This window comes from Sander vitreus, chromosome 20 (genome assembly GCF_031162955.1).
Source record: "Sander vitreus isolate 19-12246 chromosome 20, sanVit1, whole genome shotgun sequence".
Lineage (NCBI taxonomy): Eukaryota > Metazoa > Chordata > Actinopteri > Perciformes > Percidae > Sander > Sander vitreus.
In genome coordinates this window covers 22,126,701-22,256,700 of record NC_135874.1, presented here as the reverse complement: position 1 = coordinate 22,256,700, position 130,000 = coordinate 22,126,701, and the positions used below count along the sequence as shown (strand labels likewise).

The following is a 130,000-nucleotide window of genomic DNA, read 5'->3' as shown; positions in this document are numbered from 1 at the left end:
CGCTAGGGGGAAGCGAGACGACCACCATTCAACCCGGAAAAAAAGTCATATGACCATTCCAATGACTCCGAAGCTGTTCAGTTAAGGTAAATTAAGCTTAAAAAAAACGGCATAGTTCCCCTTTAAAGGATAATTCCGGCACAAAATGAACCTAGGGGTTATTAACAGATGTGTACCTACTCGATCGCTCTCTGGGACATGTTTTCATGCTAATCGAATGTGTTTGTAGCTTGAAACAAGCTAGCCCGGACCACTGATTAGCTTACAACGCTAGTATTCGGGGCACAGGGAAAGTAAGTGTTTTATAAGTGTACAGTTTATTAAAAAGATTATAAAGACAGTCGCGTTCTCGTATACAGGCGGCCGCCGTCTTGGGAGCTACTGTCTTTCTAAACTATCTTTATAATAAACTGTCTGTACACTTGCAATGTTCTCAATGTTTCGGTTAACATTTAGGGACCCTCATTATGCTACCGTTGAAGTGTGGCGATATTTTGAGCCCTTTTAGTGGTATAAATAGCGATTTGTTTTTACTTTCCCTGTGCCCCGAATACTAGCGTTGTAAGCTAATCAGCGTCCGCGCTAGCTTGTTTCAAGCTACAAACACATTCTATTAGCATGAAAACATGTCAATAACTGCCGTTTAGATAATGTTGTCGCTTTTATACTATCTTCTTCTTCTCTGTACACACTCTGAAGGTGCTGAACCGACAGTAAATCAATCAGTCACATGTATTTAAAGTGTAAAATCACCATTAAACATGGTCTCAATGCACTTTACAATTAAAAGAACACATAAATGAAACACTGCAACAAAACAATTCAGTTCCTGCTCCGTGTGGAAAAATCGCTCCCAAACATCTGCTTGTGTTTATTGATCAAACCAAACCGCTCGTAGTGGTGGAAGTAGGGCTGGGCAATATATGGATATTATATGGATATCGTGATATGAGACTAGATATTGTCTTAGATTTTGGATATCGTAATATCGTGATATGACATAAGTGTTGTCTTTTACTGGTTTTAAAAGCTGCATTACAGTAAAGTGATATACTTTTCTGAACTTACCAGACTAGTTCTAGTTGTTCTATTATTTGCCTTTTCCCCACTTAGACATTATGTCCACATTACTGATGATTATTTATCTAAAGTCTAAGTGTGAAGATATTTTGTTTAAGCACCAATTGTCAACCCTAGAATATCGCCGCGATATCGAGGTATTTGGTCAAGAATATCGTGATATCTGATTTTCTCCCTATCGCCCAGCCCTAGGTGGAAGGTTAGGTTTCACCACGAGACACTTAAACTGTTTTAATATTTTAATATTTTCCTATGACACAAGTCAGATGAGCCAATTAGAATTAAGCGGTTGAATTGTCACCTAAGCAAAAACAACTTTGTTATTCTTAGAGTCCGCACAAGGTGGACAGTGATATACTGGACTAATATTGATTTTTTGTTATTAGGTATAAAATATCAGGCTTTTCTGCCAAGACAAAGATAACATTCTGCAGGAAAAACATACATTTTGATAATGAAAAAAAATAGTTAAAACATAAAACTGGTTAACACTAATAGTACTAAATTGTGTTGCAAACGATCTAACTAATACCAACAGCAAAAGTTAATAATAACAATAATAATAATATAATGTAATACCTAGTTTTAGCAGCACTGATAGAAGTAGGACATGGCTGGTGTGCCTTTTTGTAGGGTGTTTGTCACAACCCTACACAGCATCTAATATATTTTTCATTCATTTTTCTGGTTAATTCAATTATTCGTTGTTCACAACTAGCTGTTTCAATAATTGCACCAGCTCTGCTAGATAGCTCCTCGCAAACTGACCAGCCAACTGACCAGCCATCTGCGGAAGCTTCCACATCTCCGCCGCCATCGCCAAAACCTCAGGGAGAAACTCAGCCGTGTAATGGCGTGCCAGCACGCCTAACAGGACGCCATTTCCTGGGCAGGAGGGAGACTGACTCTGACTGCAAGGTCTGCAGCTCACAATACAAGAGGAAGAGGGTGGAGGACGAAGAGCAGCAGCAGCAGCAGGAGGAGGAGAAGAAGAAGCAGAAGATGGAGGAGGATGAGGAGCCGGAGAGGAAAACAGAAGAAGAGTCAGAGGAGGCAAAGGGAGTCCAGTCACATGATGGGGAGAGAGAAGAGGGCGAGTGCTCAGAAACGAAGCACTGTGAGCAGCAGAGTGGGACATTGTGGAGTAAGACGTCGTATTACTGTAAGACGTGTTCAGGAGAGCCCAGTCTCTGTCCTGTGCCCTGTTTTGAACTCTACCACACCAGACTGATCTACAAAACACCTCCTGAACTGGAAACACAAGGTGAGCCTTCTGAATAACAAAAACCCATTGAGTTTTTATATATATATATATATATATAATTAGAGCTGGGCAATATATCAATATTATATCGATATCGTGATATGAGACTAGATATCGTCTTAGATTTTGGATATCGTAATATGACATAAGTGTTGTCTTTTCCTGGTTTTAAAGGCTGTATTACAGTAAAGTGATGTCATTTTCTAAAGTTACCCAGTTATTCTAGCTGTTCTATTATTTGCCTTTACCTACTTAGTCATTATATTACTGATGATTATTTATGAAAAATCTCATTGTGTAAATATTTTGTGAAAGCACCAATAGTCAACACTACAGTATTGTTGCGGTATCGATATCGAGGTATTTAGTAAAAAATATCGTGATATTTGATTTTCTCCATATCGCCCAGCCATATATATATATATATATATATATATATATGTGTGTGTGTGTGTGTGTATATATATATATATATGTATATGTGTGTGTGTGTGTGTGTGTGTGTGTGTGTGTGTGTGTGTATATATATATCTCGAGAAAAACTATTATTTAGCTCATCACGTTTTGCAAGTAAACTGTTATTTTCTCGTGTTCTGAATGAAAAAATTAAGTTTAAATTAGAGTATTAAGGCAAAGTTCACAGTTGTATGCGTTTGTTTTTTTTTACTGTTGATTTATTTAACTTTTTCCACTGTTTTTTAAGTTCAGTAATTGCAACATCTTTCCAGAAGTCAACAAGTAATCGTGTTAAATTATCGTGATTTCAATATTGATCGAAATAATCGTGATTATATTCTTTCCCATAATCGAGCAGCCCTATGACAGCGTCATGTCACTCTTATGTAGATACCTTCAAGTAAAGTGTAACCGAAAATACTTTTTAAGGCTTCTTATTTTGTCAGCAGTATGTGTGTGTGTGTGTGTGTGTGTGTGTGTGTGTGTGTGTGTGTGTAAAAGACTCCAACTAATGTTAATGCTATTATAATCGGAGTAACTACAACGATGCACTGACATGATCTGTTGACATCGACTTCTTAAGAGGGCCGAGTGTATCACCTGAGTTTCTCTCTTCACAGCCTCCTGACGTGCTGACATGAGGAGCCGTCTTCTACCACGACCCCCAGACAAAAATGAAACGACTACAGGTTCAACCGTTTGTTTAAGTTTAACCCAAAACCTTATTGACAGCAAAGGCAGGATACCCATCAGCGTAAAGTAGTTTCATGAATGTGTATTTGCGAACTGGTAGTGCAGTGAAATGATGCGCGTAATGGGGAGTTTCTGTATTTTTTATAATTAACTAAAGATAGCAGTATTTATGCAGAACAGATTTTCATGGCTGTCTGTGCCCTCTTCCTATAAAGGATATTTATTTTGTGTGTGTGGGTGGGGGTTTATAAAAGGTCTTTAACTGATGGACCAATGGTCAAGGCAAGATTTAGATACTTCTTTAAGTGCGTCAGTGACCTACAACACGGTGCTGTAAAGATTTAGTAACATTTATTTTTACCTCAATTAATATGTGTCGCAATACAAGAACATGGCATTAAAACTGATCCCGATCATGGTACATTTGCCAAGTGTCTTTAAAGGTATGAATCTAACGTTTCATTCACTTGATTTGTGTTTGTTGTGTTAACGGACTGTGCTGCCACTTTATTTCTGGTGGGTTCTTATACACACACAGGTATGTTTTTACCACCACCACATCCCATTATGTGATGCCACTTTACATTACAGGCTGAAACGTCATTCACTGTTTCACTAGCAGTAATGACCCCTGTACTACAGTATGTAACCTGATCCTTACATTTATTAAGGACACTTGTGCCTAGCTGCCTGCCCAGATGCAGCCCCTGGAAAAATGTACTGCACTGTACAGGTTTCTTATGAAGGGGATACCACATTGTTTAGGTCAAACCAATTTCTCATATGTTTTTGAAATTGGCTCCTAAACGTATGCAAAATACAACGGGCAAACCCATTGATGCTAAAATCAAACTCAAAATGTCATGGAGCTGGATTCAAGCAACTGTGCTGCTAAATATGCTACTACTTTAAACAAAAATACTTTTTCGTTTCTTCGTTTTTTGGGGGATTTTCACCCCAGTGTAGATAAACTATGTAACTTCTGTCCAGATAGGGCACCACACTAAATTAACTTATCTCATTAAATATATATCTTGAATTAAAGATTGCCGTTGGTTAAATATATGCAGCAGTTGGTCTGAAATTCAGCTGTTGGTCTTTAGTGCGGTGTTTTAAAGGAGATGGACTTGAAGGCAATGACATAGGAAATGACAGGACCGGTCCAGTTCTTGTAGAAATGAACGATTTTCCCTCAGAAGGGCAGTCAGACCCAATGGATGATCTTAGGTCATTGGTGACCTATGACCATAGGTGAAGGTCATTTAGTATGGGTTTACTCTCACTGCTAAATTGACCAGAGGGCGAGTTGACCAAACTAGAAGATAAAGTGTACCATTCTCGATAAACGTTATAAATGGAAGGTCTCGATCTATAACTATAGATGCACCTATCAGCTAAAATCTGCAATCACTTGAAGGAGTGCCTGAGTGAGGAAAAAAAACGTATGGATGTTCGGTTATCTTGTTTGTACTGTTATGCTCTATTTTAGGTATTATTATGAATGTGTGATGCATGTTTAGAAGTAACATTCCTTGCTGTACCTCACTACTGATGCAGTCATGTGAACCAAGGTTGACTTCAGTTCATCCGTGTGCTGTCGGAGTTTCCAGCCCTGTATTACATCACTCATAAATGCGTTACTGTTTACTTCTTTTGCAACCTGTCTGTTGTAAGTTTTTGTAACTTCTCCACTGTTAACTGCATGTTTTTATTTTTCTTATTTTAACGAGATTGTGGAATCCTGTTGCATTACAGCTTTGTGTTTGTTTTAAAAGAATATTGTCAACACCTACAAATTATGGTTTTGTTAAATGCAAAGACAATGTCAATAAATTTAATTTGTGAATACAATTTTGTTTTATGTGTGTTATATTTCTTAGATTTTACCTGCCCAAAAACCCAAGTTCATAATGACCCACCTATTTGAATCTTAGACACATCAGTCGAAACCAAACTATCGAGTAGCTGTTACTAAGTCACCTTTGAAACCGTTTATCCTTGAGTAACAAAAGGCTGCAATCATTTTTAAGATGTTTACTGTAGTAAGCTGCAAAAGCTGCCTCTACGATAATCAGACTGTATCCAAGACATGAACTCCACAAGACCAAAGTTTAGTCAAATTCAGTAACCGAGCAACTTCCAAACAGCAGTTTGAAGCTGCAGACAGACGAGGAAACCAGCCAAGCTTAGTTTTTACAGATGTGTACCTGAAATTAATAAAATGCAATACGTAAACAAATAATTACAGATAAAAAATACACGCAAAGATGTAAAAGTGAAGGGGAAGTTATTCCACAGGTGACCGATGTAACACTATGAAAAAGTGAACCTCTTGATGCATCTGAATGCACATACATTTACATAGATTCAGTTATTAATGAAGTTATTTCATATTTCAATTGTAATCAGTGATTGCTACAACACAAAGGTTCTATGTGTATCATTTTAGCCACACCTGTTTATTATGAGAGCTGGAGGGTCTAAATATTTTTTGTTCTTTTTGAGAATTACAGATTAACATAACAAAGTGACTAACAGCATGGCCATGATGATGGTAAATATATGGTGTACTGTGTATCTTTTTTGTTAGGACCTTTCAGCAGCAAGAAAGAAAATACACATGTACTGACATGTCACTTATACATTTTCCTCTTTTACCAGTTTTTGTGAGACTGTAGGATGTTTATTTGTCTTATGTGTCAAATTTGTTTGCTACAAAATATTTTCAATTCAAAAATGGAAAGTTCTTGATTATCTTACTGTATCTATTTCATTAATATTTAACACATTTCAACATTTTGCCCATCTCTCGTTCTCTCTCTCCTCTCATTTACTCCTCCCTCCCTCCCCCAGCTCCATCTCTGTTTTCAGTTAGCTCCCCTGCAGGAGAGGAGAAGGTGAAGGTGTTGATAGTGCCGGTCCCAGTACCAGTCTTCATTCCAGTGCCTATGAACATGTACTCCCAGCACACACCTGTTCCAATGGCTATGCCTGTGCCCGTACGTTCCATTACATTAGTAATTCTATGAATTCAGAATGATTCATGTACTTTGTATTGGCTATTTGCTGCAGCAAATCAAATATTTCCTTGTTTGTTACAGGTTCCAGTACCTATGGTAGTACCACCACAGAAAAAGGACATGAAAGATGCAGCGGTCCAGTCAGAGCCTTTGGCTGTGGAGGAAGAAAAACCGAAAGATAGGCCTGTTTACAGTGCAGGTGAGGGCAGCTTTTGTCCTGATTTTTATGTGTTTGAGTCATATAAGGCTTGAGATACAGTATGTCTGCTACATTAATCAATGAAATATGGAAAGCTTAATTACCCAACTTTCACCTCACCTATGTTTATTTTTGTATCTGCTACAGACCAGAGCAGATCTTACAGTGGAGATATGAAGTCAGAGGTTGTCACTCCCATAACCCGTGAAGATCAGGAGACACAAAAAGCAGTACAGGCCGACCTGCCACTTACTGTAAGTTCAGAGAGGAGCCCAGAGTCGACTGTTCCCCAACTTAATACCCAGCCAGAGAGGAGCCCAGAGTCGACTGTTCCCCAACTTAATACCCAGCCAGAGAGGAGCCCAGAGTCGACTGTTCCCCAACTTAATACCCAGCCAGAGAGGAGCCCAGAGCCAACTGATCCCCAACTTAATACCCAGCCAGAGAAGAGCACAGAGTCAACTGATCCCCAACTTAATACCCAGCCAGAGAGGAGCCCAGAGCCAACTGATCCCCAACTTAATACCCAGCCAGAGAAGAGCACAGAGTCAACTGATCCCCAACTTAATACCCAGCCAGAGAGGAGCCCAGAGCCAACTGTTCCCCAACTTAATACCCAGCCAGAGAGGAGCCCAGAGCCAACTGATTCCCAACTTAATACCCAGCCAGAGAAGAGCACAGAGTCAACTGATTCCCAACTTAATACCCAGCCAGAGGGGACCATGGCAACAAGCGACCCACCTACCACCAGTGCTGAGCATCAACCCCCCTCCTCTCCAATGATGGACTTGGAGACTGACATCCCGTCTGGTGAGACATCCTATAACTTAAAGTGAACACCCAAGTGAATCTGTTGGATAAAAAACTGGATAACATGTAGTCGCTAAAACGTTTGTGTTTTAACAGAATCGTTGGATCAGACATCAGCTGCTCCACAGCGAGGAGTGAAGAGACCCAGAGAAGGTTTCTCCAGCCGGAAACGGGTACGATAGCTCAGCAGTCCTTCTTCTATCCATTTTATCAGCCTCGGTTTTAAAAGCTTTTACTATACTTACTGACTTTAGTTTTTAGCTCTCTAGCTGTAGGAAACCCTTTTTTACCAAAGAGTGCCTCCCTGTCCTTCGATGTTATGGCATTCTTGATTATAACATGTATTTATAGAACCAGAAAGTTTTCAAATACGCCCAATTTTAGCCTAAAAGTGCTTTTTCTGCTTACAGTCAACCTTTTAGTCGTGTCAACAGCTATCCCACATTACCCAGTATTCATTGCATTTCCATTCATCCAGGGTCGAAGGCGAACTGTTACATCAAACCGCAGTGCAGTGGTGACTCCAGCCGCCTCCAAACTGAACCACCTGTTCGGAGTAAAAGCCTGGAAGAGCTGGGTCCAACAACGAAACAAGCACCAGAGAGGATGTGAGCCTCAGTTCTCTTTATATTCAAGTTTTAAGTTAGAATATCTCTTCCTCTGACCCGTTGAGTGGTTGAAATAAAAACATCCCTTTTTATTTCATTCTATAGTTGAGTTTTATGTTCTCTTCCCCTGTAGCCAATCCAGTGGATATTAAAGAAGACATCCTTCAGTGTGACTCTGCTGAGCTCAGCTATGCTCTGTCTTGCTTCATCAGAGAAGTGAGACGGCCCAATGGAGAGACCTACAGCCCAGACAGCATCTTCTACCTCTGTCTGGGGATACAGCAGGTAACGCACACATATTGTGTCACGGGTTTCCATCTTGATTCTAATAGTGTGTTTCTTATTGATTCCTTCTTTCCCGTCTCCCTCTCTTTGGACAGTATCTGTTCATGGAGGGCCGCATAGAAAACATCTTTAATGACCCGCTGTACAGTCAGTTTGCTACCAAGATCAGTGGGATGCTGCACCTCTGGAAACCTAAACTACTACCTAATGGTATGATTGCTGACATAAAGTCCTAATCCTTAAGATTTTCATGAAATCACACCCTAATTTGATACTTTTCATGTTTTTTTTTGCAATAGATATTCAATGTATTTACCATTACCTTTCTATATAGACAGAGTCTGCCATTCCAGTGATAGATTCAGATTACAACTTTAGAGCTGCACTAATCAATATTTTGATATTAACAATGTGTCACAAGACTACATATAATGTAATCACCCAACTCTGCGGTTCCTCTCTGCTCTACAGAGTGTTTTAATGCCAATTCACCTCATTGTTTTGGTTTTATGGCCCACAACTTTACCGTTTTGGTTCAGTCTCACTGCTCTCATCAGCATTGTTTATAGAAGCAGCAACAGGAAGCTCTGAGAAACCCTGCCTAGCACCAAACAGCAAGGTGCAGCTAGCTGATTTAGCAGTTTAGCGCCTATCACAGCATGCAGTTGAGCGAAAGGCATGGAAGCACCCTAAACAGGTGCCAGTTAACTAACACCCATGGGCACTTTGAGTCTCCGAGTCACTCTGCTCTTTCCATGCTTCATCTTTCCTCCTCAAGGTGGTACTGCTTCCTCCCGTATTGTGGAGTCCTACCTATGGGAGTGTAAGCAGCTGGGCGCCTACTCCCCCATAGTGTTGCTCAACACACTGCTCTTCTTCTGCACAAAGAACTTCCACTTCACCACGCTGGCGCAGCATCAAAGCCTCTCCTTTACCAACTTCACTCGACACTCCAAGCCCTGCAACCGAGCCGGCAAAGTCCACTACCTCCGCTACCAGAGAAGCAGCACTGGCACACCCCACACAGGTGGGTGTTGTTAAATAATACATGTATGTCTTTTTAAATTCAAGTCGGAATGATAGTTTGTCCATGCAGCTGTGCTTTTGAGCAGTGGCTTACTTTTTTTAAACTCGCCATATTTAGTACAAAATACTGTATCTGGTATCAGTAACTTCACATTCAAAACTATTAGTATCAGCCTTCATCTGGTATCAGTATGTTTTTAACCCTTGCGTTGTCTTCCAGTCGACCATGAACTTGTTGTCCATTCAGGTCATTTGAATTTTTGGTGTTTTTTCCAGCGTTTTTGGTTCTTTTTTTTATGCTTTTGACACTTTTTAAAACGTTTTTGTCACTTTCTTTCAACGTTTTAGTTTTAAATTCATGGTCAATAATCCTAATTGATATGACATTATGCCTAATTTTTGAGTTAAAAAAGCAGAAATTATGATTAAATTAAAAAATTATGTTATATTTTGACTGATAGTTAAGATCAGAGGATGTTGAGTGAATCACAGACTGGTTTATGTCAAAGTTTAGTCACGATACTGTTTTAAAACCATTTAAACATGTTTCTAAAATTGAATAAAACACCTAAAATTCAATAAAAGTAATCATTAATTTTACGTGCAAAGATCGTTGTATGGGTTCCATACAACGCACATCCATGCATCCATGTTATTTTTGGCCATTTTGGTTCAAAGAAACCCATATTGCTGATATAAAAACTGGATGAAAACGGGTCAAATATAACCCTTGGACAAGGGTTATACATCAGCTTCATCCTATTTCTAGACATCAAAACCAGATTCATAAATTGTCCCTAAAAGCATAATGTGTTTGGAAATAGACTAGACTAGAAATAGAATGTTACGAATAACTGAGTTGTGGTACTTATTTTTGTTTTTAGAGCGATACCGAAAAAGGCAGGGAGAGGAAGAGGGAGACCTAGAGATGTTTGAAAATGTCGCCAATCCTCTACACTGTCCTGTCAGACTCTATGAGTTCTACCTCTCCAGATGGTGAGACACACACACACACACACACACACACACACACACACACACACACACACACACACACTTGTAGGCACCTATTTGAAACAACTAATAAAACTGAACAAACGTTTTATCTTCTCTGTCCTCTTATTCTCAACAGCCCTGAGTCGGTAAAGAATAGGTCAGACCTGTTTTTTCTGCAGCCTGAACAGTTTGTGCACCCTCAAAGGTCAGACTCCGTCCTCCAACATTAAAGAAACCAGTGACGAAAAGTGTCATTTATTACACTGACATGTTGTATATTCACCCTATTAAAATTAATCCAACTGATGGAAGGGAAAATGTTACTTTCTCTGCTGTTTGTGGACAACAATGTGCAAAGGTATCTCTTTATATTAAAGCTTTAATGAAGAAATATTTTTCAAATTTCCTTTCCATTTCTGACCTCAACAGTTCCCACTGGTACACCTTTCAACCGTTAGAGGGCGCCACTCTACAAAGCATGCTCACACGCATCCTGGCCGTCAGAGAGGTTCACCAGGAACATGAAGCAGCCCAACATCAGTCGCCAGCCACCGCTGATAATGACAGTTTACAGTGATATGGAGCTCTGCTTATTCACACCCTGCTTATGATCTTCTCTGCAACAGAAACCTTCGCCGATGCTGAACAGTTCACAGCGAATTGCAGCCGTAGGTACGCCCATCAGTCATTCAGACGAAGGTTGACAAGTCTTTGAAAAAGGAAGACCGAACAAAGACACAATGAAAGGGGACCCATTGTCACAAAGAGACAAACTTAAAGAACGTTACAAAAAAGTGTGGAATCATTGTGTTTAGTAACCTCAGTAGTTCCCCACATAAACACACAATGAGTTTACAAACATCCAACACTCTAAAATATGAAAAAGGGAGTACATTGTTCTTCTTTTCTCATCCTGTCACACCAGAGTGATATTTATCATTTCTCACATGTGGTTTGTTAAGGTTTTTTTTTTACTATCAGTAATGGTCCATGCCAAGCCTATCAAATGAACTTTTTATTTCAAAAAGCAGATTTCTGCAATGCTAAACTGGTATGAGCAGCAAACTGAGAACAGTCGGTGCTGATGTGGTTGACGAGAGTTTACATCCAGTAAGCACTGTCACATCTGTTTGTTAAGGGGTTTAACTGAGTATTTACTTGTACAGTATACGTTTTAAAGTCTGATACTGGTATTTAAAGCCACACTGTTTCAGTTTCAGAGTTTAAAGGTGCTCTAAGCGATGTCGTGCGTTTTTTAGGCTACAACATTTTTTGTCACATACGGCAAACATCTCCTCGCTATCCGCGAGCTGCCTGCCCACTGAACACACTTTTAAAAAAAAAACGCGGTCCAGGCTCCACAAATGGCAACAAAAACAAACTGCGCCAACCTGCACCACCAAACATAACAAACAGTGTTCCAGCCAGTAACCGACAAGAAGGATTTGGGGGTGGGGGTTGGGGGGGTTAGTGTGCGGAAGGGAGGGGGGCGGGACGGGATGAGGAGGAGGGAGGGGCGCGCTAGCCTCCAATTTGTTTGACAATACTTTGAACGTCAACAAGAAGTGACGTCACCCAACATCACTTAGAGCACCTTTAATTCGCTTCTACACTGCTGTCATAATATGGTCAGCTGTACATGTGCATTTGTTATGATTACATAACTTAGAAAAGACACTTTAATCTTATTCATCACTTACAATTTGACTGTACAGTGTAGTGAAATTCAATTAGTGCATTGAACCCATCCTAAGTATTATTATTAGGAGCAGTGGACAGCTATACTGTACATCATCATCAGCACCCGGGAAACAACTTAAAATTCAGTGTCTTGCTCAGGGACACTTTGATAGTGGCGACCCACTACCTCCGACTCACAGCCAGCCCATGGTCAAAAACTAGCAAGTCGACAACTTTGCTAATATTACTAGTCCAACAGCAAGATGGCCAGCTCGGATCTGTTGCCCGCCAGCATCCCAGTCCTGGCAGCACGGCTAACCGAACAAACATAACTAGCTGACGGCAGCTACGGTTAGCAGCCCTTAACATTTAGCAACAAGTACGCTTTCTGTCCATCTGGAAACTCCATAAATCACAGAGTCGAGGCAGAGCAACCGGAGGAAATCAGACGAAATAACCCGAAAACATTTTATCCATAAAATATGATCCAGTTTCACCAAAATCGGTGGTAGTGCCATAAAGCTTGCAACATTCTCCCTAAGTCAGTGTAGCTTAAAAATGTTGTTTTTTTTTAAGCTGTTATTTTAAGGTAAATAGTGATGCAATGTTGCTTTGATGACTTGCTTTTAAATTTCAAAATCTGAAAACAATGACATCCTGAGCAAGTTCTGTAATTTTATTATTTATACATAGCTGCACAAAACTTAAAAAAAGAAAGTCACTTAGTTCAGGTAAAGCACTTCCAAAAGACATCCAGTGTAGTTTTGATTAAATTAAACATTAAATATGTAGTTTACCAAACTGCATCACATCTGGCATTTATTTAAAAAGCCAATATCTGACTTAATATGTTGTTAAACCCGTATACTGTATATCAGTGTAACCCTTCTTGTAATAATAGAGGAGACCCGCAGTGCCTCTCATCCTTTGTTTTATTATTATTATCTAGTTATCTGATATTATGTTGTTTCCCTTTTTTAGTCTTCGTCCTGTGTGGCCTTATTTCCCAACAATTTCCCCTTCTCCACTTATTTCTCTCCAGTGTTTCCTCACATACCTTCACTTATTCCCTCTGGAGGTAAAGTGGAGGAGTGGCTCATCACAACCCACATCCATTATAATGCAGTGCATATAATCTACTACACTCTAAATCATGAAGCTGAGCTTCATTTACAGACCACCATAATTATGAATGGGGAGTGTTACAATTATAGTTACAATAGGACGTCTACTCTCCATATGCATTCCCTGTATGTATTCCTGTCCCCTTTCCTTTTTTCTAACCCTGCCAATATCTTTTCTCCTATTATTGTTATCTTCTACTTGCCTTTCCCTAATTTGAAAAATGGAATTGGGAGAATTTGGATGAGCAGCAGACAAGTCAAAGTACTAGCACTTGAGGTTTCCTGTATTATAACTAATAGTGTGTGGCCGTACATACAATTACAAGTATTTTGACAATGTGCCTACGATATTTACCATTGTGTCAGCAGTGGTACATTTGTTCCTATTCATTCAATTCATCTATTCAAAATCCTAGTCTGTTGCAGATTACAGCTGCAATAGACCTTTGATTTTGAATGGATTGTAGACTTTGATTCTTAGTTGGCGTATAGATAGTCCAGGGGACTCAATATGGAAAACATGGTTGGTATATAGGGTTGCTGCTCAACCACGTCACACAGCCTGAGATGTTAAACTTAACCAAACATGTCTGGACATACTGAACATGAATGCCTATACATCTTATAATGTCCATTTAACATCAGGGATCATAATTTAGTTTTTTTTTAAACAAAAAACTTTCCTTTCATGATTCTGCCGGTTGACCAGAAAAGTAAATATGTAAGTTAGAAAGTTGAGATTTAATGAAAATATTACCATTTGTTGTTTTGTGGACTCCACTACCCACAATACCATGTGATAACACCATGTGTGTTGTTATGTGTTAATTGCTACTTGGATCTATTTTGTTGTTTTAGCGGTTATGTTTTTGTCATGAAGGCCAGGGTGCCTTTACTTTTGCCTCAACATTAAGCGTTCACCGTATTGACTGATGTATTATCCAAACAGAGTTCTCTAAATGTTGGTGAATTATTCAAAACATACTGTCACCGCTGCTGGTGCAAAGGAAATATTAATTAATAATATTATCACTGCTGTCCGAAGCTCCCATCTGATGATTGTTAAGAAAGAACCGGTCCAAAGACTTTATTGTCACACACAAAATGCTGTATTTCCATTAGGTATTAAAAATTCAACTTATTCTTTTCTTTCCTTGATTGCAAGGCAAAGCATTTGTTACGAAAGCATGATAAAAAATGAAATGTGATGTTGAGAGTGTAATTGAAATTTGTGCAGTTTTAAAACACTGATTCATAAAATGTGCAAGGGTCTTTGGTGTGTATGTGTTTGACTGTGTTCAAGATCAGTATCTTTTTCACTTTAAGGTCATGTATCAGTTATGTATATAATCAGGGATAGGGGAAATTAGGCCATTATTATTAGATTTTCTCATTTTTAATATGTTAAAAGTCCTATTCTTGCGTGGTCTCCCTAATAGGTAACATTGTCTTAAAAAGTGGCTTCAGAGAAGTAGCCTAGCTAAGGACTACATTTCTCATCTGCTGAACACTGCTGATAATGTATTTAATTACTAGAGCTGCAAAGATTGTCAACTAATAAATTAATCAGCAGCTATTTTGATAATCAGTTTGTCTTTTCAAAAAAATCTAAACTTTTCTGATTCCAGATTCTTAAATGTGAATATTTTCTAGTTTCTTCATTCCATTTTGACGGTAAACTGAATATCTTTGAGTTGTGGACAAAACAAGACATTTGAGGACGTCCTATCGGATTATGGGAAACACTAAGCCACATTTTTCACCATTTTCTGTTGAGCCTTTATTAAATGAATTAATTAATTTATGACCTAGTCTACACGTACACGGGTATTTTATAAAATCGTAGCCTTTTCGGTCACCGACAACGGATCCTTTGGAAAACTCCTTCCAGGGTGAAGGATTTCCAGAACCTATTAGTGTTGACATGTAGACACAGCGCCCACTGTCTACATGTCAACACTATATATAACTATATTAAAGGTCTTGCGTTTGTTTTGTTTTAAATTATCATTTTTATTTGAACAGAAATATGTATTTACACTTGAAAGAGACAGCTGAGCTTGATTGGACAAAACTCATATTTTATTTCTTGAAATAGCTTGCTTAAGTCATATATCTCATTTTGCCCTTTATTAATTTAACATTTTCTGTAATTGTATTTAGTTTTTTATTATTAACTTAAAAATCCCAATATAAAAATGTCCAGTTATTCATAAAGGTTGAGGGCAAAGGATGAATGATGTCAACAATGGTCAGAATAATTCTGACTTATTTAATATCACCCTCATCATGGACTTTCCCTTAGTGCAAGTTACCATCCAAGAAGAACTCAATATCCACTTTAATGTGGGCAGATGATATTCTCTCCATTCAGAGGCTTGCAGGAAACGTAAAACAGATTTAAAAGATAAATAGCTTTCCGTGATCATTTCTGTCTGCATGTAAACTAAGGAAATAGGAACAGGAATTTTGATATCATAATGAGGTATGTGTGTTATCTGACTCCTCCATCTGCTGCAGTTAACAGGATGGTTCTACATGATTTCTGCCCATTCTGAATATGTTTTTTATGTTTGCTCTCCTGTATGATAGGATAAAAGGAATTTTTTTGTTGTTGTTGCATAAATTCAAGAGACACATACAACATACAACAGCTACTTTGGAAAAGTGCAGTGTAATTTGAGTATCACATATGGATTTTATCCTCTGGGGAAAATAGATCAGCAGACTCAAATCACTCAACGCCAAATACTCCTAAATTATTATCTCAGTGGATTGGCTACTCCTTTGGAAACATCTTTCCTCAAACACAATATATGAATGCATCACAAGGCCATAAAAACGATTTCATAACACTATTTCTAAAAAAAAGTACAATTTCAGAATTATCAATCGTTTTCTCTCCCAGTATTCTGGAATTGGGACTTTCAAAGGACTTGCTTATTCATTTATTTTAGAACTAAAAAGATGGGAGTTGTTATGTGTGCAATCTGTGAGCTTGTGTAGTGTTATGAGGGTTAGAAGGAGAGTTTAGCCTTTAATCTGATGAAGCAAGAGTAGGCGGACAAGGACGTTGGATGTTATCAGATCTGTGGCCTCTTCAGCAAGATAACTTCCTTAGATTTGACGGACAGAAAATTTGCATAACAGGCTTCCATCACACATTTTGCATAGGTATCATAAGGATAGTATCATATGCATATAGATGTAAGAGATATAGATGTAAAGAATATGGGCCACTTCTTACTTGGCATTAACTGCTCCCTGCAGATATTTCATGTTGCTCAGTCTCACAGCAATCTGCCACTTAAATGTTCACCTATGCAGTGAACCAGCTTATTTTCTGTGACGCCATGAGCTTAAGCGTCACAGTATTTGGACAGGGATGTTGCCAATAGGAAGGACGTAATGTTACTGTCCCAATAGGCAGGTCGAAGCTGAACAGATTTATATCCTTGAGCAGGTTTAATTAAGCTAATAACATGAGAACACCTGTGTAGAGGCTTTATAGTTTGAGTAATGAAAAATCTGTAATACCGTAGTTCAGTTCAGTCAAATTTATAAGTAGCTATAAGTCACCACACAGCCTAGCACCAATTTATCAAGATCTTTATTAAGTCCATCTATACTTTTGATGTCAATAACATCCCAGTACAAACACACTAAGAATAATGTAGCAGGGACCAGTTTCTGACACTATTTATGGTGCAAGGTGTATTTTGTTTCACTAAATTAATTCACTACATTCTTATAAAGAATTACACTCCATCAAACCAAGTAAGTGTCAAATTCAGCCATGATTGCCATGAACTGGTCAGTGTTACATTCTCTTTCATCACAAATACACGTAAAACCTGGAGCATGAAAAAGGCTATGTATTAACAGAGGGTGATCATTGAGTAGACAAATAAGGTCAACTACGTATGGATAGAGATGTACTGTAAAACTAGGGAGTCAAAATTGTTCCGTGACATACTGGGTCGTCAGTCATCTGTGGACTCTGAAATATGATGAGAAATGGTATTGCCTGGCGCGACATTTAGGTGATACCATCCAAACAGAAAAGAAACAGGAGAGGTTAAAAACATTCATATCCAAAGCAGGAAGGAAGAAAAAGTAGTGTTAAAACAGAACAGACAACATTTATAAATCACGGCTGGAGAAATCCTTCAACGAGTTCAATGTTATCATTTGACGACTTTCATTGGAGTTACTGTGCAATTTAAAAAAATAAAAAAAAAAAAAAAATAAACATTGTCCAAATGATGATTGATTTTAAGCCAATTATCAATAATTCTGAACTAACCTAATTCCTAACTGTTGCCTAGTAAGAAAAAGATCATAGTAGATGTTTAGGCCATGTCCTCTTCGCCTTCCTCCTCAAACTCGCCCTCGTCCTCAGCGGTGGCGTCCTGGTATTGCTGGTACTCGGACACCAGGTCATTCATGTTGCTCTCAGCCTCCGTGAACTCCATCTCATCCATGCCCTCGCCCGTGTACCTGAAACAAGTAAATACTTACTTACATTAAGCTTGACAAATTAGCTTAAGTCTATTGCTGAAGTATTTTGTATTATGACAGATTTGGGGTTATGAAAAGACGTTCATGCATGAAAATGTTAGTGTATGAACTCTGGGTAAGAACAAGACAGCACAGGTACAGGTACTTCTCCCAACTGTCCTGACCTCAGTCTTCTGTTACTCACCAGTGGAGGAAGGCCTTTCGGCGGAACATGGCAGTGAACTGCTCAGAGATGCGCTTGAACAGCTCCTGAATGGCTGTGCTGTTGCCGATAAAGGTGGCAGCCATCTTGAGGCCACGGGGAGGGATGTCGCAGACAGCTGTCTTGACATTGTTGGGGATCCACTCCACAAAGTAGCTGCTGTTTTTGTTCTGCACGTTCAGCATCTGCTCGTCCACCTCCTTCATGGACATGCGGCCCCGGAAGATGGCGGCGACTGTAAGGTAGCGCCCGTGGCGTGGGTCGCAGGCTGCCATCATGTTCTTGGCATCGAACATCTGCTGGGTGAGTTCAGGAACTGTCAATGCCCTGGAAAAAGACAAACAATTCAATTAGGACTTATTTCAAATACATTTTAAAATACAACTTGAAGGTGTGATACAGTCTCTAAAAAGCTAAATCCTGCCTCTCTACCTGTACTGCTGGCTGCCCCGGCTGGTCAGGGGGGCAAAGCCGGGCATGAAGAAGTGCAGCCTGGGGAAGGGCACCATGTTGACGGCCAGTTTCCTCAAATCAGCATTGAGCTGGCCGGGGAAGCGCAGGCAGGTGGTTACCCCGCTCATGGTGGCTGAGACCAGGTGGTTGAGGTCGCCGTAGGTGGGCGTGGTGAGCTTCAGCGTGCGGAAGCAGATGTCATACAAGGCCTCATTATCAATGCAGTAGGTCTCATCTGTGTTCTCGACCAGCTGGTGGACGGAGAGGGTAGCATTGTACGGCTCCACCACTGTGTCTGACACCTGGAGTGGGAGAGTGAAGGGAAAGAGGAGACAAAGGGAGGAAGTGGAAACAGCATTAAAGCACACAGATGCATGTGGAGGGGCAAATATTTAGTGTTCAAATATTTCCATGTTTTTTTTTATGAACCTTGGGCGAAGGCACCACGCTGAAAGTGTTCATGATGCGGTCTGGATACTCCTCTCGGATTTTGCTGATGAGCAGCGTGCCCATGCCGGAGCCGGTGCCTCCTCCGAGGGAGTGCGTGAGCTGGAAGCCCTGGAGGCAGTCGCAACTCTCTGCCTCCTTTCTCACCACATCCAGGACCGAGTCCACCAGCTCGGCTCCCTCAGTGTAGTGGCCTTTAGCCCAGTTATTACCTGCTCCACTCTGGCCTGTGTTACATGCAAATACAGACATCTATCACTGCTGTGGTGTCAAAACCTCCTGGATCTTATTCTACATGAAATATGACTTTGTCATATTTGCAAAGTCAAACACAATTTACTCGCAGTGAGCAGTGCATACACTGAAAGAGACTGGCTCCTTCACACTTGCAGAAAAACGACTTCACAGATATATACGGCTTTAAAGTAAGAGTTGATGCTTCATCACAGTATGGCAATTTGATCACCCAAGTTAAAAAAAAAACACATCATTTGTTCACATTTAAATTCTCACCAAAGACAAAGTTGTCTGGTCTAAAGATTTGGCCAAAGGGACCAGACCTCACAGAATCCATTGTGCCTGGCTCCAGGTCCACCAGCACTGCACGGGGGACATACTTGCCACCTGGTGATTAAAACACAAGTGGACATAATACAATTTACACACAGTGCTGAAAAAAAGCTTCTGGACTTTTAGATTAAACTTTATTGTCATTATGCAGTGTACAAATACAAAGACAGCGAAATGCAGTTTGCATCCAACCAGAAGTGCAGAAAAAAGCAGAAAGTGCAATGCGATATTCAAGTATAGACAGCTGGTGCATAGGCAGGACAAGAAATGAATTGTAGTTATAAGAGCAGAATAAATATGGCTATGTAATATGAACAATGTATGAACATGTACAGATATGTGCAATGTAGTAGCAGTGGCATTATACTAGTAGTAGCACTAGTAGAACTGCTTGATTTTCTCCTTTTTTTTTTAGTATGCATTAAATATTTTGCATTTTAAAACGTTAACCAAACAAAGCAAAAAGACGAAAGCACAACACCTATATGTAAAAGTGGTTTATGGACGATTTTTTTTATATGGTCAGAAACGTGCCCATATTTTCTGCTACAATATTTAAACGTTAAATAAACAAAGTTAGTCGCCTATAAAAAGGCCTCAAGATGCCCTCATATTTGTTTGGGATAATATCCTTAGCTGGAGGTTTGTTGTTTGTATCATGGAAATGGCGACGGTAACTAGGAGGAGAGTCGAGCAGGGGGCAGGGGCCATTGGCATCACTTCTAGTGGCTTCCAGCGGGTTAAGGACCCCCTGCTGGATGGCTACGGAACTAACAAGCCTTCCGCGTGGTATTGAATTACCTTGGCTCTCTTTGAAACAAGCAACATTATTTAAAACTCTATAGTTCGGACACACTCAAAGCAAAGTGAGGTTAACCTGATGCCTCGTTGTAGTACACGTTGATTCGCTCCAGCTGCAGGTCGCTGTCCCCGTGGTATGTCCCGGAGGGGTCGATGCCATGTTCGTCGCTTATCACCTCCCAGAACTAGAATCAGGGGAAAAAGAACAACGGATAACGGTTACATTAACTGGCTAACTAGCATGACTTATCCTTACGAGTCAAAACCCATCGGTGGTATGGACACAAAGGTCATGCTTAGTATTGTTGTTAACGTTAGGTAAGCTCATTTATATCAGCCCGCCCAAATCTAATTTAACATTCACGCTCTTTTTCAGTGAGTTAAGACTTAAACAAAAGCTATTCTAACCTTTGCTCCAATTTGATTTCCACACTGGCCTGCCTGAAGGTGCACGATTTCCCTCATGTTGGTGGTAATTAAAAGTTTACGGACAACGACCGAAACAGACAAAGTTGTAACCGGTTATAACGCTCTAGCACTCCAGTAACGGACTAACCTGAGAAGAAGGTGGGAGTGTTGCCAACTACAGCTGGCCGATAAATGCAATTGGACTAGCTAAATGTCAGTCAAAGTATATCAGACATCTCATTGGTCGAAAAAAGTTGGATTCCAGTTTTGATTGGATAGTACTATGGGCGCTCTGTTGTCTTGGTAACACTAAATAGAATCTAATACACAACAGCGTTTCTACAGAGACACTCTAGACGCTCCAGACGCCCCTTTGTTTATTCAACATTTAGCTAAGTTTCGATAAAAACCAAACAACACGAGATCTTACAACGCTTTTCATTGTTGACTATATCTCTAATACACGAGCCTCTCTGCTGCTCAAAATAAGAAAGTTAATAATAGATACAATTGAGGCGATATATGATCATCTGTGGCACTGGCACACATACCAAACTTTCACAAAGCCTACTTATACATTTTTTCTGTGATGATATAATGATAAGTTAGTGTGGTTTCATGTTTATTAGGCGCCAAGTATGCTATCTAACTAATCCTGCACGCTAGGTCGCCATGGAAGAAGAGGAAGAGGAATGAATGAGTAATTGTCGTAGCTTTATTTGCCACAAGAGGATAGTAGAGAGCCTTATAACATACTCAACTCACACGGCGCACAAGGGCGTTTTCTCATACAGTCGAGGGATTTTGCTGTGGGGGTTGACGTTTAGATATTAACATCTATGAATAAAATGTACACCAAATGAAATCAAATTACTCAAATGTTTTCCTCCTCCATACATAATGCACCTTTGACGGACATTCAGTGGGTGCATTACCTGTATATAGGCTATGACAGTAGCCTAATCAACCAATTCTAAAATAAATCTAATAGATCTTTCTCCAAGAGAGTTCCTCCAAGATTGCGCTGGGATAAGCCTGGTTTCATTCCTCTGCTGGGGCGTAGAACTGAGTAGTTACTTCTGGGGCTCAGAAGCTATAATTTACCTTTACAGAAAGCAAGAGAATCCATTCTGGCTTAACCTATTTTTTGAAAATATGAAACCTTACTGCAGACACCTAAAAAAAAGTGGCTTGTAGGAAGGTTAACAATACTATAAGCCCCTAAATCACAGTAAGAATTAGACCCACATTTTAGATACATATGAAATTCTACAAGGTTAAATTTGGAGGAGCAGCCTCCAAGCTGTAACGGAGAGTGATCATCATCAAGTCCAAAGTGCTGGGATTAGGCTCCATGGACAACAGAACAACTGTGGAAGTATATTCTTCTTGTATATGTTTACTTGACCTAGTAACAATAAAGAGAGGTTCATCCAACAGTCCAGGCCTCTTTCATTTTGCTGAGTAAATGTATAGAATTTGCTTTACAAAGACCAGAATGGGATGGAATGACACATTAACACACAGTAAGACACAGTAACCAGAGGGTTACTATCGAAAAGGGACAGAGCTAAATGGGACCCATGTATCATAGGTATTCCCTGCAGCACAAAGGTTCACCTGGGCAAGAGGTTGGCACAGTGACCAGTGACAACATGTAGGCTACACCTGGGAACTGTTAGTGACATGATTATGATTTTACATAAAACAGGCCCTCAAATAGGAAACACTTGTACAAAGCAATCCAGAGCAAACTAAATCCTACTTCTGTTAAAGTAGTATTATGTTTTTGCTGAGCTTGTGTAAGACAGTGGGCTAATGGATTTCCCTCTATATGATTCATTTTAGAGGCTATAGATTGTTGCATTGTTGGGGGTGCTTTATATCGAAAAGAGTAGTACGTCATCTGCTACACTTTTTTTAATTTATTTTTTATAATTAAATCCAATATAACAATACATGAAACTATAGATGCAAAATTACATTGCACATGGTTTTATGTGGCAATTCACTGAGAATGGGCATGTATAAACCGACTGACAAATGACGTCATGTTCCTGCGACTGTTTATATGCGACACACCATCATGGCTCTGTTTCCAGCTTTCGCAGAAGTAGAGAGTAACAAAGTTGAAGATTCGTCCAAAGGTGATTACATCTTCATGTAGCACTCGATTTAATAGGGATTGTTATTTGCCTCAATACTCTGCTGACATCATGTTGAGAACTACAAGCTAACGTTAGCTTAACATTAGCTGTCTGCCGTCTGCCTGTCGTCGAACCTGAAAGACAGACCTTGGCGTTAGCTCACCTTCTTGTGTATTAGTTTACATTCCGCTCAGGGTTACTCGTGAAAGCCAGGATCCCTTTTGACTATTTGTTTGCATTTGGTTTGCCTCGTATATTATGTAGTAGTAGTAGTAAGGTTCGCATAATAGACCAAGCAAAACAGGCGTTATTGTTGTCTTGTGCGTTAGACACGACATTCCCGCCGGTGTCGTGCCAAGGTACTTATCCTCGCCATGATTTGTATCCCCTGGCCGCGGGAGCGCGCGTGCACTCAACATATAACATAATAACACACAAGGTGACAGGACAGACCCTTTGCATGTTAGGGGAGGGGATACACATTATATCAAGTGAAAAACGGCCCAATATAATATGTATCCCCTCTGTAACTTTTGCTAGAAAAGAACAGACATCTCCATATTATCTCATGCTGTTTATTGTGACCTGGTAGACACAGACAATAGCACACATGATAACAGGACAGACCCCTTGCATGTTAGGGGAGGGGATACAAATTATATCAGGTGAAAAACGGCCTGATATAATGTGTAGCCCCTATGTAACTTTTGGTAGAAAACAGCAGACCTCTCCATATTATCTCAGGTTGTTTATTGTGACCTGGTAAAGACAGAAAATAACACACATGATAACAAGACAGACCCCTTGAATGTTAGGGGAGGGGATACACATTATATCAGGTGAAAAACGGCCTGGTATTTTGTGTATCCCCTCTGTAACTTATATGGTAGACAGGTGAACAATGCGGTTAATTGAAAAGCCATATTAAACTAAATTATATTAAAACAAAATCACGTTAGAGGGCAGGGAGGGACGGGTTAGCAAAGACGAGGAAAAAAAATTATTCATAAACCTGCATGACTCACATAGATAGGCCTATCAGTCGGCCTTTGTAGAAGGTGCATGTCAATATGGAACTTTGGAAAATACTGTTGATTAATCCACAATAATAAAGTATTAAACAATTTACACATCGCCTTAATGTAACAGACAAATAAACGTATTTATGAAGATAAATGAGACCCTTACTAAGGAAACCCCTGTCGAGTCTTCCACGTCGCTATCTGTTCCATTTAAGAGGTGAATTTGAAGTGCAGCAGCTAAACTCCGCTCTGAGTGCACGCACGCTCCCGCGGCCAGGGGATACAAATCCTGGCGGGGATAAGTACCTTGGCACGACACCGGGTTGAAAACAAGCGTTTTCTTGCATTTCTATATGACAAAGAGACCAAAATATGGAAATGTAGCCTTGATGATATTCTACACACACTTTTTGGATGCTTTTATATAGGCCTTAGTGGTCCCCTAATACTGTATCTGAAGTCTCTTTTATATAGGACTTAGTGGTCCCCTAATACTGTATCTGAAGTCTCTTTTATATAGGCCTTAGTGGTCCCCTAATACTGTATCTGAAGTCTCTTTTATTTAGGCCTTAGTGGTCCCCTAATACTGTATCTGAAGTCTCTTTCCTAAAATTCAGCCTTGGTGCAGAACTACAGCCACTAGAGCCAGTCCCACAATGAGCTTTCCTTATTATGTGCCATTTCTGTGTCTGTAGCTTTAAATGCTATTGAGGAGGAGAGAGGGGGGGCAAGGTGGAGGGTGGGGGTGTGGCCTTGACCAACTGCCAGCCATGGTGTCTCTCTCTCTCATGGGTGGGCCAAATTCTCTGGGCGGGCAAAGCAGAGAAAGGGGAGGTAACCTTCCTCCTTATGACCTCATAAGGAGCAGATTCCAGATCAGCCCATCTGAGCTTTCATTTTCTTAAAGGCAGAGCAGGATACCCAGGGCTCGGTTTACACCTATCGCCATTTCTAGCCACTGGGGGACCATAGGCAGGCTGGGGGAACTCATATTAATGTTAAAAAAACCTCATAAAGTGAAATGTTCATGCCATTGGACCTTTAACTCATTCACATGTAGCAAATCTGTACCAACTGAGTTAACTCTGTTTGTTTTCTGGCTTTAGCATCTTCACCTTATCTTCAGTAATGCAAGATGAGAGAAAGTATCCCCTGCATTATTAGTACATGATGTACTCACCATCACAATATCGCAATCCTCCTCCTGATCACTGAATGACACTGATATTTTTTCCATCCACTCTCTACTTTTAGAATTAGACTGGCTGAAAAATAAGAGTTTTCGGACTGGAGATGCCCTCTCTCTTCACAGTCGTTTTTTTGAGAAGACCAGTGACAGTGACAGGCTGAACCAGAAGGAATCAAGGTACAAATCCAAACTAAAAGCTAGTTTCTTTGCTTGCAGACACAACACTGGGCATTTGACTTTGGACGCTCAAACATTAAACTTTGTGGTAGCGTCTTTTAGATTTCCTCTTAAAACGTTTTTCATAAGAAACCCTTTGTCAGTGTACGGCACCAATTTTATTGTTGCGTCTATATTGCCATTTCACCTTATGTTTTTCTTGTTTCTGTGTTCTTATACTTATGCTTGCATCTGTTTTTCTTAGCTGTGAAGCACTCTGTTTAAAAAAAAAAAAAAAGCTAAACAAAGATAGTTATTTCTTGAGCATGTATTAGAAGTATTTGAAAAATAGTCAAATAAATCTTTGACTTTACATGAGGCAGGTGTTTAATGGGTTCTTTCCGTCTCTGACTCGCATTAACATTGAGTTCACCTTATAATCCTCAGTGTAGGCAGAGATGTGAGCTCTGCGGAGGAGGAAGAGGGTAATGTGCCACCCAAAAAGAAGAAAAAAAAGAGTGACAAAAAGAGGAAAAAGAAGAAAAAACACAAAAAGAAGAGTGGAAGATATTCAGACAGCAGTGGGTCTGACTCTGAAACCATTTTCCCCAGTGACCTCAAAAGGATCAAAGAGGCAGATAGGTAATAGAGTCACATGTTTACATCACCCATGCTTACACTCTTAATCTTATATACAATATCAGTGACTTCTGCTCTGCATTCATGGTTGGTGTGTGTGCATCCACGCAGTCCTCAGCCTGCTCCCTTAGCAAGTTGTTTCTCCTGGTTGGATGACCTCCAGTCGCCGACAAAGCAGCCGTTCTGTGTGGACCGTAAAGCAGACCCATCCAACTGGACCTACAAGTCCCTCTACAGAGGAGACGTAGCCAGGTAGCGCACACACACACACACACACACACACACACACACACACACACACACACACACACAATCGCACACAATCTCTCTCACACACACACACACACACACGCGCATACACTCGTCTCTGCACTACACACACACACACACACACACACACACGCGCATACACTCATCTCTGCACTACGAGGGCAGTGCATCTTGGATTTTTTTCATTTGACAAAGAGTGAGTGTCTCTTTTAGTGACCATCTCTGCTCATGCTAACTTCTTTCAGTAGGTTCTTCAGTTTATTACAAATCAGAAACATCATGGAGTTTGGGAAAGACTCTCTGTGACTCATTGGAGGAGTAGACATAAAAGCTTACATGTGCTGAAGTAGGTTTAAAGACTACAGTGGCAAAACAAATATTTACTTGATAAAAATGTAGCGGGTTATAATTTTAAACGTAATGTTTAAAGTGTGTGTGTGTGTGTGTGTGTGTGTGTGTGTGTGTGTGTGTGTGTGTATAAGGTATAAGAGGAAAGGCAGCTCGTCCTTGGGGTTGGACTTCCGCAGACAGGGCGTCAGCTGGGAGGAGTCAGAGTCAAATAAGAAACGGAAAGGCGGGGACAAGAAGAGAGCAGCAGACAGATACTTCTCTACAGTCAGTCGCCAGCTGTTGAGGTCCCAGCCCCCTATTCCTACATTACCTACGATTCCTGAGCGCGGTGATGCCATCAGCCCTGCCTCCTTCCTCCCGCTGGGTGACGAGGAGAACAAAGGAGCAGAGACTGGTAAGAGATTTAGCCAGGTGGTGAAGGGTGAAGTCTTTACAATCTCAAAAAGTCAAGCAATGTGGTAATTTAATGTAAATGTCAATCCAGGTGACCGGGTGAAGACATCATCAGTAAATCCTCTCGGTGTGTACGACTCCTCAACGGCCCTCTGGCTGCAGGGGAAGGGACAGCAGGAACAGACAGAGCCGCAGAAGCAGGACATACCGACGGGGCAGAGTGCAGCGCTTTTGGCTGGAAGAACTGAAGAGTTTAACAGGCGGCTCAGAGAGCAGCCGGAAGACACGCAGCTATGGATACAATTCATACGATACCAGGTGTGAAAACCTTTGTTAATATATAGACTACTGTGTTATTCTGCTTCACTTGCCTAGTCTCGCATGGCCAGACCTATCTCTACAGCGCTGCTACTTCTAAACCTCATCATCTCCTCTCTCACTCTAGGATGAGCTGAGCGCAACAGTGTTTGGAGGCGAGGAGGAACAACAGGGCAGCGATTCGGCCGAGCGCCGTAAGTCTTCCTACAGAGCGGTTCTGGAGAAAAAGCTGAGCATCGCAGAGCGTGCAGTGGCCACCAACCACAGCTGCATAGCTCTACAGCTGGAGAGGCTCAGGATCTGCCAAGAGCTCTGGGAGCCCTCACTTCTGGCTAAAGAATGGAAGAAACTGGTCAGTCTACAGTCTTTATATGCTTCCGTAATATTCACTCAGTGCTTTTGTATTTCAACTAAAGCTGCTCTAAAAAGAGTGGAAAATTGGCTGTGCTCTATTTTTGTAGTTGGTTCATTCATTTTCACACTGCCTTTTTTACAAGCAAAGGCTCCTACACATTTCATTAAAGTGCTCATATCATGCTCATTTTCAGGTTCATAATTGTATTTAGAGGTTGTACCCGAATAGGTTTATGTGGTTTAATTTTCAGTGAACACCATATTTTTGTTGTACTGCACATTGCTGCAGCTCCTCTTTTCACCCTGTGTGTTGAGCTCTCTGTTTTAGCTCCAGAGTGAGACCTCTCACTTCTGTTCCATCTTTGTTGGGCGTCGCACATGCGCAGTAGCTAGGTAAGGACTATTAGCCAGTCAGAAGCAGAGTATGAGGGAGTGCCACGCTAGCAGCTAGGCAAGCATTATAACATGTAACGGGTGTTACAAAGTGACGCAGGTTCGTCACGGAAATAAAGGCTGGACTACAACAGAGCTGTTTGGAGCAGTTTGTGATCAGTGTTTTCTGTTGGAGATGGTAAGTCCCTTTGGGGTGGACTTTGGGCTTTTTCACTTTATAAACCTGTAACGTGCACAAAAAAGATATATAACACAATAAAGGAAAGGGGAAAAGCCAAAAAGCATAATATGAGCACTTTAAATTAATCATTTTCTATTAATCTGACTCGCCAGATGGTTTGTTACACAGAATCCTCTGAGAAGCCGTTATTGGAAACTGTTTGGAAAAGGGCAGGAACTGTTAACTAGCTAAAGGGCTAACTTGTGTTTTATCTATTGTATTTCAGGTGTTCCTCCACCCAAACAGTGCTCCCTTGTGGAAGGAGTATCTGCTGTTTACCCAGAGCTACTTCAGCAACTTCACCGTGTCGAAGGTCAACTCTGCCTATGGGAAGTGTCTGAGCACGCTCAGTGCGGTGCGTGACGGTAGCATGGTATCTCACCCGGCCCTGCCAGGACTTGAGGAAGATATGTTGGGTAACAGAGAATTTGTTGGTCTGGCAAGCAAAACTAGCCTCTACTTATCCAGTGCCTCTACTCTGAGAGGACTGATTAGTGGATAACAGTTACATATTCAGTTCACCTGCTGAAATTGAATTACCAACTACTGTCACAAGGAAATCACGCATGAGTCATCATATTCTTATTCGTTTGAATACAAAAACGTTTTGTTTGTATGCTCAATGCTTATTAAAAGTTGTTTTTCTTTCCGTTTAGATATCTTCACCCAGCAGTGTCATTTCCTACGTCAGTCTGGTCACTCAGAGAAGGCCATTTCTCTGTTTCAGGCCATGATCGACTTTACTTTCTACAAACCTGACAGCGTACGAGAACTGTCCACCAAGCAGCAGGTAAACACACACACATACTAAACCAAAAAACCTACTCAGGCTCTAAACCTAGTCCTCACTTTTATATTTAAATTATAAATCTAAACCTAATCCTAATAAATAATCTTGACCATGAGGCCGAATCGTAACCTATAATGCCTAAAAGGAATAGTTTGACATTTTGGGAAATACACTTATTTGCATTCTTGGCCCGGTGCAGGGACTTCATGAAATCGTGTGAACTACGTGAGGTTGCCAGGCACCTTGTCATTTGTACACTTTTGTACGTATTAAAACAGAAATAACTGTTGTCTTTTTTAGTTGATTGCGATAAAAAAAATCTACTTGGGGAGTAAAGACATTGGAGGACACACACTAGTGCTCCAGCAATGTAAATAAGGAGGGAATTGTGTCTTCCAGTTAATTATTGTGTCTTCCAGTTAATTATTGTGTGTGTGTGTGTGTGTGTGTGTGTGTGTGTGTGTGTGTGTAGGTTGAGTTCTTTGAGCCGTTCTGGGACAGCGGGGAGGAGAGGGTTGGAGAGTTGGGGGCCAGAGGTTGGAAAGCCTGGATGCTTCAACAGGAGCGAGGAGGATGGCTACAGCCCAGTGCAGGTAAAACACTCAAGACATCCTTATAACAAAAGTGAGGCAGGCTTTACTTTATTTAGTGTTGATGTAAATCCTGGAATAATCTTTAAATTGTTTGTGGGGCTAAAATCTTTATTTTTTTATCTTTTTGTAAACCGTCATCGTCTTGTGTGTGTGTGTGTGTGTGTGTGTGTGTGTGTGTGTGTGTGTGTGTGTGTCTCCACAGAGGAAGAAGAGGAGGAGGAAGAGGACGAGGAGGAGGTGAAGGATCGGAGCCAGGCCAGATGGACAGTCTGGTTGGATGTGGAGCAGTCTCGTGAAGCAGCTCATTGGCTGCCCTGGAGGCCGGACAAAGCCAAGGGCCAATCAGAAGAGGACTGCGAGGACCCGGACAGACAGGTACTGATTTAAAGTGTCTCTGCTCACGTATGGTATGTTTTGGAAGCCATTTACAATACAATAAAATGAAAGCCACCATTGTAGGCGTGACCACTTTGTTTGACTTCTTCGTCTCTCTCTTTTCTCTCCAACTGTAGGTGTTGTTTGACGACATTGGGCCGTCCCTAATTTTTCTGTCTTCACCAGAGCTCCAGCTCAGTCTTCTTCTCCGTTTCTTGTCGTTCCTGGGACTGCCCGTAGACTCTGTGCTCTCTGCTGCCCCCTGTCAGCCTGGCCTGCTGCTGGAGAGCCTTTCTCTGCTCACTCAGGGTAAAAATGGCACCGTCAGTCAGAAAAATACAAACTAGCTATTTTTGATTTTTTTTTTTTTAAACTATAACAATCAACTTGAAGCATATCATTGAGACAAAGCTGTGTCACGTCTTAGGTAATGAGCTCAGGCATCCTCTGACCTCCCAGGACCTACCTGAACCCGGGGTTAACTCTGTAGGTCACATGACCACTCTCCAGGGAACAAGGAAGTGGGTGGGGCTTGGGAAGCAGGGCGAGAGGTTTGTCACCAATGTGATCAATATGGTCCAACCTGTCCTTCCCGCCCACCACCGAGCCGCCCTGTCACTCAGCCGGATGCAGTACGAGAAACTCAAGGTAAGAGTCTGTTTATCTGACTCAAGTTATATTAGCTGACAAGTTATATCATTTAGTTTTTAGACTTAGTTTCAAGTCTAAAAAGGGTCTGATATTTGCACTGATTTACTTTTGGCATTTGTATGTGTACATGTCAGGTCTTGCGTTGCCTGCGTGGCAGCAACAAAAAGCGTGTCCGCTCTCAGGGAAAGAGCAGCAAGCGAATTGCCAAGCAACTGCTCAAAGAACCCGACAACCGCTCCTCGTTGGTGCTGTGGAGGGAGTACGCCCACCTGGAGTGGATGCTGGGCAACCTCGACGAGGCTCGCAAAGTCTTCTCCACGGCAACAGCGATAGGGGGAACCAAGGGGCTGAAGAGCTCCGCCCTCTGTGAGCTGTGTCTGCTGTGGGCCCAGCTGGAGGTGGAGGACGGGTCAAGCGTGCAAGGGGGAGGACTAACTGATGTCACCGTGTCCCCAGCTGTTTGTGTATTAACCAGGCTAGCAGAAGGAACCTCCTCATCCTCCCAGCCCCTCTCTCCGGTTTCCATCCTGAAAGCCAGGAAGTCGTATGAACAGGCTCTGACTGCCGGCTTGTCATCTCTGGAGAAAACCCCCCACAAACCTCAGGCCAACAAAACAGGTTCACTTTATCAACAACTTCTCTGTGTTAAATCTGTTGCAGAGGTGCGTGGAGAGCCTGTCTTTTAAAAGGCCCATATCAGTGGTTTTGCATGTTTGCAGCTGTTACTGCTGGTCCTTTCTCCAAACATACCATACCATTTGTTTTGATTCATGAGCGCATATTTATCAACTTCTTTGCAGACTGTTTTTTAATCATTTTAGTACAGTAATGTGAGGTATACAGTACAAGATTAGTAGTAATTGGTCTGAAAAATGGAACAACAACCTTCAGCAATAAGTAATTATTACCAGTTACGCACCAGTTCAACCTTTTCTCACCAAATACTAATTCCAGATCCTCAACTTAGAGTATCTGCTCATACCAGGTACCTTTTTATAATGAAACTGACAGAGAAACTGTATTTATTGTGGATTGGTCCCATCTGGCCACTACCCAATCCACTTAATCAGGTCGATATCTGTGCTGATACCAGATTGGTGCATATTTAATTATTAGTCAAAATAAGAGTATATTGATTTTTCTAAAATAAACAAAAGCATAGCCAAACTAATAGTAGCCGGCCTTTACATTGCATGCCAACGGGTCTGATGGATTTCAGTACAGCAACAAAACTGTTCTTCTGAGTCGAGCTAAAGTATTCAGTTACTTGTAGGAGTAAAAACCAATGGGAAGTCTTAATCAGTACTAGTTATGCAATACATGAGACCTCATTAAGATAAAAAAAAGGGCGCCCGGATAGCTCAGTTGGTAGAGTGGGCGCCCATATATAGAGGCTCGGACCTGCGGCCCTTTGCTGCATGTCATTCCCCCCTCTCACCCCTTTCATGTCTTCAGCTGTCCTATCAAAATAAAGGCTGAAAATTCCCAAAAAATAAACAAATCCTCCCCAAATGAATGCTGAAGACATTTTGACATGTCACAGTAGGAAAAGCCCCGGTGTAAATAACCAAATGGCTGAATTCCACGTAGCTGCTTAGGTCTTAGGGTCCTGGTGTTGTGCATGCTGGCTCACTCTCGTTGCTTATTGGGACACTTGAATAGAACAGAGCTTTTGTTGATGTTATTAGTAACACCTGTGCTTTTCCTACTATGACAGGTCTAAATGTCTCCAGCATAAAACGGCTGCCTTTCATTAATTTGATCTTATCCTTATCTCATCGTTTCACCAGCAGGTGATGAGGACCTGCTAGGAGAGAAGCTGAGGCTGAGAGGCCTAATAGGCTGCTACGCTCTGTTCCAGTACCTCACAATGGGCATCCAAGCAGCTAACATGGTCTACAGCCAGGCTAGAGAGAGTGTGGACGAGCTGCACCGCACGCTAACACTTGACAAGCAGCTTAACAGTAATGAAGAAGCCAACCTTGCTAGCACTGATGCTAGCCAGTCTGCAGAGGGTTCCAGCCATACCAGCAGACGCTATGTTAACAGGCTAGCTTCTGAGTGTGAGGCATTAGCAGTGCAGCAGGCAGCGTTGCTTAGGTACCACAACAGCATCAGTGTGTTTCCACTGGCAGTACTGAGACAGACGGTCACTTCTGCTCTCTCTACCTGGCCCAGCAGCGCCCCTCTCTGGAGCATATATGTCCAGGTAAGCCAGGGCCTCCATTTCATGTTTCAATCATCATGGGTTCTAAATTGGAACCCATGATGACTGATACTGCTCATTGCCAATGAATGATTGATTGATTGATTGATTGATTAGAACTTCTAATCAATCAATCATTCATTGGCAATGAGCTTCTGTACGTTTGTTTTTACCAGCACTTTGCACCTTTTCTGTACCAAATCAGTACTTGTGTATATTGGTATGATGACCCTCATGTGACTCATGTTTCAGGTTGAGAACCGTTACCATAGTGCTGGCCGGGCGCGTCGCTTTTTTCACTCTGTAACCAGAGACAACAGCAGTTTGGTGCCACGCCTCTTTGCCATTGTTGCTGAACAACAAAGGAAGCAGCTGGTGGACGCTGCTCAGAGGTAAGAGCAGACAGCATGATGGGTAGTTGCAGGGTTTTTGCCTGCACTCATGTTGTATGGGAATAAGCATTGTAACAACTTAGAAAGATGTAATCAATGATGCCATGATCATAGTTTTCCCTATTCCTTCTGTGTGATAAGCAAAGAAAACTTAATTTTTGACAAATACTTTCTATCAAAATTCCCATTCCTTATTAATATCTGTATATATAAATGTATGGTGTTTATAGGTCTTGTTGCCATGATGCTGCCTTGCCCATCCTGCCAGAGAATGGCCTCAGCAACCGTATCCGTGGACTGTTTGAAAGCGCCATAGCAACAGAGATGGGCTCTCACTGTCCTTTACTTTGGAGGCTGTACATGCATTTCCTGGTGAGACAGCAAATAACACTCATACGTTTACTGCCCTTGTGAGGACACCGTATTGACTTGAACTCATTTTCTATCTTTGACCTGTCAGTTGAAAGAAAAATAAAGATTAGGGGAAATCATAATCCTTCTAAACAGTTATCCAATCGTACTCTTAACAGCATAGTTACAGACTTCACTGAAAGGGGCAAATACCAGCTTTCTTTTTTCACAAAATAAACTTGTCAATAAGCTGATAGATGTTAAGGGCAGTTTCAAAAGTTATGTGTATCAAGGATCAATGCAGTAATTTAGCATTTAGCATCATCATGGATAACATTTGGACACAAAAATGTGCATTTCAGTAGTGATTGGAAAAGCCTGCTGTGCCTTTAAGATCACATTTTGTTGTGCATATCATTCTGCTTGTTATTATGTGACCTTAGAGTGCTGCCTATTTTCTCCTTCTCCAAATATACTATATATATATATATATATATATAATAGGCTAACACACACAGGAAGACCAGCCTATACAAACTTACTTTGTGTGTAATTTGCACATGTGGATATACAAATATTGACAGTTAGTAAAGTCTTATGCTTAAACTGTGTGTGTTTCTATATGCATTTGTATTTGTAGGTGTCAGAAGGGAAGGGTGATAAAGCCACAGGGATCTTCTACAAGGCCTTACAGAATGTCCCCTGGGCTAAGGTGAGCTACAAACATCAAAGTGATATTTCCTAACAGCAGCTGACCTCAGTCTACTTCATTTTTAAATTGTACATATGAGAAATTAATTCTCTCTCTCTCTCTCTCTCTCTCTCTCTCTCTCTCTCTCTGTGTGTGTGTGTGACGCATGTGATCAGGGTTTGTACATGGATGCAGTGCAGCTGTTCCCTGAACATCTGCAGGAGTTTGTAGATCTGATGACAGAGAAAGAACTCCGACTCAGACTGCCTTTAGAAGAACTGGATATACTACTGGAGGACTGAACACACGTCTCATTCAAGAACTTGAGTTTGCTTTACCGGTAACATGTCAATGAAAATATCGGCACCCTTGATAGCAAGAACAGGAGAGCCATACTGTACACAAACTCAGATTCTAATGTTGCGTTCTATTTACCTCGCAACTCGGTTTTAACGAGTCGTAAACACACCCCCTGACCTCGGATTTCCGAGCTCGGAACTCGGACAACAACCTCGCAGTAGCCCGAGTTCAAAATCCACCATGGCTGCCCCCTGTATCAACAGTTGTGAAAAGCTGCAGTAACATAAAGTTATAAACACTTCTGTCTTATTTGTGTCACTAAATCAGTCGTTCACACAGGCATTTTCAACTTCTATCTGTGGACATGTTGTTACGCTGTTTTTATGCAAAAAAAACGGCGTAAAGCGTTGTTATCAACTTGTATTGCTAACAATAGCTAACCGGGATAGAGCTAATGAAAACAATGAAAATCCGACTTTACTTAACGTAAATAGAACGCGGCATACACACAGCATTAAACAGTGAAGTTGCAGTGATCTTATGGGCAAGGAGCCATCCTTTGTACATGATATCTAATGCTTTATTTTTACAGCACACCACAAAGACTGTTTTATTACCAGAGACTGTTAATAAATATATAATTCTCATTCATGTGTTGTGTGCTGTAGGATTGTTTTATGCATAGCTTACAGTGCATGCACACTGAGGTTTAGGGCCTGTGTTGTAAATGAAATATCATATTATAAAAGTCCATGACATGTTACTAGTAGATGTGATTGTAAAGAGCAACTGTGAAATAAATGTGTTAACCAATACTGAGATAAATGAGAAACATAAAAAAAAGACTTAACACTGCCTCAACATTTAAAAATCATGATTATCATATTTTAACTGTGAATGCTAAAATGCAAATGCTTCAACTTGTTCATAATGCTTTGGACACCCCGTGTTAAGAGACTCCAAATGAAAATTAGGTTAAATTAAATTATATCCCTGCACCTTGTTGAAACAGAATCTTACCCAAATACCAAGAATAGAAAAAGATCAGACTGGCACTAGTGTCAAGTTCCAAAAGTTGTCACTTTTCACGTGGTGTGATTTCTTTCAGTTATTTTGTATATTAAATGTCATGTGAACACTGCTAACGTAAAATCTGTCACAGAGTTTAGGCCTGAATATGCGTTGTTGCTGTTTTTGTTCATTTAAATCATCTTCTGATTTTAAAAATTACATTTTAAACATGGGGAATTCAGTCTCATTTTAAGCCTATATGAGGCTATGTCCGCGGTAAGTTTTATTCATTCACTCCCTCAACTGACCGGTAAATTACCTGAAAGTGTTTAGGCCTACCTGCCCTATTTGTATATAACTAATAAAACAGCGGTGGAGTCGCTCCCTCCTGCCATCGTTGCCGCGCCGTGGTTTGACGCATTGCAGATTCGCCCTGGCCAATCAGCGGCCTCTGTACAGTGTGCGGAATATTGCGGGTCTGCTCTGTCCAATCAGAATCCGCCTCTCAAAACCGCAACTTCTCCAGTGCCACGGAGATATCCTTCCGCCTGAATAAAACTCTGTCTAACACAAACTAGTCCGTCACTTTCCACAGATAAAAAAACAAACAAAACATAAATAGATACGAGGAAACCTCTCACATTTTTCTTTAAAGGCAAACGACCACTATTATGAACTACTCAATTATTTTAATAAAAGTTATAATTATCTTTTTCCCCCAGACAGATGTATCCTGATAAACCACTACATTTCACTAGGCTATTTTTTATGACAATAAAACACAACAGAAAAGTAATGTTTTTGCCTGAAAATATTCTTTATTTGTAATGATGATGCTACACTAACATTTTAATTTAGGCCTATATACTATCAACGCATACAGGTAGGTACATTTAGACACCTGTTGCAGTTATTCAGGTTTCAGTAACACTAATGTGGTTCTATGTGGTTCTTGATACCAGATGTAACGGCAGCCAATGGCTGAAGAAACCTCAGCAGCACACTTTGATTGGTGCCAGATCGTGTGGTTTATGACTGCATATGTTAAATAATAGAAAAGTGGGATTCATTTTGTATTGCGATACTAATGTTTACATCAGTTGATTCCTCTAAATCTCTGATTACACAGCATCAAGGCTGGATTACCAACAGAGTAAAGCAGGCAACTGCCATGGGGCCCCGGGTCACTTTATGTCATGCATGCATAATTGTTAGGGAATGTGCACCACTATAACATATAATAATAACTACAATACAACTACAATATAAAGTAAAGCAGGTCCTGCATTATTAGCTATGTTTGCCATCTTGTAGAGGGACCTTGTTTTAAGACCTTTGATATTTTTGTGCATATAATAGAGTACATACACATTGCACAGGGGGCGATGTGTATGTACTTGGAAGAACTTGCCACTTCACGCTACATCAACAGAGCAAAATACATCATTAAAGATACCTCTCACCCTGGTCACCCACTCTTTGAACTGTTACCATCAGTCTGGCAGACGCTACATAGCTGCCAAAACTCGGACCACCAGACTCAGAGACAGTTTTTTCCCCCACAGCCATCAGCACACTAAATAAACAAAAAATTAAGTAATTACTGCCATCCTGCAATCCACTAAGCACTTGCTGCACTTTAAATACTTTTATATGTATCTGTTTATTTCATTTGTATCCCACTGAATATCCTTTGTCTTGTGTTTTTATGTTTTTTTCTTTTTATGTTGGAATGCATCTAATTTCGTTGTATTCCTATGCAATGACAATAAAGGCTTTCTATTCGATTCTATAAATTAAAAGTAACTTTCTCTGTATGAAACATGACAACCACAAAGACAGATACGCGCACAGCAGCAGTGTGCGTGCACATTCACGTTTTAAGAGACGGAGAAAGAGCGAACACGCTTCACTAGTTGAGCGACTTTCCCCACAGTGCGGAGGAATACAGTGAGCCGTACAGCAGTGGTTCGTCCTGCCTGCCCGCCCGCCTCCAGCCAGCCAGCCTTCTTGCTCAGTGGCAACCTTCCATTTCCTCTCTCCCTGTAGCGTTAGCAGACCAACCTTCCTAACTCAGACATGGTGAGTATTTTGTCAGCCATAGTTTGTGATATGTTCGACTTGAAATTGGGTTGATTTGACTGAATGCCAGCCAGGGGTTCTTAAGGCTCTCCTGGATAGTCGTTTTGTTGAAATATCCCGCAGCCTCCATTGCAGAGAGCGCGAGTAAAATTGACTTGTACCGTTAGTTAGCTAATTATGCTAGCTGGTAACACTGTGGCGGGTAGAAATAGTATATCACATCATTGTTGCTTAAACTCGTAACCGCCATTACAATTATAACGGTAGTTGGTATTATCGCACGCTGAAGTGTAACACTAGCTAGTTACTTGTTACAGGTGGCCACATATTGGCAGTAGCTAGTTGCGGCGGTTCAGTTGGCTGCCGATGTTAGCATCACAGCTAACGTTACACCTCCCCAATGAGGCAGCTGTAACGTCTGTCAAATATGCATTTCCGCGTCGGGGTAGTAACGTGAGTTGGTTTCCGCCATTAAAAATAATAAATGAAAAATAAAATCCATTTTACTTAAATGGTTTCCGCAGTCTCTCTAACGTTACACTGTTGTTGTTTTTTTTATGCCGATGTTGCACCGAAAGCTGTGACCAATTCGATTCACAGTCATACGAACCGAAACGAGACTGATGGGTGGTGTTAGTGGGGTAACACACAGATCTACACTTAAGTTCCGGCCACTGGTTTCTTGCTACTATAGCTAATACATATTGTAACCCGTCTAATTGTATTTATATAGGTTCACATTATCGACAGCTATCAAAGTACAACATGTTACCGTTGTAAAAACTGCATTGGTAATAGCTGAGAGTCCTTGTTAGTAGAGATGGTCCGATACCATTTTTTCCTTCCCCGTACCGATTCCGAAACCTGAACTTGCGTATCGGCCGATACAGAGTACCAATCCGATACCAGTGTGTCATATGTTATGTTTTAACATCTGTATACTACTATCCCTGTATGGATGTGATATGATTTCTATCTTTGTTGTCGGTCTGGCTCAGGTTAAACTCTTTGTGAAACATGAACAATAAACGCCACAGAACGCCTTTCTTTTATTATCCAGTTTGACAGTCAGCTATAATGGGAAAAACAACAAATAAACTACTTTTTAACGTAGATTTTCTTTAGGGCTTTCTTACGTGGTATCGGATCGGTGCATAAACTCCAGTACTTCCCGATACCAGCGTTTTAGGCAGTATTGGATCGGAACATCTCTACTTGTTGGGTCACAGAATACCAGATATGTATGTTACTGTTAAACCTGTTATTTAAATATGGTATTTGAATACCATATTGAAGTGAATATTTTTGGGTACTGATTTGATTTTTAGAAGAAATGTCTGGTATATCCTAACTACTGTACCTGAGCATTGCAGTCAAGACATTCCTACAAACAAAGAAATGTACCTCCTTCCTACTTTTACAGAACTGTCTCCATACCTGTAAAATCTGGTTTGTTTGTTTATAAACAATGGCAGCTTCTTAGTCAGTGTCCCTGGAACAGTCCCAAGGCAGTGGTATGCTGTGTCATTTGGGAACATTTTTATAATATGGCATGGTGGACCTTTTCTTTAGGCTATGTGTAAGTCTTAAATGGACACAAGCCTTGTTTGACAGATGCAACCCGCTGAACACATTGTTGGCTCCTTGCACTTTCATTACGCAGTAAAAGCCCCCTACTTCAGTTAACTCCCATCAGTTATGTAACTATTATTTTAAAGAAATGCTGCAGCAACATATCACTTAAATTCATGTTTGTTGTGGATTATTTTCTAGATCATATCGTAACGTGAATTTTGGTAGGTTGTGGTCTGACACGTCCTCCTTACCGTACATACAAGCCTTGACTAACACTGGTTTGTGTCCTTGGGTGTGTCCGGCTTTCTGTCCCAGCAGCTCATTAACTACAGAAAAGTGTTTTATAAACTGTATCCCAGGTGGGACATATCTGCTAATCATAGTGCTATAATAAAAACTAACAGGCCCCTCTCTTTAGAAGACCTGGGTCAAAAACCAGTAGACTGCTGTTGTTTTTACACCAGTAAAATAACTAGAGTAGTCTCTTTAGTTGTATGGTAGGTGGTCTTAGCACTGTGCAAATCCAACTTTAATTTCTTGAGATACTTGCAACATGACATTTCTTATTAAAGATAACATTAATTATAGCATATAACTTTCAACTAAAGTCAGTTAAATAATCTTAAAAACCCAGTTGTTTGGCAGTTGATTTCAAAGTAGTCTAACAGGTTTTCACAAGGAGTGAAAATACTAGGATAAGCTGTGTTGAACTACCAACTTTTCATTGGAATGTTCCTGTTAGATTTTAAATAGATTTCAAAATGGATATTCTGACCCCCTTACAGACTTCTTTAGTGTTAATTTCTGTATCTACCTGTTGGATTAGTTACCAAAGGTACATGGTCGGTTTGTGGTTGCCATAGCTACATTGACAAAGTCTGCTACAGGAAGAAGTTTTAAGTGGGACTGAGATATTGTCCCGGTTCCTTTCCATGTGTAGGACTTGTTTGGTCAGTCTTACTGTGGTTGGACTGTGAATCAAATGTGCTTAGCCCACTTGAAGTTAAATATACTTGAAACAAAATATACATTGGTGTGTTCTCATAGTCAGCTTTGAACACTGGATGTGTTTACATCTTTACACATCAGCATTCGCTCTGCATGCTACCTATTTTGTAGTGTAGTGATTATAAAGATATAGAATAGGCCATTGCTTTTTTTCTTTTCTTCCAAGAAACATTTTCTCATAAAAATGACCACAATTAGAACTGTTTATGGTAATCACAAATTGAGTTTTAGTAGCAGTAGTGGAATCTGTACATTTCACTAAAACCCTTAGTTCAATTTTCTTAATACTGCCCATGGATGCTGTTAAAGTAAATCATAGGGCCTACATGCTGAACTCACACACACCATCTAACAGGAACATGGTCTTTATTGCTAGGCATTGCAGGGCCTTGAGAGGAATTTGGCCTGAGTATAAGAGGGGTTCGCAGCTTGTTAACTAGTGTTGGAGCGCGCGCACACACACGAACACAAACACATCCTCTCTGTCATTATCGGCAGCCAAATTCTGAAAGCCTAGTATTTATTACTTGACAGTACTACTAATACATTGTAGATGAAAGATTTCAGTTTATACTCACCTTTCCTCCCTCTCATTCTCTCTGTCCTTAAGGTCAGACAAATACAGAATATAGTTAGGATCAGATATCAATATTTAGAGTATTGATTATGATCATTAGCTTTGTGCTTTGATTTCTAAAATCCTTCCAGACAGTTTCCTAATCAATCAATGTTAAAACATATTACATTCTGAAAAAGATTCAAATATCACAGCTTGTGGTCGTTCTGTCTTTTATTTATAGTTTATAACATAACGGCATCAAAGGTATTGTATGCCATGTTGCTGATGTTTCTGCATTAAAAAGAGCCTAGTTACTAGCAAAAGCAACAAAAAAAAAAGTAATGAGTGTTTTCATGAATCTAATTGGTGCTTAAGAACCCACTCATGACTTGTGGAAAGAAAAGAAATGTTAAGATTCACAAGCAGTGGGATGGTGATTTCTTTCTTCGTTGTGTTGGCAGTAGTATCTTGTAGAGGACACACTTTATCATTTGAACATCTGTTAGAATACATGCACATTCTTATGAGTGATATTGGTGCCATTGTGGATTGAGTTTTGTAAGAAGGGCATTTTTCCATTTTTGGCTCATTTACTTCAAACAAACCTTAACCCTGGAGTCATGGCGAACTCCTGGGGTGTATCACTCAGAATCTGTTGTAACTGTGTGGATAGGGGCTCCTGTCAGAGGGGGCCATTTGGTGTGACCCATGATGCTGTCTAGGAGGTCAGCAGCCACCTGATCCTCCCTAGGAGCCGCAACTTTAGCAGTGAGATGACAGGCCACAGTTTAACACATGCATATAGACACACACATACACACACAACCCCCGTGACCTCCCCCAGTCTGGACACTGTTACTCTCGCACACCTTGAATCAATTTTCCTGACACATTTGGGTGGCCTGTCCTGGCCTCTACACACACCCATTCTCTTTCTCTGTCAAAGTGTTGAAGGCTATTCTTCTTTTGAACCACTGCAGGAGGTGGACACTTCATCTGTGCATCCATCTTTACTGTACACCTGTTGGGGAGATGGACGGACTAAGCCTTAACTGTCATGCCTAGGCTTACATATACACACACACACACACTTGTACACACACTGACATGGAGGGACAGGGAGTGGGGTTCTTCATTGCCTCACCCAGCTGGAGTCAGATGCAGCCAGGGAAGGACGGCGTCTGGTCACGTTCACTCACAGTGCTTCAAGACACAAGGACAGAAAGAAAGATCGACAGTTAGGCAGGCAGCATTATTGAAAGACGGACGGATGGACAAGTAACCAGCAAAAACATCAACAGAAGGACTGACTTTTCCATCAGCTCTTCATCCAGCTCATTGAAGAGAGACCTTGCCTGTCAGGTCAGTGCCAATCCACTGACCTTTGCCACTCCAGAGGGATTGTGAAAACTTCTGTCATCCAGACATTCACTCACATTGGATGGATTGAAAGACGAGTCCTGCAATTATCCAGTCATCTGATCACCATTCATGTGTCCATCCAACTATCTACCTATCCACAAGGACTAAACTGTTTTGCCGTCTACTCAAATCAAAACTCAAATCCAAAATGTTCCTCGCCAATACAGTTATGTAACTTAAGAGATGGCAAAATCTGCTGTCCACCATTCCCTCTGTCCATCCGTTTTACAAATCAGGAGCAACTGATAGATGTCTGGCCATCGTTTTTTCCATCCACCTATTCCTTCCATCCTAAGGCATCATTCCTGCCCTTCATGCCATCATTCCCTCATCATGCAGCCTAAGAAAGCCGCTCTGTATCCAGCAGAGGATGAGCTGGTGAGCCTGTCCACCGTCTATGACCTCTTGGATGAACAACAGCATTACTACAAGGAGCTCATCCAGCAGCAGGAGAGGAACTACAGAGCCTTCCTACAAATGCTGATGGACTCGTCATCTAGCCGCATGGACAGCCTGGTTAGAGAGATGCAAGACCTAAGGAACTGCCTGCAGGGAACCAAGGCTGAGTTGGCCGAGGTTAAAAAACAGGGTGTCCAGAACAGCAAACGGGCTGAGTGTCTGGCTGAAGGCCTGGTGATGGTGCGAGGGGCTCTGGATGGCCTCAGCGTCAAATCAGGAGTAATTGGTGGAGGTGCAGGAGGAAGAGGTGTGGATCTGATGCAATGCAGAGGAGGTGGTGGGTTAAGGCTGGATGGAGGAGGAAGAGGAGGTGGAGGCAGAGGTGGAGAGGCAAAAAAAACAGCACCAAAAGCAGTGAAGCTGGTGGCAGACCTCACAGATATCCACTTTGATGACATAAAGGTTGTACACAGATGCACAATCAGAGTGAAATGTATGGGTTAGCTAGAGCTTTTAGCATCACTTAATGGTATACTGGTGTTAATGTATGGCTTTTAGATAGCCAAAAACTCCTACTGTCCCTGTTTTGAGATAGTACGTGGTTAATGCTGGTCGTTTGCTGCGACTAGATGTTAGTATAAGTGTGCTCGGGCAGCCAGTCCCAAAAGTAAAAAAAGAAGAAAAGAAAAAGGATCTTAGTCTAGTTTGTACGAGTTTCTGATCCAGAGTGCTTCTTTGTGTCTGGTTATGGTCGCAGCACTTTACTCATGGCGCATGCTTGTTTTAAAAGGAGTGTCCTTTAGACCGATACTGGTTTTTCAAGGCTGATACGATTATTACTTGTTTGGAACAAATATGCATTTACAGTGAAAATGAAAATCTTTAAGTCAAAATTAAGATTTTGGAATGTTATAAACTCCAACACAAAACTTTGTTTAAATGATTTAAGCAATTATTTAATAGATTTGAAATTCAACATAATACACAGTAAAAGATAGTCAGTGTCGTGGGCGGGACATTAAGTCAGACTCGGTGAGTGAAACCGAAGCAGAGGGACGGACGCAGATACAGATAATCTGCCAAAACACGGACCGATAACCGGTCTATCCCTAGTGTCTTTGCCACCTGCCTCCATTTAGTGTATGATCACTTGCTCCTATTTGACTTGTGATTGTTGCACAAGTGTGATGGCTGTTGCTGAGTGGCTATGTGCTAGGAAGTAGGGTTTTTAACATCTGGGAAGTAAATTATTAATATTGCATCGGTCTAGGAAATAGTAACGGGTTTTAATAAATCTATTTGCATCCCGGCCTTTACCAGTTAGATTAAGCTATTTTTGTATTTTTAAAAGTGTCAGTTTTCTCTTTTCCCCTTTTAAACTTTTTTCTGTCTTCCTTCTGTTTTTTTTAGGCTGACCAACTAACAGAAGAGCAGATTGCAGGTATGGTGACAACATATAAAGACTGCATTGTCATCTTTAGCAACAAACACACATTCTCTGCATACGTCCATGCATTATCACATGGAATATACGTTTTGTTACTAACTTTTCCTTTCAACCTTTCCTCCACCTTCTGTAATTTAAAAAAAAAAAAAAAAAATGTTTGTCCCCTCTTCCCCTTGTGTCTGTCCAGAGTTTAAGGAGGCCTTCTCCCTGTTTGACAAGGACGGAGATGGCACCATCACCACTAAGGAGCTGGGCACTGTCATGAGGTCACTGGGTCAAAACCCAACTGAGGCCGAACTCCAGGACATGATCAATGAGGTGGACGCAGATGGTACGCTGATTCCACCTCCACATGGGGAAGGATTTTGTCAAACTGGTCGTTATAGACCCTTTTTAACTATACGACTGGTTGTAATCATAACTTACTTCTGAGTTCCTTTCTCTCCCCCTCCAGGCAACGGAACAATTGACTTCCCTGAGTTCCTGACGATGATGGCGAGGAAGATGAAGGACACTGATAGTGAGGAGGAGATCAGAGAGGCATTCAGGGTCTTTGATAAGGTAAGATGTGTTTATGTGGATGTAGAGCTGGGCAATCTGTCGATATCGTGATATGAGACTAGATATCGTCTTAGATTTTGGATATCGTAATATGGCATAAGTTGTCTTTTCCTGGTTTTTAAAGGCTGTATTACAGTAAAGTGATGTCATTTTCTGAACTTGTAGTAGTTGTAACTGTTCTATTATTTGCCTTTACCCACTTAGTCATTATATCCACATTACTGATGATTTATATATATATATATATATATATATATATATATATACTCATTGTGTTCATATTTTGTTAAAGCACCAATAGTCAACACTACAGTATCGTTGCGGTATTGATATCGAGGTATTTGATCAAAAATATCGTGATATTAGATTTTCTCCATATCGCCCAGCCCTATGTGCATGTTTGTTTGAGACGAAGCAAGAAAAATAATTGATTCTTAGATGCGTTTTTCTCATCAGTTTAGCATTAATACACAAAACTCATTCATCTGAAATCAGAACGTCCCTAAACTTAAGCTGACAACTAAGGAGGAGCTTGCCTCTGTTTGGCCTGACAGTGATGCTTGATAAAGACTGTCTTCATTGAAAACTGTGTGTGACTGACTGTATGCTGTATGTGTTGGGCAGGATGGCAACGGTTACATTAGCGCAGCAGAGCTGCGTCATGTGATGACTAACCTGGGGGAAAAGCTGACCGATGAGGAAGTAGACGAGATGATCAGAGAAGCAGACATCGATGGAGACGGACAGGTCAACTATGAAGGTACAAGAGATCAAAGACTGTCTTGATATGTAACCACACTAATACAGTTTGTTTAAGATTACATTATGATTAAGTTTATGGAACAAGGCTAAATTATATAAGCTGACAAACGCTCATGATGGACAAAAGCTCTGTAATAACTTTGTGTGTCCAATTGTCTGATAATCATTTTGTACTGTGTTATAGTACACAATAAGTAATCACTATTCCTGATGAGTTTTATTGTTTGTTTTCCCCCTGCAGAATTTGTTCAGATGATGACCGCCAAATGAACTGGGCTGGGACAAAGAATCAGTCAAATGTTTCACTTACCTCTTATTGCAAAAATCTACATTTATTCATACTGTTCTGTATAGACAACTTAAACTGAATGTTGGAAAAACTGAAAATCTGTCCATATAAATGAGCTTAAAAAAGGTAAAAAGACAAAACGGAAAATTCTAAATTAATCTGCATGTACTGGCTTGTATTTCCCCCGGCGCTGAGCTGCCCTACTCGTTAGACAAGCAGCCTCTCTGCATCTGGCTGGTTTGGCCACTGCTCCTCTGCTTCCTGGTTCCATCTGCCTGATGTCCCGATGATCATATGGGCTGTTCAGTCACCTTTCTTCTATGGCTTCCTGTTTTCTTTCTTTTTTCTGTTCTTCATGCATGCAGCTTTAGATGGGTTACTGTTGAGAGCCCGATGGCAGAAGGCTGTTGTTTGGCCTCAGGTTGTTCTGGGACCCACATAGAGGAGGGAGGGGTTAGTTGAAAGATGGATGGGAGTGAGTGAAGCAGCAGAACCTTTGCCGTTTGCTTCCCTTAATGAAGTCACTGACAATAGATATTTTTAAGAAATTTTTTAAAATGGAATAAATAAGAACTCATTTTAGATTCTGTGTTTATGGCATGTCAGGATACTCACTTTATCCTTTGTGTGTTTACCTTTTTTGAGGGGGAAGCTCGGGTGGGGCATAGACTTAAGCCCCATGGGTGTTGGATGTGTATCGGACTATTAGAGGGGTTGGGTGGGCTTCAAAGGTGATGATGTACAAGAGCGACTTTGAGGCAATATCAATATCATTAATATCAGGTTTTGCAGAGTTGGAGATTTACAAACAATCTGTGGTTCTCACTGAAGCATGCATATGTGTATACAGTATATTGCCTCAAAGGTTGCATGTGTTTCATGATTCTACGGGGGGTTTAATTTCAGTAGTGGGGACGGGGTCGGTGCTTTGCGGCATTTCTATCTTGTGCGAGTGTGTGTGTGTCTGTGGGTGCGGCGAGGCCCGGCCCAGTCCAACTGTTCTGTCCAGTTCAGTTGATCTGCATTCCAAGTTGTACAAGCTAGTCTTTACATTTTGTTTTTCCAATAAAATGCCATGAACTAACATCTCGTATTGAGTCTTTGTGCGTTTTGTTTCTTAAGAATCAGCTGACTTGTGTTTTTCTCTCAGTGAAGGCAGATTCTGTGGGGGAAGTGCTGCTTTTAAATGACTCATCTGTGCTACTTATTTCATGCAATGTATTTCTGAGTGTAAGACAGACACTGAAGACATTTTAGGAGGGGAATTGGTCAGCTTTTACATTCCTAAATCTCCTAAATGAGCAGTTATCAGAAGAGCAGAGAGTTAGTCTGGTTTTCAACAAACATGAGAACCGAAAAATAATACAAAACGTTGCATCTGGTCTCCGTCTCATAAAAAGTATTTGCATAGCAGCTAAGCTGTTATTTAAAGCAACGATGGGAAATAGAAGGCAGGAATTAAGGGTCAGGAATAAAGTAATAGTGAGCTAGGCCTCTCTGCCTATTAAAACAACACCATGGTGACTTAACTGTATCAACAAGGGCAGATAATTAAACAAAAGGCACTATCAATGAAACAGGTAAACGAATACAATGTCCTATCAATATAACAGGGAAAACAATGAGGGAAAAGTTGCAATAAAGGAAGATTTTTAAAACGTGGGACTATTCAAAAGTCTGACTAACGTGCACACACAAGTGAAGGTTATGGACACAAATGTGTATTCACTCATTTAGTAGTACAATTTGTGTATGGAGGGGTGTCACAAGGACTTAAGAACGTCTGTCTGCAGATGAGGAGTCGTTGCTAGGCAACAGAGCCTGGCATGGGGTGGGTGGAAGTGAAGGAGAGGGAGCAGAAAACCGTGGGAGTTAGAGGAGAGAGCAAGAGAGGAGACGGGGTGGGGTGGATATGATGAGGTTGAAAGACAATAATAGAAACCCAGGACTTGAGGGATAAAAAAGAGAAAATGATAACAGATTCACAGTGCATCTTAAAACCCATAAAAGCTCTCCTCTTTAAGATACCTCCCTTTTCCCTCTGGTTCAAAAGCTGATATTCTGGCTTTAACAGGTGAATCCAGTGGAAGTTTTACAGTCTATGACAATAAAGGCTTCTCTCTGTGTTTAATTACTAGGGAGCTATGTCAATAAGCAGTGTAACTTCATGTTTGTAGTACTGGTACTTGCACTGATGCTACTTCCTAGGATATACGTACATTATAAAATGAAGATGATGATTCTGATTATGGCATTGATGGGAAGCAGACAGATAGAGATGGAGAAGTGAACATGTATCTATGTAACACATACAGTTAGCTCAAGTTATGTAACTGTCTGAAGTGTATTAATATATCTTGCTGATCACTGCCACGCCGATGTTATTAACAGTCTCTAATCCAGAAGATTAATCTCACATTTGGCTCAAATTCATCTCACACACATTTACACACAGTGTATCCTTCACAGATACACAACCCCCCCACTCCTACATACACACATATTTTAGTTTTTCACCTGACAGCCAGAAGAATAGAGTGGTGTGTGTGTGTGTGTGTGTGTGTGTGTGTGTGTGTGTGTGTGTGTGTGTTAAGGTTCGACATCCCATGCTACTGTATGAGGCAGATATTCAGTATAATATCAGTCAAATGTCTCTTTCTTTGCTCTTTTTGCTTCCAAAATGGTATGCTATTTGCTACATTTTCAGCATTTGCAGATACTAGACGTCAGATTTTACTAGAAAATGCATTTCCTGCAGAAACTGCATGAGAATGCTTAAAAGCTAAATTGCTAAAGCTAAACTGGATTGCTGGCATAATTATGTAAGAAGAAGACGTGAGAATAGTTGGAAAAGTGGAAATGGTTTTAATTAGTATGAATTTCATTGAAATGTTGAATAATACCAATAATGTATCAAACTCAAGTGGAATATTTTAAGTTGAAGAGAACGTTGTTGTTGTTGTTGAAGACGATGTTCTCTCAGTATAGTCATAGTATACTACCTCGAAAAAAGTGATAAAAAGTCATAGTATAGTATGACAAAAAAGTTATAGTATAGTATGTCTAAAAACGATCATTGTATAGCATGTCGAAAAAAGTGATACAAAAGTCATTGTATATAGTATGTTGAAAAAAGTGATAAAAAGTGATAATATAATTAATCGAAAAAAGTCACAGTATTCTATGTCAAAGAAAGTGATAAAAAAGTCATAGTAGGCTATAGCATGTCGAAAAAGTCATAAATAAGTCGTAGTAAAATATGTTGAAAAAAATTATAAAAAGTCATAGTATAGTATGACTGAAAAAAAAGGTTATAGTATAGTATGTCAAAAAAACGTGATAATAAGTCAGTTTAGTATGTCGAAAAAAGTGATAAAAAGTCATAGTATATAACTTGTTTTTCGATTTACTATACTATGACTTTTTTATCACATTTTCGACATGCTGTTGAAAAAAGTGATCGAAAATGCACAGTTGTTGAAAATAAATTATAAAAAAGTCATAGTATGTCGAAAAAAGTCATAGTATATATATAGTATGTCAAAAAAGTGATAAAAAGTCATAGTATTTTTTGTCTAAAAAAGTAATGGAATAGAATGTTGAAAAAAGTCATTAATCTGAGATGTTCATAAATTTACACACCCATGGTAAAGTTGACTAAAAAGAGGAATAAAACAATCATCTTTAGGAAATTGATCTTAATGCCTTAATTAAAAAAATGAGGAAAAATCCAACCTTTAAGGACACCAATTTTCTTTGCGAATGAATAATGTATTGTAAATAAATAAATGTTCTTCCTTAAACTACAGGGGGCATAAGTAAGTACACCCCTATGTTAAATTAGAGGCAGGCAGATTTTTATTTTTAAAGGCCAGTTATTTCATGGATCCAGGATACTATGATCCTGATAAAGTTCCCTTGGCCTTTGGAATTAAAATAGCTCCACATCATCACATACCCTTCACCATACCTAGAGATTTTTATTTCAGTTAGCCTAACAGCTGGTTTGATTTGCATTGAGAGATGATTTTATGGAAAGTACCCCATGCCAATCTCTAGGTATGGTGAAGGGTATGTGATGATGTGGAGCTATTTTAATTCCAAAGACCAAGGGAACTTTATCAGGATCATAGTATCCTGGATCCATGAAATAACTGGCCTTTAAAAATAAAAATCTGCCTGCCCAATTTATCAAAAAAGTCATAGTATTAAATATCGAAAAAAGTGATAAAAATCCATAGTAAAGTTTGTTGAAAAAAGTGATAAAGAAATCATTGTATAGTATGTCATAAAAAGTCATAGTATTCAATGTCGAAAAAAGTGATAAAAAGTCATAGTATAGTATGTCGAAAATAGTCAGTATTCTATGTCTAAGAAAGTGATAAAAAAGTCGTATAGCATGTCGAAAAAAAGTCATAAAAAAGTAATAGTATAGCATGTCGAAAAAAATGATAAAGTCATAGCATAGTCTGACGAAAAAAGAAATCGTACAGTATGTTGAAAAAACTTATTAAAAAAGTCTTAGCATAGAATGTCAAAAAAGTGATACAAAGTCATAGTATAATTTATTGAAAAAAGTCACAGTATTCTATGTCTAAGAAAGTAATAAAAAGTTGTATAGCATGTCGAAAAAAGTCATAAAACATCATAATATGATGAAAAAAGTCATAGTATAGTATGTCAAAAAAATATATATTTAAAAAGTCATAGTATAGTTTGTCGAAAAAAAGTCATAAAAAGGAAACACTGTATGATGTTGGAACCGCATTAAAAAGATGAACTTTTAAATTGCTGAAACACAATTAGTCTCCATAATTCCAATTCCGGTGTGATTACTGCACTTCTGAGGATTTTCATGCTTTCAGATAAGTTAAAGAATTGATAATAATACATCTTTATTTCAATTCAATTTTATTTATAGTGTCAAATCATAACAGGAATTATCTCAGGACACTTTACAGATAGAGTCGGTCTAGACCACACTCACACAATTTCAGACTCACAATAGGTCCATAGCAGGCATGCATGCATCTTTAAAAAAAAATCAGAAAACTAAAAAAGTGTAAAAAAGATAGTCTTCTTTTATGAATTTCTTTTTTTTTACATTGCTCTACTTAATGTATGAAACAAAACAAACAAACATTTTAAAGGCCATTGGATTATCTGAAAATGCGGGGGGTTCGCTCTTGCACGCACATTCATTCTCCCTCCGGCTTAGGAGACCGTTTTGGCCTTTAGCAGAAAGGGGGGAGGGACTGAGAAGTTGTCGATGTTCTATTCAGAAGCATCAAATGTACAATCAAGAATGAATCAAAAGAACAATATCAGCCTGTATACAGTACATTTGTGGGCTGAGGCCATGACCTTTAAGGGGGACTCATTGTGAGCGACACCTGAGAATACAGCAGTAGTGGGGGGGTACTTTGTCTGAGAGACTGAACTGTGGCTTCCTGACACTCTAGGAAAAAGCCTGTCAGCGCTATAATCCTCCGATACAAAACACACAAAAGAGGACACGCCTATCCACTGACAGACACACACTTGAGAACGTAACACACACTGCTGGCTCCGAGGTCACAGTGACAGGGAACACCACCACACAGACACACAGGTTTGTACTAACCGAAATATTAAGCCTTAATAAACATCTAAGCGCACATTATGAGTAGAAGAGACATTGGGGCATGTTTTCAATATTCAATATGTCAAAATAAAACACACCAACAAGAAATTCCACGTTTTTAACCACTTTTATTATCTTTGTCATTGTAATCATCCTAATCGTCGTTCATTTACAGCACAAAAGGACTCTGACTGGCTGAGCTCACATCAGCAAACTAAATCTGTTCATCCTTTTATTCCTCCACCTGCACCTCAGTTACATCCCTCTCCAGAAAATAGAATTATAATTTACTTTCTAAAACAACAACAGTAATAATACACTGGGAACAATCAAATATACAACAATAATCCTTTGTATTTATAATGAAATGAAAAAGTATATTCATCTTGTTCAATGTACAATGACTGACAGACACAGAGACAACACTATCACTGGCTGCATTTACACACAACTAAAATCTGATTTTTGAAAAAATATAATAGATTCCTACCATTCATACTTAGAATTTGCTCAAATATCAATGTTACATAGGAGCACTGGTTTTTCAGCGGTTTAACTGGTTATCTGTGACGTTATCTTGTTTCTGTTCAAGTTTTTGTAGTTGGCACTCTTATGTGTTCAGCTATTGTGACTACAGCTGCTAATGTTAAAAAAAAAAAATCAGCTTTTCCAAAAAGATCAAAAGCGTAAAAAAATTGAGACTTATTATGGAAATAGGATTTATAGCAATATTTTTACATTTTGGGTAATATGCTCGTTCGCTTACTTGCTGAGAGTTATAGATGAGAAGATTGATACCACTCTCCCAAAATGTATTAAAAAAAAGTATTTCTTTTGCTTCCCTTGGGGAAAATTGAATATTAGGGCACATACTGGAAGAAATTGCGAAATAATAGCGTGTCATGGTAATATGGCTAACCGAAGGAGCATGTAAAGGCTGTTGACATGAGATTAAATGTGCTTTAATCTATACATGTAAAAAAAAAAAGAAGAAAGTGACAGCCGTCCCTTGGGACATCAGCCGTTTCAAATCTGATCTCCTGTGTGTGTAGATGCAGCCTGTGTTTTGGCATTTAGACTTTACTGATTGATTGATTCTTCGGTGATCTGTTGATGATGCCTGTCGATGCTCCAGTAGATTCTCAAAGATAAGGCTGTCCTGAGCCAGCCATACAGTAACCGTGATCCTCTCCATGTGAACAGCAAGTGAACGTGTGTGTGTGTGTGTGTGTGTGTGTGTGTGTGTGTGTTGAGATCATCAGTAATATTTGGCGTGAAAGAAAAACATGAATGGACTAAATAACATGTAAACAAAATGTAAACTCTTAGGCTTCTGAATGCTAGAAATGCCAGAGTAGAAACTCAAATGTATTCTTATTTACATCTTTGAACAGGACAGAACAACAAACACACACAGCATACTACAAATCACATACAGCCAGACACAAATACGCACAGGCAACAGAAAGTGCAGAGAGAGAGAGAGAGAGAGAGAGAGAGAGAGAGAGAGAGAGACACAGACACACACACACACACACACACACACAGGTCAAAGCCACAGCAAGGCATTGTGGGAAGGGTGGGTGGGCACTGGGAAGCATGTACATTTATGTGTACTATTTTAATTTCTATACAGTGTGTGTATTTACAGTAAGGGTATGGCAGTAAAACATTGTGCAGGTGTGTGAGTGGTATGCAGGCATGCTGTGTGTGTGTGTGTGTGTGTGTGTGTGTGTGTGTGTGTGTGTGTACTGAGGGTACAACTGTGAAGGTGTGTGTTTCATAGTGCTCTGGGTATGATGGTGAAGGGCAGAATGGGGCTGCTGGCCTCCAGCTCCAAGGCGGTGAGGAAACACTCTGTGGCAGCCGCAGCGTTTCCCTGAGCCTGCAACACCTCACCGAGGCTGTTCCACACATCATGAGCCGTACTGAGGAGAGGAGAGACGAGAAGAAAGGAGAAGAGGAAACAGAAGAGAGGAGAAAAGAGAGAAAAAAGGGAATCAGGGAGAGCATAGGAGAAAAGGAAATGAGGATGGAGAAGAGAAATCAAGATAAGAAAGGAGAAGAGGAAACAGGAAAGGAGAGGTGAATAGAGGAATAAAGCAGGAGGAGAGAGAGAAAGAAAGATGAGAGAAGGAAACAGGAGATGGAAAAAAACAGGAGAGAAAGGAAGAAGAGAGGAGAGGAAAAAAATAGGAGAAGGGAATTATTGCAGTGAGTGACCTAAAATATAATAATCACGAACATTGCGCACGCGCACACACACACACACACACACACACACACACACACACACACACACACACACACACACCTGTTGACCTGCACAGCATCCCTCAGGACCTTTTCCGACAGACTGTAGCGCTGCAGCTGGTGAAGAATCAGACCCTGTGGACATTAGAGACACATAGAATGAAAAAAAGAGGAAGAAAAAGGAGTTTCAAGTCATTGTGTTATGATGAATGTGTACTGCTGTGCATTGCAGTCATACTAGTAGTGAGAATAGAGTAACATTACTAGCGTTAATTTTGTATTTTATTGCATTAAGTACCACTGACTGAAAGTACTGACACGTCATCAAGCAAAGAGCTGCATTATTTATAATAGAGCCATATAATCTATAACAGGTGTATATATATATGATGATGGAGCAGCAAATAAACTGTCCTAAATGGCTTCCACTTTCCAACACATGCCTCTGTCGTTCAGCTATTCAGATAGATTACAAGCTTTTTCCCTGTAAATGTATGTAATGCAAGAAGGACTCAACATGTGTTTCCTGCATTCTGCAGCACTTCCATTTAAAGGAAGCTTTGATTCACGTTTGACCAACATTAAGGACATATAAATGCATATTAAACAAAAGTATGGCCCTGAATCATATGTTACATCTCATTAAGTCAAAGTCCTCTAGTTGCACAGTTGAGAACTGGTATTCCTCCTCTGGCCACTGAGGCTGGCAGATTCAAACATATTCAGGAGGAAAACTGTGTGAGATCTGTGGAGTGGATAGTGAGTCTCATTTCCTTTGTATTGTACTGTACATACTGATGATTTTGTTTCAAAACCCTGAAATCCTATTCGTCTCAAAGGCCTGGAGAAAAAGGCAAGATCAATTATTTAGGTAGTATTTATTCTGATGTCTCATTTATGAATAATCTATATATTTTGTTCCCACATGAAGGACTGAAAGTCTGATTGTGAAAATCACTCAATTTGGTTTCCCTTTCTTTTTTTTCTTCCTTTTTGTAATATTGTTTGGAAATGTACACTTCATTCTGGATCTGGCTTATATGAATTTGTGGTGCCTTGTAAACCCTGGACATAGTTATATATGCATGACACAATAATAAACACTTTGATTCATTCATTCATTCCATTTGGGGAGAGTGGAGTATGGTAGGTCAGCACTGATGCTAAGAGACTTTTATCGTCCACAATAACCAGTTTTGGGATGGCCCTCGGTGAGGTAAAATGTGAAGGTGTAAACAGAGGCAGAGAGTACAGTGCTACGATTGGGATGGAGCCAGTAAGAAAGAGATAGAGGAGCGAACAGGGAACAGAACATTGTTCCCTCCCTACACAGATGGTTTAATGGGGCCGTCCCACAGGATTATGGTTGATTACATAAAACACACAAACCCTCTGGCTGTACAGACCACGCAGAAGGCTAGGACACTTTTTTTTCTGTTCTCAAAGGAATAAACACTAGGACAGAGCAGAAGAGGAACATCAGAGAGTGTGTGTGTTTTGTGTATTACCAGTCTCTGCATGGTCTTGACATGCGTCGGGTTGATGGACAGGGCCTCTTCATACCAGCGTTTGGCCTCGTCTATGTTGCCCCTCAGTTCAGCTATCTGCCCCCTCATGTACAGCACATTATGGGATGTGGGGAAAAGGTTAGAGGCTTCCTGCGTGCATGCTGTGGCCTCTGCTGGCTTCGACATGCCGGTGTACACCTCGGCTATCAGAGAAACACAGACCGGGAGGAGAGATTGCAAACGTGAGGGTTTAACTATGAGTGCACGTTTCCTTTTGCTTGACTAAAATGTGCCGTTTGCAGCAGCTTTCAAACATCAGTATCTTTGTCAAATCAACTGACAGCTTGGTATAATTACTGAAAGCAAAATAACAGTCAATATAAAACCGGCAGCCTCTAATCTCTTAAAACCAAGACTGCATTTCCCATAAATGCTATTGTTGTGTGGTACAAAGAGGATGATCTCAAGTAACATTTTTAAACTTCTTAAACTACAACAATGTATTAAAATTAAGAGACACAAACAGAAAGCTACATTTATTTATGGAGAAAACATTTTTGCAAAAAAAAAAAAAAAAAAGCAGTGAGAAAGCATAACTCAAATTTTCTCTCTTCAAATAGCATAAATACGAAAAACATTTTCAGTATTAAGGTCACCTAATGACTTTAGTATGGAGAGAGAGAGAAATACAAACAAAGAATGAGACAGACAGAGGAAATGATTTTGAACCATCTGCTTGTCTGTCCTGTGATTGGATGATTATTTTAGCTGTGTCACCAAGCTGGAAATGACCACCACTGACAGGAAGCAGCAGGAGAAATAAACAGGTGCAAAAAGAACCTCTGTCTATGTGTGTGTGTGTGTGTGTGTGTGTGTGTGTGTGTGTGTGCGCGCGCTGTCTGCATGTGTTTATGTATACTCTTTAGTCTTCTTATATCTGTGTCTGCTGGTGATGCAGACATCAGAATCAGGGCTTGAGTGTACTTTAAAGGTAATCCAATCTGCTGCTGTTAAAATGAAGGAATGACTGCTTGTGACCATCACATCACAGGTTTCGACCTTTTAGTCTCAACATGTGATCTTTCCTTCCCCGATTTGTCTTATTTGGAGGGTTTTAAAGGCCTAAAGAGATGAAAGTATCCTGTATTTTTACATACTTGAAGGTTTTGAGAGGTAAACGTGTAGTATTTTATAAGAAAATAAAAAAGACAAAAGTAAGAGAACTATTTTCTGTAAATGACTCTATTCTATCACTTTAATTGTTTACTGACCACTCAGATTTAATAATTTTTGGGCATTTCTGCCTTTATTGGACAGGAAAGCTGAGACATTAAAGGGGGGAGAAAGAGGGGGGGGAAGACATGCAGGAAAACCGTCACAGAATGGATTCAAACCCTGGACCTTCTGCGTCGAGGAATAAACCTCCTCTGCATATGTGTGCCCGCTCTACCAACTGAGCTAAACGGCCACCTGACCGTTCAGATTTATCTCGGAATCCCTTGGGGAAGTCCTGAATTGTCAAGTGTATTCTAAGACGTGATGATGATACAATTTGCCCTACAGCAAGAAGTATACCTATTACCAACTAATAGAGTCAACAAAGCATTACAGGACCTGCTGTATGTTTACACGTCTGTTGACTGATGTGTCACTATATTTGTATGTGTTCAACTTAATAACCTAACCTTATCACAACAACCTGAAACAAGGTAGACATGGCAACAATAGGAGATTGATACCCTGAACTCACTGAAAGTCGCAGACATTCTTTCTTTCTAGGTCATGTTAACCACCTACTGAATGTTAAGGTAACATCAGAATAAATGTAGTGGCAGTGGTAAGACAGAAACCACAGTCATAACCTCTTCTAGCCTTTCTGTCTCTGTCAACCCTGTTTTAATCCATCCATCCATCCATCTTCAACTACTTGGCCGGGGTCAGGTCGTGGGGGCTGTTGCACTTTCATGTATGTAACGGTTATGTACGTGTGCATACCTGCATGCAGCCAGATCTGAGCCAGGGTCATCCAGGGGTGCAGGGGTCCATGTTTGGGGGCACTGCTCTGCAGAGAGGAGGCTACCTCAGACAGAGCCTGCTCTACACGACTGGCTGCTATAGATGTAGCATGAACTGAGCCTGGAGGGAGAGAATTGAAACCATTATACACGCCATCTCCTAAAGGGACTGACTCACTACTGTGGCACATTAGGCAGCCATGTGCCACAATGCAGGGTTTTAATTCAATCAAACACAACAGCAGATTTCACTGATTCCTACAATTTCAGACAAAACAAGGAATTTATCAGTGTAATCTGGAGTGTTCGGGTGCAGTTGAAAGCTCAAAACTCTGGGCCCACATTGGCACACAGTTTCCTGTTCCTGCACTAAAGCCTTCCACACGCTGCAACAACAGTTATGGCTCTGGTTAAAATGAATCATGTTCTGCACCATCATGCATAAACACTGCATCACTCTGCTGATTAGTTATTAAAAGAAGTGTGTCTCTGATTTTGTCTCTGCATTTAAATTACAAGATTATTACAGGGACGCAAAATGGCCACCACATGGGACTGCAGATGCACACTGCAGATCTGTGAAAGCAAAACCTGATATCATGATTGTGTTGTCAACAATATTATTTCCCACATATTATCATATCCTTCTAATGTTACATAAAACATATATATGAATGTTATTGACTTGCCATTTATCTTTTATTGCCTACTTATCTATAGTGTGTTGTCATACATATTCTTTTTGATAGACTGATACTCTTTTGAGATCAGTGAGATTGGGAAATATAATGGGTGCGCTAAAGACAGTGCTAGACTAAGAAGTCTGTAAAAAATATTTTCACTTTCAGCTCGTTTTTGTTTTATAGAAGTCATGTCAACCGCAGCCTGAAGGGTTTAGATAACACATACATATGTGCTTTTTATAAAAAAATTAAAAAAATTGCAGCTCGCTGGAATAAAAGCCTCACTTTAATAAAACATCTCCCACACCCTTCTCTTATTATTCTGATCTACCATGATGTAAAATACTCTTCCTCCTCTCACTACATTGTTACTATACTGTGTGTTTGTGTGTAAAGGGACAGGAACTACCTATGTGTAAAAGGATAAAAAGAGAAGATTTGAATATTACAACTGTGTGTGTAATGTGGTGTGTGTGTGTGTGTGCATGTGTGTGTGTGCAGGCAAAGAGAGCTAGTGTGTGTTGCTGATAAGTGGCTTTAAAAAAGAATGTCTCTCTCAAACACACACACACACATACAAACACAAATGTATTTCAAGTTGAGCAGCCTAAGGGCTTACGTTAAGTAATATTATAGTAGATGGCAGCATACAGAGGCCCAGCCAAGTGCAGCACATTCAAACATGTTACAGTATGTTGAACTAAACTCGGAAATTCTAAATAACTTTTGCCTAGGGGTGTTTCAACGGCATTTCCTACTAATTAATCTGTCTGCAAATTTACTCAAAGGTTCTCCATTTATCTCTATTTAATTTCCCCTTACATCCACCCCTTTTACTTTCCTGAATACACTAGTTATCATGCACTGCAAGGCTCATACATCATATAGACGGTAAGGCACATGGCCTTGAAAGTAAAAGTGCTATTTAGTCAGTGATTAGTCAGTCTAACAGTTGTAGAAAGAGGAACAGAAGTGGTACTCCATATTTACCTCCGCCAAGGTTATGTGCTCGACTCGGTTTGTCCATTTATTGGTTTGTTTGTGTGTCTGTCTGTCAGCAGGATTACGGAAAAACTACTGCCCTGACATTCATGAAACTTGGTGGGAGGTTGTATATGGGCCAAGGATGGACACGATACATTTTGTAGCAGAGCCAAATCAAGGGGCGGCTACACAAATTATTTTTCACTTTCGTTAACATTGTGAGATAGGGCATTTGTGCTGCATTCATGTGGTGTCGGAACAATTGGAAAAATGAGTTCCCGACTGGGAAAAGTCTCACTGCATTAACATTGTGAGATAGGGCATATGCCTTGGCAGAGGTCTGTGCTCTCAGAGTGCCCTTCTAGTTTTATATGGATTGCTTTCACTTATACCATTTTGTGCCCCTAATATTCAAGTAAATCTATCAACTGAGTATTTGTAAAATGAAAATATATAATAAATGCACCTTCAGACATGATATATAGTCATAAGATTTCACTCAGTGAAATTTACACATTTTCTAACTACTTATGAAAGCTTCCTAAAGTGCCTAAAACGTGGACAATTCACACAGCAACACATGCACTACTGTAAAGCTGCTCTGAATTAAAGGAATACACTGACCTAAGGGGAAAATGCCACTAATCACCACAGCATAAACTGGTGAGTGTGTGGTTATCCTCTGTGCTTCCAGTGTAAGGCACATTTTAACAATGGCAGGATGAGGAACAGATTATTTGATCTCCATAGAGCATGTACACTATGCTTAAGTGTTAATGGCAGTAAACAACTAAATGTTGATAATAGATGCACGGAGGTGAAAATAATACATATTTTCCTCTCAAACAAGATTATCAATGGGGCATCTTATCATGGATTCCCTCATTCAACCTTTTCCACAATAGTTTGCTAGATATCTTTGGATTATGCCAAAATTACTGTAATCAATTAAAATCATCTCGTGCTTTCTCATGCCGTCAGTACAGTCAGTACCAGTATTTGATCATTAGTGCTACATGCAAGAAGCTGCTTTTTTCTCTCCTTTCTGGTGTTGCTCTGTAAGCATTTGCTTTCTCTTTTGCTTTACTGTGAAGGATAAACATGTCAGAAATGGTACCTCCATCTCCCTTTTACAACTCAATGTGCTGTAAAGCATGTCAAAAGCTTTCCAGCAAAACCCAAAGTTTGTTTCCTGAATACTTTCACGGTGCTTTGTTCTGATAAATTGAAGAATGTGTATGCACAACACTGTTTTTGGAGAGCTATTTCTTTAAGTCGTTGTATTCCTTTTAAATCCTAGACCACCAACTTGATAGCAATTCAGTACAAATCTCCCGGAAAATGGCTGCAGACTTTAAGTTAAAGCAGAGGATATATGTACATATGTTCTTCGTACAGATATTGTACATATATCGAAAACCTCGTCGAGGAAAAGGAAGTCAACAGGGACCAAAGGATGGATAAAATAATGGATGGGAAAAGGAATGTCAGATGGAGGTTAGATGGCTACTTACAAACAGAAAACATGGAGGAAAAACCAAGAGTATTAGCTTCCTGCAGGCCGCCTTGAAAAAAGGATGGATAGGAAAAAAAAGAAAGACGATTGTTAATGATTGAAAAGGAGGAAGAGACAGAGAAGAAATATCCAAATCATATTCAGAGCACGATGAGGTTTTTATTCTTCACAGTAGCCTTTAAAAGGTTGTGACACACCGACCAGACGGCCGACCCTCGGCAGAAAAGGCAGTTGGACAGATCAGTCTCCCCGAGTTGGTCAAAAAAATGCCTCGGAACACACCAAAGAGACGAGACGTAATACGTCTCCATAACAGCAGGCGGCGCTAATCTGTATTGTCGGCCAAAAATGAAAACCGGTAGCTGATTGGACGAACGCATCACGTGGGTCTGGTTTCTCCGGAAATTCAAAGACAGACTGTCATGGCGGCTTGTTCAGAATACGATCTCATATTTTACTGAAATAGTTCACTAAAATGTGTTTCTGAAAACATTTTAAGCGAGAAATAGGCCATGCAGTTGCTGAATCTGTCTTCATTTCAGATCGACAAACGTCGGTTTAAAAGATTTGTCAGATTTTGAGAGACTCTAGTCACGCTCATCCCGCTCCTCGTTTCCGGGTTAGCCTCTACCAATCAGATGGGTCATTTGCCCGCCTTCCGATTCAACATGTCAAATCGGCCAAAATAAAGACGGACGACTGCACGGAACACACCGAACAGACTCGAGTCACTGACCTCGCCAGACTGTCCGACGGCCGATTATCGGCTTGGTGTGTCTGGGGCTTAAGACTTCATCACATGAGACAAGCTGCTTCCACACGTGCCTTACTTATGCTGTAATTGGTTTAAATAAATGCTTACCTACCCGCAAATCTGCATATTTACTTGTATTAATAGCCATATTGAATTAACTAAAAGTATGAAAGAGGCTCACCTTTTCTACTTTATAACTAGTTTTGAGAATGAGTATGAGAAATACTCTGAACTGCTTAATTTTGAAAAGTATTCTCAAAATTAAGTAGTGCAGATTAACATGCATTTAGCACAGTTGGATTTAAATAAGATGTTTGCACCACAAATACCTCACAAAGTGTTTAAATTGACTAACAATGCGCACAAAAGCTAAGTGCTCCCTAATCAAAGTAGTATGCTAATAAAGTAACAAAAGGATCTAGTCACATCACACTTTCAGTAATTGTGATCATTGTGATGGACTTATTGCCACGGTTTGAAATAATGTGATTGTTCTCAGGCTGACTGAGAGGCTCATGTTCTGGAGAAAAATGAATTGTAATTTTAAATGATGTAACTCCATAGCATATAATAGCAACAGTTATTTTCCAGCGCAAACATCATTAGTAGAAGAGATGGCAACAAAGGGAGACAACATAAGGTTGGAACCAGGAAACGAGACAAATTAATGTTGGCTGAAATTTGAAATCCTCACAGAAACACAGAGAGAGAGAGAGAGAGAGAGAGAGAGAGAGAGAGAGAGAGAGAGAGAGAGAGAGAGAGAGAGAGATGCAAAATAAATAACAAAAACAAGAGAAAAATGGCCAGGGAAAAGCAGATAGCTGTGAAGAGACAGTTTAGCTGTAATATGTAAAAATCTATAGTATATATATATATATATATATATATATATATATATATATATATATATATATATATAAAAGCTGATCTTGAAAACCTCGCTGTATCAACAGAGACTTCGTGGAGTTTGTGTCAAGTGAGTCAGTTCACCTGAGTTGCAAAAAAATGCAACGCAACTGCAGCACGCCTATCAAGGCTCAACTGCACTCTAATCCACACCCAAAGTTAACATGCACAGATTTACAGCAGGCGTAAGACCTACAGTATGTGTGACTGAAGCACACCCAGTACTTTGTGGGGTTAGTCAGTTTAGTATTAAACTCATTGTTCATGCTTGAGTTTAAGTTTAAGTCAAATTCAAGATTCCCATTGCCTACAATCTGAGTGAGAACAGGCTGAGTAAAATCTTGTTAAGAACTGGGACTGGTAGATTAAACTGATCCCCGTTATCTGGAGAAACTCTGGACAGTCTCTACAATATAATATACTAATATTATATGAAAACAATATCATGAACTCACTGTTGAATAGCTACAAAAGAATGTATGTTATTATATGATATGATAAACTAATACTATGATAATACTTTTCTATTTAGTGTAGTGAGAGATTTAATACAATTGATAAATTAAAAAGCTATGAGTATAATGTAATAAAAGCCGGCATAAGCTACATCAGTGAGGTCTTTTTTCAGTTTCTGAATTTTGAACATTCACTGAATGGTTTAACACCACCAACACCAGTGCAAAAAAAAAAAATACTGGGACAGCTCTCATTACTCAACACACAAGTTAACCAATGAGCCATTCTCCCAAAAACTTGGTGTATTCTAGATCACTCTCCACACCATGCTACAGGCGGAGTGGACGTGGCGGCGGATTACAATTGGAGGAGAGCTGGCGGAGAGTGGCGTGGTTGCAAAAGGAGTGAGTCCTGGTCTTGGTGGGCGCAGGAGGAGGAGGAGGAAGTGGAAGAAGAGGAGGAGGAGGTGGAGGAGGAAGAGGGAAGGAAGATGGGTTTTTGTGTGGAGGGAGAGGAGGAGGCTGGAGGATAAAGACAGGGGAAGAAGGGGAGGACAGTGGAGAGGAGAGGGTGGAAATGGTGGATGGGGAGGAGGGGGAGACGGGTTCAAAACCAGAGTGAGAAGAGGAAGAACCTGAGACTAAAACAAACAAAGGAAATAAAACAGAAATGAGTTAAATTAATCAAGGAATAAAGACAGGGGATGATACATACTGGTTCTCAATCTGCATACACTATTTTTACAATATTTCAACAAAACAATATTTCTAAAATGATCTCATATTGGAAAGTTTATAATTTTTGTGACCAATGCTATCATGATAACGAGTGGGAAAGGTTTTCCTTTGATATCTGTAGATATGAGGGAGAATGGATCAATATGAAAACAAGATGAGGAAGCCACATCTCCCTCTTGATTCCATTTTTCATAATTAAATCACAACTGACAATTAGTGATTTTCCAATTATGAAAAGGGTATTAGAGGCACTATTAGATGAGAGAAGTGAATTGTTTACTGAAAACCATTGAGCACAACTGTGAGTGTGTGTGTGTGTGTGTGTGTGTGTGCCTACCAGTCTCTGGGTCACTGAAATCAGGCAGAGTCATGGCGTTGAGCTGTCGTCTGTCTGCTATGGCTCTGTCCAACAGACTGCTGCCACGCCCAGAATCACTGCCACAAAAACATGTGCTTGGGTTGATATACAAACATGGTCTCCAAAAGCAACAGATAGTACAACCATTTTGTTTCTTAGTTGCCTTTAGTTTTCTTAGTTACTGTCAGAACACCAGCCTAGTTGTAATGAGAGTGTTTACTAAGTGGAGATTTACAACTGTTTAATAATGATGTAAACTAGATTAGAAGACATCTACAAGACATTTAAAAAAACAACAACACTATTTTAAATTATAAAATATTCTAATACAACTATATTAAATGACTAAATAGCATCATCCTGAAACACATATATCTTCAAGTATATATATATATATAGATGATATGACATATATATATATATATATATAAATTAAATGTAAATAAAAGATCACACATTTACAAAGAATTAGCAGCTAAGTTTAATATTTATTTTGGTGTGTGATGCTTCCCTTTTACAGAGATGATTGCTTTTTGTTAAATTTTATTTTATGGTGTATTTTAGGCGTTTATTATTCGGGACAGCTGAAGATGTGAAAGGGGAGAGAGAGGGGGAATGACATGCAACAAAAGGCCGCAGGTCAGAGTTGAACCTGTGGCTGCTGCGACAAGGACTGAGCCTTTGTACATGGGGCGCATGCTGTACCAGGTGAGCTATCCAGGCACCCCACAGATGATTGCTTTTGACTGTACGGAGATGTTTTCCTGCAACTGATTTACACATTACATATTAAGTTTTTACTGGCTAAGACATCTTTACGTTTTAATGGTGCAACCCGATTTAGTTAATCACTAGTTTGAATGAATCTGTGTGTGTGTGTGTGTGTGTGTGTGTGTGTGTGTGTGTGTGTGTGTGTGTACCTGGGATTGGTAAGGTTGTAAAAACTCTTCCAGATCTGCAGCATGTGTTTACAAGTGAGCAGAGCATCCTCCGGTCCTCTACACATCGACTCCAACTTCACCTTGGTATATAGCAGACTACAATATACAAACACACGATAAGATGACATTTTGTGTGTGCTTTAAATGAAAGCATGTTGTGGTAGCGTGTGGGTCTTACTTGAAGTTCTCGGGGTACTCGGACAGAGCCATCTCTATAATATTCAGAGCGTCGTGGTAGTGTTTCTGAGCAGAGAGCAGCAGGGCCAGCAGATGAAGGGAGTGGACATCATCCCCTTGAAGCTGCAACGCCTGTCGTACATAGCCTAGTGCCTCGGGGATCTACACACACACACACACACACACACACACACACAAACACAAACTACAGGTTTTCACTACAGTTAGGGTAAAAAGCACTATGCAAAGTGACATATATGTACATATGTACATAATGATTTTAAGGCGTTATTACTAAAGATTATGTTACCTGTCTGGACACAGCAAGCTGAAGTGCCAAGTAGAAGGCTGCTAGATGATCAGTAGGAGACAGACTCTGAGCTCTACAGAGAAAGACCGAGAGATTTTGTGTGTTCAGACGCGCTGAATAAAAAGTGAATTAAGATTACATGAAACTTTAAAGACCCCTGTGGGGAAACTGGGTCGCTGCAGTAGCCGAACAGTAAAAGGGTCGCAAAGACAGCAAAGTAATAGAGCATGCAATAAATCAAACCACAGAATATTTAAACATTTCTACACAGTTAGAAACTTTAACACCATATTAACAAGCGGATTGATGGCATATTAAAAAAGAAGACATATTGCAGCAGTATAACAATGTCGTAAATAATGCAGAGAATGTATATTAAAGGGATCGTTTAGATTATTTGAAGTGGGGTTGTATGAGGTACTTATTAATAGTCAGAGTATAACCTACAGTAGAAGGCAGTCGGCACGCCCCCAGTTTGGAGAAGCAGGCAGGAGTCCCAGCATAGAAGCTAAACAATGTACTGCTGTGGACGGGAGCAGCAGCTAAACGTGTTATAGCCACCTAAAAAAAATCTAAACTATCCCTTCAAGACCATTAAAAGCTTTCACCTTATTTATAGATACAACTTGCAGTATGCTCTGTGGATTATTAGTTGCAGACTCTTAATCTCCAGGAGGAACAAATAGTATCAATGTTTTAAAGTATGTGTGTGTTACAGCGTTATTCCAATATATCCCTCACATTTAGAACATTTTTACAGATGGAAGTTGTCTAAGGACAGTATATACTTGTGTACTCATATACTGTGTACACAGATGACGAACTGTGCAAGGTAAATATAATGGATTGATAAGGTGGTAAATTCAAAACAGTTTCTATTTTCTTAGACTGAGAAGCAGTTTGTGCCGTGACAAAATCATTCTGAGGGAAATGTGGGTGTGAAAGAGAAAACAGCGAGCAGCATGGCTCAGTCCCAACCTCTGGAAGGCTCCCAAAGCTTTCCTCTGGTACTCCTCCTGTGTGCTTCGCAATGATGCTAAAGAGACGCAGGGAGACAGAGTCAAGGACAGAAAGAGATGAAAGAGGCACATTATACAATAATACACAAAATGCAACAGTCAGTGGAGTCATACAACAATATTTAATGTAGTGTTTGAAGTTTCGATGTGTCTATATGTGAAAACATCACATAGACAACAGGAACACAAAGGGATGCATGCACTGTCTTGTGTATTTTTTTCAGATTCACACAAGATATGTGACTTACTTTCCATGTTGTCATGAATCACAATAGGTTGGCAAAAGTGTGGGGGGGGGGGGGGGCAATCTCCAACATTTCTGAAAAACTGAAATCTTAATCCTAAAGCTTATAAAGTAAGAAGCAACCAAGTGTTCCTGATTATCATCCTTTGTCGTCAGGGATGTACAAGAGCACATACAAACAGAGACCTACCGTCAGTGGCTTTGAGGCTGTAAACCAGCCCGATGGCCAAGAAGCCTTTGGCTCTGAACTCAGCTGCTTTCTCCCCCATGTCAATCACCATTTTAGCAAAGCACTCCCCTTCATCCAACTGGATTATGGGAGTAGACAGACATATATTGAGAGAGAATGGAGAAAAAAAAGAGAAGAGATTTTGGAATAAAATCAGGATTTTTTTTTAGAAAATAAAAAGGTGTTTAAGGGAAGCCATTAACAGAGGAGCAAATGGAAATATCTACTAGTGTATACACAGAACGGTAGCTTAAAAAAAAAAAAAAAATCACGAAAAGTTTTCAGAACCGCTAAGATGCTTAAGCGACTAGCTGCATTTGAGTTTATGACAGGATGGTCCTTACCCAGTGCAGAGGTCCGATACACAGCTTGACAGCCAGCAGAGGGATGGTGGGGTCGTCAGGCTTCAGGCGAATACACTCCTTAAGGACCTTAACGGCACGAGCTGATTTCCCAGCTGCCATTAGTGACAGGGCGAGCTGGTACCACAAGTGGAACTCCTCAAAGGCAAACTTCATGGCTCTCTCCAAACACTGGACACATTGTAAATAGGACACATTCCATAAGTGTTCTCAGGGTATATGTAAGCTTTATCTAGCTGTACAGTCATTTTACTGCATTCATTTGTTTTGGGGAAATGAATGTGAAAAAAAAAGAAGAAAGTGTATGTAAGTGGGCGTTAACACTTAACACACATATGGCGTTTTTCCACTACATGGTACCTGCTCGAGGTCCTCCTTCTTCCATTGCAGATTTAGTACTGCCTCATGCGTGAGGCGAGCGTGGCTGGTCGTCATAGCGACGCCGCAGGAAACTGCCGCGACCTAACGCGACACACTCAGAACGTCGAATGTGCGTTGTTTTTGATTCTCGGCATGTGGCTGTTGCCACAGCCAGAAGACAAATTTTGTTTCAAAACAAGCTGGAGGCAGCAAAAAAAAACACAGCTGGCTAAAATGTTTAAAAATGTTCAGGACAACCCCGTCTGACGCTATGATACGCAGCGATTAGTGACGATTCTCTCCAGCCAATCAGTAGTCTGCAGGTTTTCACGTCACCTTTTGGTATCGCCTCAGCTCGCTTGGAACCTCGACGGAGGAGATACTAAAAAAAAAAAGTACCTGTTGGCAGGTACCAGGTACTTTTTATCATAATGGAAAACCAAAAAAGGCGAGTAGAGTAGAGCTAAGTCGAGCAGGTACCATGTAGTGGAAAAACGCCAATAGTGACTATGCAGCCCACAGAGGGATTACTCACCTCTGACAGCATCTCATACTGCCCTCTCCTGCCCAGAGCTATAGTCAGCAGGTCGTACACCACAGAGGCAGACTGCAGGCTAATGATACGGTCATTGTTGTGTTCAGGAATTCTACTCAGGACAGCATCACGGTTAGCCTAAAACACACAAACAAAGATAGAGATGTAGAAATGGCACTATGTCAAGATTTCCAAAACCAGAGTTGAGGATCCACAGCTAGTTTAAGAGGGGTGTGAAATATGTTTCTTGTGTCTTACCATGGACTCACTGATGAGCAGCAGCAGCAAAGCTTCTTCTGTGTTCTCCTGAGGGCAAAACAGACTGCGAGAGAGACACGCACCGAGAGACAGAAAAATGGAGTTGGACAAGGATGAGAGGGAAGAAAAAAGGGAAAAATTGAGAAAAAGAAAAGTGATAAGGAGGACATGGAGCGACTGGTTGGCAACAGTTTAATTTTAGAGCCTGTTGGCTATTCCCCACAGTATTCCAACTTTAGCATCAACAAACAAACATTATCACTTACTTCTCTCCCGAGTACACCCGTGGGCGTCGGCTTAGGCTGTAGTTCTTGGTGAGTGTGTGTCCTTGCCGCGTGGGATCATCCAATGGTGACACAGTGGGTGGGTCTTCCAGAGGAGACCAGTAACTCTGTTCGCACATTCCTCTGAGCAAGATCTCTGCAAGCTGTCTGGCTATGGTCTGCATTCTCACACACACACACACACACACACACACACACACACACACACACACACACACACACACACACACACACACACACACACACACACACACACACACACACACACACACACACACACACACACACACACACACACACACACACACATTTGGCAAAGATACTAAGCAATCTGTTTATTTGGGGCTTACATTGCTTCTAATATAATTAGAAAACAAGAGTACAGTTATATAAATCATGTTACCCTTGTAAAGACTGTTATCGGGATTCTTTTATCATCATAAACAGACAAAATCAAATATTGAATCTATGCCGAGAATTAGATAAGAAGATTGATTAACACCGTTGGAAACTGGAAACAGGGGCAAACAGCTAGCCTGGCTGTGTCAGAAGTGGGGCTGTGCAATTAATTGAAATTGTATCAAAATCACAATATGGACTATCCAAATCGCAGGGGGGTGCAATATTTGTGTCAAAATACAATCCTGAATTAAGTATTGTGGTGCTGCAGAGATGTTCTGGCCTACAAGTGATATTCTACAGACTTAAAGACATATTTGCTGATTTGACTCCAGCTCTGTGTGAGCAGCGTGTGCAGATGAATGGTGTTTGGTTTCCCTCCGTGGCCACAGCGCATAGAGCAATTGCAATAGTCAAAATAACAGCAATTAGATATTTTCCTCATATTGTGCAGCCCTGGTCAGAAGTTAACAGAATCCCTCTAACAGCACCTGTAAAGCTTACTAATTAACACGCTACATCTAGTTTGTTTAATCCGCAAAAAAAAAACCAAAGCACAAAAGTTTGGGGCTGGAAGAGGACTTTCTGAGTTTGCCAGGCAACCAGCCAAAACCTAATCAAACTCTCGTCAAGAAAGCAAATAAGCGTATTTTTTCAAAAATAAAAAAAGCCAACCTCCCAACCCATGCCTCACCATGCGCAGGCTCTGGGTGGTTCTGTTCTCAACAGCCCGAAGAATCTCCCGAAACCGGCCCACGCCTCGTGTCAAGTTGCTATGGCAATGTAGTGAGGAAGCAGGAAGAAGGACATCTGTCAGAGTCTGTAGTGCGTGTATGTGTGAATGCAAGATGCAGCAAAACAAACATATGTGCATAATCCATACTATGTCCAAAACATTTTCAAGTTTCTGTCTATGTGTGAGTCAGTGAATATTTAGCGGCATCACTAGCAGATGTTTCTTTGAACCACAACTTTGCCAGTTTGCAGGATGACACAGAAAAGGTCTTATATGGGGGTAACATTAACACACACATGTCTCAGGATCTTTGATGTTTATTTATATTTTCAAGATATTTCATGCTGCGCTAGGCAATTGTGCATGCTGGCTGCTTCAAATGAGAACAGGTTTTTAATGTTACGGTCAAATATAACGCAAGGGGACGTTAGTAAACTAAATATTCTTTTTCATATTTGAATTCATTACTTCCTGTGTGATGAAGTCTAAAAACTAGACACCAGAATTTAATTTGGGTGAAAAGGGAAATTCTACAATGTCTACATATTTTAAGTGCCCTCTCTTTCCCTCTCTTAAGTGGATCCATTACTTCCAGCACAAGGCTTTACCTGAAACTATCCCCGCTGTACTGAAAGCAACAACACTGTCGGAACTACTCTCTGCTGTCCTGTGTTGCTACTTAACTGTGTTCACACTTTCTTGCTTCAACCACCATAAAGTGGGTGGAAAATGCCCACAAAGGGTTGTTCGTGGTTACTGTTTGGGCATATGGTGCCCTTTCTAAACTAGAAAAAAACAAGTTTGAAGTTTAAGATGAGTGTAAATACAAAAAACATGTTTAGTTTTTTTTTTCTTAAAAATGTCTGTTTTGTGGTTCTGAAGAGTGGTTCTCTCTGTTTTTCTCTCCCGTACTATCTATCCACCACCACCCGTTTCCCTCTCTTACCCGTTCTTGAAGTGGATGACGTGAGCTCTCTGCAGGCCTGTCTCCAGGAAGTAGCCCAGTTCCAAGTCCTGAGCAGTCGGGCCAGGCTTTGGGCTGCGGTTCTGAATTCCTGCTGACAACGCCTGCGGAAACAGACAGGGATAAAGAAAGGAATACAAAAGTGAACACAACATTGCAAAGAAGGATCTGCCTGAAAGCCCCCTCACCTAAATGAATGATGTGTGAAATCCTACTACTATATGTCAATGTTTGTCAATGGGGTAAACTTCTATATGTAAGAGCAGAGCAAAAGGTCGGCATTCATGTTTGATGCACAGCTGTTAGCTTAGTCGTGTATAATCTCAGGGGAAACACTAGGCCTGATGTAATTTTATGACACTAAGATTCAAATTGGCTCACTCATACCATTTCAATTTTACAGTGGCCTTTTTTATTCATTTATGTATGCATGAGAAATGTTAACTAAGCAAGACACAGACGATCATATTTCTGTCTTTTGCAGCCAGTACGGTACGTGCAAGTGGGACTGCATGAATAATTTACTTTAATTCACTACGGGTAACATTGGTCTACATTTCTGCTACTTGTGTTGAATTATTATTTCAGCATTGTCAAAAAGTTATTATAGGAGTATAAAAATTGGGCTAGGGTTGATAAATAAACCTTTTAAAATCTGCTTGTTTAGTTTGTGTGAAATGTTACTTAAATGTGGTTCCAGATCACATCATGTTCATTTACATCCATGTACAGTGTTTCTTAGGACTTAGGATGTGACTTTACTAGAGCTGAAATATGTTATTAGTCAGCAACTATTTTGCTAATAGATTAATCATCGTCATTTTTCAAGTAAAAACGTAAACAAAATCTCTGGTTCCAGCTTCTCTGTTGTGAGAATTTTCACAATGGTAAACTGAGTATCTTTGGGTTTCGGACTGTATTTATTATAGTATAACTATGATATTTTAAAATATTCCTATAACTCAAGATGTTTCTGTCACATCCGTACTTGGTGACTTTATCCAGGTGATGTCCTTTTTTTCATCACACCTTATATTAAACCTATAGCATCATATGTTCTTCCGTTGTATTCAGACAAGCAATTTATGCAATACATTTCACAGGAATTTAATTATAGTTTTATGGTTGGGACAATTTCATTTGTATCCTTCTGCTTTTTATTGCAGTTTACTGTTGTTTGCCAGCTTAGTCTGTGCGTCCTCTTACACATTCTCCAAATAAAGAGGAAGAGATTGTTTTGACAGTTGGCTTTCATGGGTGGTAATGCATTAGTCAAACTTGCACACCGTCAGCAGAGTATTCATCACACACCCATAGGGATGGCAGAGCATTTGGAAGTCCAGGAGCTAAGAAGATATTTGGTGAGCGCTTGTGTGACACTCAGCAAAAACAATACAATAGACAACAAGTATGCCAATATCTCTATTTTTTTCGCCGACGCACAACAAAGCGGAAACTGCATTCTGACTGGTACCGGATGCCAGGACTCTCACAGTGACTGCAAGTCTCTCTCGTGTCAAAGGACGAACATTTTCTTCGTTTCTTTGCAAGCAGGCTCAAAAGCAGCTGTTCTTCCTCATCCGTTGACTCCAATATCATCTTAGCCACTGTTGACATTGACCTCAATGCTGCTGACAGTTCTGCCATTGTTCACCTTTTTCTTCTTCTTCTAGTCCGTAGAAATAGCAAAGTCGGTAGCCTTTCCTCAGTTGCGACACCTCTGTTCAGGAGAAGACTGCAACTAGTGTCGCGACCACCACGCGCGAGTATAAATAGTTACAGCGCTCCCATGACGTCACACTGTCGCGCGACGCGGTCGGGAATGGCGAGTATAATGAACGCTTTAACATATACCTTCTCAGCCTCCTGCAGGTAGAGCAGAGCAATGTCTCCAGACTTTTCATAGCAGGTAATGATTTCCTGCTCCCGGTCTGTTGTGCTCTTATTGGACGATGGAGAGCCGGTGTTCTTATTGGATAGAGATGGAGAGGCAGCTGGGACCTTCTCTAGGCACAGCCCTGAGTGGGGGGGGGAACAGGGAAAGAGTGCTCAGGGTGACAGAAAATAAACAAAGAGTTAATTATCTGCTATTTATTTTAGCCTTTCAAACCATTAGTATATACAAGTTTATATTTCTGATAGAGTTGTTTGGTGTAGTTTTAGACACGTGGATGATCATCTTCTCCTACTGATGATTCATTTTCAAACCGATCTGCTTTGTGCCTCAAAACATAATAAATAATTTAAAGTCATCACATTCATATCTTATCAATCATAAATGACAGGCGACGGTTACTTGAGTTAACAACTGTCAACTGACTGTGCAAATTGTATTAAGTTAAACGGATGAATTAAATAAGAATAGAATGACAACTGAATATCTTTTATTCAAGGACAACCAGAGATGCCTGATGTATGACTGTGTGCATTTATTCATATTACAGTTTATTCCACTGTTGATAATAAGCAGTGACACAGTACTGCCATCGTGTGGAGCAAAGCAGCAGTGCAGAGGTTGGGATGACTTGACTGATGGCAGTTGAGACATGGAATGATGACTGGGTGTGAGAAAAGAAGAAACGAAGAAGAAAAAGAAGTGTGTTTATACCTTTAGTAGCGTATGCCTCTGCTATCATGGACAGCCTATACACAGGAGCTCCCCCCAGCTGCATGTCATCCAGGTTCACCCTGCTGTAGTGACCTGCCAAAACATCAATTATTTATCAATTAATAAATCGATTGGTACGCCAGTATTTTATACATATACCAAGGCACTTTGTTTGATTAATAACATCAAACCATGGACAAATACTAAACATGAGTAAATAAACCAAACCAGAGGTGTGTGTGTGTGTGTGTGTGCGTGTGTGTGTTACCTAAAGCGTCTGTGTATTCTCCCTCCACATAGCACAGTTTGGCCATCAACAGGCTAGCTTCCTGGAGGTAATCGGCCTGAAGGATAGAACATAAGACATTTTCTCTTTTTTAATATTTTGACTTTTTTTAAATTCATGAGTTGGGTTTCCATCTACTGATTTTGAGAAGCTTTGCATTAACCACATTTTGTAGCACTAAATTATGTGACCGAAATTGATTTGTAAAATAAATAAAAAAGAAAGTGACAACTGCTAAAAGTGACTACAAAAGAGGATTCTAACAAAGTAAGTCATTCAGTCAGTCAATTGTCTACACATCCATAGTTACCTTGAGGTTTCCTCTGTCCAGAGCAGCAGTGAGGTGTTTCCTAACCTCCACCAGTTTAGGTCGTTGGCCCCTGGGACTGGCTCCCTGTTTAATGGGGTTCTCCTTCAGGTACGTCTGAAGCTTGCATTCCCCCAGCAACAACTCTCCTAGGTCATCTACACACACACACACGCACACACACACGCACACGCACACACACACACACACACACACACACACACACACACACACACACACACACACACACACACACACACACACACACACACACACACACACGATGAGAGAGATGTGATGAGAAATCATGACTCTAAAGGCTCTGACACACCAACCTGATTATCGGCCGTCAGACAGTCTGGCGAGGTCAGTGACTCGAGTCGGTTCGGTGTGTTCCGTGCTGCCGTCAGTCGGAGGAGCCGTTGGCGTTCATTTTCGCCGATTTGACTTGTTGAATCGGCCAGTGGGCAGTCAGACTCAATGACCAATCTGATTGGTGGAGTGCTAGCCCTTGACTAGCGAATCAGTGTAGGAGAAAACCGGAGCTGACAACGCCAGTATCTTCTTATTACTAGCCATCGTATTTTCTTCCGTTCAGCGAGTAATGACAATGATGATCCTTCTTGACTACTATCAACACTCTCTGATGAAAACAGTGACTGACGACAGCGTGCTCTGTGTTTACTAGGTCTAGAGAGATGTTCTGTCATTTCCGGTTTTCATTTTTTGGGACGACAATACAGATTAGCGCCGCCTGCTGTTATGGAGACATATTACGTCTCGCGCATGCGCAGAACGTACGTACGCTCAAGTCGGCGTTGCTTTGGTGTGTTCCGAGGCACTTTTTGGACCGACTCGGGGAGACGGGAGCCGAATGATCAGTCCGACTGCCTTTTCTGCAGACGGTCGGCCGTCGGGTTGGTGTGTCAGAGCCTTAAGGTTTGAAGGTCAATCTGAGTTAAATCTACAGCCAACCTAAGGGCGATCTAAAATTAATTGATTTACAATACAAAATCAAAATACACTTTTCACAACACTTTATGGACTATCTTAATGACACTTTAAGGGTTCTCTTGGGGGTCAGCTTGACTGCGATTGCACTAAGTAAATCTATATATACATAGAGAAACGCTGCTGTGCTCTCTCTCTCTCACACACACACACACACACACACACACACACACACACACACATACCAGCAAGAATTATGTATAGCTTAACAAGCTTCTAAACCGTGTGATTGTGTGTGTTTAGAGGTTCAACTGATGAAAGGAGCTGTAATCCAGTCAGTGCCAAATTACATTCCATAATGGCAGCATTTTTCATAGTGTTCAGAAAGCGTCTGAAACATTCACATCTTGCACAATTGTAAAACAGCAGGTAACCTTGGTTTGGGTTACATACATAACAAATAGCATTTAGTCTGGAATATAATCACATATTCATTCTATGCGAGAATAACATGTCGAAACATTTCTCACTAAGATAAAGATGGGGAAATACAGCTCTAAATAATGTCAAAGCTTTCTGAAATGATTTCACTGAAAGTCGACAGACCTCACATGCTGTTTTTTTTATTTGGCAGTTTTTAGGGGTCAGGAGATTTTTAACACATTCATTTTTGGCTTACAATTTACAATGATCTGACAACATTTCTGTTTTAAGACTATCATGCCACAAGCCTGCAGTTTTTCTCGCCCTACAAATGTGCAACAGAACAGGAGCAATTCCTCTAACTGCCTGTCAGTCACAGTCTGTCAATCCACACAGGAGTCTGACTGTCACTTAGCTTAACTGACTACTGACTTACTGAAAACGTGTATGCTGAATTAACCTGCTTGGCCCACTGACTCCAGCATTTAAATTAGCTAAAAGAAGGACTGTGCTGTCGGTGAGCTGCCAAACCGATTTCCGAGTCAATGTTAGCTAACATTTGCCAGACAGCCCACCTAATGTTGCTGTTGTGGAGATAGGACGTTCGCAAAGGAGCTGAATCAAAGAATCGAAAGCCTGCTTCACCTCTGACTAGGGCTGCACAATATATCAACTAGCGCAATATACATGTTGTCAACTACGAGATTGTTTGTGTTAGTTGAAAGAAAATATCAGTAAAAACACTGCAAATTAAAATGTAACTCATTCTTTTTTAAAGTAGTGCCTTTTATGTTCAATTCAATCTTCAATCTATTCAATGAAATAATGTTAGAAATGATTTCCTTTTATTTGTTTTAAATTCAACAAGGAATGTATTGTATTTTATAAGAATACTAAAAGCAACAGAAAGTCAGAACTGAGTACACTTTAATATCTGTTTATATATCGCAAGTAATATCGTTATCGTGATATTCAACGCATATTTTCCTCACATCGTGCAGCCCTACCTCTGACCGCACTCACTAAGGAGTACGCTCTGTAACCACACTCAACAGTGATGTCACAGTGTTATAGAGTCCACCTGTACATCACTGTAGCACTGGAGGCCAGCAAAAAAAAGAGTTTTTAAGGGGTGTGTTAAGTTACTCTTTAATAGGAAGGTTCCAGGGGCCGAATAAGATATCAGTCACACTACAAGGCTTTATGGATGCATTAACCTCCAGAAGCAGTCAGCCTTGGTTATTTGATGACAGGATGTGGTTCACTTTAGTCAATTTGGATCTATTGGATCAGGGCAATGAGTGATATTTCAATGTAAACATAATGACAATAGGTGCTTTTAAATGGCATGACAAGATGGGATATGATGCTATCTGTTTGCACACAAGCCAGCTCGTTTTCATATCAAAAGGGCTAAGAAGGCAACTATAAAATGTCCGTGAAATGAACGCATCACGATGTACATGACGACATATAGCGATGCGTTCATTTCACAGGGTTTTGGCAGATGAGATTTTATTTATTATATTATTTATTTATTTTTTTTATCCATGTCAGTTGATTCAGATTACAGTTAGAAACCGGGCACTGCCTGAGGAGAGGCCATATTTGTTAATTTTTAAAACGAAATGTTCCTCTGTCGTAAACGAGTACTAACTGTAGCTAGCTAGCTAGATGAGCTGTAACGTTACTGCCAGTAACGTTAGTGCAGTTTACATTTCAGCGTCAGCAAGGAGTTGTTTGACAGCTAGCAAGCGATCATGCATCCTAGCCACAAAGCTAACTGTGTGTGAAGCTATTGCAATGAGAAACCATAATTAAAAATATCTGATGGTAGCATCAGATATTTTTATGTAGAAAATGTTAAAGCATATAACTAACATCTGGATCATTTCAGCATCATCAAACTGTAAGACATGTTAGTAACACTCGTTTAGAGGTGAAACAATGATGTACTTTTGCTATTAAGGTGTTGGTGTATGCCAATAATAAGTACCTGGTTAATGTATCATACAAGTCAAGCAAGAACAATATTTAACCTTAAAGACATATGTTAGTATGTTTGAGTTCCGCTTGAAGGGAGAGCAGAGCGAGCCAGAACTGTTAACGTTAGACCACAGGAACTGAGCGAAGTTCTCCATATCCTAAAATCAAAGTATCTTCAGTACACACCACACTACCCAAAAGGTGGTAAAATCCCCTGTGAAAATGAAGCAAGTCTCTTTTTTTTTTTTTTAACTTTGCTAGCTAACTAGCTCTAACCAGAGCACAAGGCTGGACATTTCCCAGCATCGGGTGCCGCTGTCAAGGAAGTACCGAGGACGAGACCAGGGGGAAGGCCTTGTAACGTTAGACTGAATGAACGAACAGGGAAACCCGCAAATGTCTTACCGTTTGATATTAATTTGGCTGAAAGCTGTCGTACTAACTCCGGTATCTTGTCCCATTGACTCTCTGAACGGCACCGCTCTATCTCTGTCTCCAGTCGTGAGCCAAACTTCCTCGCTGTCATTTTTGTTTGTGGGCTCCACTGGACCAAAACACCACAAGAGGATCCCTCTCTGCTGGCTGGTACAAGTGTCAAGTTACCGCAGACGAGTAATACACTGCTTCCGCTCACTACTTTCAAAATAAAGCTTTCACTGGTTGAGATGACTGTTGTATCCCAGTAAGAAACAAATGGAAAAATTGAGTTTTTACTAAGTTGGAATAGTGACATCTAGCGGTCAAGCGTGTATAATTTCCCTCCTCTTGATTTTTATGCTTGTCAGCAGAGCATCTTCATTCCTCCGGATTTGCTGATCTAGGTCCTTGTTGAACTCTGATTATAAACATATAAAACCACACACAGACTAAAAACATTTTTGTAAGAAGAAACAAGTGTCAGCACAAGAGGATTTTTTTCACAGGAGATATTTTGACATGTCACATTAGGCAAAGCACATTAATGATGGCTAAATTCCATTTAGTTACTTCAGTTTTAGGGTGCTGGTATTATACATGCTGACTCACTGTCTCACTGTCATGTCTTACTCGAACACTTGATTATAACAAAGCCATCATTAATGTTATTTGTAACACCTACAGTCTACTTTTCCTACTGTGATGTAATGTCAAAATGCCTGCTGTTAAAAAAATAAATGGTTCAAAGTAGTTTAAAGGTTCTGAGAAAAACAGAATTTAAAATATTCATTATGTATAGCTATCTGACTTGCTAACAGTCATCAAATTACTAGTTATTTTCAAAAGACTCAAGATATCCAAAAGGCCTTCAATAAAATTGCCATTTATTTAAGAATCATATTTTACCACAGAATATCTGTCTAATGTATACTACAGTAAATAATATGTATAATCAGCATTAAATAACTCAGATTCTTTACTTATGTACAATAAGTATAAAGTCCTGCTTTCAGAATTGCACTTAAGTAACAAAAGTATTAGGCTATCTGCAAAATGTACTTAAAGTATAAAAGCAAAAGTACTCACAGAGCAGGCAAAATGGCCTCTGTCAGTGTAATTCACGTTATAAAAGTGCATCCAATTTTATATTCTCATACATTTTTAAAATCTTAATCTGCAAAGTAACTAGAAACTATAGCTAAAAAATAAATGCGGTGCAAATAGTAGACAAGATTGTCCTCCTAAATGTAATGGAGGGGAAGTAACATAAATAAAATACTTAAGGAAAGTACAATAATTGTGCACTGTGTATAATTATTTTTGATAGTATTTTTTAAAATAAAAAATAAAATAACATATCTATATTTTTATCGTTAGTTTATTTTTCTACATTTGTCTCGCTACCTAATGTCTGATTAATTACATTATTTATTTATTTATTTTTAATTTTTCTCTAGAGAAAAACTTACTTATGTGTAAATATTGATCAACAATAGGTTTAATGTTTATTTCTTGTTTTTTGGTTTATTGACGATACAATCATTAAAAGACATTTCCTTAAGGAGAGTATGTAAACTCTATGTCTCTGTTGAAAAGTGGGAAGGGAATTCATATTGTGCAGAACAGTTACCACCAAATACAAGAATGTACAGTAGGGCTGAATTTACTGTCAGACATCCCGGTTTTTGCACAAAAAGCTTTTATTCTGAAAGAATCAGAAAGGAAGTGGTGCTAGCAGTAACCAGACAACCAGATCGTGGTGAGGTGGAAGAAGTGACTGTGATGGCAGATTTGTCGTTGTATTTAACTAATGTCAATGTTTCACTAGGACAAACTATGGAAAATGATAAGGTTAGTCCGTGCGATACTACTTTCGCCACTTTTCGTGTTTGTGAGTGATAAAATAGACTTTTAAGAATTACTTCCTTAGCTGAGAAGCTAACGTTAACCGTCAACAAACACAAAGTAACGTTAGCTAAAGTAAGCTAGGTAGCGTTAACGTTAACTTACGAACCAGTGCTTTCGTTGGTAACGTTGACCGGTTTCTGTCATAACATTTGGGACGATCTACTTTACTTAATTTACTGTGTAGCTAGCCACATGACATAATGAGGTAAAAAGTATAGCTACTACATATAACGTTTTTGTTAGGTATTGATTTGTTGTTTATGAGTTCATTCTGCCAATTATGTCCTGAGGGTGTGAGAGTGCACATTAAACTTTATGAGAATATCCGTTTAGCGCTCGTGTGCCTTGCTTATTGACACTTAGCTAAGCATTTACAAATCAAACAAAAGCTAATATTAATATACTGTATTACTAATAATAATGGCGTGGCATCATATACATGTTTTTTAGGGGTGTGCAAAAAATCGATTCACATTCGAATCGCGATTCAAGCTCTACCGATACAAAATCGATTCATTGAATTCCAAAAATAGATTATTTTTTTTGTATGTCTACTGCAATCACATGCTTAATCGAGAATCGTTTTTGAATCGAAAATCGATTTTGAATCTAATCTTGAGCCTGAAATTCAAATCGTGACATTTTCTGAATCGTGCACCCCTAATGTTTTTACTGTTTTGACAGAGGACGGGAGCGGCGACAGACTTTGAGACGGTGGAAATAGGTGACTCTGCGGGGAGGCAAGGGAGGGTGAAGGTTCCCCGCAGGACCATCTTCTTTGCCAGTGGAGAGACCATGGAGGAGTACAGCACCGATGAAGAGGAGGAAGTGGAGGAGCCTGTCAAGAGAGATGTCATCACTGTAGATCCGGTAGGCTGAGATCAAAACTCGACTGAAACCATCAGGCTTTTACAGATACTAAAACAGCCGCAGTTGTAAGACATATATCCTGTGGGTGCTGTTTGGATTAGAGCAACCCTTCTCTAAGGCCTCTGGCAAGACAATCTAATTGGCTGGTCACCTGTGAATCCATTCCAATCGGGCAATTAATCTCAAAACAAGACGCAATGAAGGGCGATGTTTCTTATCACTAACTGCACTGCTGCTTTACGTAGACAAGTATAAAATGTGCTTTTAAATTATGCTTGAGATGTAATCTCAGGTAAATTTTTCTCTTTTGTGTTTGACCAGCAGATGTGTGGTCTAATTGTCATGTTCTCTTCATATGTGTTTTAGTCCAAACTGACCTGGGGTCCATATTTCTGGTTCCACATGTGGAGAATGGGCACCTCCACTATCTCAGGTAAAGTCATCTACTGTCTCAGTTGGCATTCATGCCAGCAAGGACCAATCACATCTTACTAGGTTCTGAAATATCACAAGATTTCAGAGATGTTTTCTTAGACAGAGGAAGTCAGGAAATGTTATAAATGTTCTGCAGAAATACTGGAATATTAGCAAACTGTACAAACGTATTTTACAGCTTGTGTCGTACTTGAATTGTATTTGGTTGTTTTTGGTCCCCTTCATATCACGCCCCAAGTGATCATCACAAAAGAAGCTGTGCCAAGAGTTGGAAGATGTCTTTATTTTGTGTGTGTGTGTGTGTGTGTGTGTGTGTGTGTGTGTGTGTGTGTGTTTCCTGTAGTGTGTGACTACATGGGAGAGAGACTGGCCTCTCTGTTCGGCATCACTACTCCTAAATACCAGTATGCTATCGATGAATACTACCGTATAAAAAAAGAGGTAGGACACATGCACATCCTTGAGTTTCATATGTAAATATAAATAAAGTCACACCTAAAGCTGTTTACTGTACACAGAGACGCAGGAGCAAGAACACAAACATCAACTGTCAAATAATTGTTGTTAGTATTAAAACACACTGGTGTTCTCCTGCAGGAGGAGGAGGAAGAGGAGGAGAACCATCTGGCTGAGACGGCGGAGCGAAGGTTTGCGGAGCAAAGAAGAGGTGAGCAGGATGATCCTCAGGATGATCCTCATCCTGCTACTGTAGAGCAGCCAGAAGCATCTGGAGCCTCCTTTGTAAACATTAGCTTTGAGCTCGAACCTGAACCTCCTCTCCACACTGCAGACACCAACAGAGTCCCTTCTTCCCTCCCTTCCTGAAGACTGATACTCACAGACAAACCACTAACAGTCACACACTTTGATCCGTTGGCAAAACCTTAAATTAACTGAGCTGTGTAGATTAACGATACTCTTATTTTGTCTGTTTTGATTTTATAAAGAGATCTTAGTACACAGTGCAGGGACACATTAAAAGGGCTGTGGAAGTGACTGCACTTGCCTTATCTGTGAATGTAAATGTGTGTATAGTTTAAAATAATATGCAAGAATGAGAGAGACTCATTTAACTATTTGTTGACCACAATGGGACTGGGCTCAACTCCCTTTGAATTGAAATCAGTTGAGTAAAATAAATGCTGGGTGTTAATCTTATTGAGACATAGTCAATTTCGAATTCAACACAATATCCAAATACATAGAGTATGGCAACCCTGCTGCTTCAGCCTTTAGGTAGTCATGACAACATCCTCAAGGCTACTATAGCCTTCCTGCTACTTGAACGTGACTCATATGTTGAGTTATTAACGAGGTTCAAGAGATAAATAAAAAAAAAAATGTTTTTGTCATATTTGCAGATACTGTCACTACAGCCTGACAGTAGGACATGAGGCAGAATAACTGAAAAAGAAATCATGTTCGTCTGCCTCCCCCTAGTGCTCAAAATGGCATTTGCAAGTTTCCACGGTCAATGGAGTCAATGGACTGCTCGTGAACTGCGGTCAAACTGTAAAACTAGGCGGCGTTGTTCTCATTTTACAGCTAAACAGTACACTTAAATAGATATTATGAAAACATTTGAGGCGATAAATAGGCAATGCAGAAAACAGTATCTTGATTCATATTTGATCAGAGCTGCCTAGTTTGACAGTTTGACCGCAGTTCACGAGCAGTCACTCCTGGGCTCTGATTGGTTGTTTTCCTTATGTCATTAGGAGCACCAGGAGGAGGCAGAGGACCGTGATTTTTTTCACAGATGATCTGAATTATGTACTACTGTCAGGATATAGCGACAAAGCAAAAAAATGTTGTGGACCTTCTGGTAAGCATTATATCTAAGTCATTGGAAATGCCACAAGTGAAACTGTCCAGTAGTTCTGCCTGTAATTATCTGTGCTTGATCTGGGTACAGTACTTGGGTCTGTAGTGTATCACAGTCTTTTCTAGTGCAAGTGAATGAGATCACAGCTATCAGCTGTAATCTTATCAGCCATAGTACTACAGGTCATTGTGCATAGCGTATTGATAGACTTGAAAAACCTCCTATGCAGTTTGCCACGTCACAGCACCACTCGGATGCTACTGTGCAGGTTGATTTATGCAAATGAGATTTAGAGCCGGGCAAGAAGCAGCAGTTGGTTGTTCAAATTGACTTCAATACTAACGCGAATTGTTTTCTGTAGGAAATGCCCAAAGTGCAAATTGTTAGCCAATTTAGAATAAATAATCATTTAAATCTTTGAAAATCTGCTAGTTCTCAAATGTATTGGTGACTAAAGGCATGAAAAGTTGCACACGACATGTACAGTGCTACTATCTTCATGTGTTGAGGGTTCATTCTTCAAGTGTCCTTTCAAGTGTTTGATATGAGTGTTTAGCTGCGCAGCAGGCGTTCTGCAGAGACTGAGCTATCATAAGCTTCTCAGTGATTATTTGTATCCACTGACATGGCTGTGTGGTGACAGGCCTCACATCTCAGAGCAGCCGCGTTTAGCCAGGAGTGGCGCAGATGCGGAGAAATGACACACACCTCTTTGGAAAATGATCTCGTTCAAGAAGAGATTTTTAAATGGACTTTAAAGATGTAACGAAAGTGAAATCCCAACAAATCCGACCGCAAGTATGTCAATAACACTTGGTGGTCTTTTACTAGTCAATAAAGGATATTATTCAGGCTTTTTTATTTGTAAAGGGCTAATATATGCAAATGTTATTTTAACAAACCTTTAATGAATATGTATACATATTTATATTTTCTTTGTGTTAATAAAACCTTTGAACATTCAAAAGGTCGACTTTCGTTTTTTCATTATTATGCATAATACAATAAATGACTTCTTTCACAGTTATCCCATTGTGTTATAAAGGAATTAACCACCTGTTTTACTTCCTAGAAAGTTTCATTGAAAGGGCTGTACATTCTGAACATTAATATAGCAGTAAACAAATATTTGCTATGTAAACACATAATGGAGTAATGGTGTACTGAGCAGAGAAGTCACACTCCCTCTGTGTGTGTTGTAATCTGAATATGAATAAATAACGACCATGTCTACAGAACAGGACGTTTTACTGGTTGTACAGTATAAAATAAATAAATAAAGAGAACAGGACACAACTGTTCCTTCGCTTCTCTGATTCGTTCCGTTTTGTTGTCTTGATATATTTTGAATTGTCATGTGTTTTTCTTCTTCACATAGGCTAAATAAAGGTATTTCCACCATAAATTGGTGCATAAAAGTGTATCCGAATACAGGAAATGAAGTCATTGCTCAAAACTTCCATGGGGGAGGGCACCCAGACCCCCCACTATGATATGCCCCCCCCCCCAAAAGGCAGATTCTGGCCAATATACAGTACAGTATACCCACTACAATACATTAGACTACACCACTGCTACATAGGGTTTGACGCTGACGTGCACTAACATGTGCAAGTGGCACGGTAACTGGCCAATGAAATGATGATCATTATAGCGTTTCAAGCGGGCTCTAAATCGAACACAACTAAGCCACACAGCCAACGGACGGGACGCAGCGCTCCACAAAATAAACTAAATATTGCACTTATGGAGCGGCCTCTAGCTCACCCAGTAAGAGCATTTTCCCCATGTTGGCTGAGTCCTGCAGCGGTGCAGGGTTCAAATCTGACCTGCTGCCCTTTGCTGCATGTCATCCCCCATCTCTCTCCCCCTTTCATGTCTATCCACTTTCAAATAAAGGGGAAAAAGCCCCAAAAAGTAATCTTTAAAAAAAAACAACTGTACTTTCGATATAATATTGCGCAACGTGATATCGCGATAACGATATTGAGTCGATATATCACACACCCCTAAATCCCAGCCCACAGTTTTTTGCAGTATTTTGAGCACAGCCCCTTTAATGGTAGCTTTATGAAACAAAGTAAGACACGGCAGTAAAACAACACTGTGAACAAAGCGTTGATATATTATCACCTTTTAAGTTGATATGGCAAACTTGTTAGAAAACGGTTTGGTGTACGTAAATGGGCTTTTTTTCTCACGCATGTTCGATTTGAGCGGGTGTAAATAATGAGGTACTTCCATTATACAAAAAAAAGGAAACATTTATTTCATAAAGGGGGTCAATGACAAAAATGTGGTCTTTACAGGAAAGTAACAGGCAGGAACACAAAGCACTATGTCTGGCTTTCCTCTATCCATCTCTCTATTCATTTCCTCAAGGCTTTCACAATGTAGACATTTAGCTAAAACTGAACCAGAGTCAGCAGTAAAAGTTCAGTTCACTTCATTTCAGTGCTTTCAGGTTGGGAGTGAAACTGTGACCTTTTGGTAACAGGAGTGTCTCTTCTCTCTACTACACTTCAAGCCCAAATCATCTTCAGCTGTCGTCGAGATCAGCTGTGTTGCTTCCGTCGTTGTCGTTGGCGACCAGCACTTCTCTGTTCTCGTAGGTCCAGAAGCCGTTGAGGTCAATCAGGATGCTGGTGACGGTGTCACCCTGGCAACTGTTCACCAAGTCCTGGAGAGTGATCTTATAGGGGTCTTTAGGCTTCACCATGTCAAAGATCTCATCCTGAGGAGAGGCAGTGATCAAAATGTTCATCTCTTTTCTTTTCTTTTTTACCCCAAAACAAAGAATGTCTCTATTTGGCATAACAGAGGGTCAACAATCTGTACAACTTGGTTGAACCTTGGCAACCAAAATAAATGTAAATCATCATCATTAGCTATGTCAAAAAGACATTGGAAGACTATGACTGAAAGTAACGTTCGTCATCTTTAAAGCACCCACCACATTGCCGCCATTATTACAGCAAGGTTGTGCAAAAGCATTGGCGTGTTAAAGAAACTTTAAAGAGGCTGAACTCTGTGTGTGTGTGTGTGTGTTTGTATAACTATATTTGTGGGGTCCAAAAACCGGGAGTCCAGTATACTTGTGGGGTCCCGACAGCTTTGTGGGGCCAAAATGCTGTTTGAGGGTTAACACTTGGTTGTAGGATTAGGGATAGAATTAGGTTATGGTTAGGTTTGGGTGCTGCGAGGGGCACGGGCACAAGAGGACCACTGGTGTGAATAAAACACTAAAAAAATCTTCTTAAAAAAGCCGGGTTCGGTTATACAAAAAAGCTGTTTAAAAGGCGGCCAGATATTAAAAACAGGTTAAAGGGTAAGGGTTAAGGGTGTGTGTGTGTGTGTGTGTGTGTGTGTGTGTGTGTGTAATATACCTTGACATCCTGGAAGGTGACAGGCTCCTGACCGTGGAGCTTCATCTGCTCCTGAATGGCCTGAAGAACAAAGCACACAGCGGTATCATGAAACACGGACACAACACAGTGAGTGTGAATGTGTGTTTATAGTGTGTGTGTGTGTGTGTGTGTGTGTGTGTGATCTTGTATTTCCGATCCTCGTAGAAAAAAAAAAGTACAAGCTAGGTCCTAGCCTTAACGAGGGGGTTATAGTCAGGAGCTAGAATGAGATTTTACCCTGAAGAAATAGTTGAGGGAGAAGACGTTGAGGTATCCTTGATTCTCCATGTCCAAAAGTTTAAAAATATACTGTAACGCTGCTGGCTCCTTCCTGTTTTCCAACGCCAATACAAAGTCCAGATAGGTCTTATAGTCCTAAGATAGAAGAAGAAGAACATAATAATTCTTACTGTAAATATCCTATTTAGGACCAGCACACAGACGTCTGCAAAAACTAACATCTAAAATGATGCACAGAGAAGAGATTTAGACCAATGCCGTATCATTCTCAACATTAAAAAGTCAGTGCCATCAAATGTGTGTGTCAGATCATTGAAGCTGTCCTTTTAATTTGTCACCCATCTGTATGTACTGTATGTGTACTGCATTTGATTGTACCATTTCTCCATCGTAGGTGAGACACTCCTGAAACACCCTGTCCAAGAAGACTGAGGTGAGCGTAGCTGTGCCGTAGCGTGAAAGCTCCTCTTTGCTCAACATGCCATTGTGGTCCTTATCCAGGTTGAGGTACTGGCCTGTAGAGACAAAAAAGATTTGTAAAAAAAAAATCCAGTAATAACAGAACCACAAGCTCAGCCACTGACAGGCTGCAGTCTGTGATCTTTACTGAGCTGGTTTCTTACATAGACACCCCAGGTACTTTATTTCTATTGACCCTGAATCCCAGATTCACACTTCGCCCACAAAAGTCTTTTAATTTAGCTGGCAGAGATAAAATAATACATTATTCCAGAAAATCATTTAACATCATGAACACTTGATGCGAGATTGGAAAGTTGACATTCACACACAGCCTTTTTCTCACCATAGACTCGGAGAGCCGAGGGGGCTGAAAACCAGTTGGACTCCTGACTCTCTTTAGAAAGCTCCTCGTCTCTTAACTAAGGGCACAGAGGAAGAGGAATAAGAATGTGAGAGAGCACAACATGAAATGAAATCAGCTGGTCTTTACTTGTGGGAGTATCGCGTAATAATGAATTTGCCTTGTAATGTTGGACCATTTCATAATAATATAGAAAAACTGCATTAATCCATACAACACAGCTACAAAATGACACATATTTCAGGGACTGTATTACCAATACAGTCAATTCCTATATTTGTCCCTTTAAAAAAAACAACAACTGGTTTGCTGGTAGAGTAGAAACCTACTAGTGACTTGTAACATTTTATTATATATACCTACCCAATTGATTGCAAAGTATGAATTAACACAGCAGGGGTTGTGGGGGGGAAAAAACAATGGACTTATAAAAAGGTCAAGAAATGTGAGTGATACAAAAATTCTACCTCCAACAAGTCGTCCAGAAAACTGCAGGCCAATATATCCTGGATTTTAATCTTTCCTGAAGAAGAAAAAAAGCAGAAACCCAACACCCTCATTAAAGAAAAAGCTGTTGACTTTGTAAACTCAGTCTCTGTAAACCCAAAGTGTTCTCTTTATAAAACACATTATAGCCACAGATATTACTTCTCTCTGGACATGTGTCTTCACCTATTACCTCTGTCCGTATTGACCATTTAAAATAGTTAATACTACCCTTTGACATCGATTATTCAACATTTTATTGTAGAGATACAGTGGCACTCCTACGTTTATGAACCCCTACTAAAGCTGACTTAAAAGAGGAATAAAAAAAAAAAAAAATCATCTTTTGGAAATTGATCTTAATGCCTTAATGAAAAAAATGAGGAAAAATCCAACCGTTAAGGACACCAATTTTCTTTGTGAATGCAGATTTTTATTTTTAAAGGCCAGTTATTTCATGGCTCCAGGATACTATGATCCTGATAAAGTTCCCTTGGCCTTTGGAATTAAAATAGCTCCACATCATCACATACCCTTCACCATACCTAGAGATTGGCATGGTTTTATTTCAGTTAGCCTAACAGCTGGTTTGATTTGCATTGAGAGATGGTAGGTATGGTGAAGGCTATGTGATGATGTGGCTATTTTAATTCCAAAGGCCAAGGGAACTTTATCAGGATCATAGTATCCTGGATCCATGAAATAACTGGCCTTTAAAAATAAAAATCTGCCTGCCTCTATGGGAATTTAACATAGGGGTGTACTTACTTATGCCCCCCGTATTTTAAGGAACATTTATTTATTTACGATACATTATTCATTCACAAAGAAAATTGGTGTCCTTAAAGGTTGGACTTTTCCTCATTTTTTAATTAAGGCATTAAGATCAATTTCCAAAAGATTATTTTTGTATTCCTCTTTTTAGTCAACTTTAGCATGGGTTCATAAACGTATTAGTGCCACTGTACATTTTCACCATGTGTGGGGCTCAGGCTCACCTGTTCGGAGGGGGTCCAGAAAAAAAAAGAACTTGCGAACAGCGGTGCAGACGTAGAAAGAGTAGAAGGACTTCTCCAGTCCATCCAATTGAGGCAGAGTGGGGATCAGCTCCAGGATGTAGTTCTCAAGATCCTATACAGAATTTCTTTTTTATTTCAGTACTAATGCAATCCACTATTCTCCTACTGGCTGCACATTACTTTGAAAAGAAAAAAAATATGTTAAATGTGTGGAAATACTTACCGACTCTCTGAGGTGACCCTGTCCTGCTACATCATACAGACTCAGACCTATCCTGGTCTGATGCAGCCATACTAGATGCACAGAGGGAATATAAATGAGCAACACTCAGTGACAAGGATTTTCACCATTTCAGATAAATGCAGTTGAGTAAACAGGAGTTGGGAGATTACTAACCAAACCAAATATCAAGGGAAAGATCTTAATGTAACCTAAGTTCAGAAAATTGTATCAGTTGACAGTGAAGATGCCGTTTTGTTTGTTGTTCTACCTTCTCAAAATATATTTTACTTGTTTATCTTTGTAGATTTTTGCTCACTGCTGAACATATACAAAAGACAAGAAAATGAAGGTCCGGACCTTTCCTCATGACGTAGTTAAAGAACTGCATGATGGAGATCCTGCCGTAAGGGTCACTGTGGAGCAGCTTGGAGTACACTCTGGCTGTGAAGAATTTTCTGAAGGAAAGAGAGAAGAGAAGAGGAGAGACATTGTTACTTGTTATTACCTATCTAAGCCAGGTTTTCCCCTTTTACATCTGCTATTAACATTGTTTTTTATAGCATAAAAACCACATAAAACAAGACTGGCCAGGGTTTTTTACTGAAATTGGGCTGTTGCCAGTTAGCCTCTATTTCCTGTTACTTACTTGCACTTGGGCCCGGCCTTTTCTCCCACCTGTAGGTAGGCTTCGTAGCTAATCATGGCCTCCTCCCCACTCACAGGAGGCACTTGGTGCTTATCAAGCAGAAACCACAGATTCTTCAGAAAGACAAGTAAAAAAAGACAAAAACATAGATGGACACAAAATAAGTATCCTACAGTGGTGTTATTCATAGATGGACACAAAATAAGTATCATACAGTGGTGTTATTCATGCCTAAGTAAGCCATTGTGTTGTGACTGACTAAGTGTGTGTGTTTTACCTGTAGTTCCTCATTATCCAGCAGTTCTCTGCTCTTCCTCTGGAGGAAGACAGCTCTGGATTCCTCTCTCAGTTTCTGAAGTAATACTTCATCCTCTGCTGGTAGCTGCAGAATAACAAAATCATCATCATTACCACCACCCTATTTTCATTTCTGCACATCTCCTTCATTAAACAGCAAGCCTGTAAGGTGGCACCTTGAACTTAGCTGGCAACTACACATCAGTAATAACATGATCAACGTCATAATCTCCATCAGCACTACCACCATCAACCGTGTTTCAATATTACTGTTGTATCCCACTGTAATGTAAGAGCATTATCACCACTGTTAAAATCCTCACTCTGTCAAACAGCTGAGTTGTTAAACAGGCCATTATCAGACACACACCTTGCAGAAAAACTGAGGTTCACTGGTTTGTTTTGTTCTGTTTCATGTATTAATAATATAATTTAGGGTGGCCTGCCTACCAACGTCCAAACTACTCTTGTAGTGTTATTATTTGGGGGCAGACATGTAATTGTTTTCTTCAAATAGAAAAGGACATATGTTTGGCAGATTGTGTCAGTGTAATTTAGTGATGACTCAGAGTTTAGTTTAGTCATCGGTCTTGTACCATAACACAATCAAAATGACATGAATGACAACACTTTTCATTGGGTTTACATATGTTGTGTATTTCAATAATACCCTGTAGTAAAATCGTGGGATGTTCTTGTAGGACTTGTCTTTGTCGCCTCCTCCCTTCCACTCTGTGTAATATTTGGTGAACAGCTCAGTTTCTTCTGCTTTCTTTTGCTCGTCGCTTTTCTCATCTGTACAGCAACAGAGACACAGGTCAGTAGAATGTTAATGTTGACTTAGCTATCAATCCAAAGTAGCGAACGTTAGCCAGTATGTAACGTTAGTTTACCTTTTGGCTCACCTTTTTTGGTGTTTGCTAACCTCCTTTTCAAAATGTCCGACCATTGAGGCAGTTGTTCTTTAGCCATACCTGCTGCGAAGTGGATCTTATCTTTCGTCAGTTTAACATTTCTATTCCCAAAAGTCAAAAACAGTGTAAAGCAGACTTGTGTACAAAAGTAGCCAAGCTACCCAAAAATGGGACAACGTCAAGTTGCTGTATAAACAAGAACGTGGCTTCCGGTTTGAATGACAATTCAAAATAAAAGCGTAATTTAAATACAATGGTGGAGCTAGGTCTGAGACTACATTTGGGAAAACGCTAACCCCACAAAAACCGAACAATTAAGCAGCGAGGTAGATGTATTAGGTAATAACAGTTTCTATCAATTCAAATAAACACATGAATTGCAAAGTCGTCACTGCAACAATGAATTATGGTCTCATAGTATATTTAAAACCAACATTTCTAAGAGAGGAGGCACAAGAAGGAAATTAATGTGAATTCATATTATTCCAAAATATTCTTCAAATATGTTTTATTTGTTGTGTTTCAAGCATAGACTGTATTTAAATAATCTTTATATACAGTACAGTCTATGGTTTTAAGTGATAAAAACCAAATAGCTTATTCCGGTCTTTCTCTGGTTATCTTTACAAACTTGACGCAGTTTACAAACGGAGCTGTCGAGCGTTGATGACGTCAAGGTGTGCGACTCGAGTCATGCCTACAGTTGTGTTTGTCCGTGAAGTTATGGAGAAAGAAAGAAGCTAGGTATTTAATTTGGATATCGAGGGGAAGTGTGAGTCGCCTTTAAATAGTTATAATTATACCTACAGCAAACGAGAGAGTGATAGTTATATTTAAGTAACTAATGGCATTTGGAAAACAGCAAGGTTAGCTGGCTAGTCTCATCTCCAGGTTATTGATTCATGTAACTAACAGCATGTGATGATCTGTGGTCAATTGGTTTGGGAAATACGTGTTTCTACAGTTTGTGTATGCCAGTTTGCGTATGCCAAATTAAGGATTATAGCTGGTGTATAACTAAAGTGAATGTGAAGCTTAGTAATAGATAATCGACATTAAGTTCTCACAAACCCAGAGGCTAACATGGGCATCACCTTGATATTAAAGGTCAGAATATGCCTAAAACCGTTAAAGCCTTTCTTTCACCAGGGAAGTTTAGCTTTCTTCACACTCAGTCCTTCTCTGTGCAAGTCATCACAGCTGCCTCTCTCAGCACGCTTTCTGTGCACCAGAGACACTAAGCCCAACCCAGGTGGCAGACAGACAGCCAAAAGCAACAGTGGACGGACTGAAGGATGGGGGGGAGTAAAAAATAGCACCATCAGATGTAGGGAAGAGGAATTATGGGATGGTGCTGTAAATGGAAAAGGTAAGAGCTCCACTCTTTGGCAGAGGCCTTCCTTCCCCAAATCTGTGTTTGCTGCTGGGACGGCAAAGAGGACGGCAGAGATGCTGAAGAGGAAGCAGCATGTAAGGGAGCCTGAAGGGAGGACAGCTAGAGGAGCAGGTAGGACCGACTGGAACTATGTGACTTAGTAGGAGAGTGTCTTTTTACATGTAGCAATGCCTTGTTTCTCTCTTTTGGTGCAAAATACAACATTACAGAAAACAAATTGTGTGCAGGAACAAGGCAGTTCAAATGCTTACACACATAATTCCATATTTTTTTCTTGATGCTCAATAGACACTCAGATGACTAAGTATTTTTAATGACGTTTTCCTTCTGCCTTATGAAGTCTAAATTAATCTATGAAAGTTAAAAGTAAAAATTGTTTCAGTTTTCTTCACCGAAGCATAAATGTTTCACAGCAAAGGTGATTCCTCCCAACCGGCCGCTCGCTGCTGCAGAGTGGAGAAAGCTGAAGGAGTCTCTGGGAAATCCGCAACGCTTTGACATCCAGATGATGTGTGCACTGTTCACCCACGGGCCAGATCTGGATATCGCCAAGTAAGAGCAAATGAGTGTGTTTGTGTGTCTGGGTTTTTGTTGAGGTCCATTTGTCCTAACAGTAAATAGGATTTTTTACATTAGGTCTGTTCATTTTATGCCTGTTGTTTTTGTCCAAGTGGAGAAGAAAACCATTGCTACCTTATATTTTAGCATGTTGGATAAAATCTCAAGAACTAATCATTTTAATGTCATTGCAAATAACCATAAAGAGGAAAATATAAGCAAGGCAGGTGTGCCATAATGCTCAATGATTTAATCTGAATCAGAAAGGAATTATTGCCAAGTAAGTAACACTTACAAGGAATTTGCCTTAGCTGGTGGTGCATACATAAACCTAGACAGTCCTCAGTCCTTACCGCAGTGGCCCGGGTTCAGTTCCAACCCGCGGCCCTTTGCTGCATGTCGTCCCCCCCCCTCGCCCCTCCCCTCTTTCCTGTCTACAGCTGTCCTATCAGTTAAAGGCAAAAAAGCCCAAACAATAATCTTAAAAAAGAAAGAAACAATAAATACAAAAGAATATGCATGTTGTTAAGTATGTGTATGTTACATACATGTACCGCATCATTCTACCACAGGTCCCTACTGACTTTTGTAGCAATGGAAACAGGAACCCTGTCTTATGAGCTGTTACTACGGTACCTGACGCTGTGTGTGAGCAACGGCCACAACTCCGAGGTGTTCGACGTCTATGACATTATGCGGGGAAGTTTCCATTCTCTGGACACAGGAGCGTCCAGCCTCTTTATCAAGTCCTTCAGCCGGACGGCGAGGTGGAGGGAGGCTGTCAGCATCCTGCATGATGTTAAGAAGGTGAACAGTGTTTTGATTGTTGTTACTTAAAAATCACTTTAAACTCATAATGGAGCTGGAGGACGTAACATCTTTACTCTATCCTTACCTTGTTTTACGGCTATCCTAACAGGTCTTTACCCCATCACCACGCAACTATGGCCACATTATCACAGCAGCGATGTTAAATGGTGACACGACCACTGCCTGGGCTCTTTATGATGAATTAATTGAAAAGGGACTGAGCCCGCACCAGGAGACCTGGGATGCTCTGTTTAAGGGAGTGGGGAAGACAAATAAGACAGAGGCAGAGGGCATGTCTCAGTCTGAGCACCAGGAGAGGCTGCAGGGGATTCTGCTCTACATGAGGAACAACCAGATCTACCCCCAACACAGCCTTGCCAGCAGCATTAAGACCTGGTTTGAGAGGTACGGGAGAGTGATAAAGACACTGAGGGTTAGGTGGGAAAATGAGGCTGGATGCATATAATACAATTTTCTAAATTAAGCAGCATCCGTTCTTTAAACTGTGGCTTTAAATATGATATCATTGTATAATATAAAAACATAACAGATTGACAATCTATTATTTGATCAGTCAGGAGTTAAAAAGTGTTGCTTTAAAACATGGCTTATGAATACATTTGAGGTGATTTTCCCTTTTCTTTCCTCCCTTTTATACAGATTTAAAAAGCAAGATCAAATTGCAAACCAACATCCATACCTGAATTTATTTTCTTTTGTTGGTGGGAACATAACATGATCTCATCTATTATTATCCACCTTAACCCATAACTCCTCGCTCTCATTCCTCTATTCTCCATCCCTCTCCTCCTCTTCAGTCTCACAGGACAGACATGGACAGGAAGTTGGACCAGCGCCACCCCAAAGTAATTACACCCCTTCCTACCTCAACATGAATCTTTATAACAGCTTAATAGGGGAAGAATAGTTTTTTCTGTGTGTGTGTGTGTGTGTGTGTGTGTGTGTAGGTATTGTGGGTCTGAGTTAGAGTCCGTCCAGCTGACTGCTGAGGAGTACCAACAGCTAAAAGACAGAGTGATGGCTGACCTCATTCAGGGACGAGATGTTTTTAACAAGACTACACCGGAGGTACACACACACACACACACACACACACACACACACACACACACACACACACACACACACACACACACACACACACACACACACACACAGCAGGGTTTCCATGGGTCCTTAAGAACTCTGAATAAGTCTCTAATGATTTAAATCTAAGGTCATAAAGAGCATTTAAATAGCTTAAATACATTTCTACCATGACTTGAAGACATAGTATGCAGGTTTATTTAGAATTTAATTTCAATGTCTGCAGCTGTGAAATATAAATTGGTATTAACAGATTATAATATATTTGATGATATTATGTCGTATTAATTGATTTGCGCTCGTAGTTTGTCCATTAAATATGATCTACATTCTTATTAACCTTTACATTAAAACTGTACATAAATAATAATACATTATGCTAATTGCGGTTGGTGTTAAAAGTCTCTGAACTTTTAGCTTCAGCAGTTTGAGAACTTTTAAGATATGTTCAGTTTGAAATAGTAAGTCATTCATCTCAAGTTCAAAATTCCATTTTGTTCAAAAAATGTGTAAGAAATTGTCCTTCTAAACCAAAAATCTGATATCTATGTTGAGGCTCATCTGTCTGTACATTGGCTTTCCATCTCCTTCTCTTTAACGTCTGCTAGATGGCGTCATTGGTACACATGCAGCACTGGGCTGGTGAGGTTAGTTGAAACAGCTTAGTGAACTCTAGCAAACACTTTCACAGTCTAGATAAATGAGAGTAAAACAGCTTTGGTATGGAGTTGTTTTAAAGGAAGTTAGGTGTAGCGTCGGGCACAGTGAGGCTGCTGTCTCTCCATCTGGTTTAAAGACTCATTTCTCTGGACTGTTATGACTTTAATATTTAGTAATTAGCCCCAGACACGGAGGATGAAACTCCAGATACTTGTTGAGTACCGCTGTTGTTTGTACTTTTCAAGCTTGGTAGCATATCAAAGTCATTACTTTTTACTGTATTAGCATCTAAACAGCTTAATAATGTACTTTAGCTACAATGATGTACCTTAGCTACATTATTAAGCTGGAATAGCATTTGATACAGTTACAAAATGTAGCTTAGCTAAATGAAATCAACTTACTATGCTGTATTAGATGGTAATAGACTGTATTACATGAATGAAACAAACCACAAATTGTCATTTTAACATGTATTGTATGGATTAAACAAACAAGATATAGCGTGATAATTAGTTAGCTTTAGAGGCTAGCTGTTTCCCCTTGTTTTTAGTCTTTATGCTATTAGCTTCATATTTGACAGACACAAGAGTGGTGTCAATTTTCTCATCTCTACAAGAAAACACATAAGCACATTTCCCAAATATCACTGTGTCATTAAGGTAAACTATTCTGCTGCTTTGTGCAATAGGTTGGCAATGTTTTACATGAAATTGGGAAATTGCATGATTTGAGGTGGCAGGGACCATTGTTCCACCTCTCTTCGGAAACAAACGTGGTGATAATTTATCAATGAACGTATCAGTCATTTCAGTCGATTTAAGTGTTTCCAAAACGATAGGACTCATACCACCTGTTTAATAGACAGCCTCAGCCCACAGACGATTTAGGATCTTGATACTTTCAAAAAGGGCAGCACACACATGCATGCATATTGTGCACTGTCTGTGTGAAGAGAGAGCCAGGGCACAAGCTTTTCATCGGATTGGAATGTTCTGTTTTTTTTGTTGTTTTTTTATAATGACAATAAACTTAAAAACAAGGTTATTCACTTAAAATAGTTTAAAAAAAGAAATTGGCAGCATTAGTTAATAATATGTAAAATTTGATTTATGAAAATTTGATTTATGAGAAAGTTTGCATGTTTTCCTTAGTGTTTTTCAGTAGTCAGGGGGAGTTTGTTCGTGCAACAGTTAGTTAAATTGAGGGGATTTCCAGCATGCGGAGCACCATGTGAATCTGGACCACAACTACCTCCTGCCAAGGAGACAGGCTAAGGAAGACAGACAGACAGACAGACAGACATGCTCGACTTTATTAATTCCAAACTTAAGGCAATTCATTTTAAGGGCAAACAGGGTGCTACAGACTACAGTGAAGCAACAGATGCAGGGAGGGACAGAAACAGATTTGTATCAATGCAAAGAGGAAGAGGAGCTGTGTTTGTCTGTGCTGATTACAAGGTCGTCACAGCGAGCAGGAAAGCATGATATAATTTAAGTACACACACATATATATGATAGATGGTGAGACACTGAGATCAAGTCATCCATTTTGACACTACGAGTGCCAAGAAAAATAAAACCCCCTGTGCAATTAAATGAAAAATAACATAACAGCCATTATTTACCACCTTTGTGAAACTTATTATGCTTAACTCCTCTCTGACACACAGTTTCAACAAAAATGTACAGTTTCCTGTGGTGATTTATTGCATTGCGTTATATTAAAGGACATTTCTAATAGTTTTGGTCACCCCTATTTCTGAAACAAAAATAGAACATTTGAAGTTCCCCAAAGGTTGCATTTTTGATTAACTGTTCTGCTATATTGCATTACATTGTACCTCTGTACAATTGCCTTTGTATTTTTGTGTCCACACTGTTGGAGCTAAATAACCTGCCAGCATACACTGTGTGTTTCTAGCAACAGGGGCTTCGTGCGTTGCACAGTTACAAGCCTCAGATACCAAAACAAGAACAAAAGTTTTGTCTGTTTTTAACGTTTTAACATACAATACACAATACAGTCTTCTGCTTTTTTATTGTAACCAATTTAAGTTCACTAAAATGCAAATGTTTTACTTAAATACTAAAAATAATAAATAACTTTAAAATTCTTACATAAAATATTAGCCTCTATATTGTTATCTGGTATTGTTGCTTCTGCTTCTATCATGCTGTAGGAACAGAATGCTATCTTGTGCATGTGTGTGCGCGCGTGTGTGTGTGTGCGTGCGTGCGTGTGCGCGAGCGAGTGAGCTCTGGAAAGTCCCTGGATAATTATACCGGACTTTCTCTCCGTCTCTCTCTTCCTCCTTCTCCTGCTCTTATTCTTTTGTTCTTGTTTTTGCCAATTCTATTTTTTTATTACAATTTCTTTTTTATTTCTGCACCCTTTCTCTATCATAACCAAGCACTCTCTTTATCTCCACACTTCCATCTGTCCATCATCCATCGGTTTTTTTCTTTAATTCCTTTGCCTTCCACCCGAAACACACATCTGCCCCTTCTCAACCAATGCCAGCCATCACTCCACATTGTTGTAGAATGAATTGTCCGATACTGTGTGTGTGAGTGAAAGCAATCACAATAGATACTGGAGCATCAACAGGCGTTTTATCTAGAGCACAGTTCCATCAGAGGAGGAATTTTACAGCCTTTTTTACATTTTTACAGTCACAATTTGATTGTGCGTCCGTGATGGCATGCACACAGTCAAGTTTCAAGTCCAGGGGAATTCACTGCAACCTATTTCCATACTGCTGCTATCTAAAAGTGAAAGTTCTAACAATGTTCCCGTGCTGAAGGCCTATTCTAAGCTACAGCACTACTTTCCTGTTATGGTACAAAGCTGTAACAACGATAAAGCCTAACTTCTGTGTTCATATTACACAGATGACACAAAAATATTCAACAAATTGTAACTTCATTATTAGCTGAATTTTCAGGTGCTGCTATACTAAAATTAAGTTTAAGACAGAGGTTGAATAACTACAGATCTTTCCACATCAGACTTTTTACTTACAACCTATACGTTAGCCCCTTTGGAGGGAGTAAGTATATAAAGTGTGACCAAATGTAATACAAACAATACAGCTAAGAGTGCACTGACAGTAGCCCATATTTTTGTCATATTAGTGAGTCTAAACTAAAATAAGTTTTGTCCAACAGAGAAAAAAAATGTCCCAGGTCCTTTACATAAAACAGAGTACTCTATTGTCAGTTGAGCTGCCAGCTGCCATCTCAGTGCCAAGAAGAAAAAGCCAGGTAGTATTACTGGAAGGCCTGTGATCAGTCAGTGAGAAAACCAGCCAACCATCAGGCCAGTCAACTCACAGGTGGGGTTCAGATACGCTCCACACACCACAATAAGGAACAAGCCCCTGATGTTGTTGTTTGAGAGATCTGTGGACATTTTTCTGTACATTTTCAGTACAGTACATAATACGTCAGACATCCAGTTAATCAGCCAGCCAAATTGTACATTTACTGAAAATGAGCAAGTCAGCCACTATACCCAAAATGTACTGTTATAGACTGGACTTTAGTGATTTTCTTTGTTCAAAAGGCCAGCATTAGGGCTTTTAAATAATTCATGATTGCAAACTCATTTAAGCAACTACACCTAGGGATTCTTTATTAAGTAGGAGGTTTTAAGCATGGGCTCAATTAACCAACAACTTCTCCATCACACCCTTGACTTTTCCCCTTGGCCACCAGCAAGTCAAATGTATTAAGTTTTCACTAAAACATCTCCACATCTGCTGGATGGATTGGACCAACAGTGTGGACAGACATTTGTGGACCCTAGAGGATGAACTGTAATACCTTTAGTGATCCCTTGACTTTTCCTCTAGCGGTACCATGGATTCAAACTTTTAATTTGGCCAATACTTTAAATGATGACTAAATCTGTGCAAAACTGTACTTTGTGTTAAGTGCTAATTACTACATGTTAGCATGCTTAGTTTAGCTGGTTAGTTTAGATTGTTAGTAGAGATAGTGAAAACTTCAGGTACACTGCAACTCGTGCATCACTTATTCTTCACTGGATTTGTCTGTTCTCAGCCTTTTTTTGCATTTTCATAAGTTGCTTCTATTAACTCTGAGCCTCTATGGTTAAATGGCAAAAAGCAGGAATGCCATGGAGTGTAAACTCAAGTGTTTTTGTACAATGTTCAGGTATAACTTGCCTATTTTTATCAATTTCCTATCCTCAACTGACAAATGTTTTCTCACCATATCACTCTCTCTCTCTATATCTCTATCTATCTATCTATGTGTCTGTTCAGGAGTTGGAGAGGTTCAAGGCGTTTGTGAAGAGGAAGCCGGCTTTTGATGTGGTCGTAGATGGACTGAATGTAGCAAATGCCAACAAGGACAAAAGCAGGCAGTCAGAGACGGTGAGAAAACACAAATGCACATGCACAACAAAGAGATAAAGAGTAAAGCTTAATATTTTCTACCAGTCTAATGACACTTATTCAGGATCCTCTCTGCAAATGGCATGCTCACACACAGTTTTACAGTCTACTGCTGGTTAAGTGGTTTCTTCCTACATACCGTATATGTCTGTCCAACCCAGGGGCTTTTCTGCCGGTTGCACTATGACTAACCCTGCAGTGTGTTAGTAGATGTGTGTAGGAGGTGCCTTTGTAACTTGCTAATACCTGATTTTAACAACACCTAGTACTACTTGTCTGCCTACCGACATGTCTGTCTATCAGGATGTGTGTATGTGTTAGGTATCTGTACTTCTGTCTCTGCATTCAAATATGTCACATCTTTCTCAGCTGTTATCTGGCTGAAAGACAAAGCCAAGTACAAACAGTCAAACCTATTTCCCTATCTAGTCATCCAGTTCATGGGAAAACTCAATACATTATTAAAATGAACACAAAAGTCATACACATTTACATAAGGACCACTGACAAAAATGTTTATTCAAATGCCTGCATGAATGAACTCGGCAGCGACACAGCTATATATGAAATATGAAAATACCTGCTGAATTTGTAGTCCACAACATAAGAGTATACAGCCACGCTGTAATAATGCTAATTTCAGCATACTATGTTGATGTTTAGCAGGTAGTTATCAATACACAGTAAAATATGCCAATGTGTACCATGTTTTACCATGTTCGTTTAGCATGTTAACATGCTAACATTTGCTAATGAGCACTAAATACAAAGTACAGCTGAGGCTGATGGGAATGTCATTAGTTTTGCAGGTATATGATAAACAACTCATAAACAAAGTATTGGACAAATTCAACTTTTTAACCTGATGATTGTGCTAGATAAAAAGTCAGAGAATCACCAAAGTTAGTGAATTTCTTTCTGAATGGGACATGGACTGACTAACTGATCAACATTTCCTTTTATAGAGCCATGCCACAAGCATGGCTAAGAATTGTATATATACTGTATATCAACCTTTTAGGGTCAGATAATATAAAATTACGACATCTAAAGGCTTCTCCAAGGGCCCACATACTCACTAAAGCCACTCTAAACAGCTTAGCAATCGATTCCCCAGATGTCATAGTACAGTGCGTCTCTGTTTAAGTTCTGTTCTGTTTAAGAGTGGTAGTTTTTGCTGTGGCAATAAGTAGATTTGTTCAGAAACAACTAACCGTGAACAGTTACAGAACTGTGTGTACGATTGAGGTTCTCCCGACTCTCCGATTTGAAAAAACGACTTCAGGAGGTGTTCCAGGTGAAATTTCCAACTTTCCAGTTCAAATGGAACGCACCATGAAACGCTTTGTTTCATCGCCTGGCTCCCCCATCCCGAAAAGCCCAGTCTGCTCTGATTGGCTTGTGAGAAGAATATGGCACACCTTTACAAAGGTAGATGGAGGGCGATATATTCCAGTAACTCACAAAAATTGACTGCGTTGACTTATTTCATTGTTTGTGGGTTGGTAGGCACTCCAGATATTGAAATGTACGTGCACATGTCCACTGAAAAAGTGAGTTTTTCATGACATGTCCCTTTAAATATTCATGTTCCTTTTTTTAAATATTAATATAAATAAAAGTATGTAAATGTGTGTTACAGTTGTTGGCGGTGGTCTCAGAGCTGGTGGGTCAGGGCCTGACTGTTCTGGTGTTGGGGAGGAAACACATGCTGCGGCCGTCCAGATCCTGGGAGAGACACAACATGAACCTCATCCAGCAGAAAGCTCATTGCTTCTTCACTGACAACATGTGAGCATCTGATAGCCATAAAGACTAGCATGAAATATGCTCAATAGAAAAACATAGAAAACACATTAACACAGCAGAGGCAACACAGACTATTTACTGAGAATGTTTAATGAGCAGTGTGCAACATGAGGGAGGCTGATTTAATAGAATAAAAACCAAAACGGGGATTATGAATTCATATGTATCATTCAGTGCATTATTTGGCTATGCATCTGTTTATTTACAACTTTTTTGTAATGAGTGTACCTCATACCTTTTGGTCTATGTGTCTGTCAGTTCGGAGGATGACCCCTTCTTGCTGTATGCCACTTTGTATTCTGGGAACCACTGTCGGTTTGTGAGTAGGGACCTGATGAGGGACCACAAGGCCTGCCTGCCAGACGGAGCCACCAGACGGCTCTTCTTCAAATGGCAGAGAGGCCACCAGCTGGTAGTAGATGGATACGCCGCAGCAGGCAGGAGAGTCCGATTTCAGGTGAGGAAGAGGAGGAGCAGGAGGAAGAGGGAAGGGTATGAAAGGAGAGAGTTGATAATGGGACATGAATGAAAGAAGCATACCAATTAACTGTGTGCATGTGTGTGTGTTTAGAGTATTCTCAGCTATGACACCATTGTCCAGACTTCAGCGGACTCGTGGCACGTTCCCTTCGACGACACAGAGGACAGGAGCACCTATGAAGTACCACAACGATGGCTCTGCCTCACCACAAAGCACTGAACACACTCACACGGATCATATCTCATATGCTTTGATTATAACTGTAGACTTGTAAATAAATCATTTACCACAAATAACTAAGTGGCCTGATCTCTTTAACTTTGAACCATAGCAAAATGCCATTTGATTAGATTTTAAGTACTAATCAAACATCCGTGGCATCTCATTGCAACATGGAGCAGTCACTGATGACATCATCTAGAAATTATTTGGCGTAAACCATGGTGGAAACTACAAAGCTGCGACGTTGACCCGGATATGGAAGCCTTCAAGCGGACAGATCACATCCGGTGTAGATGTTTGCCATGTTTTGGATCTGTTGCCTCTATGTTTAGTTTCAACTTCAGTCTATAGCTACCAGTTTTACGTTATATCAGTTATTTTCAGCCGTCATGTCTCGGGGGTCAAGTGCAGGATTTGACCGCCATATCACTATTTTCTCTCCAGAGGGAAGACTGTACCAAGTCGGTAAGTAAGTTAGTGAAAGAAATGAAAAAAACTCAACCTGCTCTGTCATCACTAGTGGCTAACAGGCTAACATTAGCTAGCAGTTTCTATCTAGCCCATTTATAGTTCAGTGTTATTTAGAAAGGAAGTCTTGCAGTACGTCGTGGTAGGGTAAAAGTAAATGCAATTTAATATATGATTATTTATAATGGAATATAGTTAATTGTCTAGTAATTAAACCGTTTTGTTGCAGTTGGGCTAACGTTACCTTAGCTAACGTTAGCTTAATTGAGCTGTGCAGTGCTCCAATAAGCTAATGTTTGGATACATATTTGTTTTTTTTAGAATTGAAAGGAATTTCCTATTTAGGTGATCTAGCAACCAGTTAAGTAACCAAAAAGAAAAATGTCAAAAGAAAATGTGAAACTAAAATACCATTATCCATATGTTACAACGGTATACATTGTGTTCTACTTATGAGAGTGTGTGTATGTACAATGGCGTGTAAAATTAGCTGGGTTGGTTCCTGATTTCAAAAACAAAATGCTGGCAGTAGTGAAACGTTTAAAGTGCACTCTTGTAGAGCTCATGAGTAGTCTGTTTCTCCCCCCCCTTCTGTCTGTCTTCAGAGTATGCCTTTAAAGCCATCAACCAGGGAGGACTAACCTCCGTAGCGGTCAGAGGGAAGGACTGTGTTGTGGTCGTCACGCAGAAGAAAGTCCCGGTCAGTACACACGGACACGTTATAAACGCACAGAGAAGATAATATTTCTGTTTCTTCAGACAAGGCATGTGGTCAGATTCCACAGCTGTCCTTATTGTTGCATTACTTGTGGAGTACATTTCTCTGTTGGCAATCTCTTTGTCTTGTGTTTTTTCTCAGGACAAGCTGTTGGATGCGGTGACAGTCACACATCTGTACAGAATTACGGAGAACATTGGCTGTGCTATGACCGGCATGACTGGTAAGCAATGTCTTGTCCATCTGATGGTGAATACTCAAAAATGAGCCATTTAATGATTAAGACTGTTAAAAGTTTCTGTCAACAACACATGTTAGTAACAGATTCCCACTGACTATTGCCTTATTGCCATGTTACTAGTGTTATTATTTAAAGATAGAAATGCATCAGTTAATACAATTTTCCAGCAGTTTTTTCAGAGCTGGAGAAAAATAGTCTGCAATTTTAAACAGGTGCCAACTCTAGTTGCAGCAGAACATTACATAACACTAGTCAGAACAACCACCTACCAAGTATTATAAAGTGGGACATGAGTTGCAAATGCATTGTAGCTAGCAAAATAGAAAACTTTAAGCAGTAATTTAAAGTGATACGATTGGGTCATTGACTGCATTGTGTGTGACAATGACGTTGAGAGTGATGATTCATCCATCTCTTCTACTCTGTTGTCTCATGGATCAATTTACGTAAAGAAGTTTATCATACTCTTTCACTGTAAAACATTGAAGCAACTTGTTTGTGTTATGCTCATTCATGTATTTGTCCAATCTTAAATTAATTTGTGTGAAATGCTTTTTCTGCCTCTTCCTCCCTCAGCTGATAGCAGGTCTCAGGTGCAGAGGGCACGGTATGAAGCAGCTAACTGGATGTATAAGTACGGCTATGAGATCCCTGTGGATATGTTGTGCAAACGCATGGCGGACATCTCCCAAGTCTACACACAGAATGCTGAGATGAGGCCGCTGGGCTGCTGTGAGTAGAGTGCATGTGTGTTTGTGTGTACCAGAAACACGTCCTTAATGATTGTGTATGTTATATAGGGTATAGCTAGGCCTGCATGGTATAAGGAAAATATGCAATATCCGAAAACGTTGTTGAATATCACGATAACGATATTACTTCTTAAAGTGTACTCAGTTCTGCTAAAACACAACACATTGCTTGTTGAATTAAAAACAAACAAAAGGAAATCATGTTCAACATTCTTTTATTGAACAATTTGAACATTGAATAAAATGGGCACCACAAAAAAAGGACATTAAGTGTAGTTTTCTACTGATCTTTTCTTTCAACTAATACAAAAAAATCTCTGAGTGTCTTTCACGATGTGTTTATTGACAGTTGATATCGCGATGAAGATAAAAAAAAAAAAAAAAACGATGTATTGTGCAGCTCTAGTTTGAACCAAAACCAGTCTGTTTAATATTCAAAATCGTTTAATCCCCTTTTAAAATGATATATGTTCTTCTACGACCAGAGCTGGTGAATGCTTTTTTGTTAGCATTACTTTGTGATATATTAAGATGTACACTGAAAGTTGTTTTTGTAAGACTAAAGTGTTGTGTAAATGGAATTTTAGAGGGTTTTCATCACAGCCTAAACCGGATGTTTAAATAGATGACATTGCCTCTTCCTCTTTGTTTCTACTGTCCTGTCTTCATTTTCCTCTGCTTTGGATCCTTCCTCTAGGTATGATAGTGGTCGGACTGGATGAAGAGTTGGGTCCGCAGCTCTATAAGTGTGATCCAGCCGGCTACTACTGTGGCTTTAAGGCTACAGCAGCTGGAGTCAAACAGACTGAGGCCACAAGCTTCCTAGAGAAGAAAGTCAAGAAGAAACTGGATTGGACCTATGAGCAGACCATAGAGGTAGTACGCACACGCTGCTCGCTGGTCACTCACTCATTTATTACTTAGTGATTTCATTAACAAATACAAGCAGCCCTTATAAATACATTATGTCCCATCTTTCAAGATTATTTGACACCGTGAGCTAGGGCTGTGCAGTTAATCGAAATTGAAAAGGATTATTTTGCACATTACATTTTGCAAGTAAACTTTTATTTTGTCTTGTATTCTGAATGAAAAAAAAAAAGTTCAAACAGGAAAAGTATTAAGGGAAATTTGACAGTTCAAGGTGTTTTCACAGTTAATTTTGTTTAACGTTTTTATACTGTTTTTTTTTTTGTCTTTTTTTAAAGTTCAATATTTGCAGCATCTTTCCACAAGTCAAAGTAATCATGTTAAATAATCGTGATTTCAATATTGACCAAAATAATCTTGATTATGCTTCTTTTTTTTTTTTCTTTTTTTTTCCATAATCGAGCAGCCCTACTGTGAGCTCCTGTTTCCAAAGGCATCTATATCTCCGATGCAATGTTTCATTTATTTCCCTCTCCTCTCCCTCCTGTTAACGCCCTCTTCTCTCAAAACAGACGGCTATCTCATGTCTGTCAACCGTTCTGTCCATCGACTTCAAGCCCTCGGAGTTGGAGGTGGGAGTTATCACTACAAAAGAATCTAGATTCAAGTGAGTGTTTTCCTGACACAGAGAGTAAATATATTGACAGCCAAAGGTAAAGGACTTTTTTCACTAATCAGCTGCTGCTGCTGTAAACAGGTTTTCCAGAATTAACGTGAACCCGAGCGTTGCTGAAAAAGGCAGAGGGATTTAGCCAAACTTTCTGGATACATTTTACAAAATAAACAAAAAGAAAAATAATCTTTGCTGATCAACTAAACACACACATATATATATATATATATATATATATATATATATATATATATATATATATATATATATATATATATAAACAGACTAGTAGTAACTAGACTAGTTGTAATGGAAATTCCCTCAAACTAAACCCAGGGATAAGATCAAAGAAAGGGCTTACAGGGTTTAATGTTCTCAACATGTCCATGTGTAAGGCCTACAAAATCTGGCATAACAGAAATGATGACCGTTAACTTGTGTGTTTGTGTTCCAGGATTCTGTCAGAGTCGGAGATCGATGTCCATCTGGTAGCTTTGTCTGAGAGAGAGTGAGGAAAGTTAGCATCCATTTTGCTGCCGACTCTGAAAAGGATGTACAGCAATACCAGACACCCCACCTCCTCCACACAAAGGTCTCATCTAGTGAGACAATAAAGGAGGAGTTGGTATCGTCTTGTTCAGAAGAGGTGGTGCTATACAGTGAGGTTGAGATAAACAAAACGATGAACGGTAAAGAACAATATGGTCCTAATTACCAGGTGGGTAGAATATGTTACCCATCTGCACTGGCACGTACCCCTCCTCCATCCCCTCTGGTCATTGCCAGGACCTGACTGGACACAATATTATCCACATATCGACCCCTACTGCATTTTTCTTCTAGCCACACTGAGGCATCCTCACTGCAGGCAGCTGCCAAATGTCACAGAGCCTGGAAAGATGCTGCACATTTAAATTAGTCCACCATATGACCTATGGGTCTGATATACTCCTTTCTCTGGATGGAGTTCAGCCCAAATGACTTCAGTTGATTAGTGTGACATGAGCAGATTGGAAGATAGGGTTACACTACAACTACACCACAATACCTCTTAATACCTCTCAATATTATGGACTTGGTGGTCCTGTAGCTATTTGAGTCACTGTATTTCAACAGTGCTTACAATCTTTACTCAGGGCTGCAACGTGTATCTCTCTCATTTTATCAATCTGCGTTAAAGTCTGGCTGTAGTTCCAGGATGATGTTTATGCTCTGGTATGCTTTGATAACCCAGCGGACAGCTGTGGGAATTCTCCATAATCATTGTCACAACCGTCCCGTGTTTAGGTCTGCTCAGGTCAACGTCAACAGGAAGTCACCAATTATTTAATTCTCTCCCTTGCGTCTTGATCCTCCTCCCCTCTGCTGCCATTGCTGTACATTACTGCCCTTCTATTAAACACAATGTTTTTATTGAACACTTAATATTCCCTGATTATTTTTTTTTGTCTTTGCATATGCGTATTGCCACCTTGGCTTTTATGTAAAGGTGAAGCAGCTGATTACATGAATCACCAGACCAGCATGGAAAATTGCAAAATATGGTGCCTGTCTGTCCAGGTGCTGTGGGAGTGAACATATTTTCAGATTTAGCATTGCCAATTGAAATATATCTCCACTTAATCTAAGACAATTTAGCATAAAATGTTTGTTGAATACAGCTTCCTGAGATGTATTTTAAATGTAATGTCAATATGAATTTGTATTTACATTATTGATTTTATTGAAGCACTTTGTGACGTTCTACTCTTGAAAGGTGCTATATAAATTAAGTTAGTTACATACATTAATACAAATTTGGACAGAAGTGCTAGACTATGAATCAAGGGAAGAAATATCACTATAATTGCACTGCTAGTATCATATAGTATTTGGATGTAAAATGGACCTTTTGATGTGTTGTAAACCCCTTAAGATTGCATGTATACAGCTCTTTTAATATGCTTCTACTCCAAATACTCAATCATGAGCAGTCTACAGCAAAACAAAGTTAAAGTAAAAATGTCTTTTTAATTAGGGAAATAAGATGTGATGACTACGCAAGTATTTAGGTACAAATTAAAAAGGCCATACCGAGCTGCTTGACGTGAACCTGATCTGCGATACAATCAGAATTGCATAAGTGTATTAAACAGTGTCGTTTGAATTTGAGTGAGACTTCCTTCTCCAAACTTGACGAAAGCATCCTGTTCGGTGAAGGTTCGCCTTTTTTGAGAAGCAACAATATCGCGAACAGCTGAGTGTTCTGTTCCTGGGAATTTCCTGTCCCTTCTTTCTTAGCCCTACCCTCCCAAAACTTCCTGATTTAGATTCCTGAGCAATCAGCGTCATTTCACACACAGTTCCCCTATGCCTCTTATCTCTTCTTACACACACACCAGGAGGAACTGTCACAGACTTAATTAGCTGCCAGTTCCTCATTTAGTGGAAACAAGTTATCAGCTCTTTCCTGCATGACATGCATTATATGAGAATGAAAAGCAACTGAACTGAAACTCCTCTGTCATGCTTTGATGGTGGCATTTATACAAGCAGAGACATACTGACGACAGCAGAAAGGCATGTGGTTAAGGTAATTTCTTGCATATTTGCAGCCTTGAAATATTGTCAGGCGCTGTAGATTATATTCTGAGTTAGGGTTAGTTATGTGATCTTTCTTTTATATTACCAAAATCATGTCTTATGTACATGTGTGAAAACATTTTAAACTTAAAACTGCAATCTTCCAATCACATGCCATCTGTTTCCCCTTCATCCCAGTCCCCACAAATACAGTATATTCACAAAGGTTTTTAAATACGAGTGTCTTTAATTTAACTGAAGTGTGCTAGACTGTTTACTTTCTGACATATACAACCTGCTCAACTGTACACATTCACAGCTTCCATAAAAAATACATCTTTGTATACACAGCATTTACAATATCGTACAACAGAGCTGTTGCAGGTACATCTGTGCGGATGGATGCTTTTTTTTTTTTTTTTGACAAAATATTTGCAGTGTCCACAGAATACAAGCAATCCTGTCATCATACAGCAAACTCATCCCATCATAATGATCATGTGTTCACATCTCAGCAAGTTTGCTCTCCCGCAGCTTGGAGCGATTCAAACATCACATCTGATTGTCCTTTGCAGCTGCCTGTCCCGTCTGTTTCGCCAGCGCCCACGCCGTGAAACCCACACTTTTGGGCTTGTGTGACGTCATTGCAGGAAGTAGTAGACGTGCCGAGCCATTTCTCTTGTCCTTTGCCGTCATCACAGCCTCCTGCCTCTCTCTCCCTCTCATTTCCTGCTAATGTCCATTCCACTGAATGTCGTCATAACCCACCTGCAAACACACAGAGGACAGAATAATGGTTATACACTGGCCAGAAAGCTCATTTTAATGTTGCAGGGGAAAGCTCTGCATATTTATCACACACACACACACACACACACACACACACACACACACACACACACACACACCTCATCATCATCATCATCAGACTCCTCGCCCTCCTCTTCCTCGCTGTCGTCTGATTCGCTGTCAGGCAGCTCCCTCAGGTCAGGGTTGGTCAGCAAGTACAGTTCTTTCCGGATGTTGTCGTCGTTGCGACCGTAGGTGAGGTGGAAGGGAGTGTGGCCTCCAGAGGTCAGGAGGTTGGGGTCTGCTCCTTTCTTCAGCAGCAGTTTGACCAGTGAGAGATTCTGCTGGTCCACGGCCAGGTGCAGTGCACTGCGACCGTTACGCTGTTCCTATAGGACAGAGAGAGAACACAAGATCTTATTAGCACCAGGTAGCCAGGTGGGTGCCGGTTCTCAAAATGAATTATTTCTATACTTGTATACTAAATACTTACATGTAATCTTACTTTGTAATTCTATACTCCGTAAGTATATAAAGTGTTTATTCATTTCTCACATATAGATATGGTGTATGTGTTTGTTGTTTACCTTTGCATTAATGTCAGCTCCTAGATTCACCATGTTCTCCACCAGTGACAGGAAACCCTGAACTGAGGCCAGGTGGAGGCAGTTCTGACCTGCAAAAAAACCATCAGAGGAAGAGCTTAACAGCTGACACCAGACCAGCATGTCATTGTATTCCTGCAGTTTCTAGGAAAGGTCCAGGATCCACGGGTGGATTTCAAGTTAATAAAAATTTAGCAAGAGCTAAATAAAATAGTATTTGTCTGGACAAATACTATTATTGGTAAGTGAAGTATTAACTTTAATGTGGATTTATTTTATTCTGCCATGTTAATGCCATTTAGGAAAGGAAAGCAGACTTTTCATTTTATATGCCAAACTCAGTTGAGGTTTTTATTATATATTCAAAAATGTGGTTGCACAAAATCTGCAAACCAGCCATACTTTAGTATTAAAAAAACAGTCTATGCACAAGTCTAAATCTATTTGGAGGCTTAGCATCTAACATTATGGGCCATGTAATAGATGGGTTTTCGTCAGGGTGTGATGGCCTGAATGGCTATGGCATTCCCCTTGCTTAAATGGTTCCTTCCTCCTAACCATAGTGTTCAGGGCAGCAGAAATGACTCTTACCGTGCCCACCATTCATCTGTTTAAATAGTAGTTAAGAACAGCAGCACCGAGGGTGGGCCACCACAGAGTGGAAAGTACCACCCTGCTCCAGGACATAATATTCTAATAATGTTGAAACATAATAATTTAGCCTACCCCTACCTAACATTTTGTTCCCTAACACAACTGAAGCATTTATCAGAAATGTTATAAAAGTAAAAGCTCTGAATGTTCAAAGGGGGAAAAGTCAAAACCACATCAGTTTCAGGAAAGAAACATTGTTCTCGTACTACAATCTTACCATGATAGTTGCAGGCAGCCATCACTGTGTGTAGATGCTCTGGCTGACAGTTCTGTGTTAGGACACTGAAGCACAGCAGGTCACCGTGGCGACAGGCGATGTGAAGAGGCGTGTCCCCGCTGTCGTCCACAAGCGTGGGGTCGCAGCCGGATACCAGGAGGCGCTGACACACGTCCGCCTGGTTCGTTATTACTGCTAGGTGGAGAGGAGTCTAGGGTGGAAAGAAGTTTGGAGATGTTATGTGATGACATAATGCATTCACATTTATTATTGCTACAGCCTGGTGAATAAGTTGTTTAGATAGAGCAAGTTCACAGAAAGAGGTTGAGGCAAACGGAGGAGATGATAAAGATGTGACTGGGTAAATATCAATATATTCTTGTTTAAATCCTCTTCAGTACCTGTCTTTGGTCATTTTGTGTGTTGAGGAAGTCTGCGTCCTTGGACAGGTCTATCATTTTTCTGATATAGTCCTTGGCCTCGTGGATGATGGCCAGGTGGAGCAGCCTATAAAGGCAGAGAAGGAAGGTAGAAAACCTGTTACAATACACAACCAAATCTATATTGTAACCAGTGACACGCTGTCACATGACAAATACCCCCGATTGCGTTTGTCATCCACATCTAACACTGTTACTTTTAAACAGTGAAAAGCTGCACAAACCTAAGGTTTACAATGCAGAATAGTTATTTGAAAGGCAAGAAAAATATAGAAAAGACTACAGTTTTACTTTGTGCAAAATCAAGCGCATGTACAAGCCTTTTATTTTTATTAGAACATTGCAGAGATTTTTAAAAAAATAAATCAGCTGTGAAAACTGAGCACCCCATGTTTGACTTCTACTGATGTCCTCTCAAGGAGACAACACAATAATGGTTCTTGCGATTTTCTTCAAAAGTCATCTGGGAAGTGTAATCCTCAAAGATAAACTTAAAGTGCATCTCTGGATTCTTCAATACAGCTGTCCACCAGTTTCCATGTCTCTGCCTACTGTTACATTCAATGGGACATACAACATTTAAAAGATTCGTGATGCTGTTTATTTGACTGAATTGTATACAATGTTTACACTCAAATCCATTTGATAGTTTTTGAAGTGTAACACAGCAGCCAGTTTTACACTTTATGTAATGGGGATCATTTCCTACGAATGCCATTAGGACCCCTCTAGAAAATGTTATTGACACCCCTGCTCTTATGTCCCTTGGTTAAATAACTAACATGATATCATGTCATTTCATAAGAGACAGTTCTGGTCCGGTTTGAAATGATTATGAAGTCTGGTGTTTTTAATACTTCGATGATGAAGTCACGTTGTTCAACTTAGACGCAATAACACTTCATTTATGCACGTGCCATGAGAACAGTAACAATACTGTTAGTTTGAATTATATTTATCGGCTGGTAAACTGTATTCTAATAAAAAAAATAACATTTAGAGTCACTCTTAATGTTATTCCCCTTGGTTTTATGATAGCAACGAGACGCAGACACGCATTCCAGAAAAGAGTTTCGCAGTCAACCTCCCTTTATGTAATTTAAGGTACTTTACTTGTTTGTTTTTTTTCCCCTTCTTCTCCCTTCACGGGAGCGCGCGTCGGTTAGACTCCTTGGCGACGCGCCCGGGACTTTCCCAGTCTGACCCGCGGCCATAGTAGATTCCCTCCTGATAATAGCCTTTTGTTTATGTCCAACACCACCGTGTCTGTCCGCAGCAAGACCCATTATCAAACCGGACACCCGTCCTGTGTATTGTTAACACTCCTGCGGTGTACTTTTATAAGCCGTAATCCTAAAGTAAGCTTCAACCCGAACTAAATTAGGCCTGAGCCTGTGCATTGTAATTACAAGCTAGAGGCAGACATTCCCACAGGAAATAGATCAAATTACCCCCAAGACCCGAGCTGGGCCTACTCAGGCAATACTGCAAGCCTGGCTGTACCTTCTGAAAACTCATAAATATCCCCATGCTTAACTCTGTATCGTTATTCCTGGTCTGACTTACGTGTCTCCGTCTTCTGTGATCTGTGTTTTCCATTCGTGCAGTTCTCCGGTTACAGCGAGATGTTGTTTGTGCTGCGGCGGCTCACATTCCACCTGGAGCCGACGGATCTCGGCCGCCACAGCCTGGTACTCCTCCTCTTTCAGCGAGTCCAAACCGCTGTCGAGTCGCTCCTCTGTCGACGAAGCTGGCTTCCCTTCTTTGGAATCCCGGCTGTAATCCATTTGGTTTAATATACTGGTCCGGTGGAGGTCCATGGTGGTTTGTTATTCGGGACGAGGTGCGTTTGGTGTTCTACTGTCGAAGTTGTGCAGCAGTCTGTAAATGCCCTCTGTGTGGCTGCAGCGAGATGCACTTGGGGCGGAGCTAACAACTAGGTGGGGGATTTCCAGAAAACTGTCACTCAGAATAACACAGCATACAGATTGCTGGCTCCAAGAGGGGATTTCTATTCAGACACATAAATACACTCCTCAGTTTGTCACCAAGAGAGCAAAGTCTTTTTGCAGGCTACATTTGCTGCACTTAAAATAATAATTTCTGCAGTATTTCAGTTTTTACATAAGTGTTTTGACTTTTTTTAGTGGCAAATTTCCTCAACACATATGCATTTATTACTAAATTTACTTAATCTATTCCTCAAACTTGAAATCAGTGGTTACTTTGAAAATATTCTTCTCAGTTATTATGCAAACTATATAGTATTTAATCAAAATGATGCACTTGTCATCCTGGCCAAATGTATAAGAAGGAATGTCAGCCTTAAAGCCTTATTAGTGCTTCAAGAGATGCAATGTTAATTCTACAAAAAGGGGAACAATGAAGCCCAGGAAATCAGGACAACTTAAAGCCCAGTATTTTATGTATTATATGGTTGCACAAGATTTGTCGCATTAATGAGTTTCTGTTAGGGAGGGATAGTCACATGGAAAGTCCTAAAACTGCTTTAGTATGTCCATGCTGACTCACTTGTGATGTTGCTCAGCAGCCCCTCAGTGCTTGAGTGTGTGGAAAGACCTGCATGTGTGGGGCTGCAGCATGCACAGGAGTTTCCTCCAAAACTTTAGGTGTGATTGCAATGTGATTTCTGTTTGTTTATCATACCATAAAAATAATACAATGAACACAAGAACAAACCAACTGGTCTGCAGTAGAGTTTCACCTAACATGGTCAACTGTATGTTTGTTGTTAAAGATATATTTCCTGTGTCTTACTATTTGGGTCTGTTTCCAATTCCAGTACATACAGGTACAGCATACATAGACAAGGATTATACTCCCACTCATTATGTCGCAGTGCCTTTAATAACCCAGTATGAAATCACTTATTCAAATCCTCTGCAGATAAAAAAAATTGGAAGGACTCCAATTTCTCAATAAGGCCGCAAGACTTGGCGAGGCTGTGACCTATCCCTTTAAAAACAAACATCAAGTTGAACGCGATGTTCTGGAGGCCTGAGGGAAACTCCAGGCTTGTTTTACCTCCCATTGTTCAGTTCAGTGTAACCAGTTAGACTGGGAAGCTCAGGCTTCGCTCTCAGCACATTTTTACTGTCACGTTAGCAACTGTTGAGAAACATATTAGGACTCATGCAAAAGCATAGTGTTTCAACTAGAGAACAGTTTCTGTGCAGAATCGTGTGCACCATTAACTAGATTTAGGTACTTACCATGTTATATAGTGTTGAACTAAGAATGGTAAGATTGTAGAAAGGGCAACAAATCACACAGGCCACAGTCCCTCCCACAGTTAATTCTACATACATATTATGCACAGTATCTAGACTGCTGCTTACAATCAGCTTTGAAGGCACAGTGAAAACAAGACCTTTGTTTGAACCATTATAAGGCAGACGAATGGAGGAAAGCAATGCACACAGCAGGCTGACAAAGCAGTTCCACACACCTTTGCATAAAGCTTTATGTATTTAGACAGAGGGAATTTAGTATTTCAAGTGTATTACAAAAATATGCCAAATTCAGGCTATATCATTCAACTTTCCATTTGTGAATAATAGCTGTCTGTCTATGTTTTTAGTAACTTTAGAGTTTCTTTTTATGTTATGTCTACTTTTCTGGATAATAGACAAAACGACAATTGATAAAGGCTAATCAAACCAATGTTAAGTATGACGTCTCAGTGGATAAACAGTGTTAGACATTGACAGGAAAAACAATGCATTTTTTTCTGTTTAAATTCAGATATGTGTAAATGATGCTGATATGGTTGGAGTTAGTAGAACTGAATAATTTTTTACTGTAAACCAGTCAGACGAAACCAGTGCAACTCGGCATTATTATTGGAACTGACACAAACATCTGAAACAACTGATACTTAAAACAATACAGTAACAAAATGGTAATACATTGAACACATATCTAAATATTGTAGACATAAAAGGAAGTAACTACAATAGCAAAAGTCAGAAATGATCCTGGATTTTTTTTTTTGGGTAATCAGTGTTTTTCTGGGGTGTCTCCCAGCTGGCTTTTCTGGGCTTTTTAAAATGTAACCTGAGTCACTATCACTTTGTTTATTTCCTATTGATGGTTGGATTGTGCTCTGATTGGGACGTGGGAAAAGGAAACTGAGATGGTATTATCAAGTCTGTGAGAAGCTCCGTCTTCATGATTGTTCTGTCGCTGTGGTTTTGGAGAAGGATTTAGTTTCAACTCGCTATAGTACATTTTCCCAGTAGATCTGTGACTTCATTAAGAAAGGATTATGCTGATTTGAATGTACTAGTACAGTGCCCGTTCAAAATGTGTCTGTTTGGAATAGGCCGATTGCTTGGCCTGTGGTATCGCTGCTTGAAGCTTTCTAAAGAACCATTGTAGTTTTCCTCAACCTTTATTGTTCGGTTGTTTAGTTTAATTCACAATTTATTAATATCCAATATCCAATGCTGTCCAAACTGCTCCAAATTCCAAACCCCATGTTCATTGAGTACCCAGGAAACCAAGTGTGAAGTAGATTGGATGAACGGTTCTTGAGATATTTGAAAGGCAGATGCACACACACACACACGCACGCACGCACGCACGCACACATGCACGCACGCACGCACACACACAGACACACACACACACACACATACACATACACATACACATACACATACACACACACATACAGAGATTCCCTGATTTATTAGGGAGAGTGAAGTCCAGTGTTATCATCCATGTGTGTGCTTTTTTGTGATTTGGTTTGTGTGTGAATATTGTATATGCCAAGTCATAAGGCTTTTAGTATTGGATGTTTAAAATATTTTATTTGAGCTTTTACTGGAATGAAGTACATCGAAAGAACAGAGTTGACTCAAAGCCAGCTATTTTTCTTGTCATCCTAATTTCTCACCTCAGTGTTTCTCTCATCAATAGTAAGTGAAAAAATAATGAAAACACTGATCATGCAAGTGAAAACATGAAAGAGGAACATAAGCAGTATAATAACATAATGCCATAAAAATGGCATAATGGGCTAACATTGCCAGTTCCTGGCACCCAGTTTTGCATAGCAATGTTACATAGCACTTTTTATTTAATAATGACCATGCTTACAATATGAGTTAACAAGAATAAATGGTTATTAAAAGAACAAATATTTTTTCTATATGTATGATACATTCGGGATATAAATGTAAATACATTTCCAGCATTTTGAAATGAAAGTCGTTGCTGTCTTACTGAGCATGAAGATGTGTATAGCGTCACTATGTGAGCTACAGTATTTCTTTTGAATATGCTGGAAGAAGAAAAGCCATTGGTACATAAATGTGTAACTATGCTTGTTTGCGTGTGTCGTGGAAATCCCTGGGCATTCTGGATCGCAGACATGTACAACACAGAATGACTCATCATGAATCATTCAATCAGCCACATACAGTAAAATACATAATGATGAAGGGTCAAAGTGAACAATGACTCATCAAATCACATTCTGAACTTATGACTGTGCGGAGAACGAAAGCATGACAGAGACACAAACCCCCCCCCTTAAACCCTGAGTCACTGTGGAGCTTAAATGTTTCACCTGTTTCTTTACCTGCTTCCAGCTTTTTGTCCAATTCCTGGTTGGTGTACATTTTTACTGTTGTTTCAGTTCACACCCTCAATATCTCTATTTCAAACTGACACTTTATTAAGAGCAAAAAATAAAAATAATAATAGTGTGAGCAGAGCTGTGGTCCAAGATGATCCAGAACCAAAATGCACATCTTAGGATATGCCAGCCTCCTGTGTATTTAAAATATATTTAAAAAAATATTAAATTAATCAGTGGTGGAATGTAACTATGTAGATTTTCTCTAGCACTGTACTTTTTTAAATGCTGATTCAGCAGCATTCACAGTATTGTTTTGATATATTATACTATTTCTTCTTACTATGACGTTTTATGACTTACTATACTTTGAAAGTGGGAGAGAGAGGGAGAATGACATGCAGCAAAGGTGCTACAATGACTGAGCCTCTATACATGGGGCGCATGCTCAACCAGGTGAGCCAGCCAGGCGCCTTATACTAAGACTTTTATTTTTATTTTTTCGACATACTATGACTTTTTTTACTTTTTTCAACATGTTACACTATGAGTTTTTTATGACTTTTTTCTGCATGCTATACTATGACTTTTTTTAAACTTTTTTCGACACACTATACTATGCCTTTTTATGACTTTTTTCAGCATACAATACTATGACTTTTGTTACTTTTGTCGACCTAATATACTATGACTTTTTTCGACATGCTATACTATGACTTTTTTTGACATTCTATAGCCTACTATGACTTGTTTTGTCATGCTATACTATGACTTTTTTATGACTTATTTCAACATACTATACTATGACTTTTTTGGACAAACTATACTATAACTTTTTACGACTTTTTTCGACATGCTATGCTATGACTTTTTTATGACTTCTTCGACATACTATGACTTTTTTTCGACATTCTATTCTATGACTTGTTTCAACATGCTGTACTATGATTTATTTGGACATAGTATACTATGACTTTCTTGACTTTTTTTGACAAACTATAATATTACTTTTTTGACTTTTTTCAACATGTGACGCCTGTTCCTCTGCATGTACCAGGACAAAGGAGTAGCAGGTGCAGGAACAAGTGGAACTGGGCCTGCACTGGAAGTTGAGGCACCAGAAGCTGCCAGTACGCATGACATGAGATGTAGCGGGTTAGCATTCTCCAAAGGTTTTGGAATCTTCTGTGTTTTTGACTTGTGACATCAATTGAACTAAATCCTGCAACTGTGTGTTGGTATATGGTTCTTTACAACTACATTTTGGGTGTGGTTTATGTCAAGAAGACATTGTCACAACTATTCTATGACTTTTTTCGACACACTATACTATACCATGACTTTTTGGACATACTCATTTGAACTGGGATAACAAAAGCATAAAAATAGCCTTTTAACATATAAAAACTAAATATAAAAGCATAACCAAATAATTTTTAAAATGCCGGTCAAAGTTGGATTATTCCAAATTGAAATTTGTAAATTGATGAATGAATAAAATGGCGGGCGCATGATCGCAAATGTACACATTCATTCATCACAAACATTCCTGACATTTTTTATCACTTTTTTCGACATACTATACTGTGACTTTTTTCGACATACTATACTATGACTTTTTCATAAATGTTTTCAACATGCTTTACTATGACTTTTTCAACATACTGTACCATGACTTTTTTTATGACTTTTTTCGACATACTATACTATGACTTTTTTCGACATACTATACTATGACTTTTTTCGACATACTGTGACTTTTTTCGACATGCTATCCCATGAATTTTTTTATCACTTTTTTCGACATATAATACTATGACTTTTTTATCACTTTTTTTTTTACATACTATTTATGACTTTTTTCGAAATACTTTATTATGAATTTTTCATGAAAGGCATTTCAGTTGAACAGGAAGTTGTTTCAGTTTAACAGGAAGGTGGCTAGGAAAAGTAATGTGACATTTCCTGATTGGGATCCGAACCTGAGTCTCTCACATGACAGTCATTGAGATTTCAGAGATAACTTTTTCTCACGTAAATAACATATTAATTGCAATATCACCTGCAACCTTGCAACACCTGGATAGCTCAATGAGTTATATCAATGACTGTCACGTGGGAGACTCAGGCTTGGATTCCAGTCAGGGAATGTCAAATTACCTTTCCTAGCCACTTTCCTGTTAAACTGAAACAACTTCCTGTTCAACTGAAATGCCTTTCATGAAAAATTCATAATCTAGTATGTTGAAAAAAGTCATTGTAAAGCATGTTGAAAAAAATGATAAAAAAGTATTAGTATAGTATGTCAAAAAGGTCATAGTATAGTATGTTGAAAAAATTATTTAAAAAAGTCATAGTATGTCGAAAAAAAGTGATACAAAAGTGATAGTATAGTATGTTGAAAAAAGTGATACAAAATTCATGGGATAGCATGTCGAAAAAATGTATAAAGTCATAGTATAGTATGTCGAAAATGGATTAAAAAAAAGTCATAGTATAGTGTGTCGAAAAAAGTGATACAAAAAGTCATAGTACAGCATGTTGAAAAAATTATTAAAAAAAGTCATAGTATGTTGAAAAGAGTGATAAAAGATTCATGGGATAGCATTCCGAAAAAAAGTGATACAAAAGTCACAGTATAGTATGTCGCAAAAAGTCATAGTATAGTATGTTGAAAAAATTTATGAAAAAGTCATAGCATAGTATGTCGAAAAAAATCATAAAATTCATAGTATAGAATGTCGAAAAAGTTATAGTATAGTATGTCGAAAAAAAGTGATAAAAAAGTCATGGTATAGTATGTCTGAAAAGCAAGCAATATCTCATGAGTTCCCAAAAACAGAGCTCTTCTTCTGTAACCCTGCAAACATGACCCTTCTTTCTTGTATTTACTTCCTGCATAAAATCAGAACATACTCCACAGAGGCAAAAAACAAAGCTCTCTTTTTGGGAATTCATAAACTTTTTGGTCAGGTCAGATACCTTAGAGTGATAAGAGAATGATTGGAAGATGGACGGTTGAGTGCTCAAATCTGATATGTTTCATTAAGCTTTGAGGTCCAATATACTAAGTGAAAGAGACAAATATGCCAAAAACCTAACATCTTGGTTGGGTCAGATAGTTTAGAGTGATAAGAGAATGTTTGAAAGACAGAAGGTTGCGTGTTCAAATCTTATATGTTGCAGTAAGTAAGACAGAGGGATAATGACATGCAGCAAAGGGCCACAGGTCAGAGTCGAACCCAGCGTCGAGGAGTAAACCTCCTCTATATATGGGCACCTGCTCTACCAACTGAGCTACCTGGGCAACATAGTATGCTATGACTTTTTTTGACATACGATACTATGACTTTTTTATCACTTTTTTTCAACATACTATACTATGACTTTTTTAAATCCATTTTCGAAATACTATACTATGACTTTTAATCAATTTTTTTGACATGCTATGCTATGACTTTTTTTGAAATACTATACTATGACTTTTTTCGACATACTATACTATGAATTTTAGACTTTTTACAACATACTATGCTATGACTTTTTTTAATACATTTTTTGGACATGCTTACTATGAATTTTATAACTATTTTCGACATTCTATTCTATGACTTTTATATCACTTTTTTTGACATACTATAATGACTTTTTTTTCGAAATACTGTACAATTACTTTTTTCGACATGCTACACAATAACCTTTTATGACTTTTTTCAACATGCTATACTATGACTTTTTTATGACTTTTGGAAATGCTATACTATGACTTTTTTATGACTTTTGGAAATGCTATACTATGACTTTTTTCGACATACTATACTATGACTTTTTTATGACTTTCTTCTATTCTACACTGACTTTTTGACATGCTATACAATAACCTTTCATGACTTTTTTCAACATACTATACTATGATTTTTTTGTGACTTTTTTTGACATACTATACTATGACTTTTTCCGACATGATATACTATGACTTTTTTATGACTTTTTTCAACATACTATAATATTACTTTTTTATGACATTTTTCGACATACTATACTATGACTTTTTATGACTTTTTGAAATACTATACTATGACTTTTTAATGACTTTTTACAATATTCTATACTGACTCTTTTATGACTTTCTTCTATACTACACTGACTTTTTCGACATACTATACTATGACATTTTTATGACTTTTTTTGACATACTATACTATGACGTTTTTCGATATACTATACTATGACTTTTTTATGACTTGTTCCAACATGCTTTTTTCGACATACTATACTATGACATTTTTATGACTTTTTTTGACATACTATACTATGACGTTTTTCGATATACTATACTATGACTTTTTTATGACTTGTTCCAACATGCTTTTTTCGACATACTATACTATGACTTGTTGTCGACGGACTATACCATAACTTTTTACATGCTTTTTTGACATGCTATACTATGACTTTTTATGACTTTATTTGGACATACTATACTATGACTCTTTTATGACTTTCTTCTATACTACACTGACTTTTTTCGACATGCTATACTAGGACTTTTTTGACTTTTTTCAACATACTCTACTATGACTTTTTTCGACATACTATAATTTGACTCTTTTATGACTTTCTTCAATACTACACTGACTTTTTTCGACATGCTATAATATTACTTTTTTGACTTTTTTCGACGTACTATAGCCTAATATGACTTTTTCATGACTTTTTTTGACATACTATACTATGACTTTTTTCGACATGCTATACTACAACTTTTTACGATTTCTTTCGACATACTATACTATGACTCTTTTATGATTTTCTTCTATACTACACTGACTTTTTTTGACATGCTATACTAGGACTTTTTTTTACTTTATTCGACATACTATAGCCTAATATGACTTTTTCATGATTTTTTTTGACATACTATACTATGACTTTTTTGACTTTTTTCAACATACTCTACTTTTACTTTTTCCAACGTAATATACTATGACTTTTTCAGAATACTATAATATAACTTTTTTAGGACTTTTTTCGACATACTATACTATGACTTTATTTCGACATACTATACTATGACTCTTTTATGACTTTCTTCAATACTACACTGACTTTTTTCAACATGCTATACAATAACTTTTTATGACTTTTTTCGAAATACTATACTATGAGTTTTTTATGACTTTTTTGAAATACTATACTATGACTCTTTTATGACTTTCTTCTATTCTACACTGACTTTTTTCAACATGCTATACAATAACTTTTTATGACTTTTTTCGACATACTATACTATGACTTTTTTATGACTTTTTTGGACATACTATACTATTTTACAGTATACTATTACTCTTTTATAACTTTCTTCTACACTGACTTTTTTCGATATGCTATACAATAACTTTTTCTGACTTTTTTCGACATACTATACTTTGAATTTTTTATGACTTTTTTGGACATACTATACTATGACTTTTTTTTACTTTTTTCGACGTATACCATACTATGACTTCGTTTGACATCTTTGAACATACTATACTATCTCTTTTTTTCGACATAGCCTACCAGTACAATACTGTGACTTTTTTAAACATTCCATACAATTACTTTTTTTTTTACATACTATACTATGACTTTTTTTTATCACTCCTTTCAACATACTATACTATGATTTTTTTAAAATGCCATACTGACGTTTTTTTGGATTAGGCTCTACGGACTCTGTATGTGTGTGTGTGTCATTTCTCACTCTTTATTTTGCATCCTTCATCCCTTTCCTACTTTGTTAGGGACCGTTTGGCATTTATGGACTGGACCGCCAGACAATTTGAGCTATAACATATAAACACAAAACTGCTTTGCTAGCTCCATCGTGTTGTAACTAAGACATCTGTTGAAAAAATAATTGTATTCATTAGCATGATTGCCTTACTGTTTAGTTCAAAAACATCCAAAACATAGTACGAAAACATAGCGAACCAGACGCAAGCTTTTATTTTGAAAAGTCGAAGCTCGCGGACAGCACCAGCCGGGAGGGCATGAGACGGGAGGTCTCCAGGCTGCAGCCATACCCGACTCAAATATCCTTTCGGTCCCGGTGACTCAGGGGCGGATCTATAGGGGGGCAAGGGGGGGCAACTGACCCCCCACTGTAGGGCCTTGCCCCCCCAGCTGCTCCCCTAACTTTGGTGCTCAAAAAACTGTGCTTGTAAAAACAAACTGCCACTATGTCCACAAGCTTCTTAAAACATTGAAACAAACATTTAATTTATATTACTTAATAATAAATAACAATTGTAGATGTAATCTTATATATATATTTTGGGGGTTTAGGATGCAAATGAGCGTTTGTCCCCTGATTTATACATCAAACTATATTACACATGACTGTAGTGCAACTTAACATTAGACTCTCTAGACATTAGAGAACAATAGACTAGCTCAACTAAACCAAATTGCCTCAACAGCAACTAACTATGATTAATTAAAGAAAACCACAAACAAGGTCCTGGTTTTATACTCAAGGCAAATGAGCCCCCAACTTGTTACGACCGGCTCACAGGCCACAACAAAAGAGGGAGATGCACAGCAACGTAACAATAATAAAGTGACATTTATTAAATAACGATGCAAACAAAAGAACGATGAGTTGTGATTGTCAGTATCAGTGATGATTGAAGGTGTATGGATGTAATGGAGAATGTGAGGTGCATGTTGTCAGTAGTTAACAAAGGGAAAACTCAAACAGAGAGAAAACATGTTGGTGCGCAGTCGGGAGAATGCGGTTAAATAGTCAGGGAGGACCGGCCAGGTGATCACAGTCATCTCATTATCGCCTCCGGCTACACCTGCAAGTTAACAAGACAAACCACAGTACACATGTAGGACAAGCCCAGGGCCGTCACACCAACAAACATGACATCATTTTGATGCATTTATTTTAAAAGATTATTTGTGTAGCTAGTGTTTGTGTGTATGCAGTAGTTATAATATAGTTGTGAGGACTAGTTTCAAGAAGCTTGCGCATAGGTGAGGATTAAGGTGAGGGTGTGGGTGCGCAGACCTCATTCCCACCATCTTCAATCCTACCAGATGGACCTCCAGTGGCATAAGGGAACCCATGACGACCTTCGTCTGGCAGGAGTTGCAGGGGGCTGCCGGTGGTCCGGTCAGTTGGACTCTGCCTGTGCCGTTCCCCAGGTGCAGGTTTGTCTTCTTCCGCCTTCCCAGCCGTTGTGGTGGTTCTCACACCAACATCTTCTGCCTGCACTGCCATTGGGGTCTTCACTATTTACCCATAGTTGGGGCTATTTACCCATAACTGGGACAGTGGTTGACGGGCATCAGGGCATTTCCACTCACCGATGGGCCTGCATGCCATGTCTCTGGGGCCCACTGCTGCTCCGAGATCCTGTACAACTTAGCCTGGAACCACAAGGGACCAGTTACCATGTGTGCCACGGGGAGGCGTGTACGAGATCTTGGCAGTGGAGAGGCTATGTACCGGCTGAGGAGGCTTACACACTCGGCTCCTCTTTTCGCCCCTGAAAACAAAGGGCTATCCAGTGGCAGTAGCTGAAAGCAGAGAGTGGCAAGCAGAAGCAGCATGCAGCATGGCACTACTACTCCAACACTACTGCACTGACGTATCACACACCATGCGTGCGTGCGCACACACACACACACACACACACACACACACACACACACACACACACACACACACACACACACACACACACACACACACACACACACACACACACACACACACAGACAGACCGACAGACCCACCCAGACACAGACAGACAGACAGACCCACACACAGACAGACAGACCCACCCACACACAGACATACAGACCCACACACAGACAGACAGAGAGACAGACAGACAGACCCACACAGACAGACAGACCCACCCACACACAGACAGACAGACCCACACACAGACAGACAGACACACCCACACAGACAGACAGACACACCCACACAGACAGACAGACACACCGAACAGACAGACCCACCCACACAAAGACAGACAGACCCACCCACAAACAGACAGACAGACCCACCCACACACAGACAGACAGACAGACAGACAGACAGACAGACAGACAGACACTATACAAGTACAAATGCATTTTCTTTTCCTCAGCCAGGCAGAAGCCTTTTGTACCACTTCTTCTTCTTTGGCTTTGTCATTATCTGGCTCTGAAGATCTACCAGCTGGGACCTCATGGTGCTCTCGGTCCTCTCCCACTGCTGCTCTTTTTCCTGCTGAGTCAGCTTCAGGCTTTCTGTGGCCTGAAGGAGGGATGCCTTGTCCTCCTTCCACTGGTTGAGATTACTCTCCAGCTGCTGCTCAGTCTTCTTCAGAGCAGCCAGGAGGCAGTCACTCACAAAGCTTTGCTCGTCGTCATTCTGATCCACATAGGAGGCTCTGGATTTCTCGCTCTCCTCCAGCATGGAGGTTTTCTCCTGCTGCCATAGGACACGCTCACTCTCTAGCTGATGTTCACACTTTTTCTCAAGAGCAGCCATGAAGTTCTTGTTGCTTTTGTCCTGCATCTCCAGCTGGGCTCTATGGGAAGCCTGGGATCTTTCCAGTATCTCCTTTGCCTCCTCGTCCTGTTTTCGGAGAGTTTCCTCCATCTTGCTCAATTTATTCTTCAGCTCCTGAGCTTGAGCCCTCTCCATCTCCAGATAGCTCTCCAACGTCACGTTGGTGGTCTTACCTACCGCGAGCATCTGTCTCTCTTTACGAAGCTCCATCTTGTGAGTCTCCACATTGATTTTAAGGGCCTCTTTCTCTCTCTTCATCTGCTCCAATTCGACTTTCAGGTCTTCAGTAATGAAGTACTGCAGGTCGAGATCTTTTTGGGCTTTTCGCAGTCTGTTGCTGATTTTTCTCAGCTGGGTTGTCAGATACTCTGTTTCCCTGGGTGGGGAGTGGACACGTTCAGCCAGAGCCTCATCCAGCTGGGCTCTATGGGAAGCCTGGGATCTTTCCAGTATCTCCTTTGCCTCCTCGTCCTGTTTTTGGAGAGCTTCCTCCATCTTGCTCAATTTATCCTTCAGCTCCTGAGCTTGAGCCCTCTCCATCTCCAGATAGCTCTCCAACATCACGTTGGTGGTCTTACCTACCGCGAGCATCTGTCTCTCTTTACGAAGCTCCATCTTCTGAGTCTCCACATTATTTTTAAGGGCCTCTTTCTCTCTCTTCATCTGCTCCAATTCGACCTTCAGGTCTTCAGTAATGAAGTACTGCAGGTCGAGATCTTTTTGGGCTTTTCGCAGTCTGTTGCTGATTTTTCCCAGCTGGGATTTCAGATACTCTGTTTCCCTGGGTGGGGAGTGGACATGTTCAGCCAGCTGAACTTTCAAGTCACACATCTCCCTCTGCACCAGCTCTTTCTCATGCCTCCAACTGCTGCCCTCTCTCTGTTGTTGGAGCTGATCGAGGACATTGGCCAGCAAGTCCTCTCGGATGATCAGGTGAACTCTTCCCTCAGATTCACATTGGGTGAGCCTCGCCTCGCTGTCCTTCAGTTCACACCGTACTTGTTCTTCAAGTGAACTGAGATAGAAATTCATTTGCAGTTCAATCTCTCTGGAGTGGAATTCCATGTTTTCCAACTTCGTATTCTGCTGGACCAGTGTCTTTTCTCTCATTGCAATGTGCACCTTTGAATTGTCACAGTCAAATATCTCTGATACAAACTGCTGTCTGAGTGAGTTTGTGTCAGAACTAAAGTTGGGTCCCAGTATTCATAGTGTGTCGTTATGACAACAACAACAACATGTTTTCCTATGTTTTCAATCCAAATGGTTATTGATTCTATTCCATTCTATCTTTGAGTTTATTGTTGCTCTGGGATACTAGTTTGTTTATGTTTGAATATACCGTATGAATGTAATGATTTCTGATGATTCCTAAAATATGGCAAAGAATATTTATATATTAAATATGGCACTACACGAAATATGGAAAGGAAAAAGATGGATGTCTTTGCACAAGAGCAGTACACACAAGTATGCGCCAGTTGGGACGCCATTTTCTCTAACTCCAATAACCATGTGCGCTCAGCAACTACCTATTATTTAAGATGTGCATTTACCACAATAAAACTTTTTTTTTTTTTTACTTTTATTCAAACTGTCCAAGGACAACGCTCCGCGATTAAACGCCAGGCGATCAATGTGTGGTAACCATGGGGATTCTGTGCACTACTGTATCCCCTGCCGTACAACTGAATGAGATCAGCTGACTGTGGTATCATATATCCCTAATCACAGGTCCATTTATAACAAAAAGTGGCGATCCTAGTATTTTCCTAACCACGATCTGTTATTGTTGATAGCTAAAGTTAGCTAAATTAGCATAGTCATAATTACGGACGTCTCTTGTTCATTGATTTGCATGGCGTGTTGCTCGCGTAGGGAAAAGTTCAACACAATTCAACTCTTGCAGCGGCGGGCGTGTGACGAGCACAAACGCGAGTTTCACAGGATTGCCCCCGCTTGTCGCATCGCCTGTCAAACTGTTTTATTTCATGTGAATACTAATTTACTAGAGGAGTAACTTAGTATTTGAAGTAATGCAGTAATGCAGGAAGTGTGCATTTAGTTTCCATGCTTATTGTGTTTCCAAAACAATGTTAGTGAGTAAATCTACTGAAATGGCCACCACACCATAACAGAGGAGTGTGGTGCGTCAGATCAGAATGCAGAGGTTTAGTTACGTATGTCATGGCTGTAAGAAAATAATAGACATTTGTGCATCTTTGCAAAGTATAAGCCTGTACAGAAGGCTCCAATATAATATTGGGGAGGGTCATCCCTTTTTTTACCAAATCATTGGGGAGGGTCATCCAAAATGTATCACTGGTGAAGGGAGGGTCAAGTCTATTTTGATTTAAAGTCCCGTAACTCCTCCGTTGGCCCCTGAAATAAATAACAAGCAGTCCCTTAGCTATTTACACTGCTTCAGCTGCTTTCCATGCTTAATCAAGTCTTATTTACAGATTACTTGATTCAAGCCTAAAAATTTTCCACATCGTTCATTCATTGTGAATTTTTTTGTGCTTTTTGAAAATATTGAGATTTCCTAATTTGAGCCACCCATTTCCCATTTTACCAACTTAATAGTTACTCTTTAGTTACTTCATCCAAATTAAAGCCGGCAATTCTGTTTATGAACAGCTTTTACAAAAACGTTCATACAATATTGGTATTATTCAGCTTTTTAAACACATTCTTCTTATTTAGTACCATTTCCACTTTTCCCTACAACTTCACCATTTTACGTATTTTAACCAGCAGTTCAGTGTAGCGACAGCTTTTTAAAAATAAATCTTAAAATGTTCCATTGTTGTTTGATACATTATTGGTATTATTCAACATTTCAGTGAAATTCATACTAATTAAAACTATTCCCACTTTTCCAACTATTCTCACTTCTTCACTTTCTTCTTATGCAATTATGGCAGCAATCCAGTTAAGCTTTAGCAATTTAGCTTTTCAGCATTCATATGCATTTTCTGCAGAAAATGCCTTTTCTAGTTACATTTTATTTTACTTTAAACTTTTATACTACATTTCACATGGAAATATACTTTTCACTCAACTACATTTTGTGTCAGTGATTCAGGTCTTACATACAAAACGTACGATTCATTTGTAAAGTGTGATGTACAGATTAAACCAACATATAAATCATGTTTATCAGCTAAAACAAAAATACTACTTACAATACTCAAGACTGATATTATGGGGGGGTTATGCAGTCAGCAGTGCAGACTTCCCTTTTGCTCAAGCTGATGTTTTTTATTCCTTCTATCTTACAGCACTTTGTTAGTCAAGTTGCTAAACTTGCAAATTGTGATGACCCTGCACAGATTCACAGCTCCAGTTTCCTGTTATTTAGCTCTATAGTTGGCAACAGACAACCAGATTCAAATGTTTATTTCCTGGAGACCGCTTCAGCTTCTCGGTGCATAGACGCCAAACCAGGCCGCCCTGACTCCACCTGACACTGTCAAAAACTGCAGCGCCAGGGTGAGCCAAAAAGGAAGAATTAGTCAATGGAGGAAGCTTGTTTTCTTTGCAGACAAGATCTCTGTCAGCAGGGGGGGTAAGAGGGCTGCTTTTTCTGTTATAATACAGATCATCAGCGTCATTTAAAGCTATAGTGCGTAGTTTCATGATGGACTCGAGCTTCTGCGCAGGAAAGTCACCGGACGACACAGTCTTCTGAACATAGTCGTACTGAGAAATACAGAGAGAGTTGTGTGGAGCTGGTAGTCAGCTTTGTACCAACTCATTTGACAATGGCTTGAATGTAACGGACGTTCAATAATATCAAAAAGTTACACACTAAAGCTTTAATAATAATAATAATAATAATAATAATAATAATAATAATAATAATATAATAATAAAAAGCTAAAAGTCCATCTGCTGATGAATACGGTTATAAACGGTTGAAAGCTAATAAGTAGACCTTGAGTTAGATTTGTTTTTTCAAACTACTCTTTCCAAAGTCAACAATCAACCTAACTGAATCATCCAGTTATGGCATGGTCTTTCTAAATGCGCTTGGTTTGACCAGAAAACAAAACACCTTCAAACTATCATTTTGCTACAAGGTATCAATCTATACCACTAGGTGGCGACAGATGACCATTTTATTGAGCAATGACAGGCATCTACTGTCCCACAACAGAGCGTAAACACCAATCTCTAATATCTTCTAACTCTCAATATGATAATAAAGTCTGAGCATGAAACACAGGACCAATGGATTGACAGGGTTTAATGGAGGATTCCTGTGTTTATTTTTTTTCATCACTTAAGAGCTGATCAAGCCAATGGAAATTGGACACTTAATTAAACCTATTTCCAATGTTACATTTTACCATAAACTCGAGTCCTAAAACTAAACTGCCAACACTCTAAGTATGTGAAAACACACACACACACACACACAGACACACACACACACACACACACACACACACACACACACACACACACACACACACACACACACACACATACACACACACACTAAACAGACGTAATGTACAAACACAGTTCCATCAGTCCTAGTTAAGCTGTAGACTCCATGTAAACACAGACTGCTCAGCTGTGTAACCCTGCAGTACTTATAAAAGGCTTGTGACTGAGAAGCACTGAGACTGACTGAGATCAATAGAGTCATTTTCAACTCTAGAGAGTCTGGAGGATTATCCACCTCACTGCTCACTGATGTGATGCAAACTAAAGACACACACACACACACACACACACACACACACACACACACACACACACACACACACACACACACACACACACACACACAGTTCATGTCCTCCAGCCTCCTCAGACTGTCTGTGGATCCATATTTGTGCAGGAAATTGACTGCGAACATGGACCCTGTTTTTAAGCTGCCTTTCCTGTTATTTCATACACCAGCCTGCCATTTTTTCCCCTAATATGGGGTTTTATCAGCTTAGAACTCCTTGTCCCAATCCACCCGTTGTCTTATCAATACACAGTAATTTAATTCAAAATGTTCATCAACTTACCAGATATCCATAATGTGGTGTCATAATGTGGAAGCAATTATGGGCAAAATAAGTAATATGAATTTTTTTTCTGCCTTTTAGGTCAAAATTATGAAAGAGCAGAAAA

At 39.7% G+C, this 130,000-nt stretch overlaps 11 protein-coding genes across 16 annotated transcripts in view; 6 read left to right on the top strand and 5 right to left on the bottom strand.

Annotated features, from left to right (window-relative positions):
* LOC144535686 (zinc finger MYM-type protein 4-like) overlaps positions 1-11,888 on the top strand; it is a 29,811-nt gene extending 17,923 nt beyond the window's left edge. For all 4 annotated transcript variants that reach the window (XM_078278264.1, XM_078278265.1, XM_078278262.1 and 1 more), the window contains 11 exons: positions 6,347-6,492; positions 6,595-6,712; positions 6,860-7,522; positions 7,619-7,695; positions 8,001-8,130; positions 8,264-8,415; positions 8,511-8,625; positions 9,194-9,442; positions 10,326-10,437; positions 10,574-10,642; positions 10,867-11,888. In XM_078278264.1, the coding sequence (XP_078134390.1) occupies positions 6,347-6,492; positions 6,595-6,712; positions 6,860-7,522; positions 7,619-7,695; positions 8,001-8,130; positions 8,264-8,415; positions 8,511-8,625; positions 9,194-9,442; positions 10,326-10,437; positions 10,574-10,642; positions 10,867-11,014 (1,979 nt within the window). In that variant the 3' untranslated portion in view covers positions 11,015-11,888. The remainder of the gene's footprint in view (positions 1-6,346; positions 6,493-6,594; positions 6,713-6,859; positions 7,523-7,618; positions 7,696-8,000; positions 8,131-8,263; positions 8,416-8,510; positions 8,626-9,193; positions 9,443-10,325; positions 10,438-10,573; positions 10,643-10,866) is intronic.
* Positions 11,889-16,833: 4,945 nt separating this feature from the next.
* LOC144535385 (tubulin beta-4B chain) lies at positions 16,834-20,806 on the bottom strand. The gene is made up of 7 exons (XM_078277823.1): positions 20,644-20,806; positions 20,312-20,420; positions 19,378-19,488; positions 18,847-19,091; positions 18,397-18,719; positions 17,947-18,291; positions 16,834-17,741 (listed from the first exon to the last, which is right to left on the bottom strand). Exons 1-7 carry the CDS (start codon positions 20,698-20,700, stop codon positions 17,594-17,596), a joined length of 1,338 nt encoding a protein of 445 aa, XP_078133949.1. The 5' UTR covers positions 20,701-20,806; the 3' UTR covers positions 16,834-17,593.
* A 1,900-nt stretch (positions 20,807-22,706) lies between these two features.
* nrde2 (NRDE-2, necessary for RNA interference, domain containing) lies at positions 22,707-34,596 on the top strand. Its single transcript, XM_078277458.1, has 19 exons — positions 22,707-22,790; positions 25,067-25,178; positions 25,605-25,799; positions 25,908-26,048; positions 26,549-26,811; positions 26,902-27,128; positions 27,256-27,480; positions 28,322-28,511; positions 28,752-28,885; positions 29,358-29,478; positions 29,681-29,853; positions 29,991-30,162; positions 30,281-30,501; positions 30,639-31,122; positions 32,295-32,713; positions 32,963-33,102; positions 33,333-33,474; positions 34,094-34,165; positions 34,321-34,596. Exons 1-19 carry the CDS (start codon positions 22,715-22,717, stop codon positions 34,444-34,446), a joined length of 3,633 nt encoding a protein of 1,210 aa, XP_078133584.1. The 5' UTR covers positions 22,707-22,714; the 3' UTR covers positions 34,447-34,596.
* A 2,836-nt stretch (positions 34,597-37,432) lies between these two features.
* On the top strand, positions 37,433-46,643 carry calm1a (calmodulin 1a). Its single transcript, XM_078277049.1, has 6 exons — positions 37,433-37,537; positions 43,911-43,941; positions 44,135-44,278; positions 44,402-44,508; positions 45,133-45,268; positions 45,512-46,643. Exons 1-6 carry the CDS (start codon positions 37,535-37,537, stop codon positions 45,538-45,540), a joined length of 450 nt encoding a protein of 149 aa, XP_078133175.1. The 5' UTR covers positions 37,433-37,534; the 3' UTR covers positions 45,541-46,643.
* Positions 46,644-52,165: 5,522 nt separating this feature from the next.
* On the bottom strand, positions 52,166-77,333 carry ttc7b (tetratricopeptide repeat domain 7B). The gene is made up of 21 exons (XM_078277225.1): positions 77,137-77,333; positions 73,375-73,529; positions 73,047-73,122; positions 72,779-72,871; positions 72,025-72,188; positions 70,153-70,274; positions 69,165-69,243; positions 68,054-68,229; positions 67,788-67,851; positions 67,530-67,667; positions 66,617-66,805; positions 66,234-66,351; positions 65,759-65,816; positions 64,781-64,853; positions 64,472-64,632; positions 64,273-64,389; positions 63,332-63,429; positions 56,939-57,079; positions 54,944-55,146; positions 53,497-53,570; positions 52,166-53,110 (listed from the first exon to the last, which is right to left on the bottom strand). The coding sequence occupies exons 1-21, from the start codon at positions 77,255-77,257 to the stop codon at positions 52,963-52,965; spliced, it is 2,568 nt and encodes an 855-aa protein (XP_078133351.1). The 5' UTR covers positions 77,258-77,333; the 3' UTR covers positions 52,166-52,962.
* A 1,538-nt stretch (positions 77,334-78,871) lies between these two features.
* Positions 78,872-83,157, top strand: fam177a1 (family with sequence similarity 177 member A1). 2 transcript variants are annotated; one of them, XM_078277707.1, is made up of 6 exons: positions 78,872-78,999; positions 79,741-79,926; positions 80,293-80,359; positions 80,705-80,802; positions 80,959-81,028; positions 82,080-83,157. In XM_078277707.1, the coding sequence occupies exons 1-6, from the start codon at positions 78,931-78,933 to the stop codon at positions 82,106-82,108; spliced, it is 519 nt and encodes a 172-aa protein (XP_078133833.1). In that variant the 5' UTR covers positions 78,872-78,930; the 3' UTR covers positions 82,109-83,157. The 2 variants fall into 2 exon arrangements, with proteins under 2 accessions (XP_078133833.1, XP_078133831.1); XM_078277705.1 differs by having other exon boundaries at positions 80,959-83,157.
* Positions 83,158-84,429: 1,272 nt separating this feature from the next.
* ppp2r3c (protein phosphatase 2, regulatory subunit B'', gamma) lies at positions 84,430-90,441 on the bottom strand. 2 transcript variants are annotated; one of them, XM_078277970.1, is made up of 13 exons: positions 90,221-90,441; positions 89,998-90,122; positions 89,308-89,412; positions 89,031-89,143; positions 88,742-88,839; positions 88,385-88,455; positions 88,141-88,273; positions 87,124-87,179; positions 86,639-86,714; positions 86,212-86,348; positions 85,831-85,968; positions 85,573-85,632; positions 84,430-84,920 (listed from the first exon to the last, which is right to left on the bottom strand). In XM_078277970.1, exons 1-13 carry the CDS (start codon positions 90,297-90,299, stop codon positions 84,726-84,728), a joined length of 1,386 nt encoding a protein of 461 aa, XP_078134096.1. In that variant the 5' UTR covers positions 90,300-90,441; the 3' UTR covers positions 84,430-84,725. The 2 variants fall into 2 exon arrangements, with proteins under 2 accessions (XP_078134096.1, XP_078134097.1); XM_078277971.1 differs by having other exon boundaries at positions 90,233-90,441.
* Positions 90,442-90,760: 319 nt separating this feature from the next.
* Positions 90,761-101,799, top strand: prorp (protein only RNase P catalytic subunit). Its single transcript, XM_078277974.1, has 10 exons — positions 90,761-91,748; positions 92,051-92,189; positions 92,768-93,002; positions 93,115-93,410; positions 93,824-93,871; positions 93,923-94,094; positions 99,067-99,177; positions 100,841-100,989; positions 101,266-101,464; positions 101,579-101,799. The coding sequence occupies exons 1-10, from the start codon at positions 91,325-91,327 to the stop codon at positions 101,705-101,707; spliced, it is 1,902 nt and encodes a 633-aa protein (XP_078134100.1). The 5' UTR covers positions 90,761-91,324; the 3' UTR covers positions 101,708-101,799.
* A 184-nt stretch (positions 101,800-101,983) lies between these two features.
* Positions 101,984-106,852, top strand: psma6a (proteasome 20S subunit alpha 6a). The gene is made up of 7 exons (XM_078277973.1): positions 101,984-102,175; positions 102,784-102,878; positions 103,038-103,119; positions 103,714-103,869; positions 104,587-104,765; positions 105,332-105,426; positions 105,887-106,852. Exons 1-7 carry the CDS (start codon positions 102,100-102,102, stop codon positions 105,942-105,944), a joined length of 741 nt encoding a protein of 246 aa, XP_078134099.1. The 5' UTR covers positions 101,984-102,099; the 3' UTR covers positions 105,945-106,852.
* Positions 106,853-108,219: 1,367 nt separating this feature from the next.
* Positions 108,220-112,595, bottom strand: nfkbiab (nuclear factor of kappa light polypeptide gene enhancer in B-cells inhibitor, alpha b). Its single transcript, XM_078277972.1, has 6 exons — positions 112,266-112,595; positions 110,661-110,766; positions 110,260-110,470; positions 109,371-109,459; positions 108,903-109,172; positions 108,220-108,762 (listed from the first exon to the last, which is right to left on the bottom strand). The coding sequence occupies exons 1-6, from the start codon at positions 112,517-112,519 to the stop codon at positions 108,727-108,729; spliced, it is 966 nt and encodes a 321-aa protein (XP_078134098.1). The 5' UTR covers positions 112,520-112,595; the 3' UTR covers positions 108,220-108,726.
* An 11,807-nt stretch (positions 112,596-124,402) lies between these two features.
* On the bottom strand, positions 124,403-128,319 carry LOC144535177 (uncharacterized). The gene has a single exon (XM_078277490.1). The coding sequence runs from the start codon at positions 125,972-125,974 to the stop codon at positions 124,454-124,456; it is 1,521 nt and encodes a 506-aa protein (XP_078133616.1). The 5' UTR covers positions 125,975-128,319; the 3' UTR covers positions 124,403-124,453.
* Between the last annotated feature and the right edge of the window lie 1,681 nt (positions 128,320-130,000).

What these genes read in the sequence shown, in the direction of transcription:
- LOC144535385 (XM_078277823.1), bottom strand. Translation starts at nt 20,700, where the DNA reads ATGAGGGAAATCGTGCACCTTCAGGCAGGCCAGTGTGGAAATCAAATT. An exon ending in ACCAGACAACTTTGTCTTTG is followed by an intron (nt 19,092 to 19,377) that starts GTGAGAATTTAA and finishes CATGTAACACAG; the next exon opens with GCCAGAGTGGAGCAGGTAAT. An exon ending in GCGTGGTGCCTTCGCCCAAG is followed by an intron (nt 18,720 to 18,846) that starts GTTCATAAAAAA and finishes CTCCCACTCCAG; the next exon opens with GTGTCAGACACAGTGGTGGA.
- fam177a1 (XM_078277705.1), top strand. Translation starts at nt 78,931, where the DNA reads ATGGCAGATTTGTCGTTGTATTTAACTAATGTCAATGTTTCACTAGGA. An exon ending in AAACTATGGAAAATGATAAG is followed by an intron (nt 79,000 to 79,740) that starts GTTAGTCCGTGC and finishes CTGTTTTGACAG; the next exon opens with AGGACGGGAGCGGCGACAGA. An exon ending in ACTACCGTATAAAAAAAGAG is followed by an intron (nt 80,803 to 80,958) that starts GTAGGACACATG and finishes GTTCTCCTGCAG; the next exon opens with GAGGAGGAGGAAGAGGAGGA.
- nrde2 (XM_078277458.1), top strand. Translation starts at nt 22,715, where the DNA reads ATGCGACACACCATCATGGCTCTGTTTCCAGCTTTCGCAGAAGTAGAG. An exon ending in TACAGAGGAGACGTAGCCAG is followed by an intron (nt 26,049 to 26,548) that starts GTAGCGCACACA and finishes TGTGTGTATAAG; the next exon opens with GTATAAGAGGAAAGGCAGCT. An exon ending in CTGGTGGACGCTGCTCAGAG is followed by an intron (nt 33,103 to 33,332) that starts GTAAGAGCAGAC and finishes TGGTGTTTATAG; the next exon opens with GTCTTGTTGCCATGATGCTG.
- LOC144535177 (XM_078277490.1), bottom strand. Translation starts at nt 125,974, where the DNA reads ATGAGAGAAAAGACACTGGTCCAGCAGAATACGAAGTTGGAAAACATG.
- ppp2r3c (XM_078277970.1), bottom strand. Translation starts at nt 90,299, where the DNA reads ATGGCTAAAGAACAACTGCCTCAATGGTCGGACATTTTGAAAAGGAGG. An exon ending in AAGGCCGGGCCCAAGTGCAA is followed by an intron (nt 88,840 to 89,030) that starts GTAAGTAACAGG and finishes TCTTTCCTTCAG; the next exon opens with AAAATTCTTCACAGCCAGAG. An exon ending in TCTGGACCCCCTCCGAACAG is followed by an intron (nt 87,180 to 88,140) that starts GTGAGCCTGAGC and finishes TTTCTTCTTCAG; the next exon opens with GAAAGATTAAAATCCAGGAT.
- nfkbiab (XM_078277972.1), bottom strand. Translation starts at nt 112,519, where the DNA reads ATGGACCTCCACCGGACCAGTATATTAAACCAAATGGATTACAGCCGG. An exon ending in CACAAAATGACCAAAGACAG is followed by an intron (nt 110,471 to 110,660) that starts GTACTGAAGAGG and finishes TTTCCACCCTAG; the next exon opens with ACTCCTCTCCACCTAGCAGT. An exon ending in GAGCTGACATTAATGCAAAG is followed by an intron (nt 109,173 to 109,370) that starts GTAAACAACAAA and finishes TCTGTCCTATAG; the next exon opens with GAACAGCGTAACGGTCGCAG.
- calm1a (XM_078277049.1), top strand. An exon ending in AACAGAAGAGCAGATTGCAG is followed by an intron (nt 43,942 to 44,134) that starts GTATGGTGACAA and finishes GTGTCTGTCCAG; the next exon opens with AGTTTAAGGAGGCCTTCTCC. An exon ending in CATTCAGGGTCTTTGATAAG is followed by an intron (nt 44,509 to 45,132) that starts GTAAGATGTGTT and finishes TGTGTTGGGCAG; the next exon opens with GATGGCAACGGTTACATTAG.
- psma6a (XM_078277973.1), top strand. Translation starts at nt 102,100, where the DNA reads ATGTCTCGGGGGTCAAGTGCAGGATTTGACCGCCATATCACTATTTTC. An exon ending in TCACGCAGAAGAAAGTCCCG is followed by an intron (nt 102,879 to 103,037) that starts GTCAGTACACAC and finishes GTTTTTTCTCAG; the next exon opens with GACAAGCTGTTGGATGCGGT. An exon ending in ACAAAAGAATCTAGATTCAA is followed by an intron (nt 105,427 to 105,886) that starts GTGAGTGTTTTC and finishes TTTGTGTTCCAG; the next exon opens with GATTCTGTCAGAGTCGGAGA.
- ttc7b (XM_078277225.1), bottom strand. Translation starts at nt 77,257, where the DNA reads ATGACAGCGAGGAAGTTTGGCTCACGACTGGAGACAGAGATAGAGCGG. An exon ending in AGCTTGCTGTGTCCAGACAG is followed by an intron (nt 64,633 to 64,780) that starts GTAACATAATCT and finishes GTGTGTGTGTAG; the next exon opens with ATCCCCGAGGCACTAGGCTA. An exon ending in GATGCTGTGCAGGTCAACAG is followed by an intron (nt 53,111 to 53,496) that starts GTGTGTGTGTGT and finishes TCCTCTCCTCAG; the next exon opens with TACGGCTCATGATGTGTGGA.
- prorp (XM_078277974.1), top strand. Translation starts at nt 91,325, where the DNA reads ATGGGCATCACCTTGATATTAAAGGTCAGAATATGCCTAAAACCGTTA. An exon ending in TCCTGCATGATGTTAAGAAG is followed by an intron (nt 93,003 to 93,114) that starts GTGAACAGTGTT and finishes CTATCCTAACAG; the next exon opens with GTCTTTACCCCATCACCACG. An exon ending in AAAGCAGGCAGTCAGAGACG is followed by an intron (nt 99,178 to 100,840) that starts GTGAGAAAACAC and finishes TGTGTGTTACAG; the next exon opens with TTGTTGGCGGTGGTCTCAGA.